The 144,179-nt window shown below is 40.2% G+C and overlaps 1 protein-coding gene across 1 annotated transcript; it reads left to right on the plus strand.

The window, feature by feature from the left end:
• Window positions 1-2,509: 2,509 nt before the first annotated feature.
• On the plus strand, window positions 2,510-114,347 carry LOC136861475 (zinc finger protein basonuclin-2). The gene is made up of 3 exons (XM_067138824.2): window positions 2,510-2,609; window positions 85,840-86,075; window positions 107,199-114,347. The coding sequence occupies exons 1-3, from the start codon at window positions 2,510-2,512 to the stop codon at window positions 111,150-111,152; spliced, it is 4,290 nt and encodes a 1,429-aa protein (XP_066994925.2). The 3' UTR covers window positions 111,153-114,347.
• Window positions 114,348-144,179: the final 29,832 nt, after the last annotated feature.

A 144,179-nucleotide genomic window follows, 5' to 3' on the forward strand; every position in this document is an offset into this window, starting at 1 on the left:
CATATATTAATATCGAAGTTATGTATTCTATTCAGTCAGATGTCACGGTTATAAAATCTTAGGGAACACTCATATAATATATGGCAGACTATGCTTGTCAGTCTTTCTTTGATCACCACAATCACACGCTGGAGATGCCAAATTGCTCCAATTGTTAAGTAGGCCTATATAGCTGTAGGTATAGCTATAGACTATGGCCGGCCCAAATTCCATTCAGCCTAGCCCACAGCTTTCTCGGCAGACCGATGCCTGGATCCGTAGTGGTGAATGGGAATAATTCGCTAAGGGAGATATTCGATATATTTCCATCTTCTTTGAAATTTAAGGAACGAGTAGGTAAACAGCTGATGGGGAATCTGCCACCTGGCGGCCTGCCCTAAATACATGTACAGATCAGTGATGATTGATTACGATAAATTATTATTGTTATTATTATTGGGCTATTATTACCTCTATAAAACAAAGACGAACAGATGTTAGTCGAATGTGGGTGCGTCTTCCTCTAAGACAATTGAACAGTGGTTACCTTGTACTCAATACTACTCTCAAAGTAACTTTTTTAGGGAAGGTGTCATCCCGCTCTCTCGCCTAGCTTCTTTACCTCTTGGTTGAACATTAAGAGAGTCCAGAACTTATCAAAACAAACATACAGTTAAATGGACAAATAATTCAGAAATATACCGGGAAGTTTCACTTTTTTGACGGTATTTCTCATATAGGGCACCCATGATACAAACCCTACTTGCCAACTCTAAACATATGTATGACTGAAACATTGTTTACATTTAACTATCCTATCAAATAGGCCTATATTTAGAAATATCTTCGAGAGTAAATTATTTGCCGCAGTGGCCGGAAAATTCTACTAATTATTAACATTTATTAAGCACACTGTTCATTGAACAAACATGAAAAATACTGAACGTGAATGTGTTACCATTTACATAAAAAGATAGAAATTTCGTCCTTGCGTGGCAGACTGGTATGGTAGGCCTACAATTGGCAACGCCGTCCACTTAGTAAGCACTAACTCAACTTCGGTAACTGTGTGAAGTGTTAAAGAAAATAATCTTCTCTTCTTCATTATAAATGACTTTCACTTTTTAAAAGTAAAAACAAAAGGAGGGAAGACTTTTCCTGATCTTGCCCTTGTACAATTATTCGAAATCGTGATGTTGAATTAGAAGGTCGATCTGAAGAAACGTCGAAGTGCTTTCATTTCATCCTGGAAATGAAATGGCGTATGGCTTTTAGTGCCGGGAGTGTCCGAGGACATGTTCGGCTTGCCAGGTGCAGGTCTTTCGATTTGACACCCGTAGGTGACCTGCGCGTCGTGATGAGGATGAAATGATGATGGAGACGACACATGCACCCAGCCCCAGTGCCAGTGAAATTAACCAATGATGGTTAAAATTCCCGACCCTGCCGGGAATCGAACCCGGGACCCCTGTGACCAAAGGCCAGCACGCTAACCATTTAGCTATGGAGCCGGACTTCATCCTGGAAATTGGTCTCCTTGGCGTAACTTACTAACGAATATGTCCATGCATGGATATCTTGAATGGTCTCATAAATGTCAATTGAGTGTATCATGATTCGAACTCACAACACTGAACGCAGGAAGCGAGAGCGTAACCAACTGTGCTGAGCAGTCGTACTATCAACGGATATCCACACAGCCGTTAATGAGTAGCTTATTGTGAATAAGAGATACCCAAGTCTCTTTTCTTCGCTGCTCTAGCCCCTTCCCATTCCTCGTCAATCGCAAGTAACAGTCATGCTTGACAAAACAGAGTTATAATTTATTATCTACTGGACATTAAATTATAAGTTATATTATCATCCATTGATCCTTTGTCCGATTGTTGTTCTTTATGCTTTAAGTGTAGGCCCTATATAATATATAGAGTTTCTCTGTACCCTCTATATGTCATACAAAATAAATAAATAAATAAATAAATAAATAAATAAATAAATAAATAAATAAATAAATAAATAAATAAATAAATAAATAAAACCTACTGTGGGCATGAAGTGATACTGCACGTAGAGACTATCAAAATTTCTCGTATAGGCCTAATGATGTAGGCCTAGTGAGAAATAGTAAACAGATGAAAGTCTCTGTTAGTAGCCCTTTAAAAATGCCGCACCTAGCATAACATATGACCGATGCTGCTCCTTTTCATCGTCATCAGGATTGCCAACAGCGCAAGGCTTCAATAGTGTCTATTGTGTATTGCGAGGCAAGTAAACATTTCTTCTTTAGCGCATCTATCTGATTCCAAATCTGGGAACAATACAGTTGCGTAATGTAGCCGGTGGAAGAAGAAGAGGTGTGTTGCGTGTGAGTCGGCCATGTTTCACAAAGACCCCTCAACAACATCTCCAGTTTCTGGTATAAGGTAGGGGGGCGGGTCAGGTAGGGAGAGCGGTAGGGGGTCGACCTTGTGGCTGGGTCTGCCGAGGCTTGGCCGCTGTGCGCTTCTCGTCCTCAGTAGCCCCATGGCCCATGGCGTGTCGATGTGAGAGTGCTCCAGCGCGACGCAGTATGGGCGAGGGCGAGGAACAGTTCCAACAGCCGCCACAACGAGAGCGCGCCACAGATCAAGGTCTGCCAACTGTGTGTGTTAATTACAGATCACGTGGTTTACTATACCACCTAGTAGAGTGAAAATTTAACTTATTAGCAATTATATTAGATCAATTGACCACTGTGCTGTCCTTATTGAGTGCGTGTTTTCAGTGATAGCCTATACAGTATTTGTAGTTAATATTTTACATTTCTCCTATACTGCAGTTGTTAAATTCGGGGTGCTAATTAAATATAGTGCCTTGCAATTGTGTTGTTTCGAAGATTTTCAACGCCTTCCTCTGCAATGATGTCTCCATCAAGACTTTAAAAATACAACGCAGTAGTACTGCTCTACGTTACCTTTCTTTTGCATTGAAATTCGCGTGGTGTATAAAAATGATTGATCTGCGACGATCATTGATAGATAAGGTGAAGCGATAGGGAACTAGTGAGAATACTGTGCTACCATCGATTTATTTAAAGCATTGCCTCTTAAATACCAGATTATACTAGTTTCTCTGGAATAGTTCATATATTTCAAATTTCATACAGTTTTAAAATCAACAGTATTCATTTGCAGTATGTGGCTATAAGAATAAAGTGCGTTCAAAATTTCAAACCGCTTAATAGTAATTCGATATTAGACACTCCATATACCCCAAATTAGAGAAAACAACGTCAGTTTATATTGATCAATATTTTTATTTCTTTGTATCGTAACATTTATAGCATATGAAGTGAATATCTAATACAGTCCAATATATTTTTGCTTTGGAAGTTATTTTAGTCCAATTATTTAATCAGCATGATCAATTATGATCGTTCACATAATATTAAAACACAAAAGTTATTAAAGCGTGTGATGTCGGTTGAATGTCTGTGTGATTTTTAGCACCTAATGATACATTAAACAGTTCTTGTCAAGGGTTGCTACCGTTGTATTAATCGCATGGTGATCATTTCGCATGTCTTTAGTTATATTTAGTGGATCATTTCCGCAAAAAATATTAAAACGCTATGTGAAGTAAACTACGAATATTAGACTAAATGTCTAGGTAGTTAAAATTACCAGTTTTAAAAAGAACATTTAATTGAGATATTGATGAAAGAGCAACACCACGGGTTATACAACCGTAGGCAAAGATGCAAGCTTCCGGACATTGACAGATGGCAGGCCTATTCGAAAAGATCTAAACATCTGAGAAATGTGTGTGTGGTTTGTAAGTAGTTATATTAAACTATTTTAACATATCTGATGCTGGATTGGAAGTGCTCTAAAGTAACACTTACGCTATGGCATAGGAAGTAAGTTGCATATTTATTATATGACTCTGAAGACGAGCGTAACCAACTTCAAGGTATAGGCCTGCAAATGATTACAGTGAAACTATTAACTCACTAACGTGCTGACAGTATTTAGCTAGCAGAAAGAGAAATAAAGTTTCATTTTACGAATAATAATAATAATACTAGATATTTTTGTTTGAACTTATACATTTTACTAGAAGCTATAATTCTTTGTCGTGGGGCAAGTTAACATATTACTTCATAAAGAGAACTTTAATATTCTGAATTCTGGAAAATAAAAATGTTCCTTTATCGTGCATTTTACTGTGAAAATTCAGTAAGAATTCAAGTGAAGTGTAGGTCTGTATTATCGTTTCGTAGTATGATATTATGTCTTCAAACTACGTATGCAATATTTTACAGTGTTACAAATAGCAAAATTGTAAAAAGTGAGATTGAATTACTTTTGAGATATTGTAGATTGCAAATTTGACGGTTTGTTTGTTTAGTTATCGAATTTATTCACTATTTTAACGTTTTCTGTGCTTATCTTCACGTGCATTTATTTACTATTTTTATCTGGGCTACACAATTTGAAAAGCATTTTAAATATCCAGGCTTAGTTTTAATTTACTTACAGTTTTTTTAGAGAATAGTTTTAATTATTTTGAATTATGATTTGATGTCTTATATTCATTTCTTCGTATTCCTGGAGCTTTTGACTAGTAAATATTCGACTTCAGTTGTTATTAATAAATTTTTACTTATTACGTGTTAAATTTTCTTCGTGTTTTGAAACGAGTAAGTCAAAGTTCATTTGGTCTGTAGACAGTGTTTGAGTTCCATGACAGCTAATCTCATGAATATAGTAATATCGTGTAAGAGAAATACAATGTTATAAGAAATAGCAGAAGGTAATGATTTCTCCTGACCTCCGAATAGAAATAAACAATGTGAAAATAATACAGTTCTGTTCACAACAAACATTTTACCGGAATGTTAAACTGTTTGCATTGATAATCACATTGCTTAATTTGTATTTTCTGTTAGACTTCCTCATTCCTACACAACTGCTGTGCTTTTGAAAACCAGCGCACATAAAGTGAACTGAGATACTTTTTTCCAATCTAGTCAATAAGGACTAGTAAATATATACATTTACAGAACCCTGTTTGGTTTTGTTTTGATTTCGTTAAACATACTGGATAAGACCTCACATTTTTGAAGGAGATAATTTTTTGATTCTGGAAGCTTTCTTCAAATCATTGCATTTTTTGATAGATTGAAGTACAGCCTATCACGTCTTACATGTTTCTGTCACTGTTATTATCTCCGTAATGGTAGAATATTGTAGCTAATGAATGACATTCCTCATGTCAACGTGGTGTTTGTTAACTGCTATTATTTATTGGTTAGTATACGGATAAATGCCTCGCGATTGATTTGCGAGAATATTTAGCAAAACACGCCCAGGATACCTGCCATTAATTGGTATGACGTGGTGTCGAACAACCGAACTTTGTCTCCCAGATTTCACCGTAAACAGCATCATAACCGCACATCTATGACAGCAAATTTCACGTTTACTTCCACTGAATACTTTCACTCTTTTAGTAAATTGTTGTTTATTTGACGTGGAATTAGGTGCCTCTCTCCATCCTGATTACTTCTTCTGAGTTCTGTATTGTATAAAGTAAGTGATGATTTAATTCATTCATTTTACTGGATTTACTAATTGTGATATAAGGTAGTATTACAATTCTCGTTATCAGGAGCTGGTCGCTCCAATTATTAGCTAAAAATATTAGTATCATTAGCGAAATATTACTACAATTTTTGTTAGAAAATAATTGGAGTTCCAATTTATCTCACAGTTGTGTACAAAGTACTTAATGACCCTTCAACGATGCAAGTTTTCAGCACAATTATTTTATCCCGTTAAAAAAGCTTATAATTGATCAATTTACTTAACCAGAACTTACGTTAATTTAAGAATAAGTTATAGTTATGAACCAATTTCCCGCTGTTTGTTCTTTCAATCGTATTGTTTTTTTTATTTTCGTGCTATAATTGAATCATTAGCAAACGTCTATCTATTCAAGTGAGTCATAATCACTTTTAAACTATGCGTAAAACGTTTTTGTCATTTATAAACTCGTGTTTCAGTTTAGTCGACTCTCATTTCAATTTGAGCTATGCACTACTTTCAAGCCGTAGGGCACTGTGAAAATATGAGTGACAAAATTTATTACTTATTGTTGTTGACGCATTTTGGAATTAATTTCTTCTTGGGCATACCAGTTTCTGAGAAGTGAAAAATCCTTTCCTTGCATACGTATATGAAGACGATCCTGTTTGTATTTGACAGAATGAAGGCCCAACTTGGCACCTAAAGGAGACTGTTTTTCTATAAATATGTTTATTATAAAAATGTTTGAGCTGTTTATCATAGAGTACAGGTTAATTTTGTGATTCGTGGCACCTAAAGGAGACTGTTTTTCTATAAAAATGTTTATTATAAAAATGTTTAATATAAAAATGTTTGAGCTGTTTATCATAGAGTACAGGTTAATTTTGTGATTCGTGGAATGAAATCCTGAGATTGTAATTACTTCTAAACTTTATCCCTGGAAGATTAACAGGTGAAAAGTACTAAATCCTATATTATGCTCTTTTAAGAGAATACGTTTGGTCAAGGTTTTATAGTTAACGCCTTTGCGAAGCGAATGGGCGATATGAGGAATGAAGTGATTTAAATATTCAATTAATTCGATACATAAACCACTGCACTTTTCCAGTGAGTAAAGCTGGTAATCAGAGCCAAAGAAAGTTAAGCGACGGGTTGAGTTGCTCAGACGTTAAAGTGAGACCAAATCGGTTTGTTCGATCCCCACTCAGTCCGATTTTATTTGAAGGTGTTCAAATACTCCAGCCTTGTGTCGATAAATTTACTAGCACATAAAGGAACTCTGTGGGACAAAATTTAGGCCTCACGGCTCCTCCGAAAATCGTAAAAGTAGTTAGTCTGATGTAAAACCAGTAACATAATAAGCTTAATGAATTTATGTACTTACTTTCCGTGTCCAGGTCAAGTGAAATATTTAGAATATTCAGCCATCGAAAAAGCCATTATGTATTTCCAAGAGAGAAGTATTTTTTCTTTAGTCGGTAGTGTTGTAGTTCAAAGAATAATAAGCGTATAGGTTGTTTACTTGATTTTATCTAACCAAAGAGTAAGTATTGAAACAGGCTTGTCAGGATGTAACCTAAACGTGTTTTTAAAATAACGGCTGAAGTAATTGGTGACAACGCAGAAATAATTTCTACAATTCTTTTTTAAAATGTTATAATAAGTTAATGGAAGCGCCAGTTTCTTCGTATTCTTACCTTCCTTACAATATTTACCTTACATTCCCGGTAGAATTTAGAAGAGTGTGGTATCTTATAAACTGACGATGAACTAGTTATTGTCAACGAGCGATATAATGTTTAGGCTTTATCTTGGTTGAGAAAGAGGAAGAACTGCTCAAGAAGTTTCCACTGTGCACTTGAGATCAAGGCTGATTTACTAATATCATTCTTGTGAAAATGTAACGAAATGTGTATTTTTCTATATGAGATATTTACGTTCACTAACGAGTGTGCAACAGTCAGAACAATTATTGTTACGAAAATAACTTGTCTGTAATTATTCCTTCATTTATAAATAGATCGTACCTCTGTGGCATAGCATAATTTTCTTCTTAGACTACAACACAATGCAAAATGCCGTAGCGGTCCAGATTTTTCGAGTGGAATTCAATAACATAAGTCAACCTCATCAACGAGGTCATTTGTAAGATGAGACTGAGCCTTTCTGCACTAACGGTAATTAAGATATAATGCCGACACTCTGAAGGAAACATCGTTGTTGTTCCCTTGTCAGTTTATAATGGTAGACCAAGCATTCAAGCGTGAGAAGAATAAAATATTGTTCTACTATGAAATAGTATGGAATAATTTAATTATTATTTTATTAGTTGCTCCCGTGTCATATCATTTGAGAAATGGCAGTTGATCTACTTTAGGACTTAGGGACATCGCTGGATACCAGGGCCGTGTTCTCCTAGATTTAAGAAAAGGCAATGCATGAAAGAACACCAGCGCTCTTTATGAAAAGGTATCGCGAGAGGTTCTTGATTCGCCTCCTCTCGTAACTTGCGTTGCCACCGAAAGTGGCCGCTTAACACATGCAAAAGTCGTAGTGAATGCCATCTCGCGGTCGACGCCTGAAGTTCCGGGAGAGCGAGTGGAGTTACGGGGTCGGCTGGGCGGTAGAAGGGGTGGGAGAGAAGACCTCATTTCCATAGCACAAGACAAGCAAAGCGAACCAAGCCCGCGGGCACTTCCTCCGATAAATCAATTTTTGAAATAAAAAAGGGCTCCGTTTTTATACACACAAAAATGTAGTGGGTGAGAGAGCTAAGTCTCCGGGAGGCCCGGAAGTTCCGGGCAGCACTCCGGAGGGAGTGGTAAGCGGTAGGGTCCAGGTGGTAGCCACGCAATTACTACCGCCTCAAGGGATAGAATCCAGTACTGATAGGGAGATGGAAGTTCCTCAGCTTTCATTACCTTACACGTTTGAGAAGTTGAGAGATTTGCCTATGTGATCTTCTTCTTCCTCCTCTTCTCTTCTCCTTCGTGGCCTTCTTCCAATTACCTGGGGGTCCGCAAATTTGTATGGATTTAACCCAATATTTCGGCCAGAGCCCTTTCCTAATGCGAAACCCCCACCCCCCTGCCCACATGTAGAGGGATGTCACTGTTGCGTGTTCCTGAGATGTTTTGTATGTAAATGACGATGTGTATTTTGCGAACACAAACACCCAGCCCCTGAGCTAGAGGAATTAGCCAGACCTGCCGGAAATGGAACTCGGGGCCACTGAACCGAAGGCCACTACGCTGACCACACAGCCAAGGGGCAGGATTGTGATCTTGCAAGAGTGTTGTATATAGGCCTATTAATACTAACACATATCTGAAAATGTCCTTATTTGTAGTTCAAGCACATTGAACTATCCCAATGGATTTGCTTTCGTGTAACTTACTTGGGAATGAACTTATCTGTCGTAGTGGAATGAACTATTTTATTATTCTCACGCTTGAATGCTTAATCTATCAGTATCAACTAAATAAAATATGTTTCCTTCAGTGTCTCAGCACTGTATCCTATTTTAATTATTTTATTAGTACAGGAAGGCTCAGTCTGAACTTACAAAAGAACTTGTAGATGAGGTTGACATATTATTGAATTCTACTCAAAAAAATCCGGGCCAATTCGTCGTTTTAGTCTAGCCTATGCTTTGATAATTTTACTAAATTGATCGAGTGTTCTCTTAGTTTTATATGCCAACTACTTCTGTGTCTCTCATTTATGCATTTTTTCAGACTGTTCATTCTTTCGTACGTTTCCATTTCTGCAATTGATCACTCTTATCTCGTTTCGTATTTTTGTCACCCTAGCCTATTTGTATAGTAATGCTATGGGTGTTTCACCTGAATATGTATGGTAATCCGGTCACAATGAAAGACTGAGTAAGACGAGACATTTTCAAAGCGGTTAGGAAGTTCATTCATTTGAGGACAGCTTCTTCCGAGTTGAGGGAATGTCCTTTAATTACCCTCAACCTGTCCGCGGATCAAGATTGTGCCTTATTGTAATGCTAATAAGGTCTTAGCCTACACAGGCATCGGGACGGAACTAAGGGGCTCATTTCGTTTTACGTCACACCCATTGTCTTGCTTTAACATTTCCATATTAGGTTTATTGTTAAGGAGACTGTGTGTCGCAAGGCAACGTGCTGGGCTCTTTAATTGCCGTCTGTGTCACTCTGCACTGCCGTAATTAATACTTCCGGTGTGATTCTGCAACCTCGGGGAAATATATTTGCATTTCATTACCCCAGGTCGCTCGTCCGTCGCATTGCCTTTCTAACACAGTTCATAATATTTCGTGAAATTAGTTTACTAGAAAGTAACAAAGGAGGAATCAGTATCATACAGCCTGCTCATATAACAATAGTGAACCAAGTCCACTTTTCTATATGTTGAATATAGCAGATGAAAAAGTTGGAGGAAACTCGGTTCTGTTCACTTCCATAGTGGACTCATAAATTCATTTACTGTCCAAAAGCTGACATATTTGTAAAGAACAAATTATGGGAGCTGTTCAATCAATCAACGTTCAATCAATCAACTACTGGTCTGCATTTAGGGCAGTCGCCCAGGCGACAGATTCCCTATCTGTTGTTTTCCTAGCCTTTTCTTAAATGATTTCAAAGTAATTGGAAATTTATTGAACATCTCCTTGGTAAGTTATTCTAATCTCTAACTCCCCTTCCTATATACGAATATTTGCCCCAATTTGACCTCGAAATTCCAACTCTATCTTCATTTTGTGATCTTACTTACAGCACTCAAACGTACCCCTTAGTTGAGCAGCTCGTCTCCTTTCTCCCTAGTCTTCCCAGACCTAACTTTGCAACATTTTTGTAACGCTACTCTTTTGTCGGAAATCACCCAGAACAAATGGAGCTGTTTTTCTTTAGATGTTTGCAGTTCTCGAGTCAAGTAACCCTGGTTAGGGTCCCATACACTAGAGCCACACTCTAGTTGGTGTCTTACCAGAGACTTACATGCCCTCTCTTTTACATCCTTACTACAACACCTGAACACCCTAAAAACCATGTGCAGAGATCTGTACCCCTCATTTACAATCCAATTTGTGTGATTACTCCAATGAAGATCTTTCCTTAGCTATATTAACACCTCGGTACTTACAGTGATCCCCATTTTTTAAAAAATTCGTGTGGTTATTTCTAGCCGAGTGCAGCCCTTGTAAGGCAGACCCTCCGATGAGGGTGAGCGGCATCTGCCATTTGTAGGTAACTGCGTGTTATTGTGGTGGAGGATAGTGTTATGTGTGGTGTGTGAGTTTGCAGGGATGTTGGGGACAGCACAAACACCCAGCCCCCGAGCCATTGGAATTAACCAATGAAGGTTAAAATCCCCGACCCGACCGGGAATCGAACCCGGGACCTTCTGAACCGAAGGCCAGTACGCTGACCATTCAGCCAACGAGTCGGACAGTGATCCCCATAAGGACCATTCATCCCACCAATGCGGTAATTAAAACTGAGAGGACTTGTCCTGTTTGTGAAACTCACAATCTGACTTTTACCCCCGTTTATCATCATACCATTGTTTACTGTCCATCTCACAATATTATCGAGGTCATTTTGCAGTTGCTCACAATCTTGTAATTTATTTACCATTTTATACAAAATAACATCGTTGTTTCCTTCACAGCCACACACAACCAAGTCCATGCAATTCTGTAGTAATGGCGTATAGGCCTAACAGTCAACCAAATAGGTAACAGATGTGAGTTATGATTTATAATCTTCTGGTGAACAATTATTGTATTAAGCATAATCAATCTGTAAATTTTAAATATAATTCTGTAAGGAATTAACAGATTTCACAACAGCCGAGGTATATTTAGACTATACTAGCAGAACGTATCCTTCGTTAACGGACCGATAGTTGGCGATGCCACTGACTTCTGCTTGTACTCCTCCTTGAAGGGTAATTTGTAAGCAGTAAACTTCACACACTCTGGTGTCCAGTCTGAATTAGTAGGGTCTGCCTAGAACCGGACAAATACCCAGCCGAACAGCGCTCGGCTGGCAGCTGCTCTGTAATGCGCGTTTTAACACATAAAAGAAGAATTTTCTGGAGAATCATATGAGCTACGATGACAATTCATTTTGTCGTGTTATAATTAAGGCGTGAGTGATTAAAAAATAATGCACCCGTCGTTCAGTTCCACACCTCTTACAATTAAGCCATTAAAAAGGAAGTCGCCACTATGGTCTCTCCCACTTCTCTTAATCTTCAATGCCTAGACCATTGTTCTCCAAGATAAACTAACTGCATCTATTCGCCTCACATGACCCAACCGCCGAAACAGTTCGATAGACACAGATTCATACAACGAATTGATTCCTAACTTCGACTTTATCGCCTCATTATGAGTACTCTGCTGGAATTTTCCTACCTGTTTGTACCATCAATCATATCTGTTTTTTTAATATTTGTTTGGGGCATCGACCCATGTGGATCTTTTGCTTCTATTGGCACAATTGCAACTGGAATGGCGGTAGTGTGGAATGCTGTGTGTGAGGAAAGGAAGATTAAGGACGTCACAAATACCAAGTCCCCAGGTCAGGGATATTAATCTATATAATTAAAAACCCCTGACCCGGCCGGAAATTGAACCCGGGGCCGCCGGGGGACAGGCGGACGCGTTGCCCCCTGCACCGCGGGGCCGGATTTCATATCTAGCTTACGAGTAAGATATCCTGAGTCCACGCATCTGTCACTCCTGTGTAGCAAAAATCAAACCAATATAAAGATGGTTTCATCCGATAGTCCGACAGGTTCTTGTTTGTAATAGGAAATTGGGTAAATTTAGAAAATGCTGATATCAAGCACATAGGCCCGTAAAGGATTTAAAATAGCCGCAGTGTTAAGAAAAATTGACATTAAATATGTCACAGATTTTGGCATCTCTTTATATACTGAAAGCCTACTACTACTATTACTACTACTACTACTACTACTACCATCTGGCTCCTTGGATGAATAGTTAGCGTAGTGACCTTCGGTTCAGAGAGCCCCGGGTTCGATTCTCGGCTGAGTTAATCTTAAATAGTCACTTTGCCTCGGCTCGAGGACTGAGTGTTAGTACTGCCCGAACATTCCTACAACTCACACTCTGCCTTACAAGGGCTGCATCAGGTGAGCAATAGCCACATGAAACTTTTATTATTATTATTATTATTATTATTATTATTATTATTATTATTATTATTATTATTATTATTATTATTATTATTTAACAACCTGCTTTACGTCGCACAGACAAGGATCGGTCTTACGGCGACGATGGGATAGGACAGGGCAAGGAGTGGGAAGGAAGCGGCCTTGGCTTTTATTAAGGTACAGCCCCAGCATTTGTCTGGTGGGAAATTGGGAAGCCACGGTAAACTATCTTCAGAGCTGTTGGCAGTGGGGTTCGAACCGATTATCTCCCGAATGCGAGCTCACAACTGCGCGCCCCTAACCGCAAGGCCAACTTGCTCCGCCACGGAATTATTTTTACTACTACTACTACTGTCACTACTATCAATACCAGGTTGGAATTTCAAATTCCTGTAGGATTTTCAAATGATGAATTAATATTATAACGGAAGTCGGAAATCTTAATTTCATTTCTCCCAGACATTCGAATACTGTAGCTTTGGAGCTTTTAACAATCTTGAAGTTACCCTTTTAGAAATCTGAGGTCGGTTAGGAGGGATAATAAACTAAAAGATAATATTGGTGTAGGAAACCTCTACACAGACCAACGTACTTTCACCACGATTGGCAAAGCGCAGATGATCAATATCTCGGCTATCAACATCGTATCAATAAATTAATGTCATTGGTATGCTCAGGAATCATGCCACCTGGTCTAGGAATAAGCTGTTGCGCGACATTTTACAACAGTTTCAGAAAGAATATATTTTCATGGCTATATTTTGAAATAGAAAGTGTGGCAGTTCCCTCTGAGAATGTTCCTGTAAAAACTCAAGAAAGCGGTTTAGACATGATGTCTTTTTAGCAGACAGACAGACAGACAGACAGACAGACAGACAGACAGACAGACAGACAGACAGACAGACAGACAGACAGACAGACAGACAGACAGACAGACAGACAGACAGACAGACAGACAGACGTCATTTAATTTTCATACAAAGATTATCACTTCAATTTACAATAGAAAAGTTTTTGTTACGTCCTCCTATTCAATAAGATACACAAAATCCATCTTTATGATAAGAGTGATTCCGAATTTTTAAATTTATGATTTTGTCCCCGTTTTACAATGACATATAAACTTTTAGACAGAGAGGTTTCTAACTTTGCCGCAACATTGTTTGTTTTATGATTTTTCACCATGTCTCACTTGGATTTTATATGCTCTTTCTCACTGGTTCTAATGATACTCTTTAAACATCAATTCATGTAGCTTATAATATATTTTTTCACTGGAGATGGCTCGAAATAAGCCGAAACATGTTTGATCAAAATGATGGATATATGTATTGAACAGAACGTAATAAAAACTTTTCTATTGCAAAGTGAAAACCTTCAATACGGAATTATACTAATATCTTGTAACTACCACTTCAGTCAAATTAATAATCTGTTTAAACTTCTATGTAGGTGCCGATAAGCTTTGATGTTAGGCCCCTTAAAACAACAAGCATCATCATCATCATAAACTTCTAGGCTTAATTTATTCAAAATTGGCGGTTGGACGTGGTCCATTGTAGTTATGAACACTTCAATTAGCAATAAAATAAAATAAATTACATTGAAGGATTTAAGTAACGGAACCCAGTTATGGTTTGTAATGTTGACAACTAATTCCTCCTCCCGCCTTCTTCACTAATTCTGATACAGTCAAATCGTCATCAGTTGATTGACATTTCCATGGGAATCAGGATATAAGTTAATGGCAAGCGATAAAAGTCTTGAAATGATATTACAATAGCAGATTAGATATGTAACGAGTTATCCATATTTCATACTGAAGATATTATTTATCATCTAACTATTAACGTTATACTACATTTATTTTACTATTAGTTCGTCTTTATAACTTTTTACCACTATGATAAGTAAAATCAAAACACTAAATCTGAATTAGATAACACTTGGTGAACGGCTTAAGGGGAGGTACACATTTATTGGTAAGCATTTGTGTTTTTCAAATTTCTAGTCTGTGTACAGAGAGTACTTTCCTCTTCAACATGATGAGAAAAAAGAACGTTAGAAGATGGCTTTCCGTGGTTTCCCATTTTCACACCAGGCAAATGCTGGGGCTGTACCTTAATTAAGGCCACGGCCGGCTCCTTCCAACTCCTAGGCCTTTCCTGTCCCATCGTCGCCATAAGACCTATCTGTGTCGGTGCGACGTAAAGTCACTAGCAAAACAAATCTGGAGTATGTTGTTGGAGTATTTTAATCGTTTCAATGGAATAATCATGTAAATATTCAATGAATTGTAGAGTTTAAAGTACAAATCACATTTGGCTGCAAACATTCAATATGCAAATTTGATCTTTTTTTAGTAATTAGGTCTACTTAACATTTTAATACTCTCCACATTATTGCACGAATAATGATTGTATGTTAAGTGTGCTAAATTTTGTTCAAGCCGTATTTTTACTAGCTGTGATATATTTAAAAAAACTTTGTTGAAGCCATGCGCAAGCTGCACTTCCCTCTCAAGGAGCACAGTTTCGGTTTGCACACATAGGATTTGGCTTACAGGAAATAGAGCGAATGAAAATTTTGATCGAGTGATGATTGAAACTCGACTCAGCACTGCCATACTGCTTAACTAGCATGACTGTGTTAGAGATTGTCTTACGATATGAAAAAAGTTTACCGCGATATTTATTTATTTATTTATTTATTTATTTATTTATTTATTTATTTATTGCTGGGGTTTTAACGTCACAGCAACTTAGATATATTTTTGGTGACAACGAGAAAGGAAAATGGTTAGGAGTGGGAGGAAAGCTACCGTGGCCTTAGTTAAGGCACATTCCTAGCATTTGCCTCATGTAAGAAACGACGGAAAACTACCTTTAGGTCTGCGGATAATCAACATCGAGCCCACCATCTCAAGCATGCAAGATAGTAGCTGCACTGACCGAACCACGCGCCTACTCTCGCGGTACGACAATATCTGTAGCACGTAAGTGATGTAACAGAGTTTTACTTAGGCTGTTTTCTAATCTACGCAATCACGTTTTGTTCTTTTCACCAATGGAAACAACAATAGATAATTCGTCTTCGCTATCCTGTAAAAAGGAAACGCTTGCAGTCTCTGAGAAGAGAGAGGAATGATTCCGTCTTTGGTAATAATGGTGGAATTTATAAAGTTTTTACGTTAGTAGGAACTAATTTGCTTGGAGCATTAACAGAATAAACAGATGTGCGCATGGCATAACTCTTCTCAACTGTTTGCCACCAACTGTGAAGTGTCGAGCCGGAGAGCGGACAGTTTTCTGGTTTCTTAGAACGAGTGGGCTTCCATGTCTAGCTAGCGGCAGGAGCAAGTAAAATCAATATTAACTCTAGTAAGGAGTGTGTACAAACAGTTCCCGGTTCGAGGCCCGAAGAGAGGTGAATATTCATTGAATATTTTTTCGTAGCACAGATGGAAACCTTCTCAATGGATAATATGTGTTAAGACCTACCATTCATTACCCTACATTCAAGTCATGGCAGCATGGCACCACTTTAATCATTTCACTTCCACAAAAATTTAAATAGCGGTAATATTTATTACAGTTGTGTATTTGAGGCACAGGGCGCAACTTCGCTTGTTATTGTTGATAGGGCCTATTACTGTTGCGTGACAATGGCTTAGGATATCGTGAGTAACAACCCCGTATAATACTTTCCTGTGAGAAAAAATTGACCGATATCCTATATGGTTGTGAAGTCCATACTAGTGGAAGGAATTTCAAACATTTGCTGTAACTGGTTTAGATATATCCCCACTGTCGGCAGCCCTGAAGATGGTTTTCCATGGTTTCCCATTTTCACACCAGGCAAATACTGGAGCTGTATCTTAATTAAGGTCACGGCCGCTTCTTTTGCACTCCTAGCCCTTTCCTATCCCATCGTCGCTATAAGACCTGTATGTTAGGTGCGACATAAAACAATTTGTAAATATTGTATTGTTAATCAATAGTCTAGGCTTTAATGATAAAATAAACCACCATTAATGCGAACTGTGTATGACCTCCTCTGGCATTGTTCACTGACACTCTGTGGAATGCTTGCCGTCAATTCATTGACGTCATCCTGAGAAATACGTTCTAATTCCATTTGGGCAACTCTAATGTGCTCGGAGAGTGTCTATAGAGGTTATCGATGATCAGAAACAGCCATTTTCAAACTTTCCCATGCATGCTCAGTGCAATTCATGTCCGGTGAATTAGCTGGCCAATTCATTTGGTTGATACCCGCCTTTCTCATTAAGTTTCTCACTGATTCACTTCGATGATGACGTGCATTATCAAAGACGAAAATGAACTCAGCATCACATTCATTCCTAAGGGGTTGTACAAACGATCGAAGAATTTGATTGTACGATCTTTCCTTGGTCTGTCCCACGATACCTTTTCTACGGGTTTTGACACTGCACTGCACTGCACTTTGGGTAAGCCCTAGGTTGCGTGAACTGTTTTCAACTGTAATCACGTAGGCTGAGTGAACCTCGAACCAGCCCTCAGATCCAGTTGAATATCCCTGACCTAGCCGGGAATCGAACCTAGGACCTCCGGGTAGGAGGCAGGCACTCTACTCCTACACCACGGGGCCGGCAATGTTACCTTACAGCAGAAACATGTTTTAAATCGTAGTCTTTTTACCGCTGCACCTTCCAGTGATTTGACAGTAGGCCATACTACGTTTGTTTCGTTTACTCCCATAATCACTGGGCATTCAACTCAGAACCATTTTACTTATCATAAACTTGTTCTGTGTGTTGAAATTTAGATACAGGAAGATATTAAATTGTACGACATATTTTATCTAGAAGCAGAATTTGTTATTGGTAAAGACATAACATTATTATTGTGTTCCATAGTTTCGTTGTCATAATTGGCATCTAACGGTTTCTACTTGCGCGGCTCCACCCGATGGCAGTTGAGATGCAGAAGCTCCCGACCGCTTCTTCCACTCATAAGATATTGTCCGCATAATTTCCAGCGTTACCTCAGGCTAGACTTCATAATGCATTGCTTTTGTTTTGACGACTATGCATGAACATATAAGAATATATTAACAAGAACATAAATATGACAATTTTAACATTGATTCTGATCAACTTTGCTTTTTTGTATAGATGTGAGAAATTGATTTTCAAACGCGGTGGAGGAAAATACCTGTTGTAGTGAACAACTTGCCTTCAAGTAACTTATCATATTATTTATCTTCGAAAAAATTGGCTTATTTTAAAGTGTCAATGTAATTACACTAGTGGCTTATGGCTGAAAATCTCGCAATCTGAAGAATCTCGGAGTAGCACTTGGCAATTGCTCATGCTAACGTTTGACACCAAAAATCAAATTAAAATTGGAATTACGGTGTGTGTGGTGCGCGGCGCGGCACGCCCACAACCTGCTTGTTATGAGATATTCGATAGCAGTTTAGATCCTTCCTCGACCCTAGGGTCATTGAGCTGGGGAAAGTGCACAGCACCACTTCACTTTCTTGAATTATCGGGTCAACTGGTCATAAGTTCGATAACCGCCTCCATTCCTTGAGGGCGCGTCCGGAGGAGCCACACCAGGTTAAACGGGGAAAGTAGGACGGAGTTGCCATGGAAGACACCTTTCCGTCCAATAGGCTTTGCACATATCATGTAGTCTGACCATATAAAGAGCAAGGAAGGTAGGTAGCACTTTTACGAGACTCTTCAAATTATGATCAGAAGGCATAGGACATTCAGTTTTACATTGAATTCGATTCACAGGACTGTGACTTTCATTTCTTTGAATCTCCAAGCATTAATCGGTATATTCGCCTAATTGTGCTTCCCCTTAAAACAACAATCACCGCCAACACCACCTCTGAGACCGCGGTAGTCTCTTTGTGAAACTAGGGATAATGTCATACAGAGCTTCTGCCCCTGTGATGTTGTAGTTATGTTCTGTGTAATATTTTCAAAGTTTTGCGTTGTTAACAGTCTTCTAAATACAAAATGGTACTTTACGAAATGGGAAATACTGCCAGAAGATTTTACGTAATAGGGGCATGATAGCCGACTTACATGCTCACTGGATTCTCACCAAGGGGGCCGCAGTTCGAATATCAGACAATGTTTGTGGGATTTTTGAAACAAAAATTCACGTCCTAGTGGCTCGGATTTCACTTTAAACTGGAGGTCCCGCTGCTATGAAAACGGTAGCAACGTTGGTATATTTACCCATCTAATTGAAGAGATGACTGGGAAAATCGGGTTGTCGAAATTGTCCTCCACGGGACTTCGTTGCTGTGCCAGTAGCTAACGACAAAGAATTGCCGATCTGAACATACACAAATGAGTCCGATATTAGGGATCAAACCAACTCTCAGGAGAATAGAAAACCGGGCGATTTGGCCGTGCGGTTAGAGGCACGCGGCTGTGAGCTTGCATCCGGGAGATAGTGGGTTCGAATCCCACTGTCGGCAGTCCTGAAGATGGTTTTCCGCGGTTTACCATTTTCACACCAGGCAAATGCTGGGGCTGTACCTTAATTAAGGCCACGGCCGATTCCTTCCAGCTCCTAGGCCTTTCCTCTCCCATCGTCGCGAAAAGACCTATCTGTGTCGGTGCGACGTAAAGCCACTAGTAAAAAAAAAAGAATGGAAATACAATGACTTAACAACTCCTCCACTGAGGTCGGAATATAAACAGACAAACGGAACACTGAGCAAACAGTTTATAATCAGGGAAATATTCTTTCTCTGTGGGTAGCGTTTTAAGACAATTATATATTAGAACCTCGTACTGCAAAGAAGAGGAGGAGCTCCCGTTCCTAAAAGAATGATGATATCGAGTAAATAAAGTGAATAGAAGTAATGGAGGAGATTCCGTAGATCTTTGGAAAATCTAATGCCAGCGAGGTCAGAAAAGAACAAGTATTGACCATGAGAAGATTGAAATTGAAAGATGGCATGATGAACCTAGTACAAGTGAGTGGCGTCATTGACAGACTCTCAACTGAGGTGCAACATGTCTCAAAATACGTGGACCTATGGAGAGTGGAAGTTAGGGGAGGATCTACCTGCATGTCACCATTTTCTTTTTCGTTTTCAGAAACTGACATATAATTCGTGTAGGGATATGTTGTGTTAAAATCTACTACCTCATTACGTAACTTGAGGTGACTTGCGTGATTTGAAATGCACAGTCGCATTTTAGGAGATATTCGTAGTGATACGATAGTCGATCAATCATAGCACGATGCGGCGTCGAGATGTGCTGGAAGGCATAAGCAGTGACAGAGAGACAGACATACAATTTTATGACTTCCTTTCTTCTCTTCTCCCTTTCTTCATTTCAGCGGACCAGGTTTGAACCGGAAAGAAGGAAATAATTAGGTTCGCTTGTCGTACTATACCCCACAGGATGTCATTATCTGAGTGAGTAAATAAATAACTACAATAATCTACACTTGTGTTTCATTGTGGGGGAGGGGGAAAGCGTGAAACAGCTCTCCACACCTGTCTTCAGGCGACAGGGGTGACAAAAACGTTATCTCACAACACTCTTTCCTATTCGAACAGGGGTCGCCATCACGTCTGGGTGACACCTCTTTCTTACAGCTTAGTGTTACACCTGACGAGTGATTTCCGCTGGTTATTTTCTGAACGTGAACACTTGGCCGAGTGATGTGACAAGCGGGGAAATAGCAACCATTTCTATTTTCTTGGATCCAGGATGAGTAGCTCAGACGGTAGTAGACCGCCTTCTGAGCTCATGTTGGCAGGTTCCATCCTGGCTCAGTACAAAAGCAAAGCAAAGTCATCTCCGTACAGGCCACGAAGGGGTGGAAGGTAAAGGTTCCCACCATCCGTAACCTCGGCACTTGATGGGGTGGAGTGGTTAGCTCTACGCCCGGCCTTTGCCTCCAGGAATTAACCTGGTACTCATTTTTTATATAGGCTGAGTGAACCTCAAGGCCATGTGCACCTCCAGAAGTGAAAATCTCGTTTCTTAAATTTTACGACTTCGTGACGGGGATTCGAACCCACGTCCTTCCGGCTGATCCGAGCTCTTCTTTACCGCCTCGGCCAGTACAGTGGTATTTAAATGTGCTGAAATACGCCAGTCTCCTGTTGGTAGATTTTCTAGCACGTAGAAGAGCTCCTGTGGGACTAAATTTAGGTATCTCGGCGTCTCTGAAAATATAGTAGGACGTTTTATTATTCTTGTTGTTATTTTCTAGGGTGAGCAGCGGTTGCTCCCACCACCTGCACAGCAATAAACTCCTCGGCCGGTCTGAACAGCTAAATGCTGGCGAATTCCGAGTGGGTATGCAAAGGTTTTGCGTGTGTTCGTCCAAGTTTTAAAAGATTTGCACACAAAATTACCTCGAAGTTGGACTGCACAATCACTATTTTGCCCATAGCTCAAAATGTAAATGTAACTTTTAACTTCACTATCACTGGAACAGCCTCTCTCATAACGGTGTCTGATCGTTGAAGTTTTATCATCTGCATTTTGCTTTAACATAACAAACTGTTCCGTGTTCATTCTCATGAAACTTCCATACTATGTGTTATCTTCACTTTCCAGTTCGTGAAGAAGTCCAATTGAGTCTCTATAAGCACCAATTTGTAAGATTGATTTCTAGGCCAAAGCTATTGTGTTCATTTTGCAACTCATCTTTCAGTAGCTCAGTCAACGTAGGAAAATACGTTTGATGTAATTCGTGAAAATTGTCGTTATTCTCATATTCCAAACATCCATGACCGCAGGAAGACGAACGTAAACTGCCTCGCTTATAATCCACTTTAGACCTCGATCTACAGTAGGCCTCTGTGTAGAAGCTTACCTAGCGTCCTATTTTCACTTCACTCGTAATGTTCCACCGCCGGAATTATAATGTGAAGGGTTGTAACGACGAATAATTCTGGACAGAATGTTGGACAGAAAACATGGAGGAAAATACTTGTTTATAACACATACTTCATGGACAGGAATTACGTAATTATGCATGGGTGAGGAAGTTGACTATCAGGTTACTCTAATCGTTACCTGTCCGTGTGATCCCAGCTTCGATTTCAACCCTAGAATACCTTAATTTTCCAAATGCTTCTGTTTCGCATCTTCAGCAGAAACCAACAAATTATCATATCTACCATACTGAATCGCGAAAGTGCACATCAAAACATTAGAAACTAAAAGTTTCCGTTGTAGGCTATGATAATTTTTTAGAAACCTTCTTCAGTGTGCAATTCTTCTCGACTCGTTTACATGTTCAGGAAAATGGTTGGCCAGTTGCCCTTCCTCTTAAATAACCACCATCACTACCACCACCAACCCTAAGATAATTGTTGCAATGGAACCTTATTTTTTAAAATCCTTTATTTAGTACAAACATCACAAACAAGTAGAACTAGTGGTCACCATATCCTTCAGTTATCTTCACTTTCCAGTTCGTGAAGAAGTCCAATTGAGTCTCTATAAGCACCAATTTGTAAGATTGATTTCTAGGCCACAGCTACTGTGTTCATTTTGCAACTCATCTTTCAGTAGCTCAGTCAACGTAGGAAAATACGTTTGATGTAATCCGTGAAAATTGTCGTTATTCTCATATTCCAAACATCCATGACCGCAGGAAGACGAACGTAAACTGCCTCGCTTATAATCCACTTTAGACCTCGATCTACAGTAGGATCTTAGGATCGGTGCTAGAGGGTTGACCTCCACATCTCAAGACTGCGGATTAAAATCCAGCAGAGGTATTCATATTTTTTTAAAAATTAATTTTATTTTTAATTATTATTCGATACTCCATGTCGTACGGTGTCGGAATGTTGGTGTCGAACTGACTAATTTGATCGAAACTTAGCCATAGATCGACCAACAGTGTTCTGATTTCTCTGCCATAGGTTACAGCGAAACAGAACGTTGAAATTGACACACAGGCAGCCTAATTGGCATCAAATCCAATTGACTGCACACAGTTATTGATGCTATACTATAATTTCTTCTTCTACTTCTTAATCTGTTTACCCACCAGGGACGGTTTTTCCCTCGGACTCAGCGAGGAATCCCACAGCTACCGCCTCAGGGGCAAAGTCCTGGAGCGCCAGACATCGGGTCGGGGGATACAAATAGCGAAGAGGACCAGTACCTCGCCTAGGCGGCCTAACCTGCTATGCTGAACAGGGGTCTTGTGGGGTGATGGGAAGATTGGAAGGGATAGACAAGGAAGAGGGAAGGAAGTGGCCGTGGCCTTAAGTTAGGTACCATCCCGGCATTTGCCTGGAGGAGAAGTGGGAAACCATGGAAAACCACTTCCAGGATGGCTGAGGTGAAAACCGAACCCCCTCTACTCAGTTGACCTCCCGAGGCTGAGTGGACCCCGTTCTATTCCTCGAACCACGTTCCAAATTTCGTGGCAGAGCCGGGAATCGAAACCGAGCCTCTGGATGTGGCAGCTCATCACACTAACCACTACACCACAGAGGCGGACTACGATAATTTCAATTACTAGTATTACTGGCATTAATATTATTATTATCGGTACTGTTGTTATTCTTTGTTTCCTGTCTTAATCCTTTTATCCTCCAGGGTTGATTTTTCCTTCGGACTCAGTGAGGGATCCCGCCTCTACCGCCTCAAGGGCAGTGTCCTGGAGCGAGAGACTTGGGGTCGGGAATACAACTGGGAAGAAGGACCAGTATCTCACCCAAGCGGCCTCATCTACTATCCTGAACAGGGTTCTTGTGGAGGGATATGGCGAGATGATGAAGGAATAGACAAGGAAGAGGGAAGGAAGTGGCCGTGGCCTAAAGTTAAGTGCCATCCCGGCATTTGCCTGGAAGAGAAGTGGAAAACGACGGAGAAACACTCCGAGGATGGCTGAGGAGGGAATCGAACCCCCTCTACTCAGTTGATCTCCCGAGACTGAGTTGACCTCGTTCAAGCCCTCGAACCACGTTCCAAATTTCGTGGCAGAGCCGGGAATCGAAACCGGGCCTCTGGGGGTGGCAGCCTATCACACTAACCACTACACAACAGAGGCTGACTACTGTTATTAATAATTAAAATATAAATGTAGTACGGGATAGGGCCATTTGAGACTCCTGAATGAATGAATGAATGAATGAATGAATGAATGAATGAATCAAATAAATAAATAAATAAAGAAATAAATAAATAAATAAATAAATAAATAAATAAATAAATAAAAGGGACAAATGAGAAAGGGATTTCTATTTTTTTACCTCTTTGACTGGACTGGAATAAGCAGCTGACTCATTATTTTACGTGAACCAGGTAACAATCCCCAATGCAACGGATGCAGTTATTTAACCCCTAGAGTTATATTGTACTTTTAATTATATGGACTAAATTAGCGACCGCTATCAGCAATTATAGGAACATGAAAGACGACACACTTACCGTACATGTAATTATCTGCCTCCCCTCTGTTTCCCCTCGTAACGGTCGAGCGCTGACTAACGCGACCACCGGCATGGGACTCTATGGGGACCACTCTAAACACCAAAAAACTTTCACGGTGGGTTAACTGGTGGCTTCCAACTTGTATATTAAACTTTTTTGAATGGCTTTATTATTCTTATTCTTATTCTTATTCTTATTCTTATTCTTATTCTTATTCTTATTCTTATTCTTATTCTTATTCTTATTCTTATTCTTATTCTTATTCTTATTCTTATTCTTATTCTTATTCTTATTCTTATTCTTATTCTTATTCTTATTCTTATTCTTATTCTTATTCTTATTCTTATTCTTATGCTTATTCGTATTCTTATTCTTATTCTTATTCTTATTCTTAAAACCCATGGCGCAACTGCCCTGAAGGGCCACCGCTGCTCAGCCCGAAGGCCTGCAGATTACGGGACGTCGTGCGGTCAGCACGGCGAATCCTCTCGGTAGTTATTCTCGGCTTTCTAGACCAGGGCAGCCATCTCACCGTCAAATAGCTCCTCAATTTTAATCAGAATCACGTAAGCTGAGTGGAACTCGAATCAGCCCTCACATCCAGGAAAATGTCCCTGACCTGGCCGGGATTCGAACCCGGGGCCTCCGGGGTAGAGACAGGCACGCTATCCATACACCGAGGGGCCGGCGATAATAATAATAATAATAATAATAATAATAATAATAATAATAATAATAATAATAATAATAATAATAATAATATTATCATATTGTTTTAAAGGCAGCGAGCAGGAATATGTTATTTATTTGTTTGGTCTGGCATCTCCGACTGGAAGTAACCTGCGGGCTCTAATACCATCGCAGTGCAGAACAAATTAATCCGGCAGGCCCCTTGCTAAGCACCCCAGTGGTAAATGTTTACTTGCTTAGGTGAAGAGGATACTCTTAATTTACTCTATAATTTATTATTATTATTATTATTATTATTATTATTATTATTATTATTATTATTATTATTATTATTATTATTAGACTATTATTATTACATTAATTAGTTCTATAAACCTTAAACGTAATCGTCGTGTTAAAGGCATTTTAAATTAACGCCATTTAGACTCCCTGCATGTAGATTCGATTATTCTCTTTAATATGTGTCTGTCTGTTAGGTCATCAGCCCAGAGGTGGTTGGATCCTCAAATAGCACCACCAAAGGTTATGCGGTTATAAGAAAACAGCAAACACCAATGGCAGCACCAAAATGAGGCGTGCTAGGCAAGACGAGGAGTGAGGTAGTTTGCCATTGCTTTCCTCACTGGGTCAGAAAGTGCTATTGCAGCACGACTGACCCTATGAGCAACACCTTTCATAACACTCAGATGCACTAGTTGTGCTCTGAATGCCATTAGTCAGTACCACCCATACCCCAGCAGCTTCCATATTGTCACAGCCATGGATGAGACTGGGACTTCGGTGAAAGCTACACTTTACTCTGGCCTGTGCCAAGAGATGGATACAAAAGTACTGTATCCATCAAGAAATGGCTATAAGGCGTCTCTTTACTATACCAGATGATAAAGAAACGGGAAGTTTTTGGGCGACCGATGTCAGAATTTTTATTTAACATGTATCGGTAAACATCTAGTATATCACTAGAAATCTTTCAAAGGCCGACCTCTTACGACATGGAGTGCCGAATGGACTTGTTCGCCCTTTCAAAAATACGACTACATCTGCAGGGTTTGAAAGTCGCGAGTTTCGGATCCATAGCCAGGCACTCCACCAGTGATCTATTTTTTTTTTTTTTGTATATATGTTACATCACACATCGTGAAAAGAATTGAAAAATCCAGTGAAAAAGTTATGATAAGAGAGCTGAGATACATAGGAATTAAAGAGAAGAGTCAGGTGGAAGTGCCTTCAGGCATATCTGGGTTAATGAAGAAGTTAGGTGCATACCCTCACCAACCATCTCCTCCATCTCAATGACAGGGCTTGTTGATGAATAATTTGCAAATTAAAATATTGGTGAGCACGTGCGGTTTTGTGTGTGCTCCGGCCGCTTGCCGCTCGCCGCTTGTTACATACATTCTGGATGGACGGAAGGCAAACATTGAACCTTGGCGAGTATCCTCTTCACCTAAGCAAGTAAACATTTACCACTGGGGCGCTTAGCAAGGGGCCTGCCGGATTAATTTGTTCTGCACTGCGATGATATTAGAGCCCGCGGGTTACTTCCAGTCGGAGATGCCAGAACAAACAAATAAATAAAATATTCGTGCTCGCTGCCTTTAAAACAGTTGAGCTGATGGACAAGCTGGCCTTAGGTCACTTCACGGCATTACTAACTATCTCTGTATGTGAAACCCTTTCAACCTCCCTGCAGACCTCGCAAATTGAGGAGATTCAGTTAATATCTTAACTTTTCGATACTGCAGCGCCATTCGAAACATTACTGTTATTAAAGATAAAATTAAGAGTCCATTCAAACGAGGTGCTATGTCTTGACATTTTTTTTTCAATATCGCTCTTCGACACTACACTACATTATATTGATTATATTGATTAGCATTTGCTTGAAAATGCCACATTTTATCAACATACGATAGAATTCCTGCCAGATGAAATATCTCCTCTGATGATGAGATCCTGCCTGGCCGAGGTGGTAAAGGCGAGCTCGGCTCATCTGGAAGGACGTGGGTTTAATTCTCCGTCAGGACGTCGAAAATTGAGAAAGAAGACCTCTATTTTTAGAGAGATACATGATCCTGGGGATGGGGTTCACTCAGCCTACACACTAAATGAGCACCAGGGTTATTCCTGGGAAAATGACTGTTGAACTTACTTAGTGCCGAGGTTAATTAGAGCGGAAACCTTTCTTTCTTTCTTTCTTTCTTTCTTTCTTTCTTTCTTAATTTGTTTGCCGTCTAGGGTTGGTTTTTCTTCGGGCTCAGTGAGGGTTCCCGCTTCTACCACCTCAAGGGAAATGTCCTGAAGCGTAAGACGTTGGATCTGGGGATACAATTGGGAAGGAAGACAAGTACCTCGCCTAGGCGGCCTCAGCTACTATGCTGAACAGGTGCCTTGTAGGGAGATGGGCAGATTGGAAGGGATAGTCAAGAAGGAAGTAAGCGGCCGTGGCCTTAAGTTATGTACCACCGCGGCATTTGCCTGGAGGAGAAGTGTGAAACCACGGAAAAACACTTCTAGGATGGCTGAGGTGGGAATCGAACCCCCATCTACTCAGTTGATCTCCCGAGGCTGAGTGGACCCCATTTCAGCTCTCGTGCCACTTTCCAAGTTTGCTGGCAGAGTCGGGAATCGAATCCGGCTCTCCGGTGTACCTACCACTACACTACAGAGGCGGACAGACGCCTTTATATTCCTGTATTCTAAGGGCCCTCGTGGCTCTACGGAGAAGACTTTGCTTTGTTTCGTCATCTAAAGACAATCTTAGCTTAATACATTTTTCACAGCACTGGGGAATAAGATGGTTCCGATTCAACTTCGTAAGGTATATTCTGACATGGAAAGTTGAGATGCAAGAGGACAAACTGGGGCAAATATTCGTTCATAGGAAGGGGAGTTAGGGATTGGAATAACTTACCATGGGAGATGTTCAATAAATTTCCAATTTCTTTGTAATCATTTAAGAAAAGGCTAGGAAAACAACAGATAGGGAATCTGCCACCTGGGTGATTAACCTTAATGCAGATCAGTAGTGACTGATTGATGTAATGATCCTGGTATTGTACTGGATATTGGTAGCCTACAGTATTCACCCCTACCCCATGGCACTACAGCACTTGAAGGGCCTTGGCCTACCAAGCGACCGCTGCTCAGTCCGAAGGCCTGCAGATTACGAGGTGTCGTGTGGTCAGCACGACGAATCCTCTCGGCCGTTATTCTTGGCTTTCTAGACCGGGGCCGCTACCTCACTGTCAGATAGCTCCTCAATTCTAATCACGTAGGCTGAGTGGACCTCGAACCAGCCCTCAGGCCGAGGTAAAAATCCCTGACCTGGCCGGGAATCGAACCCGGGACCTCCGGGTAAGAGGCAGGCACGCTACCCCTACACCACGGGGCCGGCTTCAGTATTCACCACGTTTGTCATTTTTAAACAACACTGTTTCAAGGTATGCTACCATTGCCCAACAGACGGTTGACGTTCCCCAGACATATATAATAATAATAATAATAATAATAATAATAATAATAATAATAATAATAATAATAATAATAATAATAATAATAATCGTTATGGTAGTGCAGTGATGGTATTCAGATCACTGAACAACTACTTTTGCCAAGTTTCGTTGATAAATTCTGTGGTACATCAAGAATAGGCCGATATGGCATTATCCGTGTATCGTATTACTCTTAGCCCTAGCCCTACAATATTACTGATATATACCTGCATCTGTAAGGACTGCATGGCCGAGGCAGTAAAGGTGTGCTTGGTTTGCCCGGAAGGATGTGGGTTTGATTCCCCGTCAGGAAGTCGAAACCGTTCATACCTCGATTTTTTTTTAAATCTCGGACATACATACGTCAATAGCAGTTCAGTTCAGTTTTTGTCTGTTAGTTTGTCATATCATCACGGGAAGACGTCTTGTCATAATTTCCCGAAACTCGGTATTGAAGTTCAACGAGAGCCGTGCTGTGCACTAGACTACATGATTTTGATTCGTAGACTATAGGCTACAGTGGTGTAGCAATATTATGGAAGTCAGACAGAAAATCTCAAATGTATTTATTAATATTAACCGTTTCGAAAAACCTGCACATTATAAAAGATGTACTAAATAACATTTGCAATATTTTATGGTTGCGTGCGCTTTTCCCGTACGAGGAATAATAGCGGAGTGATAGTTACGTTTTTCATAAACACAGACATATATTCGGAAAATCAGTTGTTTATTTTCTTTATTTCAAAACTGTCTCCAAATGAGTGGAGTGTCCGACTCGTTGGCTGAATGGTCAGCGTACTGGCCTTCGGTTCAGAGGGCCCCGGGTTCTATTCCCGGCCGGGTCGGTGATTTTAACCTTCACTGCTTAATTCCAATGGATCGAGGGCTGGGTGTTTATGCTGTCCTCAATACCCCTGCAACTTACATACCACACATAACACTATCCTCCGCCACAATAACACGCAGTTACCTACACATGGCAGATGCCGCCCACCCTCATCGGGGGGTCTGCCTTACAAGGGCTGCACTCGGCTAGAAATATCCACACGAAAGAAAAAACGAGCGGAGTGGCCGCGCGTGTTAATGTGCTACGGTTATGGGGTCAAGGAGTGCATTCGGGAGACTAGTGAGTTCGAACCCCACTGTCGGCTGTTCTGAGAATCGTTTTCCATGGTTCCTCATTTTCACTTCCAGGTAACATAGGTGACAGCCGATTCATTACATCTCCTTACCTAATTTAATTCACCATTATTCATTTTATCTTCATTAGCTTCTCATCTGAGGTTGGTGTCAGGAAGGCCATATGACCGTAACAACAAGCCATATGAATTATGAACTCATCCCTCATTAACACTGGCCCTATATCAAGATATGGGACGAAGGGATATATAAACATACATTTGAAAACTGTCTCTAATTGGAGATTGTCCCATGGGACTCAGTTTACTCCCAAGAACTATACAAAATGTACATACCTAAAATTATTTTTAAAATCCCATTTCCTATGCAGGGTGTATCTTAATTCTTTTCACACAGTTTGAATTGTTGAATCGCGTAGAGGCGCGCGGCTGTGAGCTTGCATCCGGGAGATAGTAGGTTCGAATCCCACTATCGGCAGCCCTGAAAATGGTTTTCCGTGGTTTCCCATTTTCACACCAGGCAAATGCTGGGGCTGTACCTTAATTAAGGCCACGGCCGCTTCCTTCCAACTCCTAGGCCTTTCCTATCCCATCGTCGCCATAAGACCTATCTGTGTCGGCGCGACGTAAAGCCCCTAGCAAAAAAAAAAAAAAAAAAAAAAAATTGTTGAATGTGAGGGGCGTAGGATCTAGTTGATGACATGTCACTACAAGAAAAACACCATCACATGTTTAAAAGTCTGCTGCGTCTGGAGTGCGCACTGTACGTTGATATTGCATTGCGTCTGCGTCTACTTAGAAGAACTTCCAAGAAGAGTCGAATTTACGAGACGGAGTATTATAGCAGTGGAGGAGGTTCGACTATCAGGTATTCATGAGCGAGTACGCCAGAATATGATAGGCAGGTACAATATTTGTATCGAAGTGGATGGGCGCCGACTCGAACCGTTGTTTTCAGTTGATGCAGAAGCAGTGCAACAACAACGTACGAACGTACGTACGGCACTCCACTCGTTAAGGCAGCAGACGCGGGACATTTAAAAGCCCTGCTACCCCTGCCTATGGTTAAATAACCCGTAGCCGACAACCACGGGAGGTACTGCTTGTAGGCTATGCTTAGTAAACAGATAAACAAAGTCCAGGGTCAGGTGTAAATACCTTTATCTACATGTGCAATATATATATTTCGGAGGAAAGTCAGGTTTTTTTTGGAATTCCCAGCTTTATCCTCCACTTTTATTTGGATATTGTTCTGTTATGTTTCATTTCAATCATCGTGTCGATTTGGAGTAGAACTCACCAACAACCACGATACTTTCCTCGGCGTTAGTTGTAACATTGTCCCCAAACCAAATGTTGAGCTGCTGATTCGTTACCGTTTCAGAAGGCAGATTGCGTTCAGTATTATTTGTGAGTGGCCTGTTTGACTGGCCCAAATACATGCTGTATCGAAACGGAAGACTTACTGTTACATCACCAGTGCGAGATCGCGTGAACTTCTCCGGGTAGCATGTCGCTACAATCATTGGGAGATTGCTACCTCCCTGAGGCTGCTGCCAGAACTAGGGCATGGGCAGTGGGTGGGAGAACTCCAGTCACTGGACCGTAGGCATCTTTCAAAAGTGTGTGAGATGGAATTTCTTAAAGATAGTGACTGTCTTGATCATCTGTGTACTTTTCTACTTACTTCCAGCTTTACCGAATCATACAGTGCTCCTACAGTCATAGTTACCAGTCATTTAACATAAATTTAAAATAATTCAGTAGTGTAAAATATAATAGTTTGATTTCACACTTATGCCCATTAAGAGACGCTCCACTGTCAAGTTGTGCTATGGAAGTATATGTAGAAATATGAGAATTGTAATATTTTTATAATAATGGACCTAGAATTAAGGCCCTATTCCAGCATTTTCCTTAAATAGGGATTCGAATTTTGAATTTACCAACGGAAGTACTCGCCTGATGCTCTTTCTACTATCCTACAAACAAGCATTAATTTGTCGAATTTTTAAAACGCTCTGTTCACAAATGTTCAGGGGTGTATGCTTAGGTTTCCAGCTTTAAAAACATTAAATAGAAATCGATAATTTAATGATAAATTAAAAAAAGAAGGGCATTTTAAACACAGGTTATTCATGTAAAGTTTTCTTCTATACTACGTTAAGGAAATTAATGACAATAGTAGGTAAGGCATATTCTAACTCAGTGAGATGGCTTATGCAATTAGTTTTGCTATTGGTAGATGAATATATAGTAAGTTTCTAACTTTAGCTATCCTGAGTCTTTTGTTTCTCTACGCTTTCTATAGGCCTTAATTGCTTCAAGAAGAGTAAATTTCCTTTAAATACTAGTTATTGAAATAAGGGAATTGGAAGAAAATTCAATTCATCAGATGCAGATGTATAAGTAACGTCTCCAATTTATAATTCCAAATAGATGCTAGGGTTGAGTTAAACGTACCTCAGTGAGAGGAGGGCATAGGTCTGTTAAAGTGTAGAAAGTCGCTTTCCATACGCACTCACGGAGAAATCGAGTGACATACTGTGGGAATAACGCAAAGGGCACACTTTAGCAAACCAAATTACAGTTATTAGTTCTTCACACATTCCGAGTAGGTAGCCTATATGAATTTCGCCAGCGGTGGTAAGGAGAATTCACTCCCATTGGTACCACACTAGTTACATCCAATCTCTTAACCTTCCTTATTCTATTCTTGTTTTGTTATTATCTCGGGTAACATAAAATACATAAATAGTGTACTATGACTGTTCATATAAATATATTTCTATATTCACTTAATTTTTACTTTTTCATGTTCAGACATTTATTTTAGAATATTTCAGCCCGGTATTCATAGTTTCTTCATAACATAGAATGTATCATCATCCTTATATAATAATAATAATAATAATAATAATAATAATAATAATAATAATAATAATAATAATAATTTCGTGTGGCTATTTCTAGCCGGGTGCAGCCCTTGTAAGGCAGACCCTCCGATGAGGGTGGGCGGCATCTCCCATGTGTACGTACCTGCGTGTTATTGTGGTGGAGGATAGTGTTATATGTGGTGTGTAAGTTGCAGGGATGTTGAGGACAGCATAAACACCCAGCCCCCGATCCATTGGAATTAAGCAGTGAAGGTTAAAATTCCCGACCCGGCCGGGAATTGAACCCGGGGCCCTCTGAACATAAGGCTAGTACGCTGACCATTCAGCTAACGAGTCGGACTAGCATCCTTATATGATCCAAAGAAATAACACAATAAACACGTCATTTCCCTAGTCTTGAAGTAATATGTGTCATGAGGTGAATGGGGCCATCAGCACAGAAGGTTAGAGATGGTCATGTCATTAAAGCTAATAGCATGCTATTGACATGTGGGGTCATATTCTATGTTACTAGAGAGTTTCTAGACAAAATACGCACTAAGATACTCTGTCAAAATGCAAAAGGTTTTAGCGGCATAGAAAATGGCAACCTATAGCGTTAGGTCTTACTTCGCTGAACACAGCTATAATTCAAAACCCTATGACAATAGCGAACAAGAAAGTTACAATTTCCGCTAGACCTTACGGTATAAACGAAAATTCGCTGATTACGAATTTTTAAACGTTGTTTGTCTTCTTTAGGCTATGAGCATGTAATAATATCCTCGTGCAATTCGCGACGGCAGGGAACAAGAAGTTGTGAGAGCTAACTACTGCGGTAGAGAAATGTCAATATTATTGACTACGACTGATTTAACTCGGTCACAATGAAATCATAAGCACTGTATTTCATATTACTATTTTGCTCTATGACTGGATTTTACTCCTGACAGGAGCTCTCGCGCATCTTGTTCCCCTCCCCCACTTCCCCCCCGTTATCTACCTTTTCACTTCAAATGCAGGGACTTCAAATCCCAAAATTGGTTCCTAAGACTTACGAATACGTCACCGCACTTTCTAAAACGGCACAGCTTCAGCATTCATAATTACTGGAGACTGATGTCCGGAAAAGTCGCGAGTGCCTCACGTGAACCACTGCCACCAGCATTGTATCTTGAAGGCTTCATAAAGGATGCTTACGTAAACTACGTCTAAAGTGATGTATACTTAATGACTAATTTTTAAAATATTTTTGACCGGGCGAGTTGGCCGTGCGCGTAGAGGCGCGCGGCTGTGAGCTTGCATCCGGGAGATAGTAGGTTCGAATCCCACTATCGGCAGCCCTGAAAATGGTTTTCCGTGGTTTCCCATTTTCACACCAGGCAAATGCTGGGGCTGTACCTTAATTAAGGCCACGGCCGCTTCCTTCCAACTCCTAGGCCTTTCCTATCCCATCGTCGCCATAAGACCTATCTGTGTCGGTGCGACGTAAAGCCCCTAGCAAAAAAAAAAAATATATATATATATTTTTGAGTCCCTAAACAACGAAAATAAGTTATATCTTTACGCTGCGCCAACTTGCTATCATTTATACGTTTATAAAAACAAAAGAAGGTGGTGCGTTTGTAATATTTTAGATATCTGACTTCTGGACTTATTTAATTTAGGAGAAAGATATTCTAGTACTGATAGAAATACTTGAAGACTAGTTAAAGCACTCTAGATGTATGTTCTTAAATGCAAAAGCTACCCCTGCAACTGTAGATCGCCTAAGCATAGGTATATATAACAAACTGAATGAATCATACTGAATACGGTTGATGTAGTGCCTAATTGACACTCGTTTGAAAATGAACACTCCTTTACGTTCTCGTGAAATGAATCTACAAATTACTCTAAAATTTTCAGGTTTATTTCTAAAATACCACTCAAGGCATTTTGCACTGCAGTATCGGCATTTGTGCATTTACTATATGTGTAATAAATTCCGTTAACATTATTTATGAACTAGCTGTATTACCCGGCGCTGCCCGGGTACAATATTGAATGTTAAATTTTAGGATTTGAATTATCTTTGAATTTCTTTATTGTGACATCGATTGATTATTACGGACTATTTTGAAGTTTTAAAGTTATCATTATAATACCGTAACTACTTTAATACTGTTAACGGAATTTATTACATATACAGGTCCTACCAAAAGTTTAAGGACACCTGCATATTTCATGAACACGATTCCCGTCCTTAAACGTTTAATCTCAGGCATGCAATTGTTTACAGAGAACTAGAACATATTTAGAGGAACATTTGCTGAAATGTTCATTAAAATATCGTTCTTTGTTTCGAAGTTATTGAAGTTCTTGTTTATAATAATTGAAAGAAAATAGCTATGTTTTAATACTTGAGGAACTCTGGACAGTACAATACGGGGATTACATTAATAATCTTGGTTATGGAGAAAAAAGACACCTGTAAAATATTTATAATTGTAATATAACAACTCAATATGCTTCCATTTAAAAATATCCCCCCTTTAATAGCTCGCAACAGAACCACAGAAAATGGTAAGAAAACAAACATTCCTTGACCTTGGCTGGACAGGAGGCCCCTGAAGCTACAGAGATAGTTTTTATTACACTGTACTGTAGATATCCCGCTACAACGTAACACACAAATGATCTCGGTAGCAAATTATTCGAAAATGTTTTTTTTAATCCCACTCAATGAATTTTTTACTGCAGTATTTGCATTTGGGTATTTACAGGTCCTACCAAACAGTTTAAGGACACCTGCATATTTCATAAACATCATTACTGTCCATAAACTTTTAGTCTTAGGCATGCAATTGTTTACAGGGAACTAGAACATATATAGAGGAACATTTGCTTAAATTTTGCGTTAAAATATCATTCTTTGTTTCGAAGTTATTGAAGTTCTTGTTTATAATAATTGGAAAGAAAGTAGCTATGAGGAGATCTGGGCAGTACGATATGAAGATAACAGTAATAATTTTTTTTTTTTGTGGAGAAACATAGCTATCTATAGAATATTTAGAATTGTAATAGAACAACATATATAGAGGAACAGTATTTCCTCACAAATACTAAGTAATATGTGTTCCAAAGCTTGTTTAAATCGGTCCTGCAGTTTACGAGGAGATGTGGAACAAACCCACATACATAAATCCATACAAACAATGATAGTTATTTATAGTATTAAGATATAGATTTTATTCTGTTCAAAATACTGTAGTTTTGTAAATGGTAGATTTGAGTTTTCCTTATAAATGAGCTCTGTAGAATCGCATCTTAACTCGTAAGGATGTAATTTTTGCTTCGTAAATTTATTCTTAAAAAATATAAGAAAAATTAAATTTTCACCTGAACGAAAAACAGCCTTGTGAAATATTTCGAAATATAAGTCGCTGTAGTTCTATTTCAGTTTCTACCCGGACTTCTTATAGTATTTTCGATTATGAAACTGAGGATTGCCTGTAAAATATGGTGAGGAGCCTTTACAAATATCAGGAGTCAAGTATTCGCACTCAGTCTCGCCTGGTATGCAGAGTAAGTACGTCATGTAAATACAGTATATTAATTCCTCATTGTCTCTATCTTTATTTCTAATTCCGGAAACATGTCTGCAAAGCCATTCGAGAATCCTTCTCTGTGACCAAGTAAGATAATAATGAGATAAGAAAAAGATAAGGTTATCTTTATAAAGACTACCGGTGACACACAATGTACCCGAGTCGCACATTACGGATGTAAATTGGCCGGCGACTCGTGAGAACGACTACGTGGGAGTAGGACAGCCGCAAGTGGCGGTGCTGGGTCCCCGGTTGTCCAATTACACTGTAATGGGAGACACAACTGATAGGGAACTATGTGGGGGCCTGATTCAATATTCCATAATACCAGTGAGGAGTAGATTGGAATTTCCACAGCGATCACATTCATGTAAGGTGTGGAAGTCGTGATTCTGTGCATGTAATTGTCCATTAAAGTATAATAATAATAATAATAATAATAATAATAATAATAATAATAATAATAATAATAATAATATTTACTTTTATTTTCGTCAATCATTGGTGTGATGTATGAAATATTCCACTCAACATTTCAAAAAGTACATAATGGTCTCTCTGGGATTTTTCCAAATTTCTCATTGGAGTGAGAAATAGTTAAGGTGTTGGCCCAGTTTTACGGCCGAATGACCTTCCTAACGCCAACCCTATGTTGAGTGATGTAATAATTATGTATTCTGAGTTGTTGGTAGTGTTATTCAGACGACCACACCCAGTCCCCGAGCCGGAGGAATACGCCATTCATAATGGACACGTGCGCAGTTAAAATTCCCGGCCCAGCTGGGAATCGAAGCCCAGGTCCCAATGAACCGACGGCCAGTTCGCTAATCATTCAGCCAAGTAGCCCGACGGCATGATTAAAACAATTAGACAATTAGACAAACTGCGGATTATTATAATGTTCCTTACAATATGTTTGAGTAGTTCTAAAAACTTTACTCAAAGCGCCTGCTTACTTGGTCATGGAAAGGTATTAGAAACTTTAGCTTAGCCTAAAGCTCTTCCACTTCTCGTGATGCTAAGGGGCGCTATGGTGTAAAAAATGGTTCGCTTACGCTACAGTCTCTTCAATTGCATGGGTCTCTCTCATTTTCGAACACTTCTGGACACTAAGTGACTGTGCCAGGACTCAAATCCGTAAACGAGCACGTGAGTCGATTACCGAACCAGCTGCGCCACCCGCCTAGCCTTAGATGGTGTAAGAAGAGGCGTTATCGTATAATAAACGTGCTAATGACGTTCACTGTCAATAAAGCTTCATTGTATAAAGTATCACGAACGTAAAGTGGGCTTACAGTACAAGAAGCCTAAATATAGGACTAAAATGAAGTGGCGTATGACTTTTAGTGCCGGGAGTGTCCCAGGACAAGTTCGGCTCGCCAGATGCAGGTCTTTCAATCTGACACCCGTAGGCGACCTGCGTGTCGTGATGAGGATGAAATGATGATGAAGACGACACATACACCCAGTCCCCCTGCAAGTGAAATTAACCAGTTATGGTTATAATTCTCGACCCTGCCTGGAATCGAACCCGGGACTACTGTGACCAAAGGCCAGCACGCTAACCATTTAGCCATGGAGCCGGACAGTATAGGACAAAGAGATTCAATCGTTTTGAATCGCTTGGATTTTTGAAATAACATTTACGTTCCTGCGGTTCTGGACCACATTGTATGAAAATCTAGAAACCCCATAATTATGATCACAATATCAATAGTCATTCAAAACTAGAACCTTGGATTTTTCTTTTAGCTGTGAATCTCCACACACACACACACACACACACACACACACACACACACACACACGCACACACACACACACACACACACACATTACTGGAAAATTTTTGATAAAATATTTGATATTCAATTTATATACCTTATTCTTGCAAATTAACTGTGAATTTTACAATACTTTACATAATAATACTATCTTCAAATACTCTTCACTTTATCGCTTGACCATGCTAACTGTGCTGTAAAAAATAATTTGCTCATCCTTGCTGGAAAAAGTTAAGAAACAAACACGTTATTGTAGGCCTATTAATTTTGAATTCTTATTTTGAGCTGATCCATTATTCATTTTGATGGTGGCAACAGTGTGAAAGGTGGGGAAGCGGTGGTAGGATAACCACAGTGTGTAGTAAAGCCGGAGAAAGCGGGAATTGCCGGTCTCACACATAAAGCTATTCAAATGATAGTCTGTGCCGTAATAGTAACAGTGTGTATGTGTCTGTGGTGTATTCACAAAGTTGAGAGACGTCGTAAAATTTCCATTTTATCAACGTTTGTGCCGCCATTAGTTGAGGCGAGGTGTCGACTGCTTGTCCTGTGTTTGGAGAACCCGCGGGTAATGACAGGTATTAAGAGCTCGCCCCTCTGTGATAGAGCGACATTACCTTCATCTGATAGAGCTCTGGGCCAGTAATACTGTCATCAGGACCAAATGTTGGGCTCCCCTTGTTAGCTACAGGCGCGGTACGAGCTGAATCTGATCTCGATAGCTTACTGTGTAAAAATCATCACACGTTATAGTGTTATTATTTGAAAAAATGCGGGGGGGGGGTACTTGAAGATTCTTTGAAAAGAAAAGAAAGGAAGTTAGGTAGGCCTACTGTAATATTTTCTCCTAAAACGATACACATGTTCTCCGTTCTTATCACACATATATTTGTCACGCAGGCTTCGGAAGATTAGTGCAATTGTTTCAGAATTTAAATGGGCCTATTTTGTGGTATTTTATGGATCTCGCTGCTAGTACGCCATGTTTGTTGATCCACCTAAATGAAGAACTAAATTCTCTATGAAGAGAAATGATTTTACCACAGAGTGCTCTAATTTACGATGTTGAATACTTCAACAAAGAAATATATCATAATACTATTCTGCCTATATCAGTTCATAATTCTGCACTAACGATGACATTTGAATATACTAATAGTAAGGGAAGCATATGTAATAGTAATTAACATGGACATTTACACTATTTTTAAAATTTTTTAAATGCTATTTGTTCGGGGCGTCGACCTAGAAAGATCTTTCGCCCCTACTTGCACCATATGTGAGGAACCTGCGTGTATTTTGTAAATGGCGGAAGTGTAAAGTGTTGAATGTGAGGAAAGGAACATTAACGACGACACAAAACACCCTGTCCTCAGGCCAGGGATATTCATAATTTACAATTAAAAACCCCTGACCCGGCCGGGAATCGAACCCGGGGCCACCGGGCGACAGCCGGACGCTTTGTCGCCTACACCTAGGGGCCGGACACATTTACTCTAACTAGGCCTGTCTTGTATCATACATACTTTATTCACATTTCTCTCAGTGTTCGTTATTAGATTTACATTGGTGTCATATTTCTTTCAAAACGTTTGTTGCAGTCAACCTCTACATGATGAAAACAAAAAAAGGTATTTTAATTAACCGTGAGAGTTGTCCGTGCGGTATGGGGTGTGCAGCTGTGAGCTTACATTCGGGAGATGCGGGTTCCAACCCCACTGTCGGCAGCCCTCATTATGGTTTGCCGTGGTTTCCCATTTTCACACGAAGCAAATGCTGGGGCTGTACCTTAGTTAAGGTCACAGTCACTTCTTTCCCACTTCTAGCCCTTTCTTGTCCCTTCGTCACCGTAAGACCTTTGTGAGTGTGACTTAACGTCAATTGTGTATTTTATGTTAGTACAAAATTGAGAAAACGATTGTATGGTATAGGCATACTTCTGTATATGAATGAGTAGCTTTAAACATAGATTTTTCATTGAAGTTTTATTCGGAAATAACACGAAGGCTTATAAGTCAATTTCATATTGTGCAAAGTTTGAGTTAGTGAAGGAATTAAGGAGCAGATTACCATCTCTTCTTGAATGAATTTCTGTAACGATATCTTCAAGTTCTGACCCTAATAAAACTGGAAAAAATGGCATCAGAAGTAAAAAAAACAAAAACAAAAAAACAGTAGCGAAAAGCAAGAATTCTTGAACAGCTGTTGTGTACTTAATAACACCTTAAATAACAGGTTAAATAAATAACCTTTGCTGCTTTCAGCTTTTGAGATTTTGCACTGAGTTATTACTTGAAAGAGCTCGTGAAGGTCGAATTCATGTTCTTATAACAGGTAGGTACCGGAGCTCCGTGTGAGTCATGAAGTTTTCTAAGGACCATGATTTTAAGGGAAAGCCTATTAGAGAGTACATTACATTAAGTTAGTAAAAGCATTTCTCTTACGAATTCACAACATGTTTCTTTGCCGTAAAATTTCAGAACGATGTTGGGTTTAAAGGATGATCTTTTATGGCAGAATTTCGTATGATCCGAGGGGTTGATTGACTGGTTCTGCTTACAAATAGTCCTTCCGTATGATAATCTGGAACGTCCAATAAAATGGGAATTTTATGAAAACCCATAATTACTATTGTAGATTTTTAAAAACATGAATTGACTTGAATTACATTTTCTTGCTCTTGCTGTACATTATGTGACCCAGTTTAGTAAATTAAATACAGTGACAAATAATATAGAGTACATTCTTCATCAAAACAAAACAAATCACATCAAGAGAAAACAAACCCTACAGTAGAAAGGAAACAAACTTCTCTCCCCCGACTGGGTTTGAATTCGTTTTTCAGGTTGTGTACTTGAATTTCCAATTAGACCTATTGATTCATCACACGCATTTGTCCCATGTTTTTGTATATAAAATGATTACAGTTGTGAACCCAGTGTATTGAAGTACGTAACTCGTGATTTAGTTGCTCATCCACTTCATCGTACCTTCTTAAGCAGGGGAGTGGACCGTGCCATTGTCACTGTTTTCTCACCAAGATGGCCCTGATTCAAATTTCGCCAATCGTATACGGGATTTTTCAAATGAAAAGTCACGTCCATGAGGTTTGGATTCCATCTAGAAGTGGAGGTTTCATGGCTATGATCATCATATTGACTGTCATGAAACGTACTCTTTTGTTTTCCCTTCGTTTTCCTTTCATCAAGAAGACTATGACCGGAACAGCAGTCAATGCGTGAATGACTTTCACTGTGAAAGATGAAGATCCTTTACATAGCATTTCACGTAGGTCCTATGACCATTGCTCCTAATAGAATACGATCCATAGTCTCAAGGTCATTAAAATCTTTGGTTTCCTATCTTAGCTTCAGATTGTTTCAATCGTGACTTTTTATTGCAATAATTAAAGATCTTAACCCATATGTATTAATAAAACTTATAATCCATACAGATCCTAGAATATAGTTAACACAAATTATATCACACTGTAAGACCCTAATCAGCCTTTACCAGCATTGGCTGGCTACGTATCACAGTTGGTTAGGCTCACACACTCTTCTCTGTGCTCAATATCGTGGACACGAATCGCGGCAGATTTGGTTGTCATTTAAGGGGACATGCGATGGACCCATGCCTAAAATAGATCTAATGGCAAAAACTCATGAAAGAAAATTCAAATTTCAGGTACTCCGGCATCCTATGATCTATAGATGTTTTAGAGATGTTTAACATACAGTATTATTCCATCATTGAAGATGTATTGTAGATGTCTTCAGAATTTACACCCACACACACACACACACACACACACACACACACACACACACACACACACACACACAAAGAAAAGAAAATAGGACATTGTATAGCAGTCTACATTCGTCTGTATGTCCAGGATGTATCTTGATATCAAAACTGTTCTGTGTTATAAAACTCGTCATAAAACCTCCACCCGCATGGGAAGGCTGCCAGTCGACAAGTTTCCTCGCCCACTATGATGGGCGGTTGAGGATGCAATGACACGATTGCGACATATTTTACAGCTTGCTCGAAGTATAAAATTGTCAGTTTCCCTGCAGTCCTGTGAAACTACCTGTTAGGTAACGATAACACATTGACGTGTACAGACTCCCACGCTGGTACTGTGCTTTACATTGGCTCTACGAGATGTCTCTCTACGAGAATAATACAGACAGATTTTATTGCAGATCTTATTTCATGCAGGTCTACAGGGCTTGTATTATCTTGGACAGACTTGTGAACTGAGTACGCAAATGAATTCTGCCTGACAATCCATGTGAATATGATGCCTGTACTGGCGTGTGTAATTAGATGGGTATTAGTGTTAGGAAAAGATCGGTCAGGGCCTATTTTTTAGGTAAACTACTATTCCGACATTAACTTTATATGAACAAGTTGACTGCTCGGTGTAAAGGTCGTGTAGGTTTGGGATTGCAATCAGAAGATGGTGTATTTAAATTTCATCATTGATAACCTTGGAAATGGTTTTCCATAGCTTCCTATTTTAGCACCAAGTAATGACGGGGCTGTACTTTAATCAGCCGACTCCGTGGTCTAGGGTAGAGGGTCATTCTCTTACTGGGAGGCCCCTTATTTAATTCTCGCCCAGGTTAAGGATTTGTATCCGGAATGTAAGGAATGGTTTGAGCTCCAATCAGCCTACGTGAGAACAAATGAGGAGTTATCTTACGGTGAGAAGGTGACCCCCATTTAGAAAACCGATAACAACTGGGGAGAGGATTAGTCGCGCTGACAACGTTCACTCGTAATCTGCAGGTATTTGGACTGAACAGCGGTCACTTGATAGGGCAAGCCCATCAGGGTTGTTGCACTATGGTGTTTGTTTTGGATTTGTACCTTATACGACCACGGCTGCTTCCTACCCTGTCCTAGAAGTTTCCTACACCAGGGTCTTACCGAAAACCTTGTGTTAGTGTGATATTGAACAGTTAGAAAAGGGGCCATGAAAACCTATGGAAATCTCTTCTAAGGAAGGAAATTAAATTTTGACACACTTCTCAGCTCAGGTACCGTCGTTGCGCGAACAAAACCTTGTATCCTAGAATGCTCTTCCTATCCATTGTGTTCTTTAAGACTACTCACGCCCACCAGCCACATATGGATATGCAATCCATCAGAACAACGTTCGTTGTGTTCATTTTCCTATGCGTGATTGTGAAGGAAAATGAACCTTATATGCATTATACAGTAGGATTGCTTATACACTTCATGAAAATATACATTCCTACTGTACGGTATGGTAAGGTTCATTTAACTTTACATATTGGCATAGGAAAATTAACGCAGTGTACATTGTTCTGAAGGACTGCATAGCCAGTGTGGCTGGGAGTCGTCATCAGTCTTAAGGAAAATAATGGCTAGGAAGAGCATTGTGGGATGTGAGGTATTGCTTCCTAGGGGACGTTATTATATAATAAATGGTATATTTGAGCAGAAATGAGTGCACCTTCTCTAGCCTGTTAAACCCTCATAAGGAATCCACTGGTGGAGGAACTCTCTTGGACAATAAACGTAGTCGTCCCGGAGCCTCCAGGAAAATAGCTTTACATCCTTGCCATTACTTGGGTTTCAACTTTGACTTTCCTGTTGGGAAGTTAATGTCATTATCCGCCGAAACCTTGTGAATCCGTCTGCTTTATCTGGTAAGCACATGACGAGATTCATCAACGGTGCGCTTACAAACGTAACAAGGCTCTTTAGTATAATACGTATTAGAACTTTATCAGTAGCCGTAAGTAGAAACATAAGAAAAAGAATACAAGTAAGCTTCTGCCCAAGTTATTCCAAAAATGTGGTTGGGATTGTACGTTATTTTCAATAGAAAGGCGCATTCCGTAACAACAGAAGTTTATACTGTTTTGCACCGAGAGACAGATGTCATGGCGATAATGGGATAGGGCTGGGAATGGGAAGGAAGCGACCATGGCATTAATTAAGGTACAGCCTCACCATTTGCCTGGTGTTAGAATGGGGAAGTACAGAAAAACAGTGAGGTTGGAACCCATTATCTCCCGAATGCAAGCTAACAGTTACGTGACTAGAACCGCGTAGCCAAATCGCTCAGTACTAGTGGATTAGGCTCAGTTTTATGAAGGGATAATTTTCCTAACGAAAATCCAATGAACATTTACGTGTGTCTGTGATGGTTGGTAGTATTTTCTGTGGAAATATAGAAAAAAAATGTATTAAGACATACACAAGCACTCAGTGCATAAGGTTAATCAGGAATCGAACCCAGGACCCTCTGAAACTAAGGGTAAAACACGGTGATTCAGCCAAGAAGCCGGACGCCCAATAAAATGATACAATATCACACAAACAATCACTTTGCGGAGTACCTGTAGCATTTAGGCTAAACGTCACTGATTTTATTTTATGGTACCGGTAGTTTATTTTATAAAAATTATTGCTTTGATCTATATTGTGCTACACTGAAGTCTGTTACTCTGGCCGATACTAAACAGCCAAGTGAGTACACGTATGCTCACCTCTCTACGTCACGTCTGTATGAACCATAAGAGGAATTAATGGCACAGTGTAATCTATTACGAAAGTCACATTCAATGTATATTTTGAATATTGGTTATGGTAACTGGATAAGCTAAACGAGGTATCTTTAAGTTCATTCCACATACCAGATTGATCAATATGACTGGTTTAGAACGCTGGATATGAATGATTGTTTTCTCATTATTCCTCGTCCGTCCTTCGAACTTTACGTCATCACGTTACCCTCCCACATAGGTTAACAATCAGTGTTTTAGAAGGACCCGTTAGAGAAAGAATATGCTCTTGTGGATTTCATCAAATCTCTTTGGAAATGGAACGGTTATCCTCCTCTTGAAAACTGGGCATGAACACAATGATAGTCACCGGCCCGGCAGCAGTAGCGTTAAACAGACAGCCAGACCGGATGTTTTTTCTATACAAAAGCTCTCCCCCTTTATTCAGGGCATCCATACATTATGTTTTATTAATCCTGATGTTGCACGACCTAGTAACCCTTTTCATGGACCCAGTTCGCTGTGAGTGCGCCTAATGAACGGCCGCCATAGTGAACACAAGAGGGATGCTTCATTATTGCCAATTTCCCTTCACGGGCTGATAATACCAACATGTCGTTCTCTTGGGTCCACCCCTTTCTCTCTCGAGGAGATCTACTCTCTCCCCCACTGTTGACAAAGGGTGCAGCTGTTTGGAGCACCCACTGCAGTCTCCAAGTACTTGAGTCCTATTGTGCGCGGTTCTATTCAACTTATGACCCTCTCCTCCTGTCATTGGGTGTCATACGAGCTCACGGGGACACACAATTGACTAGCCAATGGCAGCTCGTACGAGGGCTTCATAAAAAAGAGCAATGAACGACATCCATCATGTCTAATAGGTGGGGTATTTCGCAATGGTGGACCTGTCTCACTTACACGTCTCGATCGGTTTACCTATAATTGCTTTAACACATATTAATCTCAATTTTCTACATTTTTAGTGTAAAAATATCAGCACTGTTACGACATCAAAATATAAGTAGGCTATTTTTTCAAAAAAATAGTGTAAGCCTACTCCATTCCTCAAAACATGACATTAGACTTGAGGGATGCAGTATGTATTTTACTACTGTATATACCACATACTGTATTGAAATCTAGACAGTTTCTCTAAAAATCACTAGTATGTTAAATAGTAGATAGTCGACTAGGATAAAAACGTCATCACTGCGCCTCGAAATACTGCAACGTGACAATTATTCACCTGATTCTTGTAGTTTTATGGAGCTCTTGTAAATAAGTCTTTCCGTCCATCATGGCAAGGAAACAGCTTGTTAGTGTAGGGTGTGAGTTAAAGTAAAATTAGGGACAGAACTGAAACTCACTCCTAAGCCATAGGTATTAACCATATGCCATTAAAATCAATCAAATATCGAAAACGGAACCTGCAGTCCGAAGACTAGATAGAATTCTGGCCATTCAGTTCTGAGACTAGAATTAACTTAAATGTGGAAGTAGGCTTATAAAGTATATTTGAACTCAACAACTGAGTTTGTACAACAATATGTACGGAACATGTAATTCGACATTATGTGTTGATATGTTGTCGCTAAGTTGAATAATTTACTAATACTGACCTTATGCGTGGTAGATCATTAACCCTTCCTACTTTGATTCGGCTGAGGCATTGTAGTTTGAGTTAGCGTTTCAGAAGAGTCTCTTCCATTGGCAGAGCTCCTTGTAAGCAAACGAGGGTTGATGCGCAGTGTTTTCTTCAACCTCACCCTTTGTGACGAAGGTGCATGTTCTTCATGTCAGAAGTCGACTAAGCACTCGCCTTTCAGTGTGACTGCACACAATCTCAGTAAACTGACTGACTGATTTTAAAATCAATAGTATGTCGTATTAAAGCCAGTACGAGATACTTTCCGCTTATGTTTATGTCCTGACTCAGAAGATCGACTTCATCGGCACTTCGCATTACACAGTATTAGACTCCTAACAGCGTTGCGAGTTAAAACTAAAAGCCCTGGTGTAGTCTTTTGTGTTCCCGAACGATGTTAACATGTGTTTGTATCGCTAAGAAGGTGACAGGCCGACTCAAAGGTTCCGCCAGTTTTTTGTTCAGGTGAGAGGGATGCTGGGCAACGGGGACACTGGAGATAGCATCACGACGTTAAAAGCCTTCATGACAAGGATCACTAGGGTGGGCGGCAGGTCTAATAAAAATATCACACCTTGCTTCAGCGATCTGCGACAAGCATACACCTAACATTGTTGCCAAGTTGTTACATTCTGGAGCATTAGATCATCGTGGTTAATAGTTTCGAGTACTTAATGACTGTGACATCCGTTTGATAATCTGCGTAGCTATGGTGTCAGGGATGTGGGCAAAAGGAGCGCAAAAGGGATAAAGAGAGAGAGAGGGAGAGAGAGAGAGAGAGAGAGAGAGAGTAATAGGGTAAGAGTAATGACCTCCCATCTACAGTATAGGCCTTACGAACTTTATACCTTGAAATGGTTAAAGAAACAAACCCCATGGCACTACAGCCCTAACGGGCCTTCGCCTACCGAGCGACTGCTACTCAGCCCGAATTCCTGCAGATTACGATGTGACACACGATCATTGCGACGAATTCTTTCGGACGTTATTCTTGGTTTTCTAGATCGAGGTTGCCATCTCACCGTCAGATAGCTCCTCAATTGTAATCACGTAGGCTGAGTGGAACTCGAACCAACTCTCAGGACTAGGTATAAATTCCTGATCTGGCCGGGAGTTGAACCCGAGACCTCCGGGTAAGAAGGAGGCACCGCAGGGCTGGCTGAAATGGTTACCCAAGAAAGATAAAAGAATATTTCACATTAGACTAACATGCGATTATTTTAATGTTGATTCAAAATAGTATAAAATAAATATAATTATTTTGGTATATGTTTCACATTTACCTAATAGTTTTTACAATATTTTCATTACTGAAGTTTACATGTGAAATTATACTTTTCTTCAGGATCTATGGTTAGAACGATTTTTAGATATAGAGCCTAGGTCTAAAACTGGTTTCTGTAGACAGACAAAACCTTGGGAGTTGTTAGCATGGCTTTTCTGAAGACTTCTTTTTTTACCTGAATAAATTTCAATATCCATTTATCAAAAGGCACATTCTAATGGATTTTAATTGTAGCTCTCGCGGAATCTCTATACAATACGTCTCTGCCTCTCCATTTCTCTCAGCCGAGCACCGATGTCGTGAAAGGGAAGTGCTCTGACTCTACAAACACGTTATTATAAGGCTGACCTGCAACGTAGGCACACGATGATGAGCTCTACGATCGTGATAGTTATGTGGGCTTCTCGCCAAGGGGGTGGCAGTTCAAATCCCGACCAATGTTCGAGGAATTTTCAGTGATAAATTACATCCCAATCCACGTAAACCTGCAGGCTCCATGGTTAATGATTGCCAGGTTAACAATCACGTAAAATTGCAAGCTTGCTTTAAAGTACTCTGAATGCTGATCACTTACAGAAATTAACAATATTATTACGTATGACAAGGATATCAGTAACATTGAGGTTAGGCATGGTTATGTGGCTTTATTGAATGACAGTACGAACTGTAAAGCGCATAGAAATAATATCAACCACAAACTGTTCTGGAATTATACCGTAGGCATTGGAGCACTGATCTCGATAACGGCAGGACGGATGTGTAAGATGAGCAACGATCTGAACGGCCACACACAGCTGGACTACACCGCACAGATGTTCAGAGCGATTGTCTCTCATGTACTTGATGCAGTTTAATGAGGAAGGAGTGTAATTTCTGCATAGGAGATTAAACGCGGGTGCATCATGCGACACTGAAGAGGAAGCCAGCATCCATGTTATTGAAATCGTTCCTTGTTCCCACCTCCCAAACAAATCCGAACAGCTCCATCCGCTAACAAAGTTATGAGGACAGTCTTTTGGAACCACAATGGCGAGCTTCTGGTTGATTTCCTTACCACAGAAACGAGAGTGAGTTCGACCAGTTACTGTGACACTTTTGAGTAGCAATTTGCAGAAAACGAAGTGGAATTCTCGTCTTGTTGCTATACGACAACGCCAAACTACACGCAGACAACAGCGCGCGTGAATTGATACGGCGCTTCTAATGGAAGGTACTGGACATTCCTTCCTACATTCCCGATGTGGCATCCAGTGATTTGGATCTCTTTGGACCGTTGTGGAAACACCTGGGCGGTAAGCGATTCAATGACGACACGGCCGTTCAGCATGCTGTCATGACGTGGCTTCGGGTACTGGACGCAGATTACTTCAGTGCCGGCATTGATGCCTTTGTGTACAGTTGAAACAAGTGCTTGGGCTTGATGAATATCAATAGCTTTCTTTTAAAACCTCGTATGTCCTAATACTCTTCCCACCCATTATATTCCTTAAGACTGGTCACCCCTCCCAGCCACACATTCATATGCAGTCCATGAGAATAATTTTTGTTAGGTTCATTTTTCTATGCTAACGTGTAAACGGAAATAAGTGCCCTACTTCTTTATGTCCTTATTTCTGCCTATAAAATATAGATTTACCGCGCGAGGTCTTGTTTTCTTTCTTTTTTTCTTTGAAGCTACCGTGTACAGGCCTATACTGTCAGTTTGTCTGTCCATGCGGGCAATCCTTGGAATTTATTTTCCCATGAGTAGAAAATCATGGGTGTTGTCTTTGAAAATGATGGTATATGCATTAATGAAGGTGTCCACAGTTTGAGTGACATGTATCAGGACACAAAGTACAATATTCGATGGTGAAGTCAAGAGGTATTATTATCGAAGTTACCTGGCTAAAGAGTGAAGAAAACAGAGGGAAACAGAGGGAACGTTCTGATCTGTAAAATTTAAAGGTATCAGGTAATGAATTGGACGAGATCTCAAAGGCTAGAAATTAAGAAGCACCCTAGTCTCTACAAATCAAATAAAGTTAGGGATGAAAGACATAAACCGAGTGGTACAAATAAATACTTTCAGTGAAAGCAGCGCAAAATTTAGCAGTAGTTCTTGTCATATTCAAACGAGTAATTTTACCTAATTTAACGAGTAGGCCTAGCCTAATACGGCATTGTATTTTTGAATTCACGCGGAATGAGTTGACTATGAGGTGCGGGACGTTCAGCTGTAAGGTTGTGCTTGGGAGATGATGAGTTTGAATAACATTACTTGCAGTCCTGAGTGCACTTTCCTTCAGTTTCTCCTTTTCTCACCAGCAAAATAAATAAATAAATAAATAAATAAATAAATAAATAAATAAATAAATAAATAAATAAATAAATAAATAAATAAATAAATAAATAAATAAATAAATAAATAAATAAATAAACTGCCTTTCGGTGTCGTGCTCCTTGGCTGAATGATCTGAGTATTGCCTTTCAGTTCAGTGGGCCCCGGGTTCAATTCCCGGACGAGTCGGAGGTTTAAACTTTATCTGCTTAATTCCTCCAGATCGGCTGCTGGGTGTTTGTGTTCGCCCTAATGCATACAACAGCATTAACTACAAACCACAACAGAAATATATAATTATGAATACGTCCCCCCATAGAGGGTTGGCGTTATGAAAGGCATCCGGCTGTAAAAATAGGCTAAATCCGTACAAAGTGCCCACCCCAGGTAATTGGGAAAGGCCAGAAAGAAGAAGATACTTCCTTTCGGAGCTTTAATCTAAAAAATTAAACAAATTCAAAACAACAACATTACACCATATCAAGTTTTATTACAGCTTTTGCATGTATAATATGGGAAGTAAACCACTCTTCATGTTCAGAGGTGAAACGGTCACAGCAGGGTGTAGGAAGCCAGTGTAGTACTAATAGACTTTTAAAACAAGGTTATTATACGAAAGACTGTCAATTTATTGGACGAGTATGCTGTTGTAAGGCCGTATCTGGCAGTGTATCGCAGCTGTCAGCCGGTGACGAAGGCTCACATACCCTTCCATGTTCACTATGACATGCGCAATAAAAGTAGTGACTAATGCATATTTATAACTGAAAACAAATTAAAACGCATCTTGTCTTCGAGAGTTACAATTAAAATAGATTTTTAGATCACAAGTGCCCTGACATATGTCTAAGATTCAAATTCCTGCCTTGACGGTATTACTTTAGGCGTTTCAACAGTTGAATTGCCCCTGATCGGAGAGATTGCAGGCACATACGGCGACCGAAACGCCATCTGTTGAGCGTGGTTGTGAACCAGAAGGTGCGGGACAAGATGGTTGCTGTCTGGCCAGTCAGCCGGGCAGCTGCTGGCCCGCTTGGAGATCTGTGAGGAGATGTACGAGCCCGGTCCATCTCACAGGGGCATGCCAGGTGACGGGACACAAGAGAAATACGCCTTTTAAATACAAATAGGCTAGTGTGCTTTAAATAATCAATTCTACCAGGAGATTTTTAGTCACGGTCAAAACCAGCAAATTGAAAGCAATAGCCTAGGCACTGAAAAACAATGAGATAATAATAATAATAATAATAATAATAATAATAATAATAATAATAATAATAATAATAATAATAATAAAAATCGTTCAACAGCCTACATATTTTTGACATTTGGAGGCGCTTAAGATGTCGAAGTTTTATCACAACTATGACTTTTACTGCATCGAAAATAGACTAGGTCTACTCTTGGCGGAATCAAACTCACGAATTGTGGTTATCCCTGTGATGTTTACTGGGATCAAACCTGCTGTTGTGGGACGAGTTGTAACAAGGGTGTTTCTTTTAATCGTACAGCATTATGTAGTTTGAGGTTCATGCGACAAACATTAGTAGTTTTCAGCTTTAATTCTGTCATGTCTTCTGAAATCATTGATGTGTTCTTGACATTGATGAATTTCAGTATAACACGCTCATTTTAAAATTTATGAAACGAAAAAAGAAGCAGTAGCACTTCACCTTTCTTTGATAGTGAGAATGTAGATATAGATGATGCTTGTTGTTTAAAGGGGCCTAACATCAAGGTCATCGGCCCAATGTCGATTTACATTGCTGTTGATATCGTGCTCATTGGGACCTTCAGTTTGACGTAGAATCCGATTCTCAAGGACATGTTCGAACCGCAGTTTCTTTACACGGAAATTAACGACTGTGTCACTCAATTAGCACGCCCTTTCATCCTCAAATTCCTTGGTGTGCAACCGTCTCCTCCTCTGTGAAGAAATACTAGGTGAGATAGATTTCGATTGTTGGCAAAAGTTTGCGAAAAGAGCAGACTCACTCTTTATGTGAGATAACACGTAATTAGATGTGATGGTATAACGTCAGTTGTCAATTGCCATGTATGGCGTTTATAAAGCTTGAGTTACGGTAAAGCGTTAGTTATCGCTGCTGTTATATACATAGAAACGCTAATTAGTACCGAAAATACACATAACTAAGATTGTATAACAGTGCTCAGCAACCGATCACTACGGCCTAGCCTGATGTGTGTCACAAGTTATGTATGGACATGAAAAGTGTTTTTAACTTGATTTCTGACCAGAGTTATTTTAGATGATTATTCTAAATATATGTCTTTCACTAAGTTTCTCATTCTGCCTGTTGGGGTAATTTGTTACTGGTCTTGAAATATATTGTAACTCAATTCCGTTTTTGTTCTTCTTCATCTCTTTATTTGTTCAAATCCGTATTTAAGGTAAGTATTCTCAAATCCTTGGTGGTCGGAGTAGCGAGGAATTGTGAACTCGGGAAACGGTAGCCGAATTCTTCCGTACTTAAATTCCTTATTGCCTTCTTTTGTAGGATTTATTTCTGTGACCACTCTCTTACTTATTAGAAACCCGTATTTAAAACACACGTATGTAACTGTTAGTGTTATTAGCTGCCGTTCCCGGGGCCCCAGGTTCGGTTCCCGGTACTGCCAGAAATTTAAGAATGGCAGGAGGGCTGGTATGTGGTTGAAATGGTACATGCTGCTCACCTCCATCAGGGGTGTGCTTAAAAAGAGCTGAACTACCTCGAGATGAGGACACGAATTTACTACTACTACTACAATGTACACTACCGTACCACTCTCTTGGATAAGGCAACAACAACAACAACAATAATGAAAATAACAACAATAATAATAAAAACAGCAACTAGTCATTAACTCCGAAGACAAGTAACTCACTACACAGCTATTGAGTTCGTTCTGAAAGAAGAATGTCGCGGGCTAGGCTCGAACTCAGTCTACTTAGTGTATGTAGCTGCCTGTAATCCAATCGTGCGACATGGTTACCGACCCAAAGCGTCACGCCACGTCACGTGTAGTAATTTCCCCTGGAATGTAAGGTTCTATCCTAATACTATTCCAGAAGGTAGTCATTAGTCAACGCTATCATTACCTGAGGACGCATGTCACATACAGACAGGGGTGTCCGCCATGCCAGATGGTTCACAGCTGTCTATAGAGCTGTCTCATCGCGGTTGAGAAGGATGTTATGTTACGTAGAAGTAGGATATTTTTCCTACTTCATGCCTGTACAGAGGGTATATAGGTAGGAATCTGAATAATAAATACACACTGTGCCCTGTAAATTAGGGGCTGTCTGGCCGCTGGCGTGTTCGGTTCGCTCGGAAGGACGTGGGTTCGAATCCCCGTCAGGAAGTCGTAAAATTTAAGAAATGAGATTTCCACTTCCGGAGGTGCACATGGCCATGAGGTTCACTGAGCCTACACCAAAAATGTGTACGAAGTTAATTCCTGGGGGCAAAGGCGGCCGCGCGTAGAGCTAACCACTCTACCCCATCCAGTGCGGAGGTTACGGATAGTGGAAGCCTTTACCTTCCACCCCTCCAAGGGCCTTCATTTCTTTTGCTTTGCCCTGTAAATTAAATTGTGTTTGAACTTTATCTTCTTCTGGTGTTATCCTGTAGATACCTGTCCGATAAGCTAACAGAACTAAACATTTATAACCTATAGCCTATTAGGCCTATTAACATATACATTTAGTTTTCGTAAATGTTAATGTCGTTTCAAAATCTGAATAAGTTAAGCACACTTACCTTTGGAGCTGTTGCACTCACGCTTACCTATAAATTCCTCTTTAAGGAGTAACTGGGGAAGGTAGTAAGTCATAAAAAGTGAATTTTATAGGAGAAGAAAAACGAATCTTGCTAGCATTGTGAAGCAGATAATATTGAACAAATATAATGTCAAAACAAGGAGTTATTCATTTGTCAGTTCAATGCACAAATTTATGCTAATTACGTTATGTGATAAAACACATTGTGAAAAATCATTGTCTAATCAGTTTGTCAATCGAAGTGTATGATTCAAGCACACTGTAAGACGCAAGATTTTTTCATCCAAGGAATCCAGCATGGCCCGTAGGTCCTTTTCTTTCGGTTCGTTGATGGTTGGTCTCCTTCCAAGTGGTTGTAAGGGCTGTATGTTGTTGATCGCGTCATAGGACTGCCCTCTTTTGAGGATGTTGTGCTCCTTCCTCGGTTCTCTTTCAACGATTGCCTTGTTTTGATTGATGGAAATTAAGCTCTTGAAATCATTATCCAACTCACAGTGCTAATCTTAAAGTGTTGAGTATTTAACTATCTCTTGCTTTCCATGACGAAGTTACAAAAATCTCCGGGGGTCGTCATGATTATATGAAACGGTTGAACATGCTTAGCCTCTCTGATCATTTCCTCAACTTGTTATGGGACTATTGTTGGACAACGTAATGCCTATTTATAAAAGAAAGAACTAGTATGAACGTCATGTCAAGATGCTGGCAATAACGACTTACCATTTTGTACCCCATAGAATGGATTGCGGAGGCATTCTGGCTATAAACAAGGTTTTCACGCAGTTGTTGACTGTCAATAAATGGCAAAGGCTATACCTAATTCCACCAGCGGCACGGGATGACTTACTACCTTCTCCATGCCAAACCTCGTGGACTTAATACAAGTTTCATCTTGCGTCAATCGCAGAAGCAAATCTACTCTACCAATTGACTTACTACCTTTTCCATGTCAACGCCTCAGTTGCCTACTTCAAGGATACATGCCCAATAATTCTGCTCTCTTTGCAGTGGTACTGTTACCTTGTGCTGAATTGAAAACATTCATTCCAAAGGGAAATAACTCACTAACCGTCACACAGTAACAGTAGTGCACAAGTGATGCATATGCCAAGTCTATCAGATTTGGGACATATTCGATTAATAAAAACGAGAGTTAAATTTTACCTTCCCTTTAGGGGTTAGATAGGCCGACATTGAGTTTCCCTGTCCTATGAAGTTATTGTATACCACTAGTGCTCATGTAAAATCCTCTATATCCAATATAAAATTTCACAACTCTGCCCAGACAGGTTCGGATCTGATATTGTAAAGTTCATTATTGTAAAAGTTAATTCGGAGAATTCTGACCATCAATGGCATGTATGCTGCGGGTCGGTATTATACGAAAAGGTTATCAAATAGTGGTATTTCCAAGTGCAACGCAGAGAACCAGTGTTCTTGTGGGTGTATTTGTATTTAATTGAGGATGAGGACAGAGAAAGTATCCCAGGAACTTATACTAGCCTATGATACCTTTATAAATTTGACGTGAGTAAATGTTGAATAATTCACGTAAAATCACAATCAATATGACCTATATTAACACTGGGGTGCGAAACTTGGACCTTTATGTCAAATGTACCCCTCAAAACATAGCATCCCAACCATCAAAGTTAACTGAACCGATAGACTGGACTTCATATTAGTAAGATACACGCAATTGTTGTGTTAGGCCTATGATAACAAGTTTCCAACGGGACCGTCTTCGTGCCGTGCTTGGCAGAGTGAGTTGCACACCCTCGATAGATCCGAGTGGCAAAGAAAGAACGATGTTCGGCTGCACATTGTTAGAGCCTTGTCTTGGGAACAAATTGCCCCCCCAACTTTCGACCAGAGCGCCAGTACAATACACCACAACAAACAACATAAACCTCTTGCATTCCATAATTAAATGAAGCCGTTTCTCTCTTTCATGTTCTCTTCAAGATGATTTACTTAGACTTTAGATTCGCTGTCTCTATATTTGAGATATATCAGGGGTTTCCAGCAGTTTCGAGCAGCCGGACAGTTGAGATCCTCCATTCAGTGGCCAGGTATTCTAATTCAATCCCTGATTGCGAACGTTTTCAAATGTGGATTATCCGAGGTATTCCTACAAATACTGAGTAGGGATGGTGTATTTTTAATGATTCCTGAGTACTTTCTCAATCGTTCCGTAGATCCAGTTTCCTAATGGTTACACAATGCTATTACAGGTACTGTAATAACACGTGAGACTGACGAATATATCTCTAACACCTAAATAAAATAAAAGAAGCTTGGAAGATTTCCAATCCTTTCTTATGGCCTCTTTTCAGGATTATATCACTATGATCGCTATGCTGAAACGAAGTCTCCTCTATCATGTTTGATCCAAAGGTGTATTCTAGTATTATGACATATGCTGGCGGAAATAATAATAATAATAATAATAATAATAATAATAATAATAATAATAATACCGAGGGAGTTATGCTGTTGGTTCACATACTGTAGATGTGAGCTTGCATTCGAGAGATAGTGGATGTGGAACCCACTGTCGGAAGTCCTGAAGATAGTTTCCCGTTGTTTTCCACTCTCATGCCAGGCTGTACCTTAATTAAGGGCACTTCGCTTCAATCCTAGTCCTAGCCATGTCCTATCCCGTCGTCGCCATAAGGCCTTGCTGTGTCTGTGTAACATAAAACTGATGATAATAATAATAATAATAATAATAATAATAATAATAATAATGATAATAATAATAATAATAATAATAAAATTAATAATAATAATAATAATAATAATAATAATAATAATAATAATAATAATAATAGGTGGTAAGAACGATAGGGGTAGACCAACGTATGAATATGACAAGCAGATTAGAGCAGATGTAGCATGCGATAGTTACATAGAAATGAAAAGGTTAGCACGGGATAGGATGACATGGAGAGTTGCATCAAGCCATTGTATGGACTGATGATTCAAACAACAACAACAACAACAGCATCTTCTTATACTGGTTTGGCCTTTTCCATAGTATCTACACGTCAATAAATCTTATATACTGATACGAGTCCTCTCCTACATAAACTGGCGGAACATGAAATCCCAACACTAAAAATACCTTAGTTTATAGGAATGTAATTGAGGCTAAGCAATTCTTCAGGTAACATATTTATCTGTATTAAAGTTTCCAGGTCACAGATTCAAGTATGAGTGAGAGGACGTGTAGCATGGTGGTACATTAATAACCGCTGTAGTCACCACGAGTTTGAATGCAATCATGCAAATTTGCATGTGTTGTATCGTGCAGGTGCAGTACGTCAATTTGTGGGATGGAGTTCCGTGCCTATTGCACATGGTAAGTCAAATCAACAACGGTTTACAGTGGTATTGGATCACGCTGGATCTGTAGTCCCATTACGTCCCATACATGCTCAATGGGCGAAGGTCTGGTCAATTGATCGACCCTCTGTACTGCAAGTTGGGGGACAGCAGCGGTAAGAGGACGAGTGTTATCCTTATGAAAACACCCTCTTGAATACTGTGAATGAATGGAAGCACAGCCGGTTCAGTCACCAGTCTGACGTACACATTCACTGTGACGGTTCTTGTGATAACGACGACAGTGCTCCTGCTGTCAAAAGAAATCGCTCCCCAGACCATAACTCCCGGTGTAAGTCCAGTGTGTTGAAGCTACAGACAGCTTCATTCCTAGTACACATCTGGCCTCCTCCATACCAAACTGTGGCCATCACTGGCACCAAGACAGAAACGTATCTCATCTGAGAACACAACAGATCTCCACTCCACCCTCTAATGAGTTCTACCTTGATAGTACTGATGTCACAGATGGCAGCGATTCGGAGTTAGTGGTGATTAATGCTTACGACGTTTACATCCCGTTTTTAAAGAAAACTTGCTTTGCAAGGTCGTAGTCGCACCACTAGCACTACTCTTCGTCCACTAGCACGCAAATGTGAATATGCATCATTTTTCAGATATGTAAACACGCCTCCCGAATTTCTTTATCTAGCACAACTCCTTCTTGGTGTTGGGAATTCACTTTCCGCCAGTGTACATTTTAAGATGCTCACCTACTGTATGGAGTATCCGTTCCGTGGCCTTGGGCACAAGAAGTGCACCTCAGCTGCCCATTTTCGTGCCTAGTAGCCTATGGGTCACTAACTCAGCTTAAGTGACCGAGTGATAACATTTTGGAAGTAATCTGACTTATTTTAATGGTAATTAATACTTGTTATATGTAATATGTCATCTTGTATTCTATCGTATTAAGGAAACATCGGGCCGGCCCCGCGGTGTAGGTGTAGCGTGCTTGATTCTTACCCGGAGGCCCCGGTTTCGATTCCCGGCCAGGTCACAGGTTTTCACCTGGTTCTGAGACATTCTTCGAGGTCCACTCAGCCTACGTGATTACAATTGAGGAGTTTTGTGACAATGAGATAGCAGCTCCGGTCTAAAAAGCCAAGAGTAGCCTAACGGTCGAGAGAATTCGTCGTGCTGACCACACCTTGTAATCTGAAAGTCTTCGGCTGAGCAGCGGTCGCTTAGTAGGCCAAGGCCCTTCGTGGTTACTGTGCCTTGGGGTTTGGTTTATTTTATTAAGAAACGTCAGTGTGCCAGGGTTTTGCGCGGAAGGGTGCTTTATTAAAAAATGTCTGTATATTGGTGACATAGACCTTTTTTTTAGTACTTTTAAATGCAGACTGACTACTATGGGATTCGATCTCACAAAGTTTCTAAACAAAAAAGTTACCCAAAATTGTGTACAGATAATTTTAGTACTCAATAAGAAACAAAATATATGAAATCCTACTTATATTAATTTCGAATAGGTAATGGATAGAAGTAGCAAAGTTGACAAAGCTGCACGAAATTAACTTTAGAAGATAACTTTCTTAAAGCGTTCCCCTTGAGATAATCTTACTGGTATTTTTAAAGGAAATTAATAAAATAAACGCATACATGTCTACTACGGCTGAGGTAATCATTGTATATGTGGTTTTCTGCAATAATAGAAGCCATGTCAAGAAGACAAGGTCAGGGTCCGAAGCCGCAGAACAAGTCTAATAAAATGCGCTATAAACTGTGAGTTGCTTCTTTTTATCTGCAACATGGAAGTTAGATGTACCACCACAAGATCTCTCAACCACTAAGACCTAGGGGGTCGTGTCCACTATCAACATTATGAAAATATCTTTAACATATGAAGAGCGTTTCTTGCGATGATTATTTTATGACCTAAACAATGTCACGGTTAAAGGGCTGTGGGTAGCATGCAGAGGCACCATCCCAAAATCATTTTCCCGATTTCGCGCAAGTTTCGGTCTGAAGAAATAGTTTGACCAGGAGGTTGCCTTATTGGCTCTGAAAGTGTCCCTTCATATTCTACGAAACAATTCATATAATACCTATTAATTTAAATTGTTTGTGGATCAATATTGATGTGAATGTCAATATCTATTGTCAGATTTTAATAGTTAAATTTATGTGTAACTAGCTACCCAGCCCGGCTTCGCACGGGAAAAGTTATCAATTTAAGGTGATAGAATTATTTTAATCGAGGACTTATAAGATAAGATTTTCTTGTATACGATATTAGTTGCTTTGCCTCCAGTAGTGAACACGAAAAGATTTCGTTTTGATGTAACACGGGAAATGGCCTCGTAAAGCAGCTGCCTCCCACTGGTTTTCAAACTTCTACTCACTCGCTCTGAAGCTGGTCATTTACATTTCCGTATTTCAGAATGGAGATTGCGCGAAAAGTGAAAACTACGATATCTCCGAAATTATGTATGAAAAATTACATTCTATAAATTAAACGTTAATATTTTTAATGTACATTAGTTATTTGAGGGATATTAACAGTTTATTTTGAAAAGGATTAACTGATTGTTTTTAAATGTGACTTTGTTTACTGCAATCTGGAACATAAAAACAGTTATAGTGGGTTTTGGCGTAAAATGAATGCTTACCGGAGCAGGGAATATTATGAGATGACAGGCAGGCCTACTGAGTAATTGAAGCCGATGCCTACACTTTGCATTTACTGTGTGGTCTGCCTTTATTCATGTTGGCAAATTAGATAAGCTCACATACTGCAACAGCAAGTTATGAAATCGTAAACACCCAATGTATGATATATCATACACCATTGAAAGACACACTATGGCTCTCTAGATATATTAGAAAACTAGGATATTATCAAGAAAAGAAGTCATTTACATTATAGGCTATCATATTAAACAACAATTATATAATTAGTGCTGAACGTGAGAACACAGTAATTTCATCTTTTGGATAAAATTTTCCTGTCAATTGCTGAACAAGTTTAAACAGTTCTGCAATGAGAAAGAGGAGGAGTAAACGAATGAAAATCACATAGAAGGCAAGCAGGCAACAGTATAATACCAACCTGAAACAAATAATTCTCTCGATTTACAATTTTCAAAAGGAAAGTAAATATTCTGTGAGGCGTATGATATATCATAAAATGGGCATTAATGGGTTAAGACGAACACAAAGACTCAGTCTCCGAGCAAGAAGAATTAACCGTATACATTTAAAATCTACTCGAGTGCACTGCCGCGCTGAATGGCTCATAGAGTAGAGCACTGGCTTTCTGTGTCCAGGATTTAGGGTTCGGGTTCAGCTCAGTCTGTTGGTATTTGAAAGTAGGTCTACTCAAATATTCTATCCTCGTATTAGTAGATTTACTGTTACGAAAAAGAACTCCTGTGGTGAAAGAAAATCCGCCATCTCAGCTCTCCGAAAACTATGAAAGTAGTTAGTAGGAGGTAAAACATTATTATCAAATGTGCTGGCTACTGTCATCAACAGCAGCAGGAGCAGGAGCAGCAGACGATTTAAAAATGACTTGCCTTTTTGTCGCAGGAGTTCGCGGAAGGAACCTGAGCCACTTACTCCTAAGACAGCCGATAGAATCAGATTACAACACTCCTTTTATTTGAAAAGAATGACTTTACAAAAACTATGTATGTATACAAGCTGGCTCTAAAAGCCTTAGTGACTGAGTGAGTGGGCTAAAAGCTCGTGACCACACGGCAAAAAGCATGCGCTAAGGAGCCGGCTGATGGCCACGTGTTCTTCGCTGTCATCAGCTGACCATCAGGCATATAAGAGAGTAAAATGTGGTCGTAAGAGTAAATATATGATTGCTGAAAAATAAACAACTATTAAAACCGAATTTAACACCGTCCCTTCTATAATCTATATATTTTTTGTTGCTGATGGTTTTACGTCGCACCGACACAGATAGGTCTTATGGCGACGATGGGATAGGAAAGGCCTAGGAGTTGGAAGGAAGCGGCCGTGGCCTTAATTAAGGTACGGCCCCAGCATTTGCCTGGTGTGAAAATTGGAAACCACGGAAAACCATCTTCAGGGCTTCCGACAGATTGATTCGAACCCACTATTTACCGGATACAAGCTCACAGCCGCGCGCCTCTAACCGCACGGTCAACTCGCCCGGTCTCTTCCATAATCTACCAAAATATTTGTCTTATCATGTTTATCTAATAACATTGCGATTCTCGACTTCATCAATGTACTGTACGTTATTCTATATAAATTAATATGTTATTGAGATGTCTGGTACACACATCTCCAATCAATCCATTGGAACCTTAATAAATTAATCGCGCTGAAACATACCCAGAAGCTCTTATTAATGGGCCTATTTTCGAAAATGAATTAACATATAGGTATTTAAACAAAGTACGCCATCAAAATAACAATCCTAGTAAAAGGTGCGCTGGAAATACTTAACACTTTTCTCTCCAAGGTTCTTGGGATCTTTGCATCCCCTGATGAGTGGTACTGGTGGTGATCATTCTTTTAATGGGAATTACGACTAGATTTTTTCTTCTTATTTGTGGTCTTATATCAAATTACTGTGACTAGTATTAGATATGTTTTTGACTTAGTTTTACATCCAGATGCCCATCTGACACCTTATGTGAAGGAATTTATTCACTATTGCGTATTTATGTGGTGGTTTCTGTGTTTTGGAAGATAAGTAAGATAAGTATATTAAGCCGGGCGCACAAGCACTCAGTCCTAGAACCAGAATAATTAAACACACATAGTTAAAATCATCGACCCGGTCGGGAATCGAACTCTCTGAACTGAAGTCCAATACAATGACTGTTCAGCCAAGGAGCCGGATGAAAGGATAAACAGGCAACGATTTCTTAACATAAATCAGAAGTGAAAGATGAAGTGGCACGACCTTCAGAAGAATGAAGAAAAAAGAAAACAGAGAGAAGAGTTACGATGAGCGTGGAATTGAAAGACTCTCGAGCCGTCGCAAACCTAATACCGTCGGAGTTGAAGAAAAATAAGAGTTGACCAACATAATTGCCATTTACATCTGAAACTATACTCATCGATGTCATCACTTTTGTTACGTAAGTTTTCTTGAAATACGTAATTATAAAAACAGTCGCTCTTATATATCCTCACTGGCTGCAATGTGAGCGACTGTAAAAAAAAATAAAAGAAAACTCAACGAAGTTGCGACACAAACACCAGGCGACGGTATGATGCTAAGCAGGGTTTAAAAATCAGATGGTAAGTTTCAACAAGAGTAAACTTTCCCTCAGTTTTACTTGCTGTATATATGTTGCTAGGGGCTTTACGTCGCACCGACACAAATAGGTCTTATGGCGACGATGGGATAGGAAAGGCCTAGGAGTTGGAAGGAAGCGTCCGTGGCCTTAATTAAGGTACAGCCCCAGCATTTGCCTGGTGTGAAAAATGGAAACCACGGAAAACCATCTTCAGGGCTGCCGATAGTGGAATTCGAACCTACTATCTCCCGGATGCAAGCTCACAGCAGCGCGCCTCTACGCGCACGGCCAACTCGCCCGGTGGTGTTAATATAGGGAATGATCTTTTCATTGGGGTAATATATTACTGAGGTATTAAAATAAAATTTATATTGTAATAGGGTATTTAGGAGTTGGCAAAAAATTTAAAGGAAAGGGTGTATAAATCACTGGTAATACCACAATTGGAATCATTTAATAAGAGATTAAGTAAACAATTGATTAGGAATCAACCGCCTGGGTGACACCCCAAAATCCAGATCAGTAGTGACTGACTGACTATTCAACCGATAAATGTCGATTGTTCGTTTTTCTTTAAACGTGTATGTTCTATTTAGGAAGCTTTTTAAACTGTAAACAATTAGAAGCGGAATCCTTCTCTTGCAGAAACAATATGGCCATTTTGTGTCGGATAATTTTTATGAAGAGATACTTGAATCGGAAACCTCACGCAGTGTTTAAATAATAATAATAATAATAATAATAATAATAATAATAATAATAATAATAATAATAATAATAATAATAATAATAATAATAATAATTCGTCACTCAAATATAATCTCTTGATCTGACAGCATTTGACCAATGTTCCATTTTCGCCATCACTTTTCAGTACTGAAAACAAAATACTACTGCTACTGTACCTAGCACAGTAACAAAAAGGAAGGATCTTCTCCAAATTACAATTGCATTTTTGAATGTATCGTTAGCTATAAAGTTACTTCATTGGATTACGCGAACGGCATGGCGAGCTACGGCTCTTGATTTGAAGTCAAAAGCGATCTCGGTCGGGAGTGAACGTACGTCTTAAAGAAAACCGTGAGCTTTAGAGTATTTTTCCTGTAAATGTGATTTCAGGAGTTCTATACATGTGTGTGTGTGTGTGTGTGTGTGTGTGTGTGTGTGTGTCAGAGAGAGTTACGCTAGTTAAGACGTTTCTCTCATATTACGCCGCTATTAGACAGAGTTGAAATCATCTTTCAGTTGAACAGAATTTTTGAGGATTCTTTTTGACTATATGGGCCTACACACTATGGCTTTGACAGTGGTCGTATCAGCATACAATATCATTATTTCACATCACCAAGGAACCTCAAAACTCTAATATATTTTGCCCCAAACACAGAAAAAAAAATTGTAGGTTTTAATGCACTGGAATTGCTAAGCTGTAATAAGATTTTTAAACGACGGCTTTATTGCATATCAGGAGTCATGATCTTTAACAATAGGCGAATTCAGAGTTTCAGAGTTGCAATAGTGAAAGAACGTTTGTCGTGCAGACACCTTTCCCTCAAAAGGTACTAATGTCATGAGCATCTAGCGGTATAGTCCTTTGTCCCTTGGCAGTTAGGGGACACTGGCAGGTGGCCTGTCAGAACATTGGCGCCGTCTAGCTGTCCGTGACCCTCAGTCCAAAAAGGTTGCTTTTGTTCGCGCAATTTCGCGGTCTCGAAGTTCTAATAAACAGTTCAATGCGGAAATTATCCGCACAATGCTAGTGGATATGCTCTTCATACATCGCTATTTTATACCTGACATTGTTAACATAGGGCCTCAGTAGGTCACAATTTTAATCGGGTTGTCTCTCTTTTGTTTTATTTGCGACGGTTACTGAACTGATCTAAAGGATATTGCTTGTTGCACAAAGGTCAGAAAATTGCGATTTTTCAATTTGTGTCATAGGAACAAATTACATTACCCGATTTATAGACCATCGAGAAAAATTATTTTATGAAGGAATTATTGCTCTTCAAGGAATATAACATTATATCTTAGAATGTTTCTGAGGATAATTTTGATTAATAATTCGTATATAGGCCTATGAGCCGAAGTATTTCGGCCAGGGCACAGAAATCGTCGAATACATATCGGGACTGCGCTAAGAGAGCTTCGCTTTTGTAATGTTTCTTTTTCGCAAAATTTGATTATTATTTTCTCACACTACCCCCGGAGCCAGTAGTAAACTCTGGTTTACATGATTTTCCGTGGTTTTCCAGTTTCATACTAGGAAAATGCTGGGAATGTACCTTAATTAAGGCCATGATCGCGTCCTTCTCAATCTAAACCCTTTCCTCTCCTAGCGTCGACGAAAACCTTCGACTTGTTAGTGCGACATCAAGCCACTAGAAAAAATAAACTGCGGTTGTTTGCCTCAATTACGTTTAATACTACATAATCTTCAATCGCTTGAGTAAATAAACGATTTTTTAATTTTGTAATGATCATGCCTTATAAATGATTTATTAGGACTGAAGATATTAAGGTTCTTAATTTGAAAAGGCAATGGAATGATCTACCCCGAGAGCGTTTCTTCAATTCATAATTGACTAAACGTGTTTATTCGAAAAGCGTTTACCACGCTGTTGTACTTTTCAGCGTTCATACTGAAAATACTGAAGAATTTAGTCCAGCATTCATAATCCATTAGCCGTGCCCGTGGTGTAGGGGTAGCGTGCCTTCCTCTCGCCCGGAGGCCCCGGGTTCGATTACCGGCCAGATCATGGATTTTTCTCTCGACCTGAGGGCTGTTTCGAGGTCCACTCAACCTACGTGATTAGAATTGAGGAGCTATCTGACGGTGAGATGGCGGCCCCGGTCTCGAAAGCCCAGAACAACGACCGAGAGGATGCGTCGTGCTGACCACACGACCCCTCGTAAACTGCAGGCCTTCGGGCTGAGCAGCGGTCGCTGGGCAGGCCAAGGAACTCTGAAGGGCGTTAAGTGCCGTGGGGTTTGGTTTCTTGGTTTAATTCATAAGCCATTATTTATTATGTATATTTTATTACGTAAATGTTTATTATGGTATCTACTAGAAGTACATTCTCGTTATCTTGAACGTTCCCCGTTGACCACCATGTCTACTAAATTCAAGCCAAATGTCTTGTCAAACAATGAAGCACTAAAAAGCGTCGAGGTGTGTAAATGTAGAATCTGGCTATATCATTTACAGTACTGTCTTCTGGCATGAGAAAGAATACTTTACTGCAGAGCGTTTCGGGAGTGCAAGGGACTGCATAAACCGAAGATATTGAAGCAATTAGTCCCTCATTCACATCTTAACAACACGAATTTCGCGTGTACTGTTTCATATGTGATTCCGTGGTACAGCTCTCATCATCTACGTTTTCTTCCTAACCTGAGTACAAGCTTGTAAATATCTCTAAAAATCTGTAACTTTATCTATGTAAGTAACAAATGGATCTCTTTAATGTGATAACTTCGGCGGTTGCTAATGAAATATAGCAAAATAAGCATAGATTAGATTTTTACAATCTACATCAGATTCAGTAGACCGGTGACTTGAATTAGGATGTGTATCTGTAATCATGTGGAGTATGTAATGTTTTGTGTTAGGAAGGAATATTCGCTACGTTCACAGGAAACCTAGGACAGATTTATGTCGGAATGATCGGCTATTCAATTGGTTTTGCGTAATTTAGTGCCTCTTACAGTGTGAACACTGCCACTGCCCCATTTATCTGCCAGTTGATCGTAGCCTGTTTATTTTAATTAGTAGGTGAGTCCAATTGTCATTAACAACCATCAAACAGCTGAACACAGTCACATGTCACATTCCACAATCTGTTCAGTCGTCTATGTTTCCGTCCCACATCCGTCCCATTCACACTGATCGCCTCGCCGCGCGGTGTCAGGGCTGTGACAGGGCTGTGCACTAACTCGCATGAGCGCCTGCCGAGCTCTGATTAGGCTACCCGGTTCACGGATGTGTACGAATAGTTATCAACTGCATAGGAGATTCGCAATACAACATTGTGTTCAAATTCGGTCATTCCGCCTTTATTTCTTTTTAACCAAACCCCATGGCGCAACAGCCCCGAAGAGCCATGGTCTACCAAGCGACTACTGCTCAGTCCGAAGACCTGCAGATTATGAGGTGTTGAGTGGTCATCGGGACGAATTCTCTAGGCAGGTTATTCTTGGTTCCCTAGACCGGTATCGCCAACTCTCCATCAGATAGCCCCTTAATTGTAATCATGTAGGCTGTTATAAATAATTTACAATAGGCCTACATTACAGTTAATTACTTAAGAGATTTACTCCTTGGGAATTTACGACATTTTTTATTTTTTATTACAAATGTTGAGCAAATCAAACACATCATTTTGTTGCTTAATGTATAAAATGTATGCCAATTATAAAGTTAATAGGAAAAAAATGTTCCATATAAAAACCTATCATTGAATGTTCTTTTGTATTGTATTAAGCCCGAGTGTCTCTTAAAATACGTGCTGCATTGATCAGTGTCTGTTTTTGAGACAGCTGAATTAACACGACATTTTGATCCTTTCGAAGTAATTCACGTTTTGACCTTCGTAACTACAACTATGACTCACCATGTAATGGAGATGAAACACAGGTCCGCACCGTTGAATCACAGATTGTCTTGTCATGCCATTAGCCATGTCGCTAAGAAGGACGAGAGTAGAAAGCGGTGTCCTTGTTCCTGACACGTATCATTAATATGTTCTCACAAGGTACCTGCTCGATCATCATTGTCTTAGTATATACTGTAATATGCTCACTTAGTCCATCCACCATTCTGGAGTTAGTGAATGTCTTTGAGTTGTTTATGTTTTGAGAGTAATCGAATATGCTCCATTTATTCAGCCTTCGTAATAAAATAATCCACCTTCTTTCTACAAAGAAATGAATACTAGAGATTACAACAGATCCAATAGAATGAAATGTAAATTGTCTAAGCTATCTAGATTTAATAATTTTTTAACTATTCGATAGTGGAACAATATACTTCATCAAACGTTTAGGCATGTTGAACAATATTAGTAAACGTTTGTAGAAATAACCATCATCATTGTAAGTGCTTTGGGTGAACTTTTCCAATTAGAAAGTAAACATCAACACAAATGGTAATAGACGTGGTATACTGCATAATATTTTGTAATATGTTAGATCATTTTAGCATTATTATGAAGATACTTGTAAGAACTAACTAGGTACTTTATATCAGATACCTATCATACTGAAATGTTTAAAAGTATTATCTTGAAATTACTCTTATTTCCTTTCCCCTTGACAAAACGTTAGGATATTTATCAGTAGTTCTGGTAACAAGAACAAACGTCAAACACGATCTGCAGGCAATTCAAAATAAACAGTCAACTCAATGGCAAAGTAAGGTCACTTGTCTGATTCATAGAATCAGCCTACATTAAAGCATTCTTTCTATTCATTCTTAAAATATACGGAAAAGTTGTATTATTTTCATAACATTCAATCAAAAACGTATCATACTGCTTATCATACAGATGAGTTTTTTCCGGAGGATTCTATATAAGAGGGAAAAGTTTGAGCTTTCGACTGGCCGCAGCACAATCTGACATAATTTTTTGAATGAATTAGGAATCGAGCCTAGTCCTTTCGGTAAGAGGGAGACACCACGGGATCGGTAAATCACTCAGCATCTTATTTTATAATTTGCAGTTGTCAGACACAAATGAAGGTCACTTTTTTACAATATTTAATATACCCTACTACAATATGCAGATTCAAGTAATTTTTCATTAAGGGTTGTCATTTTCCGAAAGATACAGTTTAATTTACCAGCCAACCTGATATTGTATAAATTTAGGTTACTCAATATGTTGCATGGAGTATCTGCACTATTTTGTTTACCACTTTTTGTTAAGTCTGCTAACATGACACAATCTACGACGCAAACACCAGGCAACAAAACTGAGTGTAGTACATGTTCTTTTCGAGTAAATTTACAAATGTTTGGGAATTCGGTAAGTTGGAAAGTCTGACAAAAAATACTCTACAAGAACTGTAGAGATTGCGTTATTTTTTTCTTCTGTAATAAAATAGGCCTATGTTTCTCACGATCGAAATATAGTACGAACTTCGATGATTTTTACTATGAGTTCAGATTTTTGTTCGTAAAAGCCGTAAATTATCTTTAATTGTACAGGGTGTTTAATAATGGTTGTTCAGTTATTGGTCGTCAAGGTAATTTTACTAAGGAACTATACATAAATAAGCTACAGTAAATAACTCATTTCTGCATTTTATGTTAAAAAATCATCTTCATTAGACTGTCTGACATGTAAATAACACTTTGCACTCCCTTTGTTTTGGTATATTTATTTACGGAAACAATGGAAGCATGTAACTGGAAATGGGAGTAGAATTCTTACAACCATTACAACCGCTAACATAATTGCAAGTCACCTTCTTTTAACCCCTTTAGGAAACACTGGACCTTCCTTGGTCCTCGAAAGAATTAACATTAACTCATTTATTAAACGAATCAATAACATAATAAATTCATCATCAGATGACTTAAAGTAAGTACTGGTCTCTTAAAATATTTTATAGTAATTAACACCTACTTCTGATGAAGAAATTAGGTTTGCGCGTATATCGACTGCCAACTAGAATCAGAAATTGGCGCAATGATCCGTCGCGTTGTTGCCAAACTTATGGTGGAGGTTACTTGCTACCCATTTTTCTTTGCCTTAACTTTTTACAAATTTTTAAAACATACAAACGAAATTATCTACATATGTTTTGTCCGATACTGGTTTCATGTTAATTTAACGGGAACTTTAATTTGTTTCCATACTTTTCAATTAAAAGTCTGAGTATTGTTTTCAGAACCTTCTCCTTGTTCATTCACCCAGGGTCGTGGAGCCCGTCCTCGATAATTCAGCACTATTGAGAGTTTTTTGGTAGACCTTTAACATCACACTAACTCAGATAGTTATCTGCGACGATGAGAGATGAATTGCCCGAGTCACTGTCACATAGATCTCTTTGGACTACTCGTCCGTCGGTTATCCCCAACGGTCAGTATTTATTAATTGCTCACTAGGTCCAATGTTTTGTTACCTTGTAGCAGGTAGGTAGGCGGGGCGGCCCGTTTGATGTCGACCATGGGCCATTAGCTCAGCACACCGGGGTAGAGGACACTGGCTTTATGGCTGTTAACAAACCTGCTGAAAGCGTTCCAGGCACGGGGTGACTTGTCCTTTCGCTCGTGGAAGGAACTAAGGACGGTAAAATAACCGCTTCTAAACTTTATCTCGGAGGTGGCGAAACAACTACAGTAAAGTTGAAATTATAGAATTTCCTGTAGCTTCAATATATTATACTTTTGTAACTATAGATGACAATTTTTTTACATGATCATAAAACAACAACAACAACAACAATAATAATAATAATAATAATAATAATAATAATAATAATAATAATAATAATAATAAATTTACCGGGAGAGTTGGCCGTGCGCGTAGAGGCGCGCGGCTGTGAGCTTGCATCCGGGAGATAGTAGGTTCGAATCCCACTATCGGCAGCCCTAAAGATGGTTTTCCGTGGTTTCCCATTTTCACACCAGGCAAATGCTGGGGCTGTACCTTATTTAAGGCCACGGCTGCTTCCTTCCAACTCCTAGGCCTTTCCTATCCCATCGTCGCCATAAGACCTATCTGTGTCGGTGCGACGTAAAGCCCCGAGCAAAAAAAAAATTAAATAAATTTGGTCCCATTAACCACTTTAACAATTTTCGGAGACACTGTGGTGCCAGAATTTTGTCCCACAGGAGTTGTTCTACATGCCAATAAATTTACATACACGAGGCCGGTGAATTTTAGCACCTTCAAAACCTATCGGACTGAGCCTGGGTCGAACCCGCCAACATGAGCTCAGATAGCCAGCCAGCGCTCTACAATCTGAATCATTCAGCCCGGCGATTGCGCAGGGCAGATAATTTTATGCCAAAGCAGTCACGGCAAGAATTTAACAATCAACAATGAATATAGTCTCTGGAGTTTACGTTTTATGTCATTCTTCGTAAAACTGGATGTTCCTAATTTGCATATCAATAGTATGTGTTTAACTCCTTTTTTGATTACTTATTTCATTGTATGTAAAAGTTTAAAACATTCAGAGAAATTCCAATCGATAAGCAATTACTATATTTCATCTAAGAAATTTCCGCTGATAAAGTTTGCTAGGTACTGCAAGAAAACATGTAAGTTATGTGATCAACTTGTCGTATTACCAGTGTGTGTATGTTTTTAAGTGTGCATAGCAGACAAAGGAAAAGAGCTAAAGTCTAGTATTACTTCCAGTTACTTCTGTCAGGCTTTAACAGCCATACATCCAGTCCAGGTTCCCGAGGCTACTTCGACTCTTTTTCTCTTCTTCTTACATCGATGGTATTAGATTCGATTAATGGAGTTTAGGGAATCTTTTACTATTCTAAATCCAATACCTCATCCTTTGAAGTGCCTTAATTTTTCCTCTGTTAATTTTAGTACAATCTAATAGTTTCTTCGTTATCAACCTCATTCACCATTGAAGAGCCTAGTAATGTGTTTGTATACTTATTTAAATTTTAGGGCATGAAAATATCTCTTGACTACACCACTACCCAGAAGTTTCTTGGAATGTGTGTGAAAAATTACGAAACCCTCTCACTCAGAATGGTCTTTGTTAGCGCTGATATTCAAGTTATGCCCACCCAAATACGCTTGTATGACTACTGTGGTGTTGCTCTCTGTATTATTTGCATAAAACACACAAAAGAACAATATTTCATCGCAGAAAGCCGTTTAATTTAGTTTAGTATTAAGTGCATATTTTAGTATTTGTTTTACGTTCCCTTAACTATTTGTATGATTTTCGGGGATACCGAGATGCTGGAAATGTTATCTCAGTGGAGTTCTTTTATTTGGCGGACAATCTACGGGCACGATGCTGGCGTATTTGAGCATATTTAAATACTGATGGACTGAGCCGGCATTGAGCCCAATGATTTGGGCTCAGAATGCTAGCTATCAGTTTCTGACCCTGTCAGACGGAAATGTACATTTCCCCATGGCACTATAGCCCTGATGGGACTTGGCCTAACAAGTGACCACTCCTCAGCCTGAAGGCCTACATATTACAATGTGATGTCTGGTCAGCATAACGAATCCACTCAACCATTATTCCTGGCTTTCTAGACCGGGCCCACTATTTTACTCACGGATATCTCCTCAGTTATAATCACGTAGGCTGAGTGGACATCGTACCAGCTCTCAGATCCAGGTAAAACACTCTGACCTTGCCGGGAATCGAACCCGAGGCATCCGGGTAAGAGGCAGGCGCGCAACCCCAGAGCGCGGGGCCAGCGAAATGTAGACTACATTAGAGAAGAAAATTAACGTCTGGGGAGATCTTGATGAGGCCTCGTTCCAGTTTCCATTATCTGGCTTCTGAATTCTTAAACCAGCCAGAGGATTAAAAGGCATCATCACAACTTTTGAAACTAGAAGTTTTTGTTGTTGTCACATCTGTTTAATAAGTAATGTGAATGAAAGGCGCTTTCAGCGCATCGTGTGCTGCTGACAAATAGGCTGCTTGTGTTTTGTCCTTTTCGTGAGGCAAAACGCTCTCTCCTTTGGCTGAGGTCTTTTGTTCCCTGGGATTTTTAAGTTAATTTCCCGCTGGGTGAGAGAGTGACCGTCGGATAATGGCAGTCTCCTAGGAGGACCTTCCCCTGCTTTAGCGAAGCGCTTCATTAAGGACACCCCCCCCCCCCACTTCCCTCACCAAGTCTACCTTCCATTCTTTACAGATCATGCAGATGATATATTAATGGAAATTTACTGCTATACTAGCAACCGGTGTTGTGCGAACGGGCGACAATTTGAGGGATATGGAAGCAACAATTGAATGGTTCGACTCCAGTTGATAGCAATGTTTAATATAATAATGTTATTGGCTTTACGTTTCACTAACTATTTTTACGGTTTTCGGAGTCGCTGAGGGGCCGGAATTTAGTCCTGCAGGAGTTCTTTTAAGTGCCAGTAAATCTACCGACACGAGGCTGACGTATTTGAGAACCTTCAAATACCACCGGACTGCGTTAGGATCAAACCTGCCAAGTTGGAGTCAGAAGGCCAGCGCCACAGGAATGTTTTTCAGTTCATCCTTCTTACTTAGTAGGGCCTACAGAGAAATTTCGAGATGCTTATTACACAATGTTCGGGGACACCGTATTCAACACATTGCCGACGATTCACGTACTCTAGGTGATACGTGATAGCTTAGATGCCTCGTCACTAGTTTCTTACAAGGTGCCTGGGCTGGAATCGCGGCGAATGTATGTACCATGTTTGAAGTGACAGGTCACAACCCTGTTGTTCGGATTTGACGTAAAACTGGAGGGCCACTGGCCATCGCTACAGTGTATCAACATCCTTTATTGCAAATGATGATGTGTTACTCTTTACTTGACAGGTATGAGAGACTGAATGATTTTGATTTCCCGTACTCGTTGATTTGTACATGGTTCGAGCCTATGTTATGTAATCCAATAGAATTCATCCTCACATAAACCAAATTATCGTGTAACAATGTCAGAAGTACCCAAACATCACCAACAGTAGTTCCAGCATTTAATAATTTCTGTTATTAATAATATCGAAATAGGTACCTGCACCCTTTATGGATCAGTGATTGAATATCGGCCTCCATATCCCAAGGTACAGGGAGTACCGTAAGTGTTCATGTTTTTGTGGACTACTCAGGCCACCACGATGAAAGTGAGGTACGGTAAGTGTCCCGTATTTAAATTCTGTAAACAAGGGACATTTCAGGAAATATCCTCCATTGACCTTCTGAATACCTGAAAAGTATAGCTACTGCTACCGATAATCTAGACACTAGTGCTCAGCTACATGCACGTTCGCCTGTCGACATTGGATTTACCCTAATACCGATTTCTGTTGTAGACTGAAGGATACCCAATGCCATGAGCTCCTTCAGAAGTACTCGTTTCTTTTCAACATATCTCCTGTACCTGACAGAGAAACCCACCCACGTCCTTCTCCAAGCACTATGTCCGCCATTATAGCCTTGACTTGGCAGTGCCACAATATTTTAAAGCATTTTTAAGCCAGCTCCGTGGTCATACATCAAGGCTGCGGGTTCGATTACCGACCAGGTCAGGGACTTTTGCCGGGAACTGAGGGCTGCTTCGAGGTCCACTCAGCCTACGTGTAAACAATTGAGAAGCTGTCTGGCAGTGAGATAACTGCCCCGATCTAGAAAGTCGAGAAAGGATTCCTCCCTCTGACAATGCAAGTTTTGGGGCTGATCAGCGGTCACTTGGTAGACTGTAGCGCCATGGAGTTTGAATTTTTAAAACTGAATAAAATGTAATGCCGGCCCCGTGGTGTAGGGGTAGCGTGCCTGCCTCTTACCCGGAGGCCCCGGGTTCGATTCCCGGCCAGGCCAGGGATTTTTACCTGGACCTGAGGGCTGGTACGAGGTCCACTCAGCCTACGTGATTAGAATTGAGGAGCTATCTGACGGTGAGATAGCGGCCCCGGTCTAGAAAACCAAGAATAACGGCCGAGGGGATTCGTCGTGCTGACCACACGACACCTCGTAATCTGCAGGCCTTCGGGCTGAGCAGCGGTTGCTTGGTAGGCCAAGGCTCTTCAAGGGCTGTAGTGCCATGGGGTTTGGTTTGTTTTTTTGGTTTGAATAAAATGTAATTTTCCAGTGGAATATATTTGTGTTGTGTAGGGCCTACCGCTGTTATCTACACTTACTAGAGTGGTAAGCATCTGGACTCGAGCTAATCAATCTGTCCTTACCGAAACAGATCATTAAACCGTGGAGCGGGATTTACTATCATTCCTCCAGATTTACATGATCATTGACGTGAATTGCGCTCTGCCCTGTTGAAGTTAATCAGTCGTTATTCCCAACGTAACCCACTGCACTTTGCCTGGTTCGTGTTCTAATTTTGGAGTTATTCCAACCAATGTTTGGTTTATTCGTGGGCGGGTGGGAGCGCATGACGTCTCCGTACTGGCATGTCCTTGTACGCGCCTGGGAGGAAAGCCAATAAACAGTTCTGATCATTTGGGTGACGTGTTTCGTGCTCAGGAAATTGCCTTCAGTGTGGCTCCGCTGAAAATTTGATGCCAAGCAGATCAGTGTGTTCGCTTCACGCACACCTTACCTTCCTTGTCGTGCTCTGTCAGTCTTTCTTTATTGAATAGAATTAAACGAGACATCAAGACTTTAAAACTGAAGTACACACGCACGCAATTGTGTAGCATAAAGAGGGCTAAATTCAGTGTCGCTCTGAAGGAAATTTATAAACGTTGAGAAGCCAGTCTATCAGCCTGCTTCAATTAGCAACAGCGAAATCGTGGTTTCAATTTATGCAAGGAAATACATGGCCACTCTTTTGAGCAAACACATACGATTTCATAACCTCTTTCACAAAAGCTTTTGCCAGCAACATTTTTCAACCATAGCTTAAACACCATCAATAGTAAACATAAAATTTAAGATCTACTACGAAGGAAACACTGATTGATGATTCATTTTCGCGTGCATTATCACTTAATTACGAACTAAATCAATGAGTGAAAATTAAATTAAAGATATGACTATCAGGTCACACAGTTATTAGATTATTATTATTATTATTATTATTATTATTATTATTATTATTATTATTATTATTATGAATAATAATAATATGTATAGAGAACTGAACACACTTCACAATATAAAATATGGAACTCTGTGCAAGTAATATTAAGTAATTACAGGGTTTCTTGTCCATTATCCATTTGCAACTTGATGATGTAATTCATTATTAGAACATTTCTACTTCACGCCACATGTTCTTGGAAATGTTTGGTTGCAAGGATTTTCACGGACTATTTTTCAGATAACTTACACAATGTCTAATATGGTAGTCTACCACTTCGCGATTAGAATATAATAAACAGAGGAAGTAGACTAGATAATCTACAGCCGGGCTGGGTAGCACAGACAGTGGACTGCTGGCCTTCTGAGCCAAACTTGAAAGGTTCGATCCTGGCTTAGTCCGGTGGCATTTGAAGATACTATAGGTCTATACGTCAGCCTCTTGTCAGTAGATTTACTGGGACGTTAAAGAACTCGATCGGGACAAAATCCGGCACCTCACAGTCTCCGAAAAAGTAGTTAATGGGTAGATAGGTAGAACATTAGGTAAATAACCTACAGTTTTTTGCTACTTGCTTAATGTCGCACTAACACATGAAAGGTGTTCGGCGACACCGGGATGGGAAAGGGCTAGGATTGGAAGGTGTCAGCCATGGACTTAATTAAGGTAAAGACCAAGAATTGCCTGGTGTGAAAATGGGAAACCACGGAAAACCACCTTCAGGAATGCCGACGGTAGGAGCCGAACCCACTATCTCCCGCATGCAAGCTCAGAGTTGTGCCACTCTAACCGCACGGCCAACTCTTTCGGGACAGTTATTATTTCAGTATGTGGATCATTGTCTTAGATTGATAGATTATCTGTTATTTAATGATAGTATAATTACTGTGAAGAAGAAGACAAGCAGACACACAAAACCTGTTGAGTATCCGAAGTTGTTAAACGCAATGTACAAGTAGCAGTAGAGACAAAACTAGATTATTTAAACTAAACCACATGTTCTAACTTCATTTTCCATGTGTCTTTCACCTACTTTCAATTTTCTTACCATTAATAAGCTGAATTTCGTACGGTACTCCACATACTTCAACTCATGCTTTAATAAATTAGACTGTAAGTACTTTCCTAGGAAACATTTAGTTTAAGAAGTACCTGGAAGACAAAAGGTTTAAGTCGTGCGGTCAACAAATTGTTTATGTATTTGTCACCGTCACGAGCATTGATGGGCGCCACCCCCAGGGAGCTGCAGTAATGACGAGGGCGGGACGGGCTCTGACAGTGACGTATGCTGTGCCTGCAGTGCTCATATGAACATCTGCCTGTCTGTCTTGAGCTCGTACGATATAAAGACACCGACACAGGTACGCAACAAATCACTCGTAACGTTCTGTGAAGATTGTGTTTTGAAGTTTCCTTTCAGAACGACACGTGGCAATACTCCTTGTCTCAGTCTCATCTCACAGCTCGTTTAAATGAAAATGAGCCATGGTCACACTAGTGAGATAAACCGTCGACAATCTACTAGAGAAGAAACAACATTTTGCGATTTTCTTTCGGGCTCCGAAGGCTTGACACTGAAGTCGACTTCACTGAAACAGAGCATTTACAGTATACATAATATATCGTAAGATTGAAGATCCCATGCGCAAAACACGACACCAAAGATTAGTTACTCTGTCGTGTCGGGAAAGTGTGAGATGTCCTAACCATCGTCAAACGCATGAAAGCATTGCAATTAGGCCTCCTCCAAAATCGTAGGTACTACCTGCTAAAACCCATTATCCTTCTGAAAGAGCATTGAAAATAGCATCAGATGGAGACGATAAATAATAATAATAATAATAATAATAATAATAATAATAATAATAATAATAATAATAATCTCACCTGGAGATAAAACAGTTTGCCAAACTATGCATAATTAATATAGAAAGATGTACCCAATCTCATTACTTGATGTCAAATGAGGCATAAACACGTTGTCGATCCAAAATTCGTATTTCTTCAAATAAAAATGGAGTAAAAGAGAATACATTCTATACGATAGGAAATTATGAAAATTCATAAGCTGCAGGTGTTCGAACACTAATATATTCCAGTGCACTGGAATAAGGAATGTCCTTCTATATTTATTAATTATTATGATGTGAGATTTTAAAAATCATGGTCAGTTTGCTCAATCGAACCCTCCTCCCTTTATACTAATAAAGTATACTTTTCTTAAGGCGTTGTCCCCTCACAGAGGGCTGGCGTCCATCATGGATTTAGTGTTCTTATTTTGGCTTTCCGGTATAAGAGATGCCGTATAGTGGATGTTGAACTACTGTCGGAGATTCCACGTCCAGGACAGTCTTCTCCACATTTCTCTTATACCTTGAATTGTATAATCAACGGTATCAAGCTAAGTGAAATAGACTGCGTTTTGTAAGAATTAACTTCACGTGATTTCCCGTCATTGAGGAGTACCACCTTGTTGGCGGCGCGGGTTTTTCAACATTCTGTAATCTATCCACATTTCGAAGGCCTGTAGTTGGTTCGTTGATGAAGCCTCAAGTATCCATCCTCTGACACCATTAAGGCAGCACTGATAGGACATAACAGTTCATGACATATCAGTGAGTCTCGAATCTGGAGTCCTTGTTGTACACAAGATGTTTTAATTTCAGAAAAACCTTTCTTGCAGTTTTGGTACTGGTTTTGATCTCCACATCCAGTTTCCATTGTGAATCTTGGTCCCTGAATGTTTATATTAAGGCCGTACTCCTTGCATACTTCGTTGATACTGTTAAGAAGGAATCGAAGTTCTTCTAAATTGTAAGATAACTATACTACAGCATACAACAGAACTCTATATTCGAACTTGAAGGGTCCAGAAAAAGTAATTATTCACAAATTCGAATTAAACAGTATCATACACCATACTTTCCCGAGCCTCGAATTCCGAACGAACACTACACATCGTTAACGAGTACATATCCCTATTTATTTCATTAATCAGTGGAATGTCTCATTTCATCTGCTAACAGCTGTCAATAAACACCACTTGGGGCTCTGGCTGTATGTCTAATGAGCTGATTTTCCTCTTACTGAAACTCAAAGTTCGCTACCTAGAAGACTATTCGAGGAACAAACCCTCAGGCAGCCAAGGACTGAATATTTTCTTAGCTTCGAAACAACTGCATTTCCGTTTCCATCACCAGCACGATTCTTCACTAATTTTCTCTTTTACCTGGGCAGGGTTTCATCATCATTAAACACAGTTTTTAGAAAATATGAAAGTTTTTATATTGGATTTTTACTTCGAAGTAGTGAATATAAAAGGCTATTCGAATTAAACACGAATTTTTAACATAGTTTTGTATCCTAGAATATCAAGGGGCAGCGAGAAGAGGTCGAAATATTCACGAATTCGAATTGAAAATGTCCAAATTAACCAAATTCTATTGTACCCTATATAAAAATCTCTCTTCCTCAAAGAATGATCGCTAAAGGTCGCCTTCGGTAAGCTTCATCCACCGGAAACAGAAATTGAATATGAAGTCCTTAAGTATTGTGCGCGGCTGGGACCAGATCTCTCTGCGGGTCTTCTTCCATTTAGTGAGGCCTCCATCCCATTCATTCTACTTTAATACAGATTAGAGCCATGCCTTTGAGTTATGAGCATCTCCTTCGCCGAGCACAAACACCATAAGTCAACCCCAAGAGCGCACCCTTCAATTACAGGGCGCCCATTATGTCTTTACGCACTCCTCGTGACGCGTGCCGTAATTGCGTTTAGATGTTGTTTAAATTGAGAGCAAGAGACAAGGCAATAAGTCAGACCGACCACGATCTGACCTAGCCGCCCTCTCGCTGTCATTAGAGACCCGCATTCCTTGCTTTACCTATCGGCAATTAGGCGTGAACCAAGGACCGTATATCTCGCTTTGAATGTCTCTTATAGGTCTACGTTACTGATTACCAGAGTATGGAATTCGATGACTTGTCATATTCTTCCTGGTAAATCACAGATAATGGTCGCGTGTGTATAAGTTCCTGTGATTGTAATAAAAGTGAAGAAAGTATATTTTTCAAGATAATTCTTATCTCCCATTTTTGGGTAATTTTTCTCATTTTATTTCACTGGTGAGTCATTTTTGTGTATTGATGTTGGGTGTAATAATAATAATAATAATAACAATAATAATAATGATAATGGAGTTCTATCTTCATTATAGAATCTTATGATTTCTGCTGTTCAGTCCACAAGCCTCTGTGAATGAACTAAGTATCATCACAATCTTCTGTTTGCAACTAGCTCTATGGTCTCATTTAGTTCTAGACCTCTTATTTTTAAACTATTTAAAACGGAGTATAATATCGTCGTCTTGGTCTCCCTCTGCTCTTTAACTCCCTCCATTGTGGAATCCATTATTCATCTACATAACTTATCCTCCTCCAACTGTCTCACCACAGAAGCTGGTTCATCCATCGAGATAATTCCTAACTTAGGTTTCATCTGCTCCTTCCGAGTACCCTCCTGTTGTTCCCACCTATTTTACCGGCAGTTATTATCGATACGTTCGTCTCAGTTACTTTCAACTTATGATTTTTTTAAAATTTAGGTTGTTTGTGGGTCCGCTTAATCCATCGTATTCCATTTTTATGGACAGATATTCGTTCTGACACCACATGATTTTTCTAGTGAAAATTCAATCCCGCAATCACTGCAATCGGAACCCCGGTATTCAGGGTTGATGGCCACCAACTAAGTCTCTGAACATCGAAGAATTTATTAAACAAGAGTGTTTGAACATCATTCCGAATTCTACGCATAAGTAAAACGGAGGATTATATGGTCAAATTCTTTATTTTACCACGAAGTGTCTCTTGTCTCGTTCGACTGCCTGATAGAAAGTAATTTCTTAAAAATTATATTTTTGATTTGTGCCATGTCCGTATGTATTGCACCCTTGTAGAGCGGGTGCAGTATGTATGTATGCATTATTATGATGATTATTGTTACATCATCCCCATCATCATTATTACCTTTCACGTGCTCGGTGAATAAGGTAACGAAGTTCAATAAAGTACAGCCAAACGTGGCGAGTAGGAGTATGCATTGACTTAAGGGATAAGTGAGTGCGTGTTTCTTTCTTAGTCATTCATCAACTTGTTTTTTGTTGCAGTTTTATGTAGCTGTTACTTTTTAAAACATAAGGTAAGCTAATGGACGTACAATTCTACGCGAATCTGAACGATCTGTATCCGTTCAAGTAACTAGAGGCGAATTCACGCCATTTCTTAAGTTAGCAGTTTAGTTCGAGAAATCTCTTAGGAGTACAGTAATTGTTATCTTGTCCTTTAGGGTCACTGTTCACCAGAGATTGAAATTAATTACGCTGCAGTCTATGTGTCACAAGCCTGTGGCTCTCTGCTGACTCTTTACAAGAGGGAGCTTTTTTGTTTCACTCTTTGAGTTTTAATTATATTTCGTTTTAATTAATGTAATAAAGTGTTCTTTACCTGCACTGTAGCGAAGGGATGCCACTTCCACCCGACACGACGTAGATATCGCTACCTTCCTGGTGGAGCCGTTTGTTGTAAACGACAATGGAAATCTAAGGAACTTCATTCCAAGGGATTCTCTTACACATTCAAAAATTTTGCTGTAGTCACTTCGGTTGTGGCGACTTCGCTTTACGTCGCACCGACACAGATAGGCATGTGGCGATTTGAGAGTGTGGTCAACGGTCCCGTCGACTTCGTACATGCATTACCAGATGGCCACGGGTTTATACGGTTGGGTGTGCATTATTTATAATTTACTTAGATGGAAGCTGTCGCAGGCTGCATGTTGAGTAATATCGTGAGATTATTTTAGAGTTCAGTGAGAACTTCATAATTTGCTATCTGTTCAAGTATCTTCAGAAATGTGTGAGATATGCTGAAGATATTATGATGTGCCGCTATTTTGCCTTGAAGATATTTTCCTGTTACTTAATAGTGCTTTAACCTCGACTAACTCAGGTACAGATTTTGGCGACAGTGATACGTGAAAATGCTTGGAATGGAAAGGCAGTGAACATTGCCTCTATCCCTTTTAACCCTTAGCTAGGCAATCTACTACTACTACTACTACTACTAATAATACTATTACTACTATCAAATGGCGTCAGCGTTCAGGTTTTTGACCTAAATTACGTTCATTCAGGAGGCCTGTGTTTCAATTTCACAATCTAATTACCGAACTAACAGTGAAAGAGCTAATAATAATAATAATAATAATAATAATAATAATAATAATAATAATAATAATAATAATAACAATAATAATAGCAACACGTTATTGGGTTTAGACCTACCTTACTTTTACGGTTGCCGGGCTGAGTGGCTTGGACGGTTAAGGCGCTGGCCTTCTAACCCCAACTTGGCAGGTTCGATTCTGGCTCAGTCCAGTGGTATTTGAAGGTGCTCAAATACGACAGCCTCGTGTCGGTAGATTTACTGGCACGTAAAAGAACTCCTGCGGGACTAAATTCCGGCACTTCGGCGTCTCCGAAGGCCGTAAAAGTAGTTAGTGGGACGTGAAGAAAATAGCATTATTATTATTATTATTATTATTATTATTATTATTATTATTATTATTATTATTATTACTTTTATGGTTATGGTAGGCCCCGACGAGCTGGTATGTTGTTCCGCAGGTTTTCTTTTATGTACCGGTAAACCTGCCGACACATGGCTGTCGTATTTAACTAACTTCAATTACAACCGGACTGAGCTGGGATCGAACTCACGAAGTGATGTTCAAAAGGCCACCAGTCCACCGTCTGAGCCACTCAGACGAACCAGTGAAACAGAACTTAATTGGATGCTTCAAATCTGTGCTTTATCGGATGGATGTCTGAGCCACTAGACATCTTCAATAAAGCAACCATAGTAAATGGACGTCGACTACCGAACTCAGGATCTTGCTAGTTGCTTTACGTCGCACCGACAGAGATAGGTCTTATGGCGATGATGGGACAGGGAAAGGCTGGGAGTCGGAAGGAAGCGGCCGTGGCCTTAATTAAGGTACAGCCCCAGCATTTGCCTGATGTGAAAATGGGAAACCACGGAAAACCATCTTCAGAGCTGCCGACAGTGGGGTTAGAACCTACTATCTCCCGAATACTGGATACTGGCCGCACTTAAGCGACTGCAGCTATCGAGCTCGGTGAACTCAGGATCTGGGAATGACGAATTGGACGTATTAATTTTTATCAGCGGATACTTTTAATTTTTCTGATAAAGGTGCTTCTTGTGTGACCCTCAGCCACATGTGCCCATTCACATCATATCTGTCATTTGTTCTTTTTACTCGGCTAGTTACTAAGTGGATAAGCAGGATACGTGAGGCATACTCTGGTACAAGTGAGACATATTACGAGAAGACGGGTAGTAGGGAGGAAGGCTCCATTAGTGGCGTATTGAACTGACAGATATATCAATTAAGACCCCTCCATTAACAGATATGTGGTAAATTGTGAGAAATGAAGAACACTTACATGTTTGATGTACGTCGTTGAACTCAAAGGAGGACGTTTTCTTCCTGTGTGGGCCAGGAGAATTTATGTACTCTCCCTCTTCTTCTTACTGATCATTAACGTTGCACTTACACATACACATTTTACTGATCACTTCTCTCATGATTTACGTACAAATATGTCTGTAATAATACATATTTTGAAACATATCTACGGCCATTTTTCAGATTAGAAATCAATGAGACCTTGAATGCTAAGATGGCTGAGAGGATTTGTAGCGCTCACTACGCGGCACCTCGTTATCTGCAGGCATTTGAACTGAGTAGCTGTCTTTTGTTAGGCCATGGCCCATCAGGACAGTAGCGCAATAGGGATTATTTATGTTTTACAAATTAATGAATTGTTATCACAGGAGCTTAATCCAACATCTCAGATGTATGGAATGACGAAATTTGTGAACACTGTAACCAAATTTGAAATGTAAAACAACAAGACAGCAAACTCGTGGCACATACAGCTGTTAAGAAGACTGATGCTCATCTGGATGACCTGCAGATCTAAACGGGGTCTTATACCTACAATTCCAAACAGCTTTTCATTTCCTCTCGAGTAGTTGACCAAGCGAGTTGGCCGTGTGGTTAGGGGCGTGCAGCTGTGAGCTTGGGTTCGGGAGAACCCCATTGTCGGCAGCCCTGAAGATGGTTTTTCGTGGGTTTCCATTTTCACACTAGGCAAATCCTGGAGCTATACCTTAATTAAGGCAATGGCCGCTTCCATCCACTTCCTACTCCTTTCCTATCCCATTGTCGCCATAAGACCTATCTGTGTCGGTGCGACGTAAAGCCAACTATTGTAAAAAGAAGAAATTGTCCGGAAGTTGAGTGAACCCTGTTCAAGCTCTTTGTTTAGAATAATACATCCTTAGACGAGCCGAGAGTCGATGCCTGGTCCTCCAGTTCCAGCTTACAGGCTACCCCTACACAACGGGGCCGGTTTATTCATTCAGCGTATGGCTTTTAGCGCCGGGAGTGTCAGAGGACATATCCGACTCGTCTGTTCCAGGTCTTTCTATTTTACACCCATGGGCGACCAGCGCATCTGAGTGTGTTTCGATGATGATGATGATGATGAGGAAGAGGAGGAGGTAGGAATGGGGTGATATCCTGTGTCGGTACATAGCCTTCTCCTGTCGAATAACATTAAGAGGTCTTCTCAAGGCTTAATGTCTCCATCTGACCGACGAATTGCCATCAACAGCGTCGAATGTCTTCACTCCATATGAACACTGCGGAGAGGTGTGGGACTGAACGTAGGCTTCGGACATGCAATATAGTGATTTAAAATTGCATATCACCACATTTCCTACCCTACCTTCCAACATTTCGATGCTGATTTTTCCACCAACGGAACTCAAACCAGCTAATCATGGTGTCCGACCAATAAAAACTAGACGCCTTAAGGACAATGGCGTCTAGGCGGGCACAGGATAATTTGAAGAGATAAAAATGTAATTTCTAAATATTATTTCACCATTAAGTCTTAAAACTACTGTACCTTGTTCATCGATCGGAACTTTACGCAGAAAACCAGCGATACTATGAAGAATCTTATGGCGTACTGGATTATTATTATTATTATTATTATTACTATTGTAATGTTTCTACTGGTAATTTTTTTGTTAGTTGCTTTACGTCGCACCGACACAGATAGGTCCTATGGCGACGACGGGACAGGAAAGGGCAAGGAGTGGGAAGGAATCGGTCGTGGCCTTAATTAAGGTGCAGCCCCAGCATTTGCCTGCTGTGAAAATGGGAAATCACGGAAAACCCATTTTCAGGGCTGCCGACAGTGGGGTTCGAACGTACTATCTCCCGAATACTGGATACTGGCCGCACTTAAACGACTGCAGCTATCGAGCTCGGTAATTTATTAAGGCTAGCATTGACAAAGGAATGATTGTGACCAATATATTAGGTGCTGTCCCAGCATTTCTACTGAGTTGACCTGCGGAGTCACTACGCGAATGACATTTTAACTCATGTCCACTCAGTTACGTGGCGCATCCCGGGTCAATTCTTCAGTCTATTCTGTTTGGTGTTCCAGTCCCTAATCATAAATGAAGATACGGTGGAATACAAATTGAAATGCTACAAAGAGTTATTTTTTGTTAAGGGAAAGTGAAATAACATCCAATGCTAATGCCCAATAGAAATATCCCACACGATCTGCTGCTAATTGAATTATGTAATCCAATGATTTTAGCCGCCGGCAGTACATTTAACGTTCACCTCAAAAAATATTTTCTATCTCAATTCTTACGATTGAACACTGAATGTTCAGTGCTGTCATATTTTATTTGTTGTTCTCTGCTGTCAAAACGTGATTAAGTTCATATTTGTAACTTTTTTTGACAGGAGTCAGGTTTTGTCTGACTCCGACTTCATGGATACATCCAATAAAGCGATTATTGTATAAAGAAGAGCAAGCAAACAGGTTTAACCGATAATTGGTATTTTTGAAAACAAGAGCTAGCGAGCAGTGACTGATTCCTGCTCTCTCTCCCCTTCCACCTACTGGCTTCTAAGCTGCCCTTGGCACTCCAGCCTGACTGACATCCAACCCCCAGTGGTGTACCAACATAGAAATGACAATAATTGGACTAATAACGGGCAAGACAAGACAGCCTGGCCAGCCTTTTGATTATTTAGTTATATGATCTCCATTACAACGCTAGGGGTTGTTATGTATGACTGTGTAGGGTGGACACAGTGTTGGAAGGGATGGGACTACTCAGCCCTTGACTTGCTCTTCGGAATATAGTTGAGTGGAGGGGTGGACGTTTTGAAACACACGGTTCAGTTTTCAACTGTCAGTCAGGAACCGGGAACGTTTCCCGCCCAGTCAATTACCACCATCTAGAGATACAGCATGTCCCAAACAACAGCTGAGTCTGAAGGCTCGATTACCGCGACAGTACAGTGAATATTGGACGTGCAAATTCAGTGGGGTCTCCAATCTATTCGGTCGTCCAGAACAATACCTGCACGATTATCATCCTGAAACTGAGTATTCACTGTAATCTCCACATGCAGTAATTACATAGAGTTGTAGGCCATTATGGTCAAAGCCTATAAAATAAACTACTTTCAGTGATTGGATTAGACCTTTCTGCATTGAATTGTTAGCTCTGAGAATGTGAATTATTTTCTAGTAGGTCGAAATCTATCTGTAACAGTTAGGATATAAAAGCTGATAAAATGTGATTAAAGACAATATGACATGCTTCGTCCAATCAAGTGGCCATCTTCAGGTTTTTATAATCACATCAAATAATGAACAACCATTACTTTGGAAATATCGGGTTTTGATTTTTACATGATCTTCAGGTTTCTCAAACTACATAAAATCACAAGTAAAATTTGTACTGAAAATATAGTGGTATTTTAAATAATTATGATTTAAACGACCTGAAGATGTGATTTTATTGATAGAAACACGTCATATCTTTTATAGCAACTTTTATGTATTTAAAATACTGACTTGAAAAGTTTCTCACCTTATTGTGAGTAAATAACTTTTTCAGACTTAAATATTGAATTATGTAAAAAGTATAGCCAATTGAAAATACTAATAGGATTTTATGTTTCAGCACTGGACAAGCTGGGATTTCGCCACTTGTTTGGGCAGAGCCCAGTGGAGCCCGTGCAGCCCAATGTCGCGTTCGACATCGCCAGCCTGGTGCTGTACGGGTGTCAAGCGCTTCCCATCCGCCTCAAGATACTTCTGGACCGGCTCTTCTCCGTGTTGCAACGAGAGGAAGTCCTGCAGGTGCTCCACGGCTTCGGCTGGACCCATGAGGACTACGCTCGCGGCTACATCCTTCAGGTCAGTAATTAAAGTCAGAAGGCAAAGATTTCATTTTAGAGTCGTTGATAATTATCCCATCCCCTATGTCACTGAGAATGTCTTACTAGTCAATGACGGCATTTGTTCTGAGTGTTCAGCATTCACATGTATTTGTTTGTAAAGACAGGTATTTAGAGTGATTTGAAGAATATTTTGAAAATAAAAAAAATATTACAACTGACACTCTTTACTCTTGGAAACACTTTCATATATTTCTACACGTCGTTTCAAGCTCCAAGTTATTAGACTGCAGACATTTAGCTTTTTCTGTCATTAAGACCAAGTAATCTGGATACGGCAAACTGCTTAGTATATTTCCACCCAAATTAATCCCTTCCTGATATTTTATATATTTTAATAAATGATCCGTGTTTACTATGAACATGAAATTTGAACCACGAACGCATTCTACCAGCAATTCTCACTGCGACCGTATGGTTAACATAAATGCTTTGATTGCCCGTAGTAACCTGCCCGTAATTCCATTATCCCCTTAGTGCGGTTAATAGTATTTCTGTTGGTATTCTGTCATATAGGCCTACCTTTTCTAGATCTACGAGATAAGAAAATAATTTCTCACAGCTCAATTCAGTTACCTAGACGCATACTGAAAATCTAGTCATGACAGCCCTTCTGGGACTTACACCCACACTGATTTTCATCCACTTATTCTCTATTAGTGATCATAATCTCCTTTACAAAATCCTGTGAACACCTTGTCTGGTGTACTGATTAATAATAATAATAATAATAATAATAATAATAATAATAATAATAATAATAATCATCATCTAAAGGCTTCGCCTTGTCGCTGCAACCATTGATCTCTTCTCTCTGCGATCGTTTTCATCTCTCCATAACCTTGGCATCCAATCATCTCAACTACCTCTTCAATGATCTTCTTCCGTGGTTTCTCTCTGCCTTTCTTTCCCATCACCTTGCCTTCGAACAAGTTCTTTATGAAGTTATTATGCCGGAGAATGTGACCGAAAACTGATGCTTTTCTCCTTTTTATCGTTGTTATTAAATGTCTCTGGGTGTTTATTTCTCTAAGCACTGCTTCATTAGTTTTCTTCTCAATCCAGCTAGTTCTAGTTATCTTCCTCCATAGCCACATTTCCACTGCCTCTAGTCGTTTCACGTCCTCCTTCAAGAGAGTCCATCCTTCAAAGCCGTATAGCAGCACACTCCAAATGAACGTTTTGATAAATAATTTATTTTGTTCAGTATTTAAGGATTTATTAGTTAAGACCTGCTTCTTCTCCTCAAAGGCTTTCTTACACAGGGAAATCCTTCTTTTTATTTCCACAGTGCATCTGTTGTCATAATAATAATAATAATAATAATAATAATAATAATAATAATAATAATAATAATAATAATAATAATAATAATAATAATAATAATACTCGTAAAGCCGCAGCTACCATGTTGCAGAAATTTATAATTGGCGCCATTTATGCTGCCTGCGTTTAAATCTGGACATCCGTTTCACTCTACCACGTGGTAGAAAAATGGGACTGTCTCGGGCGATCTGTGGCTATGTTTTAGTCAGTTTTTCGGATAAACATGAAATGTGTTTCCAGATATATTCTACATGCCGACATCGTACGAGATGGAGTGCTCATTATTTTCGCCCTTTAATATCCCAGCTATCTCCGCCGGGATTGAATGCGCGATCTTAGGTTCCGAAGGCCGATACTCCTCCGGTGATCCTCAAATAATTTACATGTCATTACTTACCTCTTTAAAATCTGACCATAGTGGGTTCAAAGCCCACTGTCGGCAGCCCTGAAGATGGTTTTCCGTGGTTTCCCATTTTCACACCAGGCAAATGCTGAGGCTGTACCTTAATTAAGGCCACGGCTGATTTGTTCCCACTCCTAGCCATTTCCTATCCCATCGTCGTCTTAAGAACTATCCGTGTCGGTGCGACGTAAAGCAAGTTGTAGAAAAATTGAACATGAATGGGAATGAATGAATCCAATGTTTTGTTTAGCTAACATTTGTATTTATTGAGCAACAAAAGAGTTGAACTCCAAAATTTACGCTAGTGACGGGTTTATCTAGTCCAGTAAGGGAGGAAAGTATCGAATGCGAACAACACAATTTGTTAGGAATTCAAATAATCACGGAGCTGAAGTTCAAAGATGTTCCAAACATTTTAATGAAATGTTTGTAGGACGAAGCTATCGAACGGGAACATAGGCTATACAGTATAGGATTACGAGGGCAATATATTAATGTCATGTTGTGTAGCCAGCAGCAACATTGTCATTTTATGTCAATTAAAAGCAAAGTTAAGTCATCTCCGTACAGGCCATGAGGGCCCTTGGAGGGGTTGAAGGTAAAGGCTTCCACTATCCGCAACCCCGGCACTTGATGGAGTAGAGTGTTTAGCTCTACGCCCGGCCGCCTTTGCCCCCAGGAATCAACCTGAGTGAACCTCAGGGCCATATGCCCATCCGGAAGTGAAAATCTCATTTCTTAAATTTTACGATTTCCTGACGGGGATTCGAACCCACGTCCTTCCGGGTGAACTGAGCACTCCTTTACCGCCTCGGCCAGGCAGCCACTTTTATGTCAATTGCTTCCCGTCAACTACTTTGCCATGAATAGTAGCTGCGGTCTAGCAATGGATCTACCACTGAGAACATAATATTAACTCTGAAATAAAACTATGCCAAGTCAAACGAAGGAAGGTAAGACCATTGAGCCTGTATTAAGTGTCTTTGACTGGTTGCCTACGGGGAAGCTCTGTTTTCTAAACGGCACTTGTGCCCGTTCTGTCACGCCTATTGGGCGAGCAATTCTCGGTTGTCTCCGGGGTCCAGTAAACGTCGCTAATCACCAGTCTCTTTTGAATCTGGCTTTAAATTACAGAGGGCTGCTCAGAATTAAGACGAATTGTGAATTAATGAATAATAAGAGAACGTGTTATGAACAAGTAATTAGTACTTAGATCTGTGGGGACCTAGCATTACTGTGATGAACATCCAAAGACAAAAGAAGAGCTCTCCTGACAGGGAAGCCTGTGTTTTTCTCAATTGCTGTATCATGTAACATTTACAGTATCACCCTACACGTAATAGCCCTATTACAAGACAGAATCTCGAAGGCAAAACAGTCTTTTCCTTTGTCCACGAATTAGTGGAGAGTTCAACTTCGAAGCTCATGGCTGAGGTAACATTTAAAAATCAAAGAAACCAATTCAAATAAACACATGCCGTGACACGCTCGGTCATTCGGCGCCTGACACAATTCAGACTGTTATAATTTAATTCCGGCTACCGCTAGAATGTTCATTTTTCTTTGTTTTGGATAATTGATAACATCTGTTATACCACTTCAACGGTATAGAAAATCCTCAACTTGGACAGGAAATTAAGTTTTAGTTACGTGAAGAAGATATCTCAGCAAGGGTTTCACGAGAATTTGTTTAGTGTTTCTACAGGGTAAATAAACAAAATATTGGTGTTATAGAACCATATAATCTTATATATTACTTCTTATAACCACTGTGAATCACGCCCCGTGGTGTTAGGGGTAGCGTTCCCGCCTCTTACCCGGAGGCCCCGCGTTCGATTCCCGGCCAGGTCTGGGATTTTTACTTGTGCCTGAGGGCTGATTCGAGGCGCACTCAGACTACGTGATTAGAATTGAGGAGCTATCTGACGGTGAGATTTCGGCCCCGGTCTAGAAATCCAAGAATAACGACCGAGAGGATCGTCATGCTGACCACACGACACCTCGTAATCTGCAGGCCTTCGGGATGAGCAGCTGTCGCTTGGTAGGCCAAAGCCATGAAAGGAAGAATAACGACTGTGATCCAGTGATTAGTAAAAGCTCGGCTTCCTGTCCGATGGGACTGTATTCGATTCCAAACCGTTCAGAGTATCACAATCCAATACAAGGGTTAGGATAGGATGAATTCAGCCTTGTGAGGAAAACTGAGAAGTGAAGTTTGTTTGAATTACGATGTCGGCCATCCTAGAAGTTTGTTTAAGTATGTTTCTAGAAAATGCTGGAATGGTACTCGGTACTCACATTTACGCATGACCATCTCCTGAGTTAATTATAAATGCACACAATATATAGACGTCTGAATTCCACTGATTATTGGACACAAATAAAGTACAGTACGTGGAACGATTGACGCCGATCTCAAAAGCCTCTAAGCTCACAATACTCTCAGAGTACTCTTATGAATAAGAATCAGTTTAGAATTACAGCTTTATAGGGTCGCTACTACTCCTGTAAGTTGTAAAATATTATTGCTGGTAGTATGAACCAACATTGCCACACAACTGGCTATAACTGTGAGTAGGATTAGTTACCAGTTAATTAAGCAGGGTCTGTTTCAGATTTTTCGAATTAAATACTCTGTTAGTTACAAACGAAAAATGAAAACGAAACAAATCTGCAAGATTCCAGACAGGGATGAGGAAGTTGTTATGAAAACTGTTAATTCGAATAGACTTTTTTTCCACATTAATGCTCCTTTGTCCACCGTAACTCCTAAACTGCTGTGGTTTGGGACCTGGAATGAAAAGATGAAAACCTGCAACCTGTTTTCCAGTCAATGCTCGGGTCATGGATGGGATGAATGAAGCCCCCAACTTGCGGCGAGGATAGGAATCGTGCCGGCTGCCGAGGCTTGTCGCACTCCTCTGGGGATATGATTAATGACTGACAGATGAAATGAAATGTTAGTGGAGAGTGTTGCTGGAATGAAAGCTGCAGAGAAAGCCGGAGTACCGGGAGAAAAACCTGTCCCGCCTCCGCTTTGTCCAGCACAAATTTCACATGTATTGACCGGTATTTGAACCATGGTACCCAGTAGTGAGAGGCCGCCTGAGCCACGGAGGCTTCACCTGCAATGAATTTAACCGAATTTTCTGAGTTGGATTTTGTCCCAGTGTAAATACTCTTTTATCTACTAACAATATCCGCCGTTTTTTGAGAATGACTGAAACATTTCCTAGAATTAATAGATTTATCTGTGTGATCTAACACGAGTGCCACTGATGAATCGTACAGTAACACATCAAAGGAACGTAAGTTTCAAATGACAAACAAACCAAACAAAACAAAATCCCATGGCGTTACAGCCCTACCAAACGGTCGCTGCTCAGTCCGGAGGCCTGTAGGTTAGGCGATTTTCTCACATAGGCTAGAAATCTCTGACCTGGCCGGGAATAGAATCCGGGGTCTCGAGGTAAGAGTCAGACTCACTAACCCTAAACCGTGGAGCCAGCTTGTTGCAAATACAATTTAAAATAAGAACTTCCTTTAAACGATGGTCTATTACCTTGTTAGGACAACTTTCATAGTTATGATAATTTTATTTAGCTAAATATATTGATGAATATAACGACATTTTAATTTTAATTTACCGAATGAGTTGACCGTGCGGAAACGGTCGCATAACTGTGGATTTGCATTTGGGAGATGTTGGATCTGAGTCCCACACCCGGCAGCCCTCAATTTGGTTTTCCGTGGTTTCCCCATTTTCACACCACGAAAATGCTGGGGTTGCTCCTGAATTGAGGCCATGGCCTCTACCTTCCCAGTCGCTGCCCTTCTCCATCCTCCTTGTCTCGCCGAAAACCTTCCAAAGAAGAAAGTGATTTCAGTTATCATCAGACCTCGAAAGGAACGAGTTCTTTCCAGTATATTAGTAATGTAAGTAGAGAGTGTATGTTAGCGAATTGGAAAACTCCCTTACAGTAGCTGATCTTTTCAAGCAAATGATACCTCCGACAACACTGGTGTATAATTTTAGAGTCTTGGGACATCTCTGGTCATTAGCCCCATATACTTGTGCCCAAGTAATTTTCCATGTTGCAATTACACAAACTAATCCATCAACAAACGACGGTTACAAAACAGCTAGTACTCTGCGTGTCTGAAACAAATACTGTAGGCTATGAATAAAAAAAAGGACGATCAATCTACAGCTGTGCAATATACCCTATCCGAACCCACAATGCGCATAGATAGACTGCTTAGAAAGTACAAATTAATGTAAAGCATAATGATATACAATAACAAAAAATGAAAGTATGGAAGAATTGTTGTTCTAACATTGCGCTCTAAAATGCCAACTGACTGAGTACATCCTACGCGCATCCAATCTGGAAGGGTAGGAGAGGATTTGCAACTGAAATTAATAGTAATGCACATTGATGCTTTCACGGCCCGTACTTATCATGTCAATATCATTTCAATATTAGTGCAGTCTTTCAAACATCTGTGTTGCGTTAAAGTTGGCGTAGATGTATTCAATATTCTTTAATTGCTGAGCATACGAAATTTACATTATTTGTAGCTAAAACGTTGGCTGTCTTTGCTCCTACTTATTTGTGTGAACAACTGTCTTGGCAAATGACCTGTACCAATTTCAAGTACAGATCTCGTGTGCAGCTGAAAATAGCTTTAACTGAAATCCAGATTTTGGTGAAATAATTGACAATGTAAGACCAAAATACATGGTTACCAATATGGAAACTTATTGTTTGTTTATTGTAATCTAAAGAACACACAAACTGTAATCATTGTTAGCCTAAATATCAACAACCGTCCTACCGAGCGTGTTGGCCGTGCGGTTAGGAGCGCACAGCTGTGAGCTTAAATTCGGGAGATAGTGGGTTGAAGCCCCACTGTCGGCAGCCCTGAAGATGGTTTTCCGTGGTTTCCCACTTTCAGACCAGGCAAATGCTGGGGCTGTAACTTAATTACGACCACGGCCTCTTTCTTCCCACTCCCAGCCCTTTCTTATTCCATCGTCGTCGTAAGATCTATCTGTGTCGGTGCGACGTAAAGGAATAAAAATCAAAAAACAAAAAACAACCGTTTTTGTGCTTCTATCTATCGGTTTGCTCTACGTGGTGTTTGCTGGCTGCACGCGTTGCTTATCAAGTGGTTCAAGTTTTGTCCATACATAAGTGTAGGAGATAGCTACAGAATTCTTAAATGAGAGACTGAAATTGCCAAATGAAAGCCCAAGAAATCCTTTATTTACATGTTGAGTACGGAAGTCATCGAGCCATCTTTGATGTGATATTGCTTCCCTGGAATTAATAGAAACTGGGCGTATCATCGCAGTCTGATATGTGTTTGTATCCCTGTAGCCTGGGAAGTATTTTCTCGAATTAAGCTGTTCTTGTTTTCTTTACTTAATTGTTTCCTGTAATGACAGACTTCTGTAATGTCACTGAGGCTTCTGAATTAACCACTAGGAAGAGAAGGTTGGTTTCAATCTCCTCAGAGATAATTTAAAAAACAACAGTTGCTCTTCGCAGTTGTTAAAGGTGAGATCATTTCATGAAACACTTTCGCTCGAAGCGTGCTTCTCTCACTGTTCCTCGATGAAACTTAAAGAAAAACAGCAATAAAGCGAATGTGAATAAATTAGACGGACAGGTAAGGGAATGTGTGTTGCGTTATGCTGTGTATATCCGTGAAGGAACTGAGATTCATTAACAATTCAGTTTTTTGATATCAACGGGAATATGAAAGACAAAAGAAAAATCGACAAGTTATAATAGAGAAGACTGAAAATTATGATGGCAGGGTAACACGAAGAGAGGTAAAAAAACATAAGATTTTAAATAATAGCTGATTAAATTCTTGTCTGTTTGAGAGCCAACTGCTAAATTAACGGGTTGGGGATCTGCATGCCCGTGGGAAAGAGGACTGATTACGGGTCCAGATATTGCTACCGTGCACATGTCATCATTCCAGAAGCCGATCACGTCTGCGTCTCTCCCAAATTACAACCTTCATGCAATACCATGGATATATCATTCGAGTCAGTTAGCGTAATTTCAGAGGACTCGTCGGTACAGTTTAACAACATTTCGTGTTGTGTTTTTATTATCATTCACGTCACCTTGCTACTGTACGCTATCTGCTGCATTGGCTGGGCCTATTTTTATAGAGGAAAGGCGGATTAAAATCCCTGCTCTCTTAAATCTCGGTTTGAGAATTAGCTGTAGTAGCCTACATAGCATTGTTTAATAATTTTAATTATGTCTTTTTCTATGTATAGTAAATGCTAATACAAATTTATCATCGGGAAGAGGGTATATAATATACATAGAGAGAAATATGTATTTTCGTGTCGTTTAAGATCATTTCTGGGGAATAGTGTCCTCCCCAATGAAGATGCTATACTACATATGCACTCTAATTAGACTTATCAAAGCATACGTCTACAGTAAATGACCTGTTAGGTGCGTAATATTACATCCTGCTGTGAAACACACGCTGAAATTCCTTTGTCAGTTTCCTTGTTAATGCTACTTTTCATTGTTTGACTTTGTTGCGAATTCTAACTTCTGCGCGCCATGGTATGTTTCTAACGCGTACATCATTGTCACCTCGAAATAGTTAATTAGTGATGTCGTTATTCAAAATTACGTAATTTCGATACGTAAATGGCTCCGGCTCAGATCGAACCCGCTATCTTGAAAAAAGAGGACGACTAACTCTCTGTGCTATTGAGATCGACCAGATGTGTTAAGTTGAAATTTAATCCATTCCATGGATAACTCAATTTATCCTTTAGTAAATACAGCAGTATAACAGTAGGAGATATCACTATAGCAGAATAACAGAACAATACTACCAATTGCCTAGAACGGTGCTTAACTATGGATCTGTTAGAAAAGTGCCGAATAGGGTTGAACTTAATTATAATTATTTTGCGACACTCTGATTTATTGTATTATGGCTAGTCTGTTTTAATATTTTAACTGCAATGCTATGGCGATTGAGTGAGATCGTGAACCCGCAGGTTGGTACAATAACAAGAAGTATTATCATATTTTACTTTGTTATAAAACCATCTAAAACACTATGGCTGAGATACAGTGAGGCTTAATATTATTAATAATAATATTATTGGTTTTACGTCCCACTGACTACTTTCACGGTTCTCGGAGTCGCCGAGGGGCCGGAATTTTGTCTCTCAGGAGTTCTTTTACGTAATAATTATATTTTTGTTTTACACCCCACTAACTGCTTTTACGGTTTTAGGAGACGATGTGGGGACAGAATTTAGTCCCGCAGAAGTTATTTTACGTACCAGTAAATCTACCGACACGAGACTGACGTATTTGAGTACCTTCAAATACCACAGAACTGAGCCAGGATCGAACCTTCCAAGCTGGGGTCAGAAGGCCAGCGTCTGAACCGTCTGAGACAATCAGCTCGGCATAATAATAATAATAATAATAATAATAATAATAATAATAATAATAATAATAATAATAATAATAATAATACTTACAATTACGAAGCAACGTGAGGAGTGAGGTACTTCGTCATTTCTTTATTCTGGGAGCCAACAAGTACTGAACATTTCACCCTCTGTATCACGTACGGATATTACGAGCATTTCCCTTCCACTCCTTCAAGGACCTTCATGGCCTGTACGAGATGGATCTGCTATTTGGAACAGACGCACACAAAAATAATTCATCCAGAAAAATAACAGACAGATTGTAAAAATACGGACAGTCAAATGGGCCACAAATAATTCAATTGACTTTAAAAGTCATAATTTATATCATTTTCAGTATCTCTTATAGTTATTACAGTGTTACGCTACTGTACGTCATATGCATGTATGTAGGCCTACTGTATGTTCAGTCCTAAGCCCGAAGGCTGGTTGGATTCTCACCAGCTCCACCATTAGCTGTCATAGATGGCCCATGCATCACTGAAGAGGATTACTAGGGAAATAAAGAGTGAAGTAGTTTCCCGTTGCTTTCCTCACCGAACCAGAAGTTGCTATTACATATCAGTCTGCCAAGTCCATTGAAATGCATGCATCAAAGGACCGTATGACAACTTTTTCACACAATTCATGGCAGGGACTGGCTGCATAAGGGATGGCAATAGTGGCATCGCTCATACCTCAGTAACTTTCATATTGTCAATACCAAGGATAAGATTGAGACAGATCTATGAAAGTAACGAAATTGTTCTAGCCCATACCAGAAGACATAGTGCACTATAAACTCTAGGTCTCGCCAACAACGCCATGAACGTCATATACCCGCTCTTCAATTGATATTTTAAAGGAAATTTCTCGAAAACAATGTTACCAAGGTCACAGAACGAATGACAAACTTGTCAGTAAACCACGTATCATTATAGAAGATTATTAACAGTACAAAAGTAATGAAAGTGCCATCGTGTTCTATTTGAGTGTTCCATAATCTGAGAGATATAAATGTGTTTTATAACTGTGATATATTTATGACGTTCACTTCTGTAATTCCTTGCTGTCGAAATACGGCAATATATTTACACTTTTATCTACATAAAGCCGCATTTTTCGCAGTAATATATGGAAACAATTACAGCACCAATCATATGGGAATTGACGACTAGCATTGGTAGAGAATTTGTAGTAGAGACAGGCGCTGGAAGGCATTGTACTGTACTTGCTTATTAACGAAATATAATGCCGAAGTATAATTAAATTTCAGATACTTGTCAGGAAATGCGCCCCTTGTAAGTAAGTAATATAAATTCCGATGCCCGCTAGTTACGAATAATAGACGATATTATTGTCAAGCGAAGGCCTGGTCAGCTCACCCCTTTCGCAACCTTAATGGCTGATTCAATTACAGCTGACGAACCAGCCCCGGGCACTCCACCGCTCCCGAGGGATAACGTCCCTTCCCACCCACACTCATCTGGTTTCTTCGTTGCTACTAGTTAACTGAAACATCCTTTTACTGGTCAATATTTTCTTCTTCAATATATTTGTGAACTTTGCGCTCCATAAGTTTGCACACAAATTAGACTTTCTTAGATGGAACTTTCCTGCCTTTGAGATGAACGTAGATCTCTTTCACACGCAGGTTGGCACGGACTTGTTGCAAGGGGAGCTGTAAAAGATCATACCACTCGGATGTAATGAATGCGATGTGTCCTTAAAACAAAGAATTCTCCATCATTCTAAACACTTGTTGGGTCAGGTGTTGCATCATAGAATAGAAAAAAAAAACCCAGCAAGACTACATTGTTCACTCGCTTTAGAATCATATCCCCTACCATGGTACTCCTCCGCGGGATGGTGCCAATCCGCAGTACCAGAGCTTTGCCTCTGAGAAATATTCTCTTTGTTTCATCATTGTTGTTCTAGAAATTATTACCTTTGATTTTTCTTATCAGTTCTAGACATTTACTGCGAAAGTATACCTCATGGGTCTCGATTCTTTATCTTTCAAAATAATTGCTGTCGACTCCACCTATAGTAACATGTTATATTACGTAAAAATGAGCTTCTTCAGCATGGTTAAAAAGTATAATTTGCAGATGGGTGGATAATCTAACATGACCGAAATCCAACAATTTACTTATAGAATATAACTTATGTACTTTTTGAAATTTGAGCAATTTTGCACTTTGGTATATTCGTAACTAGTAAGTAACAGCTGTGGCATTAAATCACAATCTCATATTTGGAAGGATAGCTCCATCTCAGTGAAACTAAATATTAAAATAGTCTCTGTCTCCCTTGAAATGCGGTACTGGAAAATAATGGTTCACAAACTTAGGACAGCATTTTGTACCAACGAACACACCTCCACGTAGCTCAATACTAGTATTATTATTCAATTAGACACATCGCTAAAGATATGGAGAGTAGGTCATAGAAATGCGCACGATATAGAGAAATGTACCTCGAAAGAAACTTCATCAATCATCCCTCATAAGATCAGCATTTCTTGAAGATGACTATGTAGGGTAGTAACAGACACGAAGTAATATCCATGTAAATAACTATCCTCGGGAATTGAGGAAGTTTAAGGGAGTGAGTGTTTAGACTTTGAGAGCGCGATGGAAGAATGATATAATACTAGGTCGACTTCTACCCTTCTGATACCTGTTAATCACCCATCCTGGCCGTGCGGTTAGAGGAGTGCGGCTGTGAACTTGCATCCGGGAGATAGTGGGTTCGAATCCCACAGTCGGCAGCCCTGCAGATGGTTTTCCGTGGTTCATTTTCACACCAGGGAAATGCTGGGGCTGTACCTTAATTAAGGCCACGGCCGCTTCCTTCCAACTCCTAGGCCTTTCCTATCCCATCGTCGCAATAAGACCTATCTGTGTCGGTGCGACGTAAAGCCACTAGCAGACAAGAATCACTCATCTGTATACAGCCACTCATTCCAGGTGTCTGGGGCAAGGCTATGGAACACTGTCAGTATACGTAATAGCACTTCAGTAGCCTCATTTAAACAGCCTTGTCAAGATTTCCTCTTAAATACGTGATCAGCTTCCATGGATGTAAGCGTGTATGAGAACAAGTATGATTTAGAGCTGTTGTTAGGTGATGTAGATGGATAATATCAATCATTATAAAATAAAAACTATAATACTATTTTACTCCATTAATTGAGGTATTTTCTAGAGACTGTTAATAGTGTTATTTTTCCAAATTATGTGACTATGTGCTGTATGTTGTGATTAAGTGTAAGAAAGGCCACTCAGCCCTAACTTGGCCACATACAAAGTCATAAAATAAATAAAATAAAATAAAATACAATAAATAAATAAATAAATAAATAAATAAATAAATAAATAAATAAATAAATAAATAAATAAATAAATTAAATAATTGATCATGTTGAATTTGGAGGGTGACGTTCACACTCATAATTATGTTAAGAATAATCACCAGAAACCTAGCGTGATTTGTAGGTCTCTCATGATGTAACTTGAGTAGTCCTGAAAGTTTTCTGTCTTTAAGAGTACTATTGATATTGTTGCGCCCTCTTCTCCTTCACGCACGGTCTGGTACGGCACATGCCGCGAATGTACTTGGAACTCTTCCGTCCAACTGGTAATCCCATTACAAAGGATTCTGTTTCCTTTCAGCCAGAGTATCACTTTGGCCTTCGCTCTCACTTAAAGAAACACTCAGTCAGAAGTTTAGCTCGAAACAAAATGTCACTGCCTGGCAGCACAGATTGGCATCAAACATGTTTACTCTTTTCAGTAGTATATTTAGTATATATAGACCTGTGTGATCTGTTCGAGATACCAGAATTGTTCATTTTTATTTACACGTAAGCATAGGAAAGTGTAATAATATATAGTGATATTGGCTTTACATCCCATTAACTACTTCTACGGTTTTCGGAGACGCCAAGATGCCGGAATTCAGTCCCGCAGGGGTTCATTTACATGCCAGGCTGACGTATTTGAGCACTTTCAAATACCACCGGACTGAGCCAGGATCGAACCTGTCAAATTGGGATCAACCGTCTGAGCCACTCAGCTGGACACAGTAAATGAATACAACGAAAATTGTTCTGATGATCTGAGTATTCATATGTGGCTGGGAGGCGTGACCGCACTTAAGGAAAATGAAGGATAGGAAAAGCATTGTCGGATACGAGGTATAGTTTCTTAAGCGACGATATGTAAAAGATATATCGTCATTGAATTCTTGATTTATACTGAACTATTCGAAAATATAATAATAATAATAATAATAATAATAATAATAATAATAATAATAATAATAATAATAATAACGCTAGTTGACTATTCCTTGCTATGGATTTTAAGAGATACCGGGTTGCCAACATTCTGTCCTGCGGGAATTCCCTTTCATAGCCTTTTCCCCATTACCTTAGGTCAGTACTATTAGGCGATTAAGTCTAATTCTACGGCTGGGTGCACTTCCTGACGCCAAGGCCATAGGGTGGGATCTATTCCCTGTTGCGTGTTTCTGTAGAGGATGGTAGTGTGCTGGAAGAAGAGGAAAAAATGTATGTGAATAGGCGTGTATTAACACGAAATCAAAAAAACTCAGTCCTTGATCCATTAGAATTAACTAGGCGCAGGTGAAATCCCTAATCTGAATGGGACTCGAACACGTGGCCCTCTGAACTGACTGTTATTCCATTGAAGATTCAGCTAAGTATCCACACCCTCTCATGTGGAAATTTGTGGTATCGAACTCTGGTATAGGTGTAGTCTGAATTACAGGAACCTGTAACTGTAGTCTAGATTTAATGGCACTTTGGAGGTGATTGTTGTTCTAAAGGGAAAATGACGAGACTGACAGGCCTTTATTGGAACTTTGAAAAACTATTTATGACATTTACGTGTCTCCTAAGATCTATGGTAATTTAAGAATGTTGAAATAATTATTCGTTCTGCCCATTCGAAGAGCGCTTTGGAACTTAATTGGTTTGGTGACTTTAACATTCATATCCTCCCAAGACCTCTTTATGAATATTCGCTGTGTTGTATCTTGCGTTCATCTGACTATTTATTATAATTTTTTTATGTTTAATTTATTACTAGTATTATTATGCGAGACAATTCTTGTTGTTCAATACGTACTTCATGTGGGCCTGTTCGCATGCTCTAGAGCTGTCTCGTGACCCCAGACGGACTAAAAGAAAGACGATAGAGTCGTTAAGATAAAGTTTGATGCCTGACCAATTCTCATGCACGAAGAGAATAAACGATTTTGGCTCTTCATATTATTTCACATGAGAAACTCAGTCAAGGCAATGTAAGAGACAATATTTGAAACACGTTGGCCCTGATTCCCTTCACTACCGCTGCTGCTGTCTTTCGTGTGAATGACAGTCTTCGTGTGACATTTCGCTTCTGAATACGAGTCTTTTGTGCTAAGAACGGGACAGCTGTACCGTTACTATGAGCCAGACATATTCATTTTTAATGACAACCCTACTTCTCCATTTCCATTTACGATAGCTGAAAGACACACATCTACGTCACTCTTATGGCATAGTACAATTTATTGCAACACTCCTACAAAAACAGATTTAAGACACAAATCATGAGATAAGCACTCCATTTCTTAACACACCTATGTCATCGTTTATAAACACGACCAACTGATTTACAGAAAGTATTGTTATAAGAGCGTCTAGTGTGTGAATCTTGTTAGACAGAATGATATCTGTGAAACAGCCATCATGCTCAATATTTGCCTATTGACTTAGTTCACAGTATGATAGACACTTTCAGAGAAGTATGGATTATTAACAATTTGATCGTTGTAGTTCTTACGTTAATTTTTTGATTTCGTGGCGGGATAGTACAGTACTTCACACAGCGTCATATACATTGGACTTCCTGACCACCTTAAGGGAGTAAGAGCAAGTTAAGTTCGCGTGGCGATCTCTTGACACCAGACGGAATTACAAAGCTCTAAGCCCCTTATCCTAATAAGAATGTCCCCTGATCCACTCTAACAATAGTTAGTAAGTTAGTGTTAGGGGGTTAGGAACCGTCAAATCCGTGTACTTGAGTTTGTGGTAACGTGTCTGTTAACCGGTGTAGTTACAGTGGCTGTAACTTTGTAGTGCGTGTACTAAAACTGTAATTACTGGGGCAAGGATATGGATATGAGCCCCGAAACTTGATATATGGCATTCTTGATAAACTTAACCATAATAGACATTTTATTTGATTCTGTATTGACTTCTATACATCTGTTATAGAAACTATTTAAAATAGTTTATGTTGGGTCCACCTTGTCAATACACTTCTCGTCGTCGTAATCTGTTTACCCTCCAGGGTCGATTTTTCCCTCGGACACAGCGAGGGATCCCACCTCTACCGCCTCAAGGGCAGTATCCTGGAGCTTCAGACTCTGGGCCCAGGCGGCCTCACCTGCTATGCGGAACAGGGGCCTTGCGGGGGGATGGGAAGATTGGAAAGGATAGGCAAGGAAGTGGGAAGGAAGCGGCCGTTTCATCCCGGCATTTGCCTCGAGGAGAAGTGGGAATCCACGGAAAACCACTTCCAGGATGGCTGAGGTGGGAATCGAACCCACCTCTACTCAGTTGACCTCCCGAGGCTGAGTGGACCCCGTTCCAGCCCTCGTACCACTTTTTCAAATTTCGTGGCAGAGCCGGGAATCGAACCCGGACCTCCGGGGGTGGCAGCTAATCACACTAACCACTACACCACAGAGGCGGACCACTTCTAATGACTGAAAATTATTTATTCTGTCATACATGTTTCAGGAATAATATACATTCCTTTCATCATCACTGATGATAGAATAAATAAATTTCAGTCATTAAAAGTGTATTGACAAGGTGGATCCAACATAAACTATTTTAAATAGTTTCTTTAATTGATAAGGCACTATCTCAGCATTTTCCTGCAGAGAAAACCACACTTGGCGTAGTCACATTCTTCTTATTCTCCTTCTTTTCTCGATTTTGGTAATCTTACGACCGCGTAAAATATCCCACTGCATTCATTTTCGTTTGTTTCCTGCTTGCCTTCCAATAATTCTTCATTACATCACTATTTTTTCTCCTCTCATCTGTCCAGATGTTATCCCATTCCTTCCCTTTCTCCTGGAAATCCTTGAAAGTTTATATCAGTCTCTTAAAATTTGCTCTGTCCTGTACTGTATCTGCTGTTATTCCCATATCTAACACATGTATATTATTATTATTATTATTATTATTATTATTATTATTATTATTATTATTATTATTATCATCACACAAAGTGACTCACATTATCACACGTTATCGCCTCAGATGCTCAGGTGTTCAGACACGCCAGCCTCTTGTAGGTAGATTTCGCATACCACGTGCGGGATATAATTTCGATACCTGGGCGTCTCTGAAACCAATTATATTATTATTATTATTATTATTATTATTATTATTATTATTATTATTATTAAACATTTATCTCATTTGCACTTTTCATTGTGAAAAATGTCAGAAACTATTATTTTGCAAAAGGAAATAATGGTTCGTCCTAACAGGATGAAAAATTAATTAATATATGCAAAACTCTTAGGAACCCACTTAGCACTTATACATATTTTAACAATGTGTAGCCTAGTTTACTTTCTACTCAAATACCAACTCCCATGCCAGTAACTAATGTAAATGTTGTAGTTCAAGGGGTTTTCAGATTTTTCAACCCATATTCAAGTTCATGAGAGCTTGCATCAAATATCGCTTGCCTTCTTATGTTGCAAGCTGTGGCATCCTGGAAGTATTCTCCTGGGAACTGAGTCACTTGTAAGGGGATGAACTGTTCGGCTATGCAGAGCAGAGTAAAATTTGGCGTGTGTGGTTGTAAGCCAGGCCACACTCTCGTCCCAGACGGCAGCAACATTCTTCCACCCCATCTTCCTCTCTTCCTGTTATGCTATTTCAATATTTCACAGGGTTTTCTCTTCGTTGTCGCTGACTGTTTTATCTTGACTAAAAACCGCAATATCCCCTCACTTCTTTCCGGGATTATAACCCTGAGTCCCGTGCAATAAGAAGGAAAGGATTTGCCTCTTCCCCGGTGTCTGAATAATGAAACTGTTTTTGACCTGAGCCTTCATAGCAGGGATAGGGAGAGGGAGAGGCTTCAACACTGAATTCTCAGAACAAGCTCATCCTGTCTTCTCTGTCATCCTTACGACATCTAAGCTGTAACAAACGGTGACTCCATTGTGCATAATCACTGGAAGATGTCGCACGTACAAAAATATTTGCACTCTTAATATGTTCAGGACTGTATGTGACATAAATAATTTATACTTCGCTTTGCTACTATAGTATCAATTTGTACATTATGGCCACCTACATTGTCTTGTTTTGGATATAAAGGCATTTATCCAAATAGTGCTGTACCCCCGAAATGAATTCTGGTTTCTCTGCCGTTTGGGAGTGGAAAACAGAACGTCAAAGCTGACACACAGCCAACCTAATGGGCGTCAAATTAAAATACTTGTGTAGTAACTGAGGCTATATTGTTATTTTTAGTTATTTTATATCGTGTCAGAAGCATACCTAAGTTTAAAATTAAATATAAGGAAAAAACATAAAACAATATAAATACTTCAATGACGAAGAGCCACGTTAAACTATGTGAGCCCAAAATCTTGCGACGTCAAGTGCATTTGGCTTCGCTTTAACCAGGTCTTCTGTTGTGCAGCTGAATGGGTATGAACTACATTACAGCAAATGGGCTGTGGTCTGCTCTTCTCCACATACACACAAGGTACTGTCCACTTCGAAACCCCATTTCTTCTGGTTTGCCCTGCACCGCGTAACACCAGAGCGCAGTCTATTCAGTGCTCTCCAATTCACCCAATCTTTGACATGGCCAGGAGGGACTTCCTCCCTTGGGGTCATACATTGATTGATCCTCGTATGTTGACTCCTGACATGCTATTCTTGAATTCTTGCTTGCTGCGTTGTTCCTGCAAGTGTTTCGGTTACTCTCAAGAAGCTTTTCCTAGACTTAAGCCGCTGGCGTGGTGGCTCATATCCAAACAAAGGGTGAGCTTCCGATGTCAACACATATCTCTTTTCTTTCTTGGCTGCCACTTCACGGCGGATATCGGGAGGTGCTATCCCTGCAATGCAATACACTTTTTCCAAAGGAGTATGTCTCAAATATCCAATAATAAAACGGCAGGTTTCGTTGAGTGCTACATAAACTGCTTTGGCATGGCAAGATTTGTACCACAACGGGCATGCGTATTCAGCTGTAGAGCGAAAGGGCAGATGTCCTCACTGTGCCTGGTTGTGCTCCCCAAGATGTTTCAGTTAGCTTCCGCACAATATTGTTTCTAGCAGCCACTTTCTGCTTGATGTTCAAACAATGTTTTCTGTAGGTCCAGAGTGATTCCGAGGTACTTCGGGGTAGGATTGTGTTGTAATGCTATGCCTTGCCAAGTGAACTTCAGAGTTCGGGAAGCTTCTCTGTTGTTAAGATGGAAAACACAGGTCTGCGTCTTAGTTGGGTTTGGTGTTAGTTGATTCTTCTTGTAATAGCCAGCAAGAGTGTCTAGAGCTTTGGACAATGTTTGTTCAATCGCCTCGAAGTTATCCCCCTGAGAAGTGATGACACAATCATCAGCATAGATGAAACTATTCGTCCCGGTAGGAAGAGGCTGATCATTTGTGTAATTATTGAAAAGCATTGGTGGCAACACGCTTCCCTGAGGTAGTCCGTTCTTCTGTTTCCTCCACCTACTTCTTCTTCCCTGAAACCCAACGAAGAAACTTTGATTTTTTTAGTAGGTTTCTAATGGCACAAGTCAGATGAAAGTCCTTTGTCATGCTATATACATTACCTAGAAGAATTCGGTGATTAACAGTATCATATGCTGCCGAGCGATCTATAAATGCAACGCCTGTGATTTTCCGGCTTTCAAAACTATCTTCTATGTGTTGACGTAATTTCAACACCTGCGATGTGCAGCTATTCCCTCTCCTGTAACCAGCTTGCTGTGGAATCAGAAGTGGCTCGATTTTATCAGTCAACCTATTGAGGATTAGTCTCTCCAGAATCTTAAAAAGATGATTAAGGAGATTGGTATGTAGCTCCTAGGGCCATTTTTATCTTTGCCTGGTTTTAGAATGGCTTTGACCCTAGCCTTCCTCCATATTTTTGGTATCATGGAAGACTGAATGCAGTTGTTCATGAGTTCTACCAACCAGCACTTCGCAGTAGGACCAAAGTTCTTAATTTGTTCCATTCGAAGGTCATCGAGTCCTGCTGACTTCCCAATCTTACACTTACTGAGACCTAATTCCAGTTCAGTTAGTGTGAAATGCTTAGATAACTCATTGTTCTTGTCTGGTTGTCTGACTATAGGATTCTTCCCTACTTTCATGGAGAGTGTTGGTTTTCCATTAAGCAAAAGTTGGTGTACTATTTGATCTGCACTCACATTGGCATGTGTGCTAGCTTGCGTAGGATCATTGCTCAAGCGTTTTAAAAGTCCCCAAGCTTCTTGACTGCTCCTACCCATATCGACTTCAGACATCAACTTCATCCATGTCTCCTTCTTTGCCTTGGGGATAGAAGAAAGAACACTTTATGCTGCTTGGTCCGTTTGCTCACTAAATGGGTCTTCTGCGTGAAGCCTGTAGTAATCGTGCAGCAGAGCAGTTGTTTCACGGATTATACCTTGAAGGTAGCGTGTCCTGCAGCCCCTGGGAATTGATGCCCGTGAACAGAATTTCACGATATCAATGAATTTGTCATAATCTTGGGGTATAGGAGAGACAGTTTTTATCCTCTCATCCAACATACTAGAAAACCTTTTCCAGTCAGCCTTTCGAAAGTTATATCTCCGTCTGAACCGAACTTCGTGTGGTCTTATGCATGAAGAAAGGTGACATATTAGTGGCCAGTGTTGTGTTCTTGGGATTGGTGAACCTATTTCTTTAGAACATTGCTGCACAAAGCAGTTGCTCACAAAGAGAAGATCTGGGTTATACGCTTGGTGCCATCTTCCACTATTGAAGGAGGAGGGAAGCTTACTGTCATGAATAAGGGAAAGCTCCTGAGTTTCAGCTCATGAAATTACGATCTCTCCATTCTCATATTCTTGAGCATATCCCCAGACGTGACTGCGGCTGTTAAAGTCACCGATTACTATTAACTTTCTTCGATTACCAAAATTTGCAGGTTGTGAGAAAGAGAACTTTTCATTTGGAGGCTTGTACACAGATGTAATTGTAATGTTGCTTAGCTCCACAGTGATTATTTCGATGTCGTTATCTTCAGTATGATGAGTACTGCTGATCTGGAGGTCTGGCTTTACAAATACAGCACTGCCATATTTCGCATGTGGCCTTTCTGCAACTAAAATCATTCCTGAAATCTTTGGACGTTTCTGATGTTCATCCCTATGCGTTTCCTGAATGCACAAGACGTCACATTTCTGATCTTGGCATAGTTTTTGCAAGAGTTCTTCTTTGGGAGCTGACAAGCCTTCAATATTTATGTATATTATTGTTTTATTATTTTAAGATTGATTAGTTCTGCTTCTGATGTGAGAGAATCAGCCGTCTAGGAAGAGTCCTAGTCCGTTGCCCAGGAGACACCCGGATGTATAACAATATCACATGCAAATACACCCTACTGGGAAGTTTCTCTCGTGTTATTATTAGTAGTATAGCGTTATTGTATACTTTTTGAGACATGTATAAAAAATCTTTTATTTTTATGTCCAGACATACGTAATTCTTCCATTTCAGATTACCTTCATTGGTGTCGAAAGTCATTCGTGTGTACAAAGGTGAATTTTTTCTATTACAGGAGCCGCATGGAGGGGTACTAGACCGGTGGAATATCTGTAGTCCAGAGGAGGAGCCGCTCGTCTTACAGCAGTTCCTACGCTTTGGTGAGACGCGCGCCATCACTCAGCAGCTTTTACTGGCTCAGCAGGAGTTGAGTGCACCGTCCTCCACCACTACAGCGTCCTCGTCAAGCCTACAGCAACTTCGAATCGATTCCGATATTAAAAAGTTTATCGAGCGAACTGCGAACCGTGGACCTACCGCTGCTAAACCACAGTCGCAACAGCAGCAGCAGCTACATTCACAGCAACAACAGCAGCAGCAGCAGCAGCAGCAGCAACAGCAGCAACAGCAGCAACAGCAACAGCAGCAACAGCAACAGCAGCATCACCATCAACAACATCAGTCTCAGCGAGAACAACAAAGAGAGTTGCAGAGAGAGCAAAGAGAACAGAGGGAACATCGAGAAAGTGAACAACAACAACAACAACAGGCGAGCACTCTTGGCAGTGACCCTAAACAAATAAGCCTTCCTGGGCAATATTCACAGCACCGAAGCCACAGTAGGCAGCCACGCTCTTCTCCACCTTCTTCTCATCACCCTCATTCTCACCCTCACTCTCACCCTCACCCTCCACCTCATCCTCATCCACACCCTTCACCGATGCACCTAGGTTTGCACCATCTCACGCAACAACAAAATCAGCAGCAACAGCAGCAGCAGCAACAACAACCTCCTTCACATACATCCCTCCCTCCAACGCGTCCACCTCCGCCACCACCTATGTCTCCTCTCCAGAAACACATGCCCCTTAATTTTCTCAAACTGCCTAATTCAACGAATGGTCCTTGCACAACTTCCTCCCCACCCAGTAGCATCAGCAGTAGTCCACTGAGTGTTTCTCCTCTCAACAGGCTGCAGAGCATGCAACCTTTTGATTTCCGGAAAATGGGTCCGGGATTTCCAGGAGGATTGATGCCAAGCACAAGAGGAAACAGTGGTAGTCCAGAACTGCAACATCCACAGAGCCGAAGAAGAATATCCGAGGCATCTGATACCAGCCCTCCCGGGCTCATGAATCTTAGCCTGACGAGCCCCACGTCCATTTGTCTACCCCCTCCTCCACCACCACCACCAGTGTCAACAACCAGTGTTACGAGTTTTAACCACACCGGTATGGTGCACGGACCTCTTTCAGCTGCATCTCTGATGGCTTCGTCTTTACCTGGACTGATCTCAAGTGTAACGGCGCCCAGAAGCAAATCGCCATCAGCAATGTGTGCTGACTTTAAAAGTGGAGGTGGCAGCAGTGAGTTTGGATCGGATGATGATGACGATGATGAGGAGAATTCGCATAGTGCTCTTAATCTGAGTCGTGATGGAGCGTACATAAACAAAGTTGGTCGGCCGAGGATTGGGCATTTACGGAAGGCAACAATGCCAATGAAGCGGCAGTGGGGATCTGGAGTAGATATGCCGCTGAACTTGGGTACTCAGCTTATTAATCCTACCACGGGAAAGAAGCGAGTGCAATGTAACGTTTGTCTTAAGACATTCTGTGATAAAGGAGCGCTCAAAATTCACTTTTCTGCAGTGCACCTGCGGGAGATGCACAAATGTACGGTAGAGGGTTGCAACATGATGTTCAGTTCACGCAGATCTCGTAACAGACACAGTGCAAACCCTAACCCCAAATTACACTCCCCTCACTTACGTCGCAAGATCTCTCCACACGATGGTCGCAGTTCTCAAGCGCACCCGCTATTAATACCACCTCCTGGCGCACTGGCGCTCAACCCTCTTTCCTTTAGTCCATTCCCACTACTTACACCCCCACCAGACCTGAGACATCAGTCTTTAAAACAGAGTCTAGACTTGAGTATGCATCGCTACGATGAAGGGCCGCGGGCGGAGAGCAACAATACCACAACATCTTCAGACGACACTGCTATGGCTCTGAATATGAACCACCATCTCGACGACGATAACGACGACGTTTATGACGATGATGAAGATGGCATCGTTGTAGACGGAGGGGCTGATGACGGTGACGGGGACCCACCAGACGAGCAGGGATCTAATGAAATTACTGAAAAGGATGATCATTCGGGTTCAGTGGTTAAGAGAGTCAAACTCTCGGAGTCTGATATGGACGAGGAGATGATCAGTAATATGGACAGCAATGAGGACTCTCTCAGCGTTGTAGATACTCATAGCCTTAAAGAAGAGAATGGAGTGGAATGTACAACGTTTGCGTCAAGGAGTGTTCGGAAAAGGAAGAATCAAAATCCTACTCGTTGTGCAATTCCAGTCCTAATGGGTCCTAACGATATGTCAGACGAAGATTCCTCGAATGATGTTGTCTTTGCTGCTCCAACGCCTGAAGAAAATGTTCGAGACATCCCATCTAATGAACGGGATTCAAAAAACGAGTTAGGTAACGTGACACAGCCATCACTTAAGGAGGAAATGTCGGGAAACCAAAATGTAGAGGTGAAGATGGAACTTGATGACGAAGTACAAGGTAAGGGCTGTGTTCACGATGGAAACCCAGAACAGAATGGAGACGAGGTGGGGAGTGAATCGACTAAGAAGGACGCAGTTGATACAGAACTAAGTAATACAAACGTGAGGGAGGACGTTATGAAGCCTGAAGATGCGAAAATTGAAACAAGTCTGGCACCTCTCATACCAGCTGATAAGGTGAAGAAAGAGAAAGAACATATAGACAGAGGTGATCACGAGGAAGAGATGGAAGAGGAGGAGCCTAAGGCTAGAGCCCCTAGTTCTGCAGGCAGCCACAACAGTGAAGAATCCCTGGATTCCTCTAACGCACTCCGGCAGCTGGAAAGTTTGTCTCATGGTCATTTTGGAGATTTATTGATGTCTCGTGGGGGACAAACTTCGTCACCTATGTTAAACACTCATCCATTTCCATCTCTGGGATTCATGGTGGGGACAGGACCACCCAGCCCTGCTCGATCTCAGGGCTCATCCGGCACATCGAACGGACCCGATTCCCCTTCAGAAGATAATAGTCAGGGAATGTTCTTTCATGATTCATCAGGTTTCATCGGTAATATCGATGTCCCAATCGATAAGGACAATCCGAGACGTTGTACAGCCTGTGGCAAAATCTTCCAAAACCATTTTGGCGTGAAAACACATTTCCAGAATGTTCATTTGAAGCTCATGCACAAATGTACCGTTGAAGGTTGTAATGCAGCTTTCCCATCAAAGCGAAGTCGTGATCGACACAGTGCTAACTTAAACCTTCATCGCAAGTTATTATCAACGTCGTCATCAGATAAGGCAGGTGCAGGACTCTTTATGGATAAATCACCATTTGCTTCCCTTGCAGGTAATCCAACCTTACATAGCGAATTCCTTGCCCGTCTTTATGCGGAATCACAGTCCCTTCCGTTAAATCTAGAAGCCTTTAAGAATATCCCCCACTCTCATCCTCATTTAGGACCACCACCTCCACCCGGCAGCCTGGCAGAGCAAATGCTTCTCAACGGTGATCGTCTGCCACCTCCACACCCGTCTCTGTTACTGCCTCCCCTCGGAGGCCTTGGGGGCTTTCCAGGACTAAATAACTTCACCAGTCATATATCAAGTGTAAATGGAAACCCTATCAGTGACCGCAAGGAACGTTCATCGGGCTCGAATTCGCCCAAGTCACCGTCGTACTCACCTGTTGGTGATTCTCCTGTGACTTTTAGTCTTGAGGAAGACATGCCGACACCGGATCCCGATGGTCAGCTTCACTGCACGTTTTGTCGGAAGAGTTTAGCGGATGGACCCGCTCTCAAGGACCACTATGAGCAGCTACACTCAGCGGATCTCTTTCGTTGTTCGGTTCCCGGTTGTTCCAAGGCGTTCAGCTCGCGGGAAAAGCGGCAAGTGCACAGTGAAAATGAGTCGTTGCATACCCCTGCTCTCCGGCCCTCAGATAACTCCTGCTCGTGACACAGTGGGGCGCTTTTGCAGCATCGGTATAATAGTCTCGTCCCTACGTGGTGGTAAGAGAGACGTTAACTCCCACTAATTTACTTTCTCCTGAATGTTAATCAGTGTGTCCCTCCCTCAAAACATATTCTGCTATGTCTTCTTGGAAAGAACGATCAATAGAACAATTCCGGTTTGCAGCAAGTCGAACTTCCTCGTATGATCGTTTCTGCTACGTGTTTTTTCTCAGTAATTATTACGTAACCTGTGAAATGTAACATGTGTTGGATACCGTGTGATGGATATTTTAGAACGGTTACATCGTACACATCTTCGTTTCAATTCGAGCTTATTACAGTGAATCGGGTTCAGTATTTCTAGTGTGGAATGTTGAGTATTTAATAGACATTTTATTTAAATGTATTGCTTTAATACTGATTGGTGCTGTGACATGAGATATAAGAATAAAACGTGTTCTGACTTAATACCTCTGATATGACAATGTGTATGAAGTTTTATTAAAAATCTTTGGTTCAAATATTTTTAATATTTAATCTATGTCAAATGGATTGTGTTATGTATGTATGTAACTTTATGCCACCGCTGTAATAGAACATAAAATTGGGTAGATTGAAGATTTCGGTTCTCTTCAATATTGAATAGTATTTTCGTAAGTATAGAATAAATAGTATTTACTGACGATATTAAATTACGATAATGAAGATGACATAATAATAATAATAATAATAATAATAATAATAATAATAATAATAATAATAATAATAAAGAATACTGCCATTTTCAATAGGAAGGTGTTTAGGACATAAGAGAAGTACAAATACCTCTTTTCGTTGTTATTCGTGATATTCATTTGATAATATCCATTATCATATAATAGTTTATTGAAGTTCCTATAATTTTTAAAATAATTTCGTTAGTTTCTTTTACTTTTTTTTTGAAATTTTGATCTTAGTTCAGGTCCTTGCTGAAAATCAATTTGAAAATTTTCATCTATAGTTATATTTAAATTCATGTAAACCCAAAAAAGAAAGGATACGTGTATTGACATATTAAATAAATCATATTTTTTAATTACAAGTTCCATATTGTGGATCTTCAGAAATTTAAAGGTGCAAAGAATGATTGTACACTCTTTGGATCACTGCATGCTATTCATTTTCTGACCAGTTATTTATCAGAGGTTTTCAGTCATCAGAGGATGATTCATAGAATGTCACAGCAATTACGCACAAGAAACTACGTTCTACTGGACCAAGGTTAAGTAATTAATGAGTAAGGATATTTCTGTAGAATCGTTTTCTATCATAATAGCAGTCGTATGGCATGTTATACATTTTATTTATAAATTAGGGTAAAGGAACGAATTGATTATGTTTTCTTCCGTTTGTACAGTATAGTCAGAAAATACAGTAACATCTCGCTTAAACTTGGTCTTGTACAAACTAGTTTCTATTCCTATTCTGTGCAAGGCTCTTGAGTGCAATAATCAAACCCACATAACCAGTTTCTTTTAAGTGTATATACGAAATGTGATGGAATACATCATGCTCATCGCAAGAAGGTCGTGTGTACATATTCTACTACAATTGTACAAACTGTGTAGGAGTCGCTCCTTCATCATTCTCCGCATTATTGCAACGAAAATATATCCTTTGGTATACGATTAGAACATAGTACGGACGATACAAATTGTACATCTTTTTGTGATTAGTATTACTTATTTCTGTTTCTCCCATTTTACTCATTTGGTATGCGAAGAGGCATATTTAAATATGGTTTTCATGAATTGTTGAAATTTTTTAAATATTCACCTAGTGCTTTGTTGATTTTCTGTGCCCAGCTGAAGAATTAATGGTATAGAGCAATTTCTGGTTAATTTATACTTGAGTTGTCCGACAACATAAATATACTTAAAATGATAGTAAACATAAAGGGCATGAAATGAAGTAATTGTCATTATCTGTTTCCTTTTGACTTCATCGAATGTTTTTCAAACAACTTTGATTTTTGCTTAAGTACGCATGCATCCATTAGGAGGAAGGTTTAACTGCATACTGATCATGTAAAAGACAATTTAAAAATAATTCCTGTATTTAATAACGACACAAAATATAATGTTATTCGAAAGTTGTATAATAACATAAATTCTGTGTACGGTAGCAAAACTGGCGATGAATTGTCATACTACCGTCGGTTTTAGTACACCTTCTATTTCTATAATCCTCCTCCTTAAGGAAAGCATACTGTTTGGGTATCAGCAGGAAAGGGTAGATGAAGATGAAGTTGAAGGTGACAAAGAAAGTTAAGGGTAGGACGATGGAGGGCGAAGGACTGCTGTGCCTAATCATTTCATTTTCACACACTCCCTTTTCTTTTTCCCTTTTCCTGAGATGCCCCGAGTAATCTACACCATAAAGCTTTCCTACCCTGTTGTACAGAATGGATTGAGAAATGCTCTCTGATACTCGCCGGGAATCATATGACAAATAACAGGGCATTTTATTTATTGTAGTATCTTAAATTAGCTATCATTTCAAGATTTTTTTTGCATGAAGTTGTATTCCATTCATTAGTCTAATCATGGATGCACATTGAACGAATTTTGTGTAATCTGCGATATCAAACACTTCTGTGGTTGTAAGGACTCTCTTTTTTCTGATGTGATGATGTAAATGTGACTATTGTATAAAACGATTGCAATGTGTGGAGATAAAAATAATGTATACAAAATAAAACGAAATATTATACTTTGTATATATTTATGAAAAAACCACGATAGGCCAAGTAGTAGTACCTTCGATGATAAAAATAGAAGTATTTGTATAAAAGATGTGATTTTAAAGAGAACATGTAAAATATGTGGTCTCCAAATTATAATAATATGTTCCTTCCCTTTGACTGGACAGCAAAGAATACTGTTGTTTAAAATGGGCCTAAATCTAGTTAGGCTGTATATTAAAACAATTCATGGACATATTTTGACGTCACAATATGTATAAATATCAGATCATTTATTAAAAAGATAAGACCGTGTGATTGTCAATTTAATAGTATTTCCAGCATTGTCTGTCTCTCGCCCTCCGTTCATTGTTGTTATTATTATTACTTATTATTATTCTATACTCCATAAGCTGTGCTGTGACGCGTAATTTGAATGTCATCATTGTAAATAAAAACAAAATAATCATCTTTAAATTTGAGTATACTTTTTCATAATGGTTCCATTTTGTTAACCTTGAAATATCCTAGATCCTACAGTCCGTAGCTTAAGAAAATACTCCAAACACGTTTCTTCCTATTTTACAGTCACATGTCTATAAGATGAAAGTTTTGGAAATGCAATCGCCTTCGAGACTCTTAGACGAATAGCCTCTTATCTCAAGAGAAGTCCTTCAGCCATTTCCACTTACAAGGGGAGTCTCAAGTGTAGCGGACACCGACTTTCTACAGCTTTCGGGAGGCTAATATACATGGGCAAAAAAAAAAAATCAATACCTATTTGAGAATTATTTTTAATGGGCATTAATTTTTGAGGTTTTTGTGTTAATTTTTCACACACCAGTTATAAACCATTGTATGTCCCGCTCCTTGGCTGATTGGCCAGCGAAGACACTTACTCGTCGGAGGGTCTGCCGTAAAAGGATTGCAACAGGATAGCAATAGCCACGCAAAGTAATGAACCGTCATAAAAATTTGGACTCTCAGCAGCGTTCTCTTATCTTTGTGGTCTAGTGATGGGATATTCGACTCATTTTACTGAATCGATTCATTTTATTCCATTCACGTCACTGAATCGATACAGTGATCCGATTCACAGAAAATTCGAGTCACCGTTCCTATTACATCTGTGTAGTGTCTACCGATACTAATAAGACAACAGCAACAACTTTCAAAGCTTGCTGCTGCCATCTGGTCTTCATTCTATGAACTGATTTCCTACGCGTCATCTAGCTTTCAGATTCAGGTTTCTCCTGCAACCATATCTTCGATTCAAATTTTGATGATACAAAGCCTTTCCCTCACAATGACCACTCCATTCGATAAGTATGTATAATTAGAAGAAAAAATATCTGTACGCACAAACATAAGTGATCTGCATTTAGAGCTGTCACCCAGGTGGGAGTTTCCCTATCAATTGTTTGCCTAGTACAGGGCCTCTCAAACGCCCGAAATCTCACGCGTGCAAACAGACGCGCAGAGGCTCCGTGCACTGTGCGTCGATCTGACTGGGCTCAACTCAGTTTGACTCGGATGGTGTAGTTGCTGAGAGCGACGAGGCGTTCGTTGATAGACGCTTTTTTTATCAGTGAAATAGATAAGCGCAAGACAACAACATAATAATGGAGTAACCTGTTTCGAAAAAAGCAAAGACTTCCGAAAGTTCATTTCAATCGAACTGGGAACTTTCGTATTTTTTCTCAGTCGTGACTATAAAGCCAAATGCTGAATCTGTGGGACAATAATTACGTGATCATCAACAGATCTATTTTTCAATACAAAGCCTTGCTCGAATTCTACGATTATTGTCGAAGGAAGAAAATGAGTCACCGTTCCTATTACATCTGTGTAGTGTCTACCGATACTAACAAGACAGAAGCAACAACTTAACTATTTAATAGAAGCAGCTAAGATTATCTCTATGTTTGAATCCACATGCATATGTGAAAGTTTTATTTCTGTTTTGACTTGTACGAAAACTGGATTACGTGCGAGTATTTCTGATTGTAATTTAAAGAATGCTCTCAGTATTGCACTCACCGGATCCCTTTTTTCAAATATTACTGGTACACAATAACCTCGTTTATTCGGCCCTCATTAATCCGGATCTCCGGTTTAACCGGATCGAAAATAACAAAAATATATTTTTATTTGTATAAACTTCTTTTACGGGGTCGAATTTTATTGAATGTCTTTTCCGCCAAGGATAGTTAAGGACAGGAATTGGAAGTAATTCGGCCACGGTCTATCAAAGGTACCGTCCCGGCATTCGCCTTGAACTGAGCGTGGGAAACCGTGGAAAACGATTTCCAGGACGGCCGAGGTGTGATTCGAACCCAAGATCTTCTGAATGTAACGCACTACTAATTCACTGATTAATTCGAAAATCATAAGAAACAATGACTCATGGAGAGGCAACAATACAGCTGGACAAACTGATGGCCTATTTAGAATCCTAGACTGAAACCACACCGGCAGAACTGTCGTTAGTAAATCGTCTTCGTGATCGCGCTGCGCGCAAACGCTATACAAATGTAAAACAGAAAAGAAAATTCACACGTTATTTTAGTGCATAAAACAGAGTCGCAAATGTAAGAAAAGTGTTCTTATATTTTTTGTACAATTGAAAAAAAGGGTATTACTCTACAACAGGGCCTCTCAAACGCCCAAAATCTCACGCGTGCAGATAGAGGCGCAAGAGCTCTGTGCACTGTGCATCGCTGCCGCTCGGCATGGTTCGGATCAACGCTTCGTCTCTGGGCTACTCGGCTAAGCTCGGCTCAACTCGCCTATACTCGGCTCAAGTCAGCCCGGATTTGGAGCGCTACGGCGCTAGTGGGGCAGAGGGAGACAGGCGGAGCGAGCGAGACAGGCGTGAGGAAAGAGAGAGTAAGCGCTATTGCTCCAAATCGAGGAGTGGGGAGTCTGCACTCTGGTCAACCAAGCCAAGTCGTCTTTTGCACCGTGCACAGTGCATGCACCACGCGCATGCACCCTGAGAGGCCCTGCTCTACAACTTATGTTAATAGATTATATAACATCTACTGTATTGGTTCTTGTGTATAATTGCAAAGAAAGAGAAGAGCTAGGGAAGATAAATTGTGTGCTCAAACCAAACTGAAAAAAGAGTTTTTAACACCTGTAACATTGTCCCATACAACACAGTGTCTCCGCTCACCTCACACAAACATTTCGCAGTGAGGGGAGTATCAGCGGGGACAGCCGGAACGGGTGAAACAGATGTACGGAAAGAGAAGTGCAGTGCACTGGCGCATGCACCCTGAGGAGCCCTGGCCTAGTCTTTTATTAAATGATTTCAAAGAACATGGAAAATTCAATATATTCAAGGTAAGTACACAATACAAAACAAATAAGTTAAAAATGAAATGCAGGAAAAAAATGACACTTGTGCGCTACTATACATGCTCGTTATAATACAGTGCAAAAATTATGTAGTTAGTGACAATAATAATAAGAAGAATTGACATTGTTACCGTGTTTTAGCGGTAGTTAGAGGTGAAAGAAGGTGCGGGTGTGAACGGGTCTCAAGCTACGAAATTAGAGTTCATGTAAAATTAACAAGGTTATATTTTCTTTTCAAAATAAAGAAATAACAAGCATGGCAGGTACAGAGTAGCAAGTCAACAAAATGTAGTTACAATATTTACCGGATTTGGGCTTCGCGCCCCGGCTTCACAATTCTTGGGCAATCAGCCCAACCTTACTCCAAAATAAGTTTTAACAGAGGGGCAGAAAACCCCATTCATGCTCAGGAGCACTTGCTCCAAATTACACAGAAAAGCCTCCTCGAGGCATACAACACTCAATTTTCAAGAAAGAGCCACTCGCTCTCAAACTTTAAGCCTCTCAAAGGCCACACCAAACTCCACCTTCAAGTTGTCCTCTCAGGACATAGACACAGGGGTAAAATACCCAACCTACTGAGGTCTATTAAGTGAGAAAAAGATTAATTACATGACCTCTAAAATAACAATTTGAGAGGAGGCGAACTTGCGCTCCTAATACACTTTGTTTAAAACCTACTTGGCACTAGGCCGTTAATGCAAGGGCTAATCCCATACTAAAGAGGTGACTTAAGAAAGAAACAATTTACATTACGTTAAAGAAGAATAGGTTGAGAAAAAATAAGTTCACCTCAAAACAATATGAGTGGGAGCTCGAGAGGGTTAAGCACTCTCTATTCCGATATGCAGTTTAAAGATAGAATAGATACCAAGGATCTTTACATTTTAAGGAAGGTTACATTATGGAAAAACTTCGGACCCGCCCCGAGAGTTAAACTGCTGAGCTAGCAAAGAAAGAAGTTATTAATCGGCCATTACCTTGTTGTTGACCGCTGCCGAAGATAGAGGCGCTTCCCGCCCCCTGCTATGTACTTTACACACTGAAAGATGGTACAGAAGTGGCGCAGAGACCCAAAAATCAGCAGTTTATATACTCTCGCGGAAAGTTCGAGGCGTTTCAGGGAAGAAAACACCCGCCCACAATCACTTTATTGGGTAGGGATAAGCAGCATATTCAAGTTGGGGGAAGATACATCAGATTGGTCAGAAATTAATTAAAGAAATTCGGGATTGGCTAAATACAAAACAAGGGGAAAGAGAAGGGTATACAGCCAACTTAAACAATAACAGAAAAAAAATTAACAAGAAACAAACTTTTGAAATAAAATTTTCTCCAAAAAATAGTTCTTTCACATCGCACTAGGGTGCACCATTGTAGTTTTTCAGTAGTGTCCTCTAGAAGAGAAAGTTCACACTTCTTACTACCGGTAAAACAAAAATACATCAAAAGTGGCACAGTTCAAAAACTCCAAACTTTCCACGTAGTGACATCTTCTGAGAAACTTGAAAATTAATACCGTCAATAAAGTTCAGACTTCCTCCAGCAGAGGAGTTTCAACTGGCGCACATTTTAAATTAGCGGCGTGGAGGTGTACCGCCCGGTACAGACCTCCCCCCCCCAAAGGTTCCTCCAGGGGTGACACATGCAATTTGTTTGGAAACAAGGTCCAAGTTTTGATGTTGATATGGAGATTAATTGCAGAAGTATTTATAAGATTTTCTTAATTTGGTTTGATTCAGTTTCAAAATTTTTGTTGTAACTGGTGAAGTAAAGTCTTTATGTTTGTAGAACTTGAATTCAGAAGGAAAACTTTAGTTTTTAAAGTTGAGGAAAATTTTCTAAGTCCACCAAACATTGCAGTAGAATACCCAAGAAAAGGTAGTAAAGTTGAACTGGAATGTCCATATAGCTGGATATGTACTTCAAACGTTGATGATTTTAACGGCCAGACCAGCCGCCACTGCCTGCGTTCAGATGAGGCCGCCCGGGCCCCTCAAGTACCCTGAGATACCGCTCGCCCGCACTATGAGGGGAGCAGAGGTGTAGAAGCACGCCGCACCCGCGGTGAACATATACAGGCTGCGGGCCAGTAGCAGGTCGTGCGCCGCACATCAGCCTTGGCCGGGAGGAGAGCTCCGGCTCGCCGTGCACATGTCGTCCTCGCTGGGGTCGAGGGGGCCCTTCCTCTATCCCAGTCGCGGCACGGCGCCGCGCGGCTGCAGGGGCACTGAAACATTAAAGCTAGGCGGCAGAATTTGTTGGCCCATCATCTTTTTTTTTTTGAGGGCACAGGCTTTGTGGAGAGGTTGAGGGGCCAGCGGCGTGCAGATATCCATGGCATTAAATAAGCCACTGTGTAGAGTGGAGCAGGAGACGGGAGCGTGGTAATGGCCGTGGCAAGGACAGGATGGCAGTTTAACGGTTCGGGGCAGGTTTTACAAAAATGCTTACATATAAAACAAAATATTATAGAAGGGGCAGAAAGCCTTAAAAGTGAAACTCAAAAAAAATTTAACCTTCATATTCCTTTCAAGATAATATGAGGCAAGTTAGCACAGCAATTATACAGGTTTCACCTGCGACAGCTGAACCCTAAATATCCTCTCGGTGGCTGGATTGCTTAATAACAACGTAACCGGCGTAAAGAAATCGAGAATGACACACGGCCCATGAAATCTGGGGGCAAGCTTGCCCGCGGGAACAAAATTCTTGACCATTACCTGGTCACCTACCTTCAAATGGGCGGGTCTCCGTCCAAGATCATACCTTTCCCTAACCTTTTCATGAGACACTTTAAGATTGGCTTTAGCCTTCTTCCAAAGATCTTTAATGTTATCCGGATCTATTGTCTCAGGTAGAATGTCACTCAGAGACCAGAGGTTAGAGAGCGGCGTGTTGGGAACAAACTTGAACATCAAAGAGGCTGGAGTAAATTTATGTGATTCATGAACCGCCGAATTCAAAGCAAAAGCTAACCAATGCAGGGACGTGTACCACCTGGAATGATCTTCATGATGATAGGCAATAAGCGCGTACCTGAGATTACGATTAACCCGTTCAGCCAGAGATGGTTGAGGGTAATAAGCAGAAGTAGTCACATGAGAGATGGACAGGTCACAGCAGAATTTACGAAAAAGATTTGATGTAAACGGCTTAGCATTATCAGACACAATATATTGGCACAGACCAAAAGAAGCAAAAATAGAATTTAGGCAAGTAATGGTGGACTGAGCGGTAGCCAGCTTAGTCGGAAATAACCAGGAAAATCTTGTAAAACCATCTACGCATACAAAGATGAACTTGTTAGCATTTCCCTTCGACTGGGGGAAGGGTCCTACATAATCAATATACAGGCGTTCCATGGGGCGCGACGCTTGATAAGAAGACAAAAGGCCTACCTTGGTGGACATGGTTGGTTTACTGAGCAAACAAGATTTACAAGCTTTTACTAGTTCACGGATTTCACCGTCCATACCCTTCCAGATGAACCTTTCACGAATCTTTTCACGAGTTTTAAAGATTCCAAGATGTCCCCCTAATGGGGTCTCATGATAGTACTTGAAAATCATAGGCACAAGAACAGCTGGAACGACAACCTTCATCATCTTATCATGCCTCGAAGGGCAACATAGAATACCATTCCTCAGAACATAAGGGACAACATGTTCCCCAGAAGAAAGGGTTTCCATTATCGGAGCCAGAGTCGGATCTTCACGTTGGTATTTCCCGATATCCCTAAAGAGCATGGGAGCATCTGTTAAGATGGCATTAACATCAGATAGTATGGACTCGGGAGGTGATGAACTGTCGACCGGTTCGTGGGTCTCGACGTCGTTGGAAAAGATACGGCTGAGTCCATCAGCAACAACATTTTCGGTACCTCTGATATGCCTGACATCGAATTGGAAGGCAGAAATTCGGATGGCCCAACGGGCTATACGACCAGTACGACGCGGCCTACCTAAGACCCAGCTTAAGGCTTGATTATCTGTCTCCAGGTCGAATCTGACATGTTTCAGATAGAGACGGAACTTCTCTAAGGCAAATAAGACTGCCAACCCTTCGAGCTCATAGATAGAATACTTGGCTTCTTGAGCCGATAGAGTCCTAGATGCATAGGCGATGGTTCGCCTCCCTAGTTCAGTCTCTTGAAGAAGGACTGCAGCAACTGCTGACGACGACGCGTCGGTTTGGACGACGAATTTCTTCGAGAAATCAGGCATAGCAAGTACAGGGGCATTACAGAGAGCTAATTTAAGATCTTCAAACGCGGCTTGTTGAGAAGGTCCCCACTCGAATTTGATGCCTTTCCTACGAAGAAGGTTCAAGGGCGCCGCTCTATTAGCGAAGTTAGGAATGAACTTCCTGAAGAAATGCACCATACCAATAAACCTGGCAATACCTTTGATGTCCTTGGGAGGTTTAAAATCACGGATGGCCTGTGTTCTAGAATGATCGACTGCAACACCATCAGGTGACACAATATGCCCTAGGAATGACATAGAGGGCTTAGCAAAGGCAACCTTGGACAACTTGACGGTTAAGCCAGCCTTACGAAGGCGATTGAGAACTTCTTGCAGATGATCTAGATGTTCTTCAAAGGTGTCCGAAAATACGACGACATCATCCAAGTAGTGATACAAATACTCAAATTTGATGTCGGAGAAGACCCTATCTAGCAGCCTAGTGAGTACAGCTGCTCCCGTGGGGAGCCCGAAAGGCACGCGGTTGTATTCGTATAAATTCCAGTCCGTGGCAAACGCTGTAAGATGTTTAGACTCTTCCGCAAGGGGAATTTGATTGTAGGCTTGATTCAAATCCAAGATGGTGAAGAACTTGGCCTTACGGAACCATGAAAAACAAGAATGAAGGTCAGGAAGGGGCACAGATTGTAACACCACCTTCCGATTGAGAGCCCTATAATCAATGACAGACCTGAAGCCCCCTTGGGGTTTCGGGACTAGAAAAATAGGTGACGAATACGCCGACTTAGAGGGCCTAATAATACCATCCTTCAACATCTGATCGATGATTTCTTTCAGAGCCTTCATTTTAGGTGGAGATAGCCTGTAAGGTGGAAAACGGACAGGAATTGAATCCGTGACCTCAATTTTGTATTCAATAAGGTCAGTAACACCAAGAGTATCAGAGAACACCTCTGGAAATGACTGACATAATTTACGAATCCTATCAGCCTGCTCCTCAGGTAGATGTCTAAGGTCTAACAACATCTCATCCTGGGTAGGCGAAATAGATGAACATGATACAGAATTACACTTTAACAAGGGAATGTTTCAATTGGACGCAAATTTGAATGTGCACGACTTACTCTGAAGATCGAGCACGAGACCAGTGTGAGAAATGAAGTCAGCTCCCAATATGATGGGGCAAGACAGGTGCTTAGCCACAAACAATTTGATTTTCCATGTAAATTTAAAAATACGAATTTTGACATTTACAGAACCTAGGATTTCCAATGGAGATGAATTAGCCGAAACATATTGAACAGGAGATGAGACATAGTCAAGTAGTTTACAAACAGATTTCAATTTAGAATACCATTCAGCCGAAATAATCGAACAAACACTGCCTGAATCTAAAAGAGCTGTTACAGGTTCATTATTTAACTCAAGTTTGAGAAAAGGGACCGGTGCGGGGGTATACGCCGCAATCCTAAGACACTCTTTGGGGAATTCAAAAGATAGATTTGCAGATTGAACATTCCCTGAATTTACGACCTGTTTGCCAGGGGCTGAGCCTCGGGAAGATGGATTAGTCGACTCAGCCGAAGCCACTAGTCACTTTTGATTGTTGTTGGAAGTTGCACCTGAAGTTGAGCAGGAGGGGGTGCTATTCGAATTGGGACAATTCTTGGCGATATGTGAGAAAGCCCCACATTTAATACAGCCTTGTGATGAACCAGTTCCATTCCTTGTCCCACTAGATTTGAGCAATGGGCACTTGTTCCGAAGATGGTCGGGCGACCCGCAAGCATAGCATTTACGAGGTGTGACTGGTCGGCGAGGAGGAGGAGGCCGAGGATTACCAAAAGAAGGAGGAGGTTCTTTCGCGACACGCAAAGAATCGGCGTATCTAACTCCTTCCGCTGAGACGGCCAATGCTTCAAGTTCAGAGAAGGTTTGCGGGCACGCCGCGAAACACAAATATGACCTATAGGATGGTGAAATTCCTTCTACAATAGCCTGTACAATCTGATCTTCAAGAAAATGAAGGGCAAACACCCTAGTAAAGTATTTAATATCTTGGATGAAGTCTGCTAAGTTTTCATCCAAACGCTGTACACGATAATAGTACTTCTGAATAAGGGAGGACCTGGCCCTAGCCGGGATGAAGTTAGCTAACAAGTGGGCGTGGAAATCCTCAATAGATGATTGCTCGGCAATGGCTCTTACTATTTTGTCTGAGAGAATACCAATTGCATAGGGATAGATGATTTGCAAATTCTGACATGGGGAAAGAGAAAACACAAGGGCATGATACTGAAATTCAACTAAAAATCTTAAAAATGAAATTACGTCACTGGTGGTATTAACGGAAAACTTAGAGATACCTCTGAGCAACATTGCCAATGGATGAGGCAAGCTGCTAAACTCGGGTGACATAGTAGGTAGAGGTTTCAGTGGCAAGGAAGTTAATTCAGAACGTATATTATTCAACGATGCACGGCGTTCAGACTCGTTGTCCAATGGGGCAGAGATAGTTTGAGCAGCAACGGTTATCCTATTGGCTTCTCCCTTAGGAGGTTCTTCCTCGCTACCTACATTCATCGTGGTGGGTTGATCAATTTTGGGAGGAACTTCCCCAGTTAACAATTGAGTGACCTTGCTAGATAATTCAGAAATACTTTCAAGCAACGTACTAGCTTCCTTCCTCTGAACGTCATTCAACTTCAGAGACAACAGATCGTTAACTCTATTTGAAAAACGATATAGCCTGGCTTGCACGCGCTTAATTTGATTAGGAGAAGGATCATTTTCGTCAAAAAAACTAACTACCGATGCTAGCCCAGTAGTATTCTCGGTGATCGTGGAAAGAGAGTCGTCAATTTCTTTCTCTCCCAAATTGGGGATGGAAATGAGCAAATCAAGGGACTCTCTAAGCTTGTTGGTGTCTATCGCAACCGTGCCTCCAGATTGCACATTTCTGATAGTTAACTCATAGATCAACTCCTCCTTGCGCAAATAGTTAAGATGGAGAACATCGCGAGGGCCGGGCATGATGACAGAACAATTTTGAAACAGGAAAGATCAAAAATTCCAGCAACTGAGAAAATTGTTAGAGTTTGAATCAAAGCAATGTTTAGCTGTCAAAAGGGGCTAAATTGAGACCCATTCAACCACGCTCTGCTACCACGTGTTACCGTGTTTTTGCTGTAGTTAGAGGTGAAAGAAGGTGCGGGTGTGAACGAGTCTCAAGCTACGAAATTAGAGTTCATGTAAAATTAACAAGGTTATATTTTCCTTTCAAAATAAAGAAATAACAAGCATGGCAGGTACAGAGTAGCAAGTCAACAAAATGTAGTTACAATATTTACCGGATTTGGGCTTCGCGCCCCGGCTTCACAATTCTTGGGCAATCAGCCCAACCTTACTCCAAAATAAGTTTTAACAGAGGGGCAGAAAACCCCATTCATGCTCAGGAGCACTTGCTCCAAATTACACAGAAAAGCCTCCTCGAGGCATACAACACTCAATTTTCAAGAAAGAGCCACTCGCTCTCAAACTTTAAGCCTCTCAAAGGCCACACCAAACTCCACCTTCAAGTTGTCCTCTCAGGACATAGACACAGGGGTAAAATACCCAACCTACTGAGGTCTATTAAGTGAGAAAAAGATTAATTACATGACCTCTAAAATAACAATTTGAGAGGAGGCGAACTTGCGCTCCTAATACACTTTGTTTAAAACCTACTTGGCACTAGGCCGTTAATGCAAGGGCTAATCCCATACTAAAGAGGTGACTTAAGAAAGAAACAATTTACATTACGTTAAAGAAGAATAGGTTGAGAAAAAATAAGTTCACCTCAAAACAATATGAGTGGGAGCTCGAGAGGGTTAAGCACTCTCTATCCCGATATGCAGTTTAAAGATAGAATAGATACCAAGGGTCTTTACATTTTAAGGAAGGTTACATTATGGAAAAAATTCGGACCCGCTCCGAGAGTTAAACTGCTGAGCTAGCAAAGAAAGAAGTTATTAATCGGCCATTACCTTGTTGTTGACCGCTGCCGAAGAAAGAGGCGCTTCCCGCCCCCTGCTATGTACTTTACACACTGAAAGATGGTACAGAAGTGGCGCAGAGACCCAAAAATCAGCAGTTTATATACTCTCGCGGAAAGTTCGAGGCGTTTCAGGGAAGAAAACACCCGCCCACAATCACTTTATTGGTTAGGGATAAGCAGCATATTCAAGTTGGGGGAAGATACATCAGATTGGTCAGAAATTAATTAAAGAAATTCGGGATTGGCTAAATACAAAACAAGGGGAAAGAGAGGGGTATACAGCCAACTTAAACAATAACAGAAAAAAAAATTAACAAGAAACAAACTTTTGAAATAAAATTTTCTCCAAAAAATAGTTCTTTCACATCGCACTAGGGTGCACCATTGTAGTTTTTCAGTAGTGTCCTCTAGAAGAGAAAGTTCACACTTCTTACTACCGGTAAAACAAAAATACATCAAAAGTGGCACAGTTCAAAAACTCCAAACTTTCCACGTAGTGACATCTTCTGAGAAACTTGAAAATTAATACCGTCAATAAAGTTCAGACTTCCTCCAGCAGAGGAGTTTCAACTGGCGCACATTTTAAATTAGCGGCGTGGAGGTGTACCGCCCGGTACAGACATAACTCAAATTTTATACACTGACATGATTTTCCCTCAGTTGTCTGAAAGTCACAACTCTATTACATATACAGAATTAGATGTAAAATGTAAATGTAAAATAAGTAGACTACATAATAAATATAAATCAAATAATTTGCTTTACATCGCACCGACAAAGACAGGCCTTATGGCGGCGATGGGCTTGGAGTGGAAAGAAAGCGGCCGTGGCTTTAATTAAGGTATAACACCAGCATTTGCCTGGTGTGAAAATAGGAAACCATGGAAAACCATCTTAACGGCTGCCGACGGGTTTCTTCGAGCGCACTATCCCCCGAATGCAAGCTCATATCTACACGACCCTAACAGCATGGCCTACTCACTCGGTCATCTTAAAAAATATATATGTTTCTATCAGTAGAGGATCTGTTAAATCATCCTGTTTTGTGTAGGCTGCCCGAGATGCAGAGTAGCCCTGTGATTTTCTGATTCAACATCTTCTTATTTAAGTTATTGCGTCAGTCAGCTCACTTACCCCACTGTCCATGTTCACCGGTGATCTCGTGATTCGATTATCGAAGTCTTGTGCAATGATGTGACATACGAACTGAGAAAATACTGTGCGCTTTTACCAATTTCGAGTGGTCACGAGCATGACTTATAGTCATAAGGTAGGCTAGAGAGTTGAGTTGAGTTGAATTAATTGTCGAATATCAGCTAAATTATAATACTGATTCATTAAACTAATAAATAGAAGAACCTAATAGCCTACATATTTACTAGCTAGTTACTTTCGAATTATGTTTTGACTACCTTTTTAACACTGCAAATAAATTCATATATTATTTAAACCTCCCTGTAAGAAGACGACAGTGAATGCAAATGGGTATTATTTTCAAATGAGTTGAAGTCGAGAGCCCGTTTTAGCGTACTGTTCTTTCCGTGTGCCATGCCTCTGTACTACAGTATGTTTCGCTGCAGCGGGACTTCAGCTCCCCTCCAATGTCAACTGTGCCGATATGAACCGTGTGTGTGTTGTCTCACTGAGCCGTGATTGCGCACGATTCTTTTAGTGTGCTATGGCTCTGTATTCTCGCCCGCAGCGGAAGTTCGGCTTCGCGCCAATCTCCAGTGTGCCGAAAATGAACAGTGTGTGTGTTGGGTCTCACTGAGCCGTGAGTGAGCCACTCGGCACTGTCTCCTGCGAATCAACTGAATCTTGTGCCGTGAGCTCGCTATTCTGTGAATCGATCCCTCGGACACTTGAATGAATCGATGGACTGCCTCGAATCATACACTCAGTAGCCAACACTATTTTGGTCAAGGCGCTAGCGCATGCTGGCAAGGTACACAGGTTGGACTCTCCATCAAGGCATTTCTTACAGTTTAGTTTTTAAATTAAATTTACTCCCCATTATTGTTTTAACTTTCCCATATGACCTTTCTTATATATTCATTTTATTATAATGTTTAATCAATCATTGTATATGATTAGCAGATTTAAATAACAGGACTTTCTTCAAATAGACGGTCTTAGAATATAAGAAGAACATTTAAAGAAAAGTTAAGAACTGTGAAAGAAGACGTTTCAACCCTAAACTAATAATAATAATAATGGCTTTACGTCCCACTAACTAATATTTACGGTTTTCGGAGACGCCGAGGTACCGGAATTTGGTCCCGCAGGAGTTCTTTTATGTGTCAGTAAATCTACTGACACGAGGCTGACGTAGCCTATTTGAGCGCCTTCAAATACCATTGGACTGGGCCAGGATCGAACCTGGCGAGGCGAGCGCCTCAACTGTCTGCGCTAATCAGTCCGGCGTAACCGATATCAACGTCTGTGAGACGGCTGCCAAACTTCCAGAAACCACCTGCTCTCCCGCCAGGGTCATACTGAATTTATAGTTATTCACATGAAAAAACAGTGATAAAACACGTGATAAGAAAAAAGGTTCATTGTAATCAACATGGATTTTGGACATCAAAATGTAAATTTATATTTGAATTTTCCGGAATTCTTTCTTCCGATTCTAAAAGATGAACATAGCAGAGATGTTGTCACAACAAGTTTTTTCTTGGTTTTGAGAAGAGTAGGTAGGTCTACGGTGAGTATAAGTAGTCCATTCTGGAGTTTCATTGAATTTAAAAACCAAAATTAATTCCCGGTTTTTTCTTTTTCTTTTAATTTCTGAGTGATGTGACTGAAAACATGTTTCTAAGGAATTACATTCAACAAGCAACAAATAAATGGGAAAATATTGTTTAATTTAATAGTAAATGTCTGGAATCTGACAGACTCCATTTACGTTACACAAATATATTACTCTAGTTGAGGATTAAGGAAATACAGAGAAGCAATAAATAAATAAATAAATAAATAAATAAATAAATAAATAAATAAATAAATAAATAAATAAATAAATAATGTTATTTGTTTTACGTCCCACTAACTACTTTTTAAGGTCTTCGGAGACGCCGAGGTGCCGGAATTTAGTCCCGCAGGAGTTATTTTACATGCCAGTAAATCTACCGACACGGGGCTGTCGTATTTGAGCACCTTCAAATAGGACCGGACTGAGCCAGGATCGAACCTGCCAAGTTGGGGTTAGAAGGCCAGCCCCTTAACCGTCTGAGCCACTCAACCCGGCAATAAATAAATAAATACATATTCTATATAGATTCGTACCAGCGCCTTGGTCACTGTTATACGAAACGCACGTTTGAATGCTGCTTTACATGCTAAAATCTCAAATATTCAAGTCTTTTCGAGAGAAATTTCAACTGGGTATTGATTTTGTACCCAAGCAGATGAACTTCGAATGATCTCGTCAAAACTGGTGTTTGTCACACTATAAACTCATCTTGTAAGACCACTGATATGTGAGGGAATAACATAACACACTCTGATATTTAAACAGCCATCCGCAGTTAAGTCCGTAAGACAGTTACTATGCAACTACTTTATACCAGCCCGCTCTACCAGCCATGCCAGAAACTAAACTTATATTAGGCGTGTTTATTATCTTGGTGAACACTATCTTTAAGGGAGGAATTTCGGACTCTATTATCTAGAACAGTTACTATAAATATAATTTTTATAAATAATGCAACTGTTTTAAGAAACGGAACATTGCTGAAATTTTGTACGCTGGTGTTCTTTAACGTGTCAAAAGTTAACAACATGGAGTTGTTACATTGTCAATGCCTTCATAAGCTGGCGACCAAAGTCAGAATCAAACACGAGAACAAAAAGTTAATGACAACCGACATCACTAGTGAAGTCGGCAGGATGCTCACTCATGCTATTCCCGAGTCAGACCCGTGGTGGACCAATCCGTCTGACAATAAGATTTTCATAGATAATTGAACTGAAGTAGTAATACGAATATAAATATGGCAAAACTATTAATTTATCTATATCTATACTAATATTATAAAGAGGAAAAATTTGTTTGTTTGTAACGAATAGGCTCAAAAACTACTGAACCGATTTTAAAAATTACTTCACCTATAGATAGCTACATTGCGAATGAATAACATGGGCTGTATTTTATTTTTAAAACAATTTGAGGTGAGGGGAACGGGGGAGAGATATAAAAATAATAGGCTAATATAGGCAAAATATCGATTTTGTCGTATAAGGACGAGACAAAGCTCAATTTAATCCTCTTGATGCAAAGAACAAAACTCGGTAAGCCCTGCGGGCCCGAAAACCATGTTTTAATGCTCTAAAACCAACCGTTACGTAGATATTGGCACCACACTACCCCTGCTCTACGAATCGGATAAAGTAATGAACTGCAGTAACCATGGCGACGTCAACTCCAGGATTCTACAGCAGCGAAATTATCTACAATAAATAACGAAAACTTAACATGTTACAGACATGAAAATTGATATTTGGAATCCCCTTTAAAGATAAAAGAACACAAATATTCGTTTTCAGGAAATCCACTTAAGGGAGGAGGGGTGTGAAAAGAAGTGAGGAAGGAGTTGAATTATTTATATGAGGAAACATATCTCTCAAGAAAATGAAGATGTTACAGACTTTAAAATTGGTACTTGGAATCTCTTTAAAAATGAACACACTCTTTTTGGAAAATTCACTTAAGGGGGTGAAAAGAATAAAAAAGTTGGTGAATTTTTTTTGTTAGGGGCTTTACGTCGCACCGACACAGATAGGTCTTATGGCGACGATGGGATAGGAAAGGCCTAGGAGTTGGAAGGAAGCGGCCGTGGCCTTAATTAAGGTACAGCCCCAGCATTTGCCTGGTGTGAAAATGGGAAACCACGGAAAACCATCTTCAGGGCTGCCGTTAGTGGGATTCGAACCTACTATCTCCCGGATGCAAGCTCACAGCCACGCGCCTCTACGCGCACGGCCAACTCCCCCGGTGGGTGAATTTTTAGAAATGGGTATCTTCTTCTTCTATCGCTTACCCACACCTGTGAGGTTGCGGGTACGAACTGTGTCGCACATGAGGATTTGACCCTGGTTTATGGCTGGATGCCCTTCCTGACGGCAACCGTATGTGTAGGGATGTAATCTATACTTCTATACTAATATTAGAAAGAGGAAAAATTTGTATATTTGTTCGTAACGGATAGACCCAAAAACTACTGAACCGATTTTAAAAATGACTTCACCTATAGAAAGCTACATTGCCAGTGAGTAACATGGGCTGTACTTTATTTTCAAAACAATTCAAGGGAGGGCGGGGGGGGGGGGAGACATAAACATTAAAATATTAGGCAAATGTAGGCGAAATCGAATTTGTGGTACAAGGACGAGACAAAGCTTATTTTAAGCCCCTTGACGCAAAGAACAAAACTCAGTAAAACCCTCGGGCCCGAAGACCATGTATTAAGGCGCTAAAACCAACCGTTATGGAGATATTGGAACCACACTACCCCTGCTCCAGGAATCGGATAAAGAAACGAACGGCCGTAACCATGGCAACGTCAGCTCCAGGATTCTACAGCAGCTAGATTATGCATGTACGTTTGGGCATAGCTGCAAACCAAAATTGATACAAATATGACTTACTATCTGGAAAAAATAAACTGTTGTGTAAGACGCTCATAGCACTCCTTTGGACGGGGATGGAAAGGAAGTGAAGTATAAAAATAATAGCCCCGGATATCTCCTTAGTACAGCGACCAACGGTTTCCGACGGGCCTCCGTTTTTACGTACTGGCTTAGGTTTCAGAATTTTACTGAGTCGGTTACCTATAGTTTAAACTATTTTATATCAAATCATGGAGTAGTAGGATCTCTGATTTTATTAGTGCCGATATTTTGGTCCACTTTTACGATCATTGTAACCACGAAAACCTATATATAGGACACAATTGTCAAGATGATGCGGCCATGATCTGAAAAAATTATCAACATTTATACTCAGATCATTATATGATGTGCGACATGAGTGACAAGCCCAGAGAATTGTAATTCTCGATAATTATAGTAGTTTCTTTTATGCATCGCGTATTACTTTCATCATTTGTAATAGTTGCGAAATGTCGGATCAAACAAATACATTCAATAATATTTATATTTGGGATACTATCTAGCGGAAGTATACATACACTAAACCTGCAGTTTTGTGAAGGTAGCAGGTATATCTAGGTGGGAATGAAGGAAAAACATGGTAGCAAAAGATCTTAGAGGTCGACGCTAATTAAGAACTAAAATTTAGAGGCCCCATGAAGAAAAGAAGAAGAAGATACACTATAATTCCAAACATGACAAATAATTCCTACGTACTTAAGTAAATACACCAGTGATATAAATATCCAACGAAGTCAGTCACACCGATATTATGAGTAACTAAAGCCAGTTTATGATAACCCGTACGAAGAACGGGTACTTCTGCTAGTACTATTATATACTTGCAATTTAAAAATCAATCAAATAATTAAATAATAAACATAACATCACTCACCGTGGTTAAATTCATCTGGGGATTCAAGAGATGAATGAGGAACATGTTCTTCATGCGAATTGAAAAAATTATCACTAATATTCGTTAAGTATTTTATTGATTGTAATTGCTGTATTATACTACTACTATTATATGGACTTGGTTCAATAAGGCTGTGAAACAACAACTCTATTCACTTATTCTTTACAAAGATGTCAAAACTTTTGAACAGCAAATGAATTCCAGACCGTCCACTATGTCAGTGGATAGGACAGAGTTTCCAGCAACGTTTACACCAGCTTATAAAAATGCGAGCTCGTCATGCATTCTTAGTAGTCATTACACACTACTCTTGAAACACTGTGGCAGTTACACTGGTGGCCGATTGAATATTTAATCATACTGAAGGTTAAATAGTTACAGTAGAAATCGATTGTAGCACTATAGACAGGCACACTAAACACAATGAAAATTGGCGTTGTTTACCATTGCATTTCTAGTGAGTCAGAAGTTGTGCCGCAGTCATAACATCCGGACGCACAAGTCATCACTCATCGCCACTCATACCTGAGCAGCTTCGATGCTGTCTCATACAGACATAAGAGACAAATTTCAGTAAAAGCTATATTATGCCATGACCTGCGTTAATGGACAGGTACACAAATACTGCACACAATAAGAAAAACCAACAGGCATAACCAGACACATAACAGAAAACTAAACTCATCTTGACTTTTCATAAAGAAAAATAATATAAGGCCTACAACTAATACTGCTGTCAAAATATATTGTGACTATGAAGGTAAAGATAACAGGGGCTCCGGTGGAAGCCGGCAATGCCGGCGCAGCACTGACAATTTGAGCGGGGTCACAAGCTAGAAAAATAATGCTCGCAACGAATCATTGAGGCTCATGATATGGAGACTCATTAGAAAACGCCCAAAATGATATGGAAGTGGAAATGACTAGATTCATTCACTGGCGTATAGAAAGAGCGGAGGCGACGAGTCAATCGCGAGCAGGGTTGTCAGATACCTGAAATCAAAATACTGGACAGATGTGCGATCGAGGAACTCAGTGGGCTCGTATTCTATAACTTATACACTTCGTTTCAAAATGATATGCTTATTATTATGTTGACATCATAGTGCAGTCTATTAACGCATATTTATACACAGACTGAAACGTACAATACCGAGCAAGTTGGCAGTGCGGTTTGAGTCATGTAGCTATGAGCATGTATTAGGGAAGAAGACGGATTCGAACCCCACTGTCGGCAGCCCTAAAGATGGTTTTTCCTGATCTCCCATTTTACACCAGGCAAATTCTGGGGCAGTAGCCTATTTTAAGGTCACGCTCGATTCCAATCCTAGCCCTTTTCTATTCCATCGTCACTGTAAGACCTGCCTCTGCCGGTACGACGTAAAACAAATAAGAAAAACATAGCTTATTTAATTATTCATACCAGTTCATTCAATGTCAATATATTTTCATTTCTCTGAAGTGCTATTAACAGTACTTTTGTCATTTTTAGCAATTTCATAAAGATCTCTGCATGGCATTGAAGAAAAATTTACAGAAATGAGGAGCTCGGACCTAATCAAGTCAACAGAACATAATATTTCTCACAGCTGACAATTTCACACGAACATGCGGTGACTCGGACTCCCTCCGGTAGCTGTTCGCTATTATGTGTCTTATTCGCTAAGATGGACAACATGAGAACTGCAAACAATAAAAATTAAAAACCTACGAACTCACACCAGATAAAGAAACCAGGGAGTAAAGAAATCTATCCTCTTTGAAAGAAAGCAGAGAGGCTCTCGGTAACACTGGCGTATTTCTCTTGAGGTTCAAGATACGGGACAATTGCCGCCTCGGATAAAAACTGTCCAGAACGAGGGACATTTAACACGAATACGGTACTGTCCCTTAAAATCCGGGACGTCTGGCAACCCTGATTTTCGCGAGTGATAATGAGTGAGTTAGGAGATGGTTGCGAGTGAGAACATCTACGAAGAGCAAGACGGTCTTGATTATACAAGTTGCGAAGTGAACTGTGTGATAGGCCCTATTGAAGAGTAGGAGTTCGAGGCGCCAATAAGCTGTGTATTCCGCCACGTTTCTGAGTACATACTGTGTGGAGAAGAAAATTTGAACACGAGTGAACTTATCTATGATGAAATTCTAAAATAATTCAATTTTATTAGGTCCACCTATTCAATACACTTCTGTCATTTATTAAATGGTCTCTTTAAAAGTTACACAGTTATTTAAAATACCTTGGGCATGTTTCGACCTAGCTTAGAGGTCATCATCAGCAATATAACAAAGAAAAAAGCCATACAACAAAACAGTGATACATTAAAAATTCGATATAACATATAGTCCACAAATGCAATGGGAGTTGATGTTAAAATGTACATAGCTTCAATATTAAACATATATTGAACACGTACAATGGAAACTGTTACACATGTACATGGATTCAAACTTGGAGAAAATAAGTTGTGAGTGTGGGTCCAACAGTATTTAGTATAATATTGATTGACTGGAGGAAATGCTTAAAGAATAGATCAGGTAGTTAGATATTGTTCTAATCTGTCATGTTTCTGGAAGACAATAAAAATAATCGATGAACTCACACCAGATAAAGAAACCAAGGAGTGAAGCAATCTGTCCTATTCGAAAGAAAGCAGAAAGGCTCGTGGTAACACTGACGTATTTCTTTCGAAATTCAAAATACGGGACAATTGACGTTCAATTGACGTTCCGAGTTTATTACTTGTAACGAGTGAACTTGTAAAAAACTGTGAGTAGTAGTTTGATACACTTAGCGAATAGTATATACTTTGCAAAATCATATGATTGGTGAGTTAGAAATCCGATAACCTGTACCCATGAATAATAATAATGGTATTTGTTTTACGTCCCCCTCACTACTTTTATGGTTTCCGGAGACGCCGAGGTGCCGGAATTTAGTCCCGCGGGAGTTCTTTTACGTGCCAGTAAATCTACCGACACGAGGCTGACGTATTTGAGCACCTTCAAATACCACCGGACTGAGCCAGGATCAAAGTTGCCAGGCTGGGTTCAGAAGGCCAGCGCCTTAACCGTCTCAGCCACTCAGACCGGCGTACCCATGAATGTAACATTTACAGTGCAGTCGTGAGATATCACAAATATGTGTTTCCTGGACACATACTACATCAATATTATTTTCCTCTAAAAGACAGTAGTCAATCTTTGACTTGCTTATACCTTCTATGTTGATCTGGGATTATCCAAACAGATACCAAAAGCGTTGTTGACTGGCTCTATGAGCAGGCAGATGACATTATTTTTTAAATATTGGCCCAGAAGATCATTAAAGATAGTCTGGCAATCTTATTGTTGACATTCAGTTCAGTACTGGCGATTGCATTCAGCAGATAGTGGGTTCCGACCCCACTGTCGGCAGCCCTAAAGATGGTAAAGCCTTACATAGGCTGTAATTGCCGACGACTAATTCAGTGTATTAAATGTTGTGTACGGTTTGCGGTTATACTACTTAGCTATCTGAGCAGAATTTGAACAGAACAAAGAAGAATTTCATTTCCTACCCTGTAAGCAGTCCTAACATTTCTGGTTCTGATTTAGCTTGCCCTATCTTGGATGATGACATAGCTTATTAAAATGACAGTTGGGTTGTCAACGCTGGTCGCATCCGGCACGGTTGCAGTTTAGGTGGTCGCTAGTGGCACGGGTCGCATGCGGCACGGTCGCATCGGGCACACGTCGCCGCCATATAATAAGTGGATAGTAAAAGCACGCTGAGTGATGATTTTAGTTTGAAAGACCCTGGCAATCCGCCACAATGTAATTCAATCATTTCTTCTTAAAACTGAACAAATTCGGAGAAGACCCCTTATAAATATATTGTATAAATATGTTTAACCTAGATCATCCTGAATTATATTTGCAATAAAAATAGTTCACCGATGCATTTCTCATACAGCAGACACGATGGACTAAATTATTTATCAAACATACTTTTTATATTTAAACATCAAATGCTGCTAACAGCAGTCAGGAAATATGTCCCAATATACTTAATGAATGTCACTTTTTATGTTACAAATTTGGAAGGGTGTTAGGAAAATTGGAACTAATTACCTGGACTGATATTAGCTCATAGACTTCGTTCAGCACAGTACCAGCGATTCGAACCTTGACAACGGGAATGCACTTTCTGAAAGGAAGAGCCACAACGCTGTGGCTCTCATTTCAAAATTATAAAGCTGTAATGATATGTCATCTCAAAAATTGATGGTTTCCTTATTTTAGGCTCTCATTATTATCTGTTAGTGGTGTGAAGTATGTTGTGATATCAAATATGCAGACTCTAAATCTCCATTATAGAAGGAAACGACCCATCTTGATGTCCATGAATGGTAACTGTTTTGTTTTCTGGGAAAACAACATCTCTTTGGTAACTCATCATGTAATACATATACGGAAGACTAATTTATTATCTATATTTACATCACATAATTGAAAAACACAATAGTGCGCGGCGGTCGTTGCTCCCAGCGCCAAACGAAACATACCAGCTAAATTTCAAATGTACAATACCCATTGTCGCCAAGCAAGTCCAACAATCATGTTATCCTACTGCTAAGGATGGCCGACAGAGCCGCTGAGAGGGACACATGAGAACTGCTACAATAATTCAGATACCACAACAAATACAACAAGAACAATCATTTTTCAAATAAACACACAAGAAAGGTGTCCCAACATTAACATTAAAAGTCATTCAAAAATGCATCATTTTCTTCGAGTTTTGTGCAGTTATATGATACTTGCAGTAGAAAATACTGGTAGATTTATTTTATTGTGAGCAATTTACTGCCGTGGCTCTTTTACAGGTTTTAGGTATTAAAAATAAAACAGTCCTTGAAAATGATTTTGGTAAGAACTGAAGAGTTATTTTACTGTACATTACTAGCCGATGTACCCGTGCTTCGCTACGCACTTCCAGATTGTATGTAGATTCTAGATAAAGTCCTTGGCACAAAAACCACGTTCTAGGCCCTGCCTTGCCAAGATGACAGCTATTCAGACATTTGACCTACATATTGTGCCCTTTTTAAGGCAACAACTGCGGTGATCTCTTCTTTCTTCTGTGCGCCGGCTGCTCCTGTAATAAATGACATGTAAATAATACTCACCGCTGCATGTAGACTCTTCTTTCTCAGTCGTGCCCGTCCGTTATCCCCGGAGAGGCCACCCGTTGATCAAGGAGTGAGGAAATGAAAAGTAGGGGGTAAACTAACTAAAAATGACGGTACCCAAGACTGAATTAAAATTTAAATAAAAGACTAATTTATTCAAATAAAATGCAAAATGCTAAAATGAACGTAAACTGAACTAGTGGAAAATGTAAACAAAATGAAATAAATAACTGAGACTAATAAAATTAAGATTGAGGATCTGCCTTACAAAACAATCATAATCTGCCTAAACAACTGACTGAAGGTCAAACACCTTAATTAAAATATTCCAGACTCAGCTGACACTGTCCTCAAGTTAAATAAAAATGACTCAGTTTAAAACTCTGGTCAGAAAGACCACCTCCTTGGAATACCGAATTACATTACGGAGAAAAGTCTCTCAAAATAAATTTAAAATAGTTAAATCACCATAAAGTAAATTTAATTTGTTATGCCATCAAACCACTGATCTGGATTTATCAAATGTTTAAACACATGTGGCTCATTTGGTCAAATACCCAAATTTAAATAATCATGAACTGCACTAAGCAAGTGTATCACTTAAGGAAATAATTCGAAGAAAACAGAACAGCCATGAACATCACACTTCATTTCCGACATAACCATTGTCTTATTCAAACACCTCATGGTTAAACAAAATTAATTATCGAAACGTCACTCTGAGTGTATCCAACCACTCATCTAAATTTTAAACTTCACCTGTATGTCTGTGATAGACTGGACTGCTTAAAAATAAACCAAAAATTAGGCCAAGTGCCTGATGTTAACATTATCGAATGATAGCGATCCTTGTACATTAAAATTTCGATTGACTTTGCCGCTAACTGCATTTCATTATCAATTCATAGATTTTGTGGTACCACCACTAGATGGAGGCAGATGCTATCTTATTTACCATTCTTTGCTGCAGTTTTATACAATTGGTTTATTTAAAGATCGCTTCATTTCTAAATAAAAATGTAGTGGATTTTGAAGGAAAGTTTGGTAATTACTTAAATGCCTGGTATGAGCATACCACTACTATTGTTTCGACCGTGACATAATCGATGATTCATAAACCTAACATCTGAAATCTTATTTACAACATTACATTAATTAACGGAGAAACACTGCTCCGACAAAGAAAATACAGGGATCAAAACAAACTAGCCTATCTACTCCTATCTATTTACATCACAACAAATATAAATAATTCACATACGCTTGCGTCCTACAAATACACGGTAAAAGTACAAACAAAAGGAAAGACAAATAAGCAAATCTAGATCCCACCATCGCGGCCTACTGGAAATTAATAAGGATAGAATGCGCAAAACAAACTCGGAGTCGCCAGAAAAATATACCCCGCTGCGAGTAGCAAAAAAAAAAATATTGTGAATTTGACGGCAATCTCAAACCTCAGACGATAAATGTCTGGACATGGTAACTATTTAACCTTGATGGACAAATTACTGTTATTTCACGTCATCCGTGACTCTACATAATTATTCAAAACACATTGACTCGTCGCTCTGTTCACATTGTACACTGGCTAGCATTACTTTCCGAGCATCTACTTTCCCTGGAATTATTTAAACAAATACAGGCTTCTGCCTACTATCATAACCCATGTCGTAACACATTTAACACTCGTGGTTAAATTCTTCATTTCACAATTCTATTTACTCATTAATTCTCGACGTCATTATTATTCATTATTCTCACAATACAGCCTCGCTCGTATCCGGCGGGCAAAAATATCTGTCGTGCACATAACGGCTTCTTACGACAATTCAAGACATGGTCCAAATATCATATTTCCATCATCAACGTAGATCATCAGGGATATTAATCATCTAGCTCGATCTCTCGATCATTCACCGCTTAACATATCACAAAAATCTCTCAGAGCTGACTCATCAATGGCGCTCACTGTTTCTAATATATATATAAAAAAAGTGACGAGATTGCCTCTCAAAACACAGATGTTGAAACATGCGTAACCGCAACTACACAGAAATAAATACTCGCGTCTACCAAAATCGTCGCAAAAATACACGGGATCAGTAGAATCAAAACCGGTCATCTGAAGGATGATTCCCAACATAACAAGCTGAAATGCGCAAAATAGCAAAAATAAACATTGAAAACATCGCGACGGCGTCTACAACATCAAACTCCAACAAAATTATGACTCAAAAACCATCGATCTAAATAACATGATGAAAATGATAATAAAACGGCATTACACTCGTAGATCAAATATCAAAGCTTCCCAACTGTCAAAGTGACATATTACAGAAAATAAACCGTAAAAACACGCAAACAAACATCTACTTAAACAAAGTGCACAAATAAACCTAACTGAAAGTGCAACATTAACATTATTATTATTATAATTATCATTATTATTATTATTATTATTATTATTATTATTAGCAGTATTATAAAACTGTGAATTATTTACAACCCTACCTAGTACTCTAAACTACATTGATCATCGATTTGCCACGGTCCTACATATTTATTTACATTATTTAATGATGCTCATACCTGTGATGGTGGAGGCAGATTGGCTCACCCTCCGGCCCCGGTCATGGTGGAAATTAGAATTCCATCTTCAAGCTGATGTGGTATTCCAGATTTTTACACACGCAAATTTGACACATTCTTGCCATGCCGTGACACACGTTTATATTAGCACAAAACACTCGCATTTCTCTCACTCCAGTGAAAGTTAGAAGATGCCCCTGCAGACTGCTGTTGTGAAGCTGGACGGTCGCCTCCGCTATCTACCTGGAAATCACCTGTTGGCCTGCTCGCCTCTCTCAGCTTTGTTTACCTTGCCAGCTTACAGAACATTAACCCCACGGGACATAACTGTTTCCTCAAGGTTGACTATTGCGGCCTTCATTGAAGAAAGACATACTCCTCCCTATCTGTCTTTAGTAGTTTCTGTCCGTAAATATTTCGCTTGCCAAAACAGTTTATAGAATGGTAGCAACAAGCTAAAAATACAGTTTATGTTGTGGAGGAAACTTTACGCTGATAACACATGTGAAACTACCAGTTGGTTAGAAATGTTTTTATGTAAATATGCTGAAAAAAAATGGACTTGTTCCTCTCGACTAGTAATGTGAGTTCATTTAAGTTGAAAATGTAGCTCTTGCCTACTCTCCCTGCATTTACAGTAAAAGTCTGTTAAAGTGTTCATTTTCTGAAAATGCTACTCTCCCAAGTCAATAATATAAGGCTTTCTAAAAATGCCTACAAGTGTCTAATCGCTTTCTTACCAGCCAAAAGCAAATCTGACTAAATAAATTAGCTGTCACACTCTGTCATTCTGTCAAACGTAGATACACTGAGATTATTACTGAATCACTGCGAATTAGTCAAGACACACTGTCAATACCCAAGCCAACAACTGAGAATTCATAAACACTGAGACTTATAGAATCACTGCCAAGACTCAACAAAACAACTGAGAACTCTGAAGACACTGAGAACGACTGAGAACTTGGAATGACTGAGAATTGACTGAGAATTCGACCCTCTGGTCGCTGGGTTTTTGTAAAGATTTCTCCCACCACCTGAAAAATAGTTCCGTGGAAGGGATGTGGCGTAATGATCTAGTCCTCGGGAGCGCTTTCTCGTAAATCCGTAGGTTATGGTTTTCAAAATTCATATGCAAAACTTCCTAAATTTTGTCCGACTCACATGTGATATTGCGCCGCGGGAAATGATCACGGGATAATCCACACGACGGCGCGCGTCACTGGTGTTATTTTCTTCCGGTGGATGGCTCCATCCCGCCATGACAGCTCCTCCTTCCGGGTCCTATTACTCCTCCATGTGAAGTTGAATTTTATCGATTAGGCACTAATTTACCACAAATTGGCACTGATAATTCACCAAATATTATAAAGAAATCAGGACACTGTTTTCCACTACCACACCGGGCTTCAGATCGCGGAATACTGACTGTAGATTTCCCGGTATGACAGCTCATTCAAATTTAGAATTTTCTGATTGGCTGAGACTTTCGCGCTCTTCCAAACGTGGCTGCATCCATTTCCTCCCAAGGATTGGCGGTTATTGTCGTTGTCCCCTATTGTCCTAGCCAAGTAGGTCAGGCTTCAAGACGTGCTTTTCTCGTGAGAACGAACAGCAAGTCGCTGCTCCTAGGCGGTGTCATAAAATTTATTGGAAGGAACCCTAAGGATGGTTTACAAGTTGGTCGTGCTTAGAGAAGAGTTTCATGGATTCTATTTGCGGCCAGGCTGGCGCCAGAAAGTTCCTTTGTGACTGCTAGTTTCACAGCCTCACTGTGGTATCTCATATGTGAAATATTCAATTTTAAATCGTAAATTAAATTAGGCAAATTCGCTTATGGGTGCAATATATTAAAGTGTCAAGTGGCCAGTGTGAGGATACCCTCAGCCTATTGCCTGGCTATTATGACCATATTCGCTGCCTCTTGTATCGTACCACTCCTCGATTAATTTCAGGAGGCTAAGTGAATATAGAGGTGAAATCCTTGGACTGACCGAGAATCGAATTAAGAACATAGGAGCAAGAGGAATACACGCTATTGCTACAACACGGGGCTTGCTATAACAGTAATATGTTTCAGGTTAGAAATGAATTACGGAGATCTACTGTGCTCTAATACGAACTAGACTGTTCCTCTTACATTTATCCCTACTCTATTCTCGTTGTTAATCACGAGATATTAGCACGTTGCAATGTTGCATGATACAGGTACTGACACAATGAAGTGTGAAAATCGGGCCCTTTACTCTCTCTAAAACTCATCTGCCTTCACATTCGAGAGAGAAGATCTTAGAGTTGTGAAGACTAAACAGCGGCCAGCGAGTCTCAAAACTTTTGGGTCAAATATATAATAATTTCGTGTGACTATTTCTAGCCGGGTGCAGCCCTTGTAAGGCAGATCCTCCGATGAGGGTGGGCGGCATCTGCCATGTATAGTTAACTGCGTGTTATTGTGGTGGAGGATAGTGTTATGTGTGGTGTGTGAGTTGTAGGGATGTTGGGGACAGCACAAACACCCAGTCCCCGGGCCATTGGAATTAACCAATGAAGGTTAAAATCCCCGACCCGGCCGGGAATCTAACCCGGGATCCTCTGAACTGAAGGCCAGTACGCTGACCATTCAGCCAGCAAGTCGGACTTGGGTCAAATTAGAACAGATTATATTGGGTCCACAACCGATTATATTGAGATAGGGAACTAATGGTCGGAAATGCATGGGCTATTTATTGTGTTATGGACACACACAGCATTCACATCATAACAGCTCATAGTAATTGTTCAAAGTGACATGTCTCAATGTATACATGGCAACGGCGCATAAAGTTCTCCCTTAAAGATCCCTGGTGTCTGTTGTACGAGGAGACAGTCATCTTGGACCCTAGCAAGCGGAACTTCATCCGTTTCCATGAAGGTTTTCTACACCAATGACTTGACGTAATCCTCAGAGTTAAAAGTTCAGAGGTGTGAGATCCGGCGATCGCGCTGGCGATGGTACAGGACCTCCACTTCCAATCCAACGATGAGGGTACGTGTTGTTCTGGTGCTCGCGGACATTAACATCGAAGTGGATTGGCGAACCGTCGTGTTGAAAGCACATCCTTTCGCGGACATCAAGGGGTACAGTCGTCATCTCGCAGGACCATCAGGTAACGTGGACCAGTCAAACGGGAAGGCAGCAAATAAGGTCCTATTAGGTGATCTGGGACAATGCCCGCCCATATGTTGACAGAGAACGTTGCTGGTGGCCACCGATGCGGGTGGCGTGAGGATTATCGTCACATACAAACATGGTTGTTGCGGCTGTTGTAAACACCATCATTGATACATGAGGCCTCATCCGTGAACAATACAAACTATAAAAAGTGGTGGATAATCCATTGGCAGAAGTGAAGTGAACGCGGGCCACACGTTCTTTATGGGTGTAATACCTGTTCCGCGAGTACTCTCCACACTGCATCCTTTGAAGTGTGCGTTTAGCAGGCAAGTTGATGGGTACTTATTGCTGGGTGCTCCGCCACACGATGTAACACCACCTCCTCAAAGTCTGGTGTACGGACATGTCTTTGGCGGAAAACTTGGCCGGTTCTCTGTGGCGTGAACGAACCCGTCTCGCGTTATTTGGTGTCCACGGAGATAAACATCGTATGACGCCTGTTAGGAAGGCGTTCTCTGTACATTCGTGCTGCTTTAAGGGCACTACATCCTGCCACACCGTACATCAAATTCATGTCTGCCAACTCTCGTGACTGGTAACGTTCCATCTTTGACTTCGCGTTATGCACTGTACACAGTGTCCGACTCGTTGGCTGAACGGTCAGCGTACTGGCCTTCGGTTCAGAGGGTCCCGGGTTCGATTCCCGGCCGGGTCGTGGATTTTAACCTTAACTGGTTAATTCCAATGGCACGGGGGCTGGGTGTATGTGTTGTCTTCATCATCCTTTCATCCTCATCACGACGCGCAGGTCACCTACGGGTGTCAAATCAAAAGACCTGCACCTGGCGAGCCGAACCCGTTCTGGCATATCCCGGCACTAAAAGCCATACGACATTTCATTTTACTGTACACAGTAACACACCTCACATCACAAGCTGTCCGATGCAATTGACAGCTGATACCAGGGATGGTGGTGTGCGTGCGGCACAGGTAAATGTGCCGGTGCGATGCATGCGGTCGTCACATACACACGTGCAATGCTATGAGCTATGAGCTGTTTGGTGATCAGGGGTGTACGCTGTTTATCAACCGCTGCCTGTCCCAGTTGACAGCACACATCCGGGATCGTTGCGAGAGTGTGGCAGAACTGCTTGCGCCGTTGCAATACATGCTGTGAGACTGGCGGTCGTCATTTCGAACAATTACTATGGCCT

This window comes from Anabrus simplex, chromosome 1 (genome assembly GCF_040414725.1).
Source record: "Anabrus simplex isolate iqAnaSimp1 chromosome 1, ASM4041472v1, whole genome shotgun sequence".
In the NCBI taxonomy this organism is placed as follows: Eukaryota; Metazoa; Arthropoda; class Insecta; order Orthoptera; family Tettigoniidae; genus Anabrus; species Anabrus simplex.

Bases quoted from the DNA above. Each gene is read 5' to 3' on its own strand.
- LOC136861475 (XM_067138824.2), top strand. From the start codon at position 2,510: ATGGCGTGTCGATGTGAGAGTGCTCCAGCGCGACGCAGTATGGGCGAG. The intron at 2,610-85,839 runs GTCTGCCAACTG...TTTATGTTTCAG, and splicing joins AGAGCGCGCCACAGATCAAG to CACTGGACAAGCTGGGATTT. The intron at 86,076-107,198 runs GTCAGTAATTAA...TTTCTATTACAG, and splicing joins CTCGCGGCTACATCCTTCAG to GAGCCGCATGGAGGGGTACT.